This window comes from Lates calcarifer, linkage group LG19 (assembly GCF_001640805.2).
Source record: "Lates calcarifer isolate ASB-BC8 linkage group LG19, TLL_Latcal_v3, whole genome shotgun sequence".
Lineage (NCBI taxonomy): Eukaryota > Metazoa > Chordata > Actinopteri > Centropomidae > Lates > Lates calcarifer.
The window spans coordinates 8,394,186-8,528,634 of NC_066851.1; the positions used below are offsets into that span (position 1 = coordinate 8,394,186).

General features: G+C 40.5%; 3 protein-coding genes and 1 long non-coding RNA gene across 4 annotated transcripts; 3 read left to right on the plus strand and 1 right to left on the minus strand.

Moving 5' to 3' along the window:
- Nucleotides 1-465: 465 nt before the first annotated feature.
- LOC108898017 (filamin-A-interacting protein 1) lies at nucleotides 466-22,731 on the plus strand. The gene is made up of 6 exons (XM_018697852.2): nucleotides 466-1,050; nucleotides 10,773-11,067; nucleotides 11,474-11,647; nucleotides 11,926-12,104; nucleotides 18,086-20,894; nucleotides 22,085-22,731. Exons 2-6 carry the CDS (start codon nucleotides 10,780-10,782, stop codon nucleotides 22,289-22,291), a joined length of 3,657 nt encoding a protein of 1,218 aa, XP_018553368.1. The 5' UTR covers nucleotides 466-1,050; nucleotides 10,773-10,779; the 3' UTR covers nucleotides 22,292-22,731.
- A 1,015-nt stretch (nucleotides 22,732-23,746) lies between these two features.
- Nucleotides 23,747-28,490, plus strand: LOC108898010 (cell cycle control protein 50A). Its single transcript, XM_018697846.2, has 7 exons — nucleotides 23,747-24,228; nucleotides 24,913-25,032; nucleotides 25,431-25,538; nucleotides 25,628-25,715; nucleotides 25,927-26,067; nucleotides 26,160-26,369; nucleotides 27,291-28,490. The coding sequence occupies exons 1-7, from the start codon at nucleotides 23,980-23,982 to the stop codon at nucleotides 27,482-27,484; spliced, it is 1,110 nt and encodes a 369-aa protein (XP_018553362.1). The 5' UTR covers nucleotides 23,747-23,979; the 3' UTR covers nucleotides 27,485-28,490.
- A 2,563-nt stretch (nucleotides 28,491-31,053) lies between these two features.
- Nucleotides 31,054-86,791, plus strand: col12a1a (collagen, type XII, alpha 1a). The gene is given in 67 exon segments (XM_018697805.2): nucleotides 31,054-31,341; nucleotides 32,723-32,828; nucleotides 36,625-36,741; nucleotides 36,844-36,987; nucleotides 37,234-37,287; nucleotides 38,573-38,836; nucleotides 39,059-39,223; nucleotides 39,473-39,646; nucleotides 39,840-40,130; nucleotides 40,256-40,858; nucleotides 41,665-41,943; nucleotides 42,029-42,304; nucleotides 42,409-42,681; nucleotides 47,582-47,851; nucleotides 49,428-49,694; nucleotides 49,957-50,149; nucleotides 50,265-50,389; nucleotides 51,988-52,137; nucleotides 52,220-52,339; nucleotides 52,459-52,623; nucleotides 52,721-52,867; nucleotides 53,491-53,630; nucleotides 54,431-54,560; nucleotides 55,412-55,557; nucleotides 56,134-56,263; nucleotides 56,446-56,582; nucleotides 57,780-57,909; nucleotides 57,989-58,128; nucleotides 58,381-58,513; nucleotides 58,726-58,749; nucleotides 59,542-59,681; nucleotides 61,924-62,053; nucleotides 62,148-62,287; nucleotides 62,415-62,544; nucleotides 64,464-64,606; nucleotides 66,160-66,283; nucleotides 66,420-66,562; nucleotides 66,700-66,829; nucleotides 67,471-67,590; nucleotides 67,705-67,851; nucleotides 68,023-68,139; nucleotides 68,241-68,393; nucleotides 68,533-68,607; nucleotides 68,685-68,824; nucleotides 68,949-69,072; nucleotides 69,204-69,347; nucleotides 69,601-69,765; nucleotides 70,001-70,039; nucleotides 70,184-70,322; nucleotides 71,077-71,219; nucleotides 71,727-71,836; nucleotides 76,624-76,782; nucleotides 77,086-77,163; nucleotides 78,036-78,080; nucleotides 78,082-78,123; nucleotides 78,613-78,666; nucleotides 79,149-79,244; nucleotides 79,650-79,703; nucleotides 80,638-80,691; nucleotides 80,983-81,036; nucleotides 81,599-81,670; nucleotides 81,784-81,819; nucleotides 81,921-81,987; nucleotides 82,082-82,264; nucleotides 82,580-82,657; nucleotides 83,836-84,006; nucleotides 85,875-86,791. Coding segments are annotated over 66 exon segments (9,345 nt in total). The 5' UTR covers nucleotides 31,054-31,341; nucleotides 32,723-32,758; the 3' UTR covers nucleotides 86,024-86,791.
- A 6,802-nt stretch (nucleotides 86,792-93,593) lies between these two features.
- LOC108897953 (uncharacterized) lies at nucleotides 93,594-117,988 on the minus strand. Its single transcript, XR_001963373.2, has 5 exons — nucleotides 117,802-117,988; nucleotides 113,076-113,179; nucleotides 112,782-112,995; nucleotides 101,239-101,600; nucleotides 93,594-94,067 (listed from the first exon to the last, which is right to left on the minus strand). It is a non-coding gene; the product is annotated as an uncharacterized LOC108897953 (long non-coding RNA).
- Nucleotides 117,989-134,449: the final 16,461 nt, after the last annotated feature.

A 134,449-nucleotide genomic window follows, 5' to 3' on the forward strand; every position in this document is an offset into this window, starting at 1 on the left:
ACAAATCAAAAGGTAGGTGAACCAAGTGTAGGTGTGTTTACCTCCTAATGCAACCCCACACAGTTACCCAACAGCACCCTGGCAGCAAACTCAACTATTCCCACTGATGCAGAGCACAATTACTGTACCTCAGATTTAGCTCCCTGGCCTAATTTAGATTGTTTTCTACAAGCAAGGCCAAAAAAGCAGTCTAGCTTCCAAAGTCCTGGAGAGTTTGGCCACACTCAGCCCTCCTCAGTCAGCAATTGGTGGTTTCTTGGACCACTGTTGGGGCTTGGGTGGCTGCTGTCACTGGACTTTCCCAGCATGAGAGAATGGCATGGTTGGGTTCAGCTGTCACCAAGGGTCAGCGGGGAGAATAAGCTCTCTAGCTGGCCAGCCAAAACATCTAGCATTCAGCTAGCCTCAGCTGCTAACAGCACCCATGTTGGCAAGATTGGACGAGTTAAATATAGAGCTATACTTTCTCTCTGTGACTCTAGTCAAAAAGAGTAGAGAGGGACAATGGATGATGCAGCTGAGTGAAAAGATCTGGCCCTGTGACAAAGGACATCACACCGCACCTCTGCCTTTCTCCTCACTGGGCAACGGCTCCTTTCAACCGCTCAGAGGGAGTAGAATAGTGACTGCCTAACCCCCCCCCCCCCCCCTTTATTCTCACACACACTTCAACTGACTTCAGGAACGGATAGGAGGGAAAGAAAATGAGAGGTGTGTTTTAGAGTGCAATGCAGAGCAAAACTGGATAGGCTGTGGGAGTGAAAGAGGGAGGGAGGGTGAGAGAGAGAGGGAAGTTACAGTACTCTGTTAGTGCTCTATACCATTCCCTCCCTGACCTGAAGAACTGAAAGAAGAGAGTGAGACAGGGAGAGAGAGAGAGAGAGAGAGCAGAGCTTGAGATGGCTCTTGGCACCACTCAGTAGCAGACACCACAAGTGGGCCACACAAGCTAGAAGATACTAGTGGATATTTGACTCCTTCTGTGCCTTTTTCTTGGATTACTCGGTGTTGCGACTAATTGCTTCAACCTGGGGGACAACACAACAGCAGGTAAGTCTACTTCTCCTAAGTTTCTTATCACAAAAACATTCCTGTTCTCCTTGCCCTTGTGTGGGAAACAGCCGGGAGACAACCATGTGCCTCTGGCAAAGCGGGACTTATCAGCTGTTCTGCTTTCAGACTGAAAAGCAGGAAAAAGGCTCAGGTGCAGGTGCTGCTGCTGAACTGTCATCAGTTTTATGGAGCTAATAAAGAGCACTGGTTGAAAGAAATCTACCCTCTTGGCTTCATTTGAGCTGTATCTGAGCCACATGAATGAGACAACTCTTCCCTGAAGTGTGTAATTAATTTAGCCCACTTTTTATACATTCAAATAATATGGATTTCTACATTTTGAATTAATCACTCACCCATGAGAAGACAAGTGACTGCTCTTAGTGCTGTTAAGGGCAATACAGATTTGGCATTGTGATAATGCTCATACATGAAGGCTAGAGTCATGAATCAAACCTTTCTCAGTGAATTACATATTATATTGCTGTATGAATAAGTCCATTTAGTGTGAAGGCTTTTGTGCTTTGCATGTGGGAAGAGAAGCCCACCACTTCCCCAGACAACGGGGGGGTTATGGTTCACTGAGATATTAAGAATGTAAGAGAGATAATCCATCTTATATGTCAGCTCAAGTTCAGGGAATGATATGCACACACGCATGCAACCTTTGCCCTCAACTTCTCCCACATCTGCCAACTCCAACACCTCTGCAGCACCATGTAGCTCGAACTATTGCACTTACTGCACACAGACATTAGATACAGTACACAGAGTGGAAATACACACACATACACACCACTGCTTAACATTAAGAAGCTCAGGAGGCATTCATGAGCTGCAGCAGGATGACATCTTTCATCCTGAATATTTATGGACTGCAATGACGCCAAAATGAATTCCATTTCATCCGCATGAAGTCATCTGCCTTTTGGAGAGGAGACACATGGCTCCGGCTAGCCGCTGTCTATTTGTCAAGGCGCACATCACCTTGCCTCGGTAAAAAAGAAACAAAAATGTGAAATCTATCTCACTCGCAGTAGGGGGAATCTAGTGCAGGTGTGGCCTAGGCTGCTGTCAGTGTCCAGGGCCTCTGTTCTGTGTAACCTCACCCTTTCCTCCCCCTTCTGCCTCCCACCCTGTCCAGCTGATGTGGCCTCTGTGCACTCAGTGATATCACTGCTGAAACAAGACAAAGAGAACTGGTGCAGAGATATTACTCATTAACATTTTTGTGCGTGTTCCAGCTTTATCCGAGCACATCCCCTCTGGCCCAGGCACATGGCCTGGAAGGTCTTGTGGAGCTCAGTCAGCCAAATAGCCACTTGGAAAAGACAGATATGTGAATGTTGACTGGGCAGTTATCAATCTCAGCTTGTAAATCAGTCAGTCTTAGTGTAAATCAATATTGTAGCCCCTGTTTAAACTGAAACCAAGCTGACTAAGCTCTGGTGTTTGCCCAAGCAACATTGATTTGAGATGCACTAAATGTCACTGGCTTACCTCATGACATTACTATAGCTCTATGTCACTTGACTTGTTACTCATACAGAAGGTGACATAGTTAAACTGTGAGGTGTATTGTTATCTACTTGCCATGACCTTTCTCTTTGTTGTGGTGTAGTAGTCTCAATATTCAAATGCTTGCCACTTAACACATAGCTTTGGACAAATGGAAGCAGAAGATACAGTAAGAAGCTGATACAATAATTTGAATGAAAACAATAGAGTCATTAAAAGCAATATTTTAAATAAGTAAGAGCTGCGGGAGTAAGAAATGCAACAGAGAGGAGGATTTGTTCCCTTAAATGTCTCAAACACATTTCTTTCATTATTCTTTCACACGCACATTTTTCACAGTGACCCCATTCTTTTCTCACTACTGTATGCATATGTGTCTGCGCTTGTGTGTTGCATGTGCGCGTCTGTGTGTGTAGGCACTAATTTATTCGAGGATACGTCTATGTACATGCAACAGAAACACAATATAGTGGGAGATGAAGCTCAATACTGCCAGTATGGTTGGTGTCTTTCCCATATGTCTGGTGGGCCTCAACAACAGCTGCCACTGACATATGCACAGCTCTAGTCGTATACAGGCCTCTGGTCTTGAATTCCAAAAATGCAGTTTAGACACATTTGGATGTTTCGCAGAACAGTGGCACTTATAACTCATGCTCCCTTAGTTTAAAAATAAGTCCTTAAACTCCATAGCAACCCAAGATCTTCTCAAGATCATTTGATATGTAGCGTGCAAGATGGCCACTCATACTTTCTATAAACAGTAGATTGGTCATTAATTGGTTCTTGACATGCAATAATATTAGAAGTAGTGAGGTCATCTATGAAATTCACATACAGTAAGAATATCCCAAGTGTTGCAAACGATTCAGGTTTGTCAGAGCTTACTAGGCTAACAAGTATTTTCCATACACAGTATGTGTCTGGCCATGGCCATCTCTCAGCACGGTATCTCTCCCAGCAAGAAAACCTTTTCTGGTTTGATAAAAGAGACATCTGAAATTCCACAGAGGGGAAATATTAGTTCAACTCAATCATATTCCCACCCTTTCTATCCAACCCGTGCTTTTTCGTCTCTCACCCCTGTGTTTTTCTCAGGGGAGGTGACATAATCATGACTCTCCCAGTGGACTGGTGTGTGATGATGACAGCTACCCAGAGACCTCATCTGTCCAGCAATATCCCTGAGTTGGAGAAAATGAGCCAGTTTATAATTCCTGAAAGCACTGAGATGATGATTATCGGTCTCTGCGGTTGATTGTTACTTTGTGAGGAAGATTGAACACCACACTGCAATTTCTTCTTCTGCTCCCTGCTATTCTGTTCTCTAGTTTATTTTTGTCCCACCTGTAACAATGCACTTCATTGTTTTTTTATGATAACTAGCTTTTATTCTATATGAATAAGGTAAACAACAGACAAAAAAACACATCACAATACTGACACAAAACAATACCAGCTCTCATCTCCAAAGCTTGAATTGGTAGTGCTGGTGAAGATTTGGAATAGTGCAGTTGGTCAAGTATTACATTATCATTCCAAGCACTCCAGAGTGTTTACTAGCTGACCAATTGTTTACTCTAGGGCAAAATTTTCAGGCCTCTAGGGACCTAGAGCGGTCCAAAACAAGCTGACAAGTACACATATATCAGCCTTAAAATGTCACTTTAATAATAATTCATCATGAGAGGAGCATGAAATGTCAAATGTTAACCTTATGGTGGTACCAGAGGAAAAGTCAGGTTATCAAAGTCACGAGGATTCATCCTCTTCAGACCACGTTTGTTTAAGATTTCATGGCAATCCAGTGAATAATTGATCAAAATGATTGAGAATGAGATTTCAGTTTGGTGGACCAATAACCAAACTGATACCAGCATCAACAGAGCCATACCCCAAGCAGAGCTAAAAACAGCTGCCTGGTGCTAGAAATGGGTTAATGAGAGCAGTGAGACTAAAACACCATGCAGTTGGTGCCATCAAGTGTAAAGTGATAATAGCTTATTAGTGATACTTTTTAATATATATGATTTACTGGGTCACTAAAATTAAATGTTTCGAGTTACACATTTGCTTTTCCTCCCATAACAACTCAAAATGTCTGCTGTGAAAATGGACTATGGACTATGGTCTATTGGTTCATCCCTAAAAGTGGCTCTTATACTTCACAAATATGTAATCATTTAATCCAGTGACCAGATGCAACTTTAAACTGTGGTGTCACCTGGGAAGAGAGCTCCATTTAAATTACTTTAAATCATCTATGGTCACCAGCAGAAAATCTTGACACATATTAGAAAGTGTGAGATTGAAACCAGGGAACAAAATGTAAAATAAAAAAACTGCTTTAATTGTCGATCACTATAGTTGCTGCCCAAAGATTTCATCATGATGTTTCAGAAAAAACAGCTTAGTTCTTCCTGTTAAGCACTTCCTGTTACTAGCTAACACAAGTCAGTGGAATTCTGATCTAGAAGGCATTTAGATCAGAGAGTTCAGACAAATGGCCGACCCCATGACACTGTGCCATATCTAAGTCTGCTTCATCCATATGTTGTTCTTGCTGTTTCTATTCATAGAACAGCTAGAACTTGATCTCTTCCTCAATCTCTATGCCGTAAAGATGATATCCAGTCAGACCATTAATCCAGATGAATCTTCATAAGTCAGTTTTGGTTTATGGACACTCCCAATAGATCAGATAAATGCTGTTGCCAGGGTAACTGTTCCCTGTTTTGAGGCTAGGACTTAACATGTTTAACTCAGAAATAATAGATGTGTTCATGTTTCCCATCAGGTACTGTATATCGAGCTAATTATGACAGATGGAGGTGAGTCATGTGTTCCAGCAGCTGCAACAGTCCATATGCTTGGTGACAGTATGGTGCTTTAAGTACAATGGAATTTGCAAATTGTGTTGTGACTGAATAAAATATACATCAAAGTCTCCCATACACACTTCAGTGTTCATAATGCATGATCCAAGTTAGAGCCTGTTTCAGCTTGTAAAGATTTGTTATTGCTCTTGTGGATTTACACAGGGATTATGTGAGTTCATCTCAAGACTCAAAGTGAATATTTAACAAACTGCCATCAGCACAACTATCATAAATATGTCATAATTTATAAGTTACTGATTCAGGAACTACTGATTATATGTACAGAAGTACTCTTAGTTTGCTCATTAGTGAAACCTTAACTGCTGAAGCTACAGTAGGCTCCAGTGAGAGGATCAGGTTAATGTGACATCAGGAGAATACTACAAGATGAAACCCACCACCTATGCTGACATTTTGCTCCAGTATGGTGTGTCAATGTTAGAGTTATTGTCGCTATGAGATATTTATAGAAGCCATCATTAGAGTAAGACAAGCTGTAAATGCTTGAGTTTTGTCCACGAAGGCTCTTTGACAGTTCTATTTAGTATTACTGGACTTATAGGTCTTAAAAAGCTTGTCATCATCTTTATTTTCCTAGAATTATTATGTAAAACCTGACCCCAGAAGTCAGTGTCCATCTAGGGTGGAATGTGCTGTCGATCAAAATACTGGAACAGGCTGCAGCTTTGTACCCTTGCATGGGAAATAGGTGTACACAAAACTTTCAATATCAGATGGATTGTCTCCTAGCTCCGAATCTCATCCACAGCTACAGTTTTGATTTAAATTCCCATATCTTGGAAGCCTTATGTGTTTTTCTTGTCAGGACGGAAGAGCTCCTCAAGCGTATCGCATTTTATCAGTGTCCTCTGGCAGAAGAAGTTGCCAAACGCTCGCATGCAAAGAACATTTCTAACTCCTTGTTTGGTCACATTGGGTTTGTGGTGTGAATATGTCAAAACCCACCGAATCAGACTAATCATTTTTCCTATAGCACACAGTTGCATTATTTGCAGCTGCTGTTCTCATCTTTCATCTCTGGCAAATTAATTTGGCCACATGGCAAATTCTTATCCCCTCACCTCTCCCCTTACTCTCTTTTTCTCTCTACATGAATATTACAGACATGGGGTAGAGCTAACAAGGCCCGTGCTAAGTGTTTGCATTCCTGCTAATCTTGTTTATGTTAATGATTCTAATATTCTACAGTACTGTAACTTGAATATCTGTACATGAACACACACAAGGTTTAATTTTAGACTATATGCACAATTTTACAATTTTGATTAATCAATCAATTATTTAGTTGATGAAATGTCAAAAAATAGTGATACATTTTCCTGATAATCTCTGAAAGCCTAAGGTGACATCTTCAAACGTCTACTTTTGTCCAGCCAGCTTTCTAAACCCAAAGGTATTCAACTTAAAATAATATGAAGAAGCAGCAAGGCTTCATATCTGAGAGGCTGAGGCCAGTTAATATTTGACATTTTTGCTCAATTAAATAAATGAAACAATTAATCACTCATCAGAATTATTTCCGATTAATCTGACCAACTAATCAATGAATCGACTTGTTTCAACTCTAAAGTAGTGTGTCTGATAATATGAAGTCTATTTGGCACACATTACTGGTGACTTGCTGACCAATGACAAAATTTTATTGCCTCTTTTTTCACTTTGGAATGGAGGCACGTGTTTTGGTGGGGCCTATAAATACTCATATATGTGATGTGACAGCTGGACCAGCCCAAACCCTGGGATAGATCCTGCTTTAAATTTAGGCTTAGGCCTTGACTGGGGTCTCTCTGGGTATTAGGCTGCCCTTTCATATTAGAGAGCATCAAGGTATTAGATGCCAGGCAATCAGTAACATTGTGCTGATGGTTTAGATGCCGTGAATGTGTGTGGGCATTGTGGCGGGTTGGCACAGACCACAGAGTAACGAGTTATTGTCTGCCAGCTCTCCTTTATTTTCCATAAAGACAACTGGGAATGTTGCATGCCAGACTGGAATGCAGGCCACGTGGCTCAGGAATCTCCATTTGTTGCTCTGGAGAACTCCCTACAATCAGGACTACAGTGACCAGTCAAGGTGGATCAGACAGCAAAGACATTGCATTGATGACAAAGACTTGACATCAGTATGCTTTGATGACAGACAGACTTTGATTACTTAGGTCTTGTCGAAATGAATCTTGTCATCAATAGAGCCCATGAAATTGGAGTGATTATAACTCTCCTACAGCTGAAATATTTTGTTTGAAATGTTATTAATATGTGCAACTTGGGAAGGTTAGAGTTGTATAGTTAATACAGTCCTTTTGATCAAACCTAAAGCTACGATGAATATCTTTATAATAAATAATGGATTAAATGGCTGTGTATAATGTGATGAGCCCACAGACAGTCAGTTCTACAGGGTGTTTAAGTATGTTTCAACTTACACAACGTTTTGTCATTACTGCTTGTAAAAATGTACTGTTTTTACTGATTGAAAGGTTCTAAATACCATCTATATACTACTGGCCAGGACCAAACAGCAGACAGAGTCAGCAGTTAGCCAGCGGAGCGTTTAGCAGCTAAAGAGCCAGATATTTCCTTCTCGAGTTTGGTGGAGACCATATAACAGAGCTAAAAGGAAAGTGAATGTTAGACTTAGATCCATTAGCTGGACATAAACACAACTCTAAATGAATGATATGTCTGTCCAATAGAGAAATGTATTTATTTAGATGCAAATATGCATCTAATGTAAGGGTGTTGATGACAATGTCTTTTGTCAGAAGTACAGAGCCTCTGCAATCAATCAAAAAAATTTCTGTATGTATGTGTATTTCATACATTTAAATGGTCATTTTGTAACACAAAATTTTTGTTTTCTTCAATGTTTCATTGAATTTCTATGTCATAATAACTTTTTACAGTCATACAGCTCTCAACCATAACTACAAACACACCCACACTCCTCTGCTTGCCCTGTTGAACGGGAGTGACACTGAAAATGAGGCGAGCTGTTACAGTAGCTTCTCTGGATTTTCATGGCATCAGCCCAGGAATTAAAAATAAACTGTGGAGTGCCTAACTCAGTGTCAACCATTTTGTCAGCAGCACTCTGCACGAGTCATTTACAGTACTGCACATGTCTCTATGTTTCATCACTCTCCGGCTCCAGTGGTGCCCGTTTTAATGCCCTCCACTCCCTGGCACTGTTTGAATGGTGGCATGAACATTGTAAGCACTTGTGTGCGCGCTGCTGCACTACTACATTTGACTCAGTGATAGTGAGCCCACAGCTGAAACTAATAGTTATGGACAGGAAAGAAGGCACTGCAATTAATCTCCAGTTAAGAACCGCATCTACTTGGAGCCAATGTGCACTCTCTGAACTCCCAGAACATAAGATAAGGAATGTACTTAATGTGTTGGTTTGTCAGATTTTGTTCTTTTTTGTTTGAACTGAGAGATGCAGTCAGTGTTATCTTGCACCCTTCCCTCTCATGTGCTTGGGTCTTTTTCCTGGAAACAGGTGGGATTCAAAGAAACTGGTTGCAAGCATCATTAGAATTCACTGCAGTCTTAACTTTGCTAACTGCTGTTACAGAAGAAGATAAACATTTTTCTACAAGTGAACCGAAACCTTTGATAGACTCGCTTTCAAGCAACATTCATTGCATATAGAAAGTCTCATTCCTCTTCTGTAACAGCCAGTTCACCTTTATCATGTAGCTAGACTGAAATAGTTATTGATGTTCCACTTTGGGTCTCCCAGATTGCAGCTTGTCTCTGTATTATTATGTGGACAATATATGTTTGTGTACATTGTATGCATGCACAGTTTTGTGCTTTATGTGTGATACATGCATCCAATCATGCGCTTAACAGAGAATTCATGACATTTTGGCAAACTTGCTCAGGATGTCTCAACGTATGATTCAGAAGTGAGGGTGCTATGACATCATCAGGGTGCTATGGAGGGGATTTTAGGGGTGGGGGGCGTTTGTCTGTTTGTAATTAAAAAGCACTTCAAATTGAAAGAAAGAGTGCACTTGCTCAGTGTCCCAAGGCTGTTGCTGTTGCTGTTGAGCTTATACACACATACATGCACACACAAGCCTATGCACCAAACAGATACAAACATACCTCTAGCCTTATGACATTCACTGTAACTTTGACCATTAAGTGCAGTAACTTTCAGCCGAGGCCCCAGAGTACAAGTACCCCATGAAATATTTTTGCAGTTGACAGGGGGTATATGAAAAGATTTTGGAGTAGCTCTGCTGATTTGAAAAAAAATATGTATGAAAAATAATTGCCAGAATCATTAATGAACTATCACTATCAGAGGCTGACTAACACACCTCCCAGTGACCTGTCAACTGACATGAAAACTAGTGAGCAAGCAAGCAGGGAAGTTAAATAATGAATAAATACTTCAAAGTAATGGATAAAAACTTTAAACAGTTAACTAAAAGTAACAGGTAAACAGTTGCAATAGCTAGCTGAAAGTGATGGATACACAGATGAATTGAATGAAAAAGAAATATTGTTACAATGATCCATATTTGTTTTAACCATTGATATAGTGTCAAGTATGAGGGAAGAGTACATGTATGCACTGCAGTGACTTCTCACTGTTATCCTCCCAACTCACTGCGTGTTTAAGTAATCAAGTTTGCAATGCAAGCATGATACAGGCCACCTCAACAGGACTTGTGTTGTTATACATTAAGTGATTAATGTAGAGCAATTAAATTTAGAGGCTGTCATCAGTGGATTTATTTTCAGGATCTGGATAAAATGTTTAATTCAGACTTTTAATGTCAGCGGAGAAGGTTAGAGCACCCAGGAGTGCCACAAATGTGCTTCCAGACCATCAACACTCAGCATGAGATACACAACCCTTGTGAGGGAACGGGATGTGTAAGGAATGCACACACCCCCATACGCACAAACACACACACTGTGCTGTATAATTATGGATATTTGTTCCAGATTAGGAATGTTACATGGAACAATATCCACCAGTTGTAATTCTGTGAATGTGTACAGTATGTTTGTGTTCTTGTGAGTGTATTGGATAAAAGTGGGTCAGTAAGTCAGTGCATGGGGCGTTGCGATATGAGGAAAGATAGTCAAGGCCAAAGTCATAAAACTCACTGTAAACTGTGACCACCACTTTCAACTGAATGTTTGTTCCTGAACAGGAATGTAATATAGCAAGACAAACTGTGCCAAACAAAAGTCACAAAAAATGTACTATTTGCTCTATTTAAAAAAACAAACAAACAAACTCTCTGTCTACTTCTGTCCTTGGTGCAGGTAGAAGATGAGGTCCAAAAGCAGCAGGGTGGAGAGCCCGGCCAATGGGGTGCTTGGGGTTCCACAGGACAACCATGACATCAGCCAAGAGCAGGAAGTGGGTTTGCCCGTGAAGAGCCTGAAGGCCAAAGTTCAGCAGAATGAAGGTGAGGATAAGCTGGAGGTCGAGGTGATCACTGACAAAGAGAAGCTACTGTTGGATGCTCCTGAAGCTGGAGAAAAAAGAAGGGAAGTCATGGATCTGTCCAAAGAGGATCTACTGAAACTGCTGGGGATCATGGAAGGAGAGGTTCAGGTGGGTTGCATGCTGTTCCCCATTGCATGTGGCATAGTCTATCCCTTTGACCTGTGATCTGCTGTAATAAGCAGGGGAGTGCATTGACAAGGGGAAGAAAACAAACCCATGAAAGGCATTCAGGATGAATACAAAGTCAGTTTGAATGGAAAGTGCCTGTGCATGCTTTGGAGTTAGTTACACTTCAATTTTTGCACAATAGCTCTATCTTGTGGTTGAAAATGGCAGTTTAACATGCCAGAGAATTCACGCAAATGTACTATGTGTTTAGTAAGTGACTATTTTGAAGAAATCTGGAAGTGTGTCCCTTCAAACAGGTGACCAAGTTCGGGTGAACACACACTCCTCCTCCTCAAGCCCATATGATATAACACGTATGTGTCTTTATATGTCTATGTGATTACAGGCCAGAGAGGATGTTATCTGCATGCTGAAGTGCAAACAGGCCGCCCCGGAGGCCCTCGAATCACGTTACGGCTCTGCGGCCCCCAGCTCGGCCCTCCAGGCCCTGCAGAGAGATGGCTTCGTCACTGGCACTGAACCGCACAACCACAGCGTCTACCAAAAACCTATGGCTGAGGTCAGTTGTCAACTCTGAATAACAGCAATGTCTCTGTCAGCAAACACATCAAGATTTCATTTTTTACTAACAGGTTTTACTGGGCTCTTGAGTCAAGAGACCATGTAAACCCACAAAAGTCAGTTAGTAAGTTAGGCCATAAGAGAAACATTAATAAAGATGATGTTTAACTCATCATGCTTTTGTTGCAAGCGTTACTTTTATAGTTGGAAAAGTAAAAAGGTAAGCCTAAAATTTGTTGGAAATGGAAACGCTCTCACAACTTACTCTTTCTTTAGCTGGAGCGTCTGCAGGAGAAGCACAAAGAGACGTACCGGCGGATGCTGGGTCAGCTGCTGCTCGCCGAAAAGTGCCATCGCCGCACTGTCCATGAGCTGGACACGGAGAAACGCAAACATGTGGACTACATGAACAAGAGCGACGACTTCACCAACCTCTTGGAGCAGGAGAGAGAAAGGTGAGGAGGAGAGCAGAGGACTGCGGGAACTGCTACATGGTTAAGACAATAGGGACCCTGCACCAAAATTTTCAAACCCATAATCAACTACATTTCTGTGGGCACATAAAGTATTATGATAGGTAATATAAGAAGGACACCAAATTAGCCCTTTTTGAGATCGGAGGAAGGAGGGAAAAAGCAGAAAACACAGCTTTGTACTTTGTTTTGCAATAGCATTATGTAACATAGTTCAATATACATTACAATATTAAAAAATAACAGTTTTTGTATTAGTAACACACATTTTTATCACAGTTTGTAAACATATGGAGTGGAAAAATAAAAAAAACATTCATTTTTATTCACAGGTTAGATGGTACTATGTGCTGGAATAGGCCTATATTTGATGTCAGTATAACTTTATTTGCTGTACTGATACAAACAAAATATGTTTTGCATATGGACAATTTTCTGGAAAGACAGACTGGTGAAAGAAGTGGAGGGAGAAAAGGGCAGAGAGAAACAGGTGGGAGCAGTGTGTGTGTGTGTGTGTGTGGTGTGTGTGTGTGTGGGGGGGGGGGGTGACGAGGGAGAGGAGGGAGAAAGCGAAAACATGAATTAGAGAGCCAAGATGGTTAATAAAACCAGTGTGGAATGGTGTGTAAGTGAAAAAGGTGAGAAGATCCAGGGAGAAGCTGGGCGAAGGAATGCATTGCCACTGGAGAATGTGTGAAAGATGGCCTCATCATCAACCCGGTGAGGCACGAGAGAGGGGAGAGGAGGGGTGGGGGGGTGGGGGGACGTTACTGAAGTGATAACCTCACATACCTTCCTTTGACAGGGAGAGGTACGCAGCTCGGGGATGGGAGGAGGGTGAACCTCTCAGTGACAAAGGGGTCAGGCTCTTTGCTGTGCGAAAGGGGGAGGTCAGGGATAGAGAGGGGGAGGAGACGAAAGCCACTGGGTGGAGGAACAGGAGGAAAGACAAGTGAAGGAATAAAGGGCATTTCAGAGGCACGAATCTCCCATGACATCATCTGTGAAATGAAGTCATCGCTGAGGTTGCGACCAGGCTTGTTGGTCAAGAGGAGATGGGGGGAGGCTGGGTGGAGAGGGAGAGGGGAGCGGACGTACACACTCTCCAGCATCAGAGAGGGGATGGTAACATCTCGTGTGTTTAGGGGGCCTCATGGAGATCAAACAAGCTTGGTGTGGATGTGCACTGAATGTGTACGAGAAAGGAGGCCCTACTAATTAAAGCACTCACAGATGAAAGAGTTTAATTGACTGTTGCTTGTTGGGGAATGTATTTTGTTGCAATTCCCATAACACATCACTGCCCACTCTCACACAATAACCCTGAGAGATGGGGATACTGTGTGCATTAATTGCACTAATGAAAGTTAATAAGTGGTTCTCTTTGCATTTGTAGTTTGCTAAACAGTGCGGCAGAGCAAGAGAGAGAGCTTCGGTAATGTACTGTACAGTGTATGTAGTGTGGCCAGTCAAATGTAAAGTGGACTAGTGACCACTTACATGCTACATTTCATGAACTGTCAAAACTTCAAACAGTTCATTTGCAGCACTGGCCCAGAGGAGGCACACACTACTTCTATTTCTTGGTCTTTTACTGCAGGACACAGGAAACAGACCATGGAAGCTAAATCACAGTCATGACAGCTGAGCTGCCATCACACACTGGGGGAGAGGATTGGGAAATGAGCAGCAGACTTTAGGTTTGCTGTTGTAGCTACTCCTCAGGCTGGTTTCATGAGACAGGGACAGGGTCAGAGGATTGTAAATCAGTGTGCACACAGACCTAATTTAACTTATCTGGAGAAAAGTTGGGTGTTTTATGAGTTCGACCAGATTGCTTGAGGAGTTTATGTTGTGTGTGCAACGTACATCATTACCTTATTAAGGCTGAGCACATACTATGCCGGTTTGACTGACATTCTACTAAACTTTACTTCAAAACACATCTATCCCAAAGCAAAATGCATGCATGACTGAGCACAGAGAAGTCAAGCTGAGATAAAATCACGAGATGAAAGTGACATTTCTGGTTTTCACTTTGATCTTCAGGCAAAACTTGTGCATTCTACCATCTTAGCAAGTAGTTGTGACAGTACAGGTGGGCCTTTAGGAAGCTGTGAGGAGAAAAATGACAGCAGCTTTGTGAAGCTGTATTCAGACACAGTGGTGCTTTCAGCTTAAGATATTACAATCCTTACTGAGGGGGGACATGAATGCCTGTCGATCATTTCATGGCAACCCATGCAGTAGTTATTGAGATATTTGAGTTTGGACCAAAGTGGTGAACTGACTGACCGACATTGCCGTCCCTAGAGCCAAGCCGCCAGTGTAGCTATTGAAAAAAAAAAACAACAACCCTGGGTTGAGATCATGATCAGAAACCTTTGAACATGAGGGACAGTAAGCCCAGGCTTCAGTTTGAAACATATGGCACAAATCATGAGTTCACTTTACTTTCACTTGATCCTTGGTTTGCATGCAAGAAAGAGTTGACCTCCTTCTAATGCCAGGTAGTTTCCAGCAGGTTCCTTGGCTTGTGCACAGGTCGGCCTCTGTCACCTCATGGAGAGAGTGAAGGGGGTGATCTCTGCTAGGTCTTGATCTGTCAACACCTGCAGTGCGAGGAATCGTCTATCTGTCGCCATAAAAGGACATAAAACTGACCAGGAGTGCTATCAGAATGAGAACAAGAGAAAATAGCCAGAGATAAAGTATCCAAACCAGGAAGGGTTGGATGAGCTGAAACCAGGTCATAAAATACAGCACATACTGTGGAAAAACAAAACAACAAAAAAAAGTTATTTGCATGAACATATTAGCGGCAACACCTACACAAGCAAGCACAAATCTGCCATGTCTGGCACCGCTCTGTGTTGACATTCACTCTCTCAGGTGAGATGGAAGCATGTCATCATCTCATCCTTATCAGTGTGATCTCCTCCAGCCATCTGGGCGAGACTGAAGAGAGAAAAGTCAAAGGTCTTGTGCCAAACATCTGCAGGAATGCAGAGGATGGGTGCTGAAGAAGCTGCTTCTGACTGGTAGCCATCAGATATTAACACCCTCTCAGACAACATAGCAATTTATATGTCAGGAAGTTAAAATAGTGGCATGGTGGTATGTGTGATGATTAACAGAGGAAATGGCTCCCATTCATGAAGGGAGTTTTTAGAGAATGTAAAGTCACGCACACGTAAAGGAAAATGCAGGCCTGAGATTAAAAACTAAAATGTTTTCTTGTTTTTTTAAAGCTGCACGACACAAACTTCACATTATTCAACAATCTGTCAGCAGATCATATAAATACAGTAATGTGTAGACCTATTGTGATTGCCTTTAAAAAGCCTAATGTCCACTTTGCTTCTGATTTCTCTCTTTTAGCACCACATCAGTCCTCCATACTGAACAGTATCACTGACTCTCTTGCTTAACACTTAATGCTTTTTCTCTGTCAAGAGAGGTCATTACTGTACAACACAGTGTTTTGACAGATTTCTGGCAGTTCATGCCTGCTTCAATCCTCAGCCTCCTGCTCTGCATTGCCTCTGAGCACATTCCCCAGGAAACATGGGATGAAATGTTGTTCCATGATGCTGTAGATGTTGGCTTATGGATTGCACCTGTGTACTTGCTTAAGAAATATATTTTCATTTCTTACACACACTTTCTAGTTGTGCAAGAAGTTGACACTCTCATTCAAACAACTTAATTAGACTTAAATTACACATAGAAAATTTTAAAACGCAAATAAAATATTAACATGCATTTAATACGCAAAATAATAGGTACGTTTCCAAGGGAGGGTCTCTAGTGGGTCAGCTTTTCTTTATTAGAAGTACTGTTTTCCTTGTGATTAAGAATGTAGCTTCATAGCTTGTACCCAAACATTTATATTTGACCCTTAGGGCTGGATAAACTGTACACAGTCAATTTGTCCATAGTTATTTCTTCCTTGGCAACAGAGCACAACCCCGCAAGACTTAACTATCATACATGACTTGACCCTCAGTGCCAAATACCACTGACATCATGACTTTGACCTTTGCTTGAAAGTAATTTTAGAGCGCCAATTTCTAGGGTGTCAGTGACATCTGACTGTGTAAGTATGAATTTTAAGAGCTGCACTCTGCGATCTGGATAGCTCCTTTGTACAGTAGCCAGGCATGCTAATCCTACTTGGCAAATCAAGCTGCTGGTAATATGAATCAGTATGAGATGTTTACTGCCATTTACAAACTGAGAATCAACAGAATTTTCCAACATTTGCAGACATTTGTAGAAACTGCATATGATTATCTGTATCTATACAGTTCCATGCAAGAGTCTGAGCACAGCACTTCATGAACCTATTGTCCTGGTTATGTTCAATCCCAGATCTTCTTCACCTCAAGGCAGACATTCAACTCATCCATATCTGGTTTCCTCATCACATGTATGGAAGTCCAGTTCAAGTCCAGTTTCCCCTCGAGTGGAACTACAGCAGACATTCTCTCCCGTCTCCTGTACCAGTGAGATTATGTCTGCTGGTCTGCAGAGGCAATATCCTGTACACTTTGGAAAAGGGAGATGTAATTTAATTTGCACCAACCTTGCACTGAACCTGATTTTGTCTGAGAAAGATGTTGATATTGATATTCATTCTTTCTAGTACTTTTAGAAACGTTCTTTAAAAAAAAACTGCACATAGTTGTTTTCCCTCAAACATGCCATGTTTTATGAAGGCATGAAAACTTGGGTGGGGGGAGTTGTGCAGAAACACTCCTCCTGTGGCAAGGGTCCCACCCCCTTTTCAGTGTCCAAAGCAAAACAGCACACACTCTCATACACACATCACTGCCTTATATGGATGAGGTGACATCACTCACTAGAGGTCTGGTGGTGCTCCACTGTATTTATTCACCTTTCATTGTCCTGATAACATGCTTGGAATGTGACGGTGGAAGATCTGTAGAAAAGGAGGCCCCTGCTGCTTCTGATGCATTCTCAGTGGATTTTATATAATGGCAAAAATGTTCATGTGCCTGTCTGTAGAGCATCCATAGTTGGTAAGTTTTGAATAGGGCTTGTTTCAAACCACATTTGAGGTGAGAGGATATGTTTTAAAAGAGGCTCATTCTGAGCCTTTGGAGGTTGTTGGTAGCTGTGGATTTTGCACAAGCTTCCTTGTTGTGCTGGTGCAAATTAATTTGGTTTCTTTTGCATTGCAAAAATGTTCTGGTTGAATATTGTATTAGTCTGTCCCTGTGAGTGTACGAGGAGAGGATGCAGCTTTGCATTCAATCTGCTTTGCATGCATTTTGTTGGAGCCGGAGATGAGAATGTGCATGAGCAGCATAGAAAGAAGCTGAGAGAAAAGAAGACCACTTGGTGAGGGGGTGTTGAACTTTCTAGAGCAGTTTGTGTTCATAGTTTCTGTCCTATTAACAGGGATGAAAGTAGTGTTTGGGAGTTGTGGTGCAGATCTTTGTTAGTTGTCCCTCTTGATCTTATTGCTTGTTCTTCATAGTAGCATCCCATGTATGATCTTTTGTTTCATTTACAGTGTACTGTATATAATAAAATTCTCTTTTTGTCTTAGATAGAAATAGCCTCAAGTATTGGACTTAGTTTCAGAATCCAAATGTAATACTGTGTGTGGTAAAATTCCTGAATTTCTGTCAGTGATACTTTAATTATGTTGAATGAAAATTTGTAACTTAGGTTTGTATTTTACTTTGGTGTGTTTTTAATATTATAGATTCCATAAAAGAAAACACTTTGACTGTAAAACTAGTCCAAATAGAATCAGAATTATCACTCACTATCATTGAAACATTAACTGGGAAAAAACATTACATTTTGGGATACAAATAATTCACATTTCCATAACACAGTTGCAAACACAGATACAAAGTTACTGACTTTGAAATCAGGGAAACACCAAACTAATGCCTTGTCTTTGTTTTTTTCCTCACATTTTTTAGACTGAAGAGATTGCTTGAGAACGAAAAAGCCTACCAGGTAAGAAAGGAGAAGGAGCACTCTAAACGTCTGGTCAAGGTGCGAGAGGAACTGGTCAAGCTGAAGTCCTTTGCCCTGATGTTAGTGAATGAGCGCCAGCAGCACCTGGAGCAAATGGACCAACAGAGCCAGAGGGTGCAGGAACTCAGCCAGCAGCTGCAACAGCGGGAACAGGCACTGAGTGAAGCCAGGGAGCGTGCTCAGGAGGATGGCCACAGGGTACTGAGCCTGGAGACTGAGCTTAAAGAGAAATCTGCCAAGCTCACCCAACAACATGAGGAGATGAATGCCAAGCTGGCCAGTCAGGAGCTCCACAACCGTCAACTCAATGCCAAACTTCTGGGGCTTACGCATAAAGTAGAGGAGTTAGAGGAGAGCAACAAAGCTTTGAGGAAATCTGAGGAGGAACTACAGGAGCTCAGGGAAAAGATTGGCAAAGGGGAGTGTGGCAACTCTAACTTGATTGCTGAGTTGGAGAACTTGCGGAAACGGGTGCTAGAGATGGAGGGAAAGGATGAGGAGATTACCAAGACTGAAAATCAGTGTAAGGAGCTAAGAAAGAGGCTACAAGAGGAGGATAGTAAAAGTAAAGACCTCAGGCTTGAAGTGGAGAAGCTCCAGAAAAGAATGATGGAGTTAGAGAAACTTGAGGGTGCATTCAGCATCAGCAAGTCTGAGTGTGCACAGTTACAAACTGCTTTAGAGAAAGAGAAGGGCCTGACCAAAGAGCTCTCAGATGAAGTCGTAGCTCTCAGGATCCGTATGAAAGAGCTTGAGTCTTCTGAACTCAAGCTGGAAAAGTCTGAGTTGAGCCTTAAAGATGACCTGAGCAAGCTGAAGTCATTGACGGTTGCTTTGATGGAAGAACGAAAGACCCTGATGGAAAGAATGAAGTCAGATGAGAAGAAAAAGGAGGATTTGAGTGCAATGGTCAAGGCTGAGCAGGGTAAGGTTATGGAGGTGACTGAGAAACTGATAGAAGAAAGCAAAAAGCTTCTCAAGTTGAAATCAGAGATGGAAACCAAAGTAGAAACTCTAACCATAGAAAATGGGGAGCTAAGCACTAAGCTAGCTTATGAAACTGATAAATCTAAGGATCTTAATTCTAAAGTCTGCCAAATGAAAAAGACGTTAGATGGGTTTGAGCAAGCAGAAAAGCTCTCAGTGAAGAATTCAGTGAAATGTGAACTGGGAAGAACACCTGACCCTGTAAGAAAGGAAGATAACAAAGTTAAGGAACTGACCTTTGAAATTGAACGCCTAAAAAATCGTCTTAAACAACTTGAAGTGGTAGAGGGAGACTTGATCAAGACAGAGGATCAGTATGACATGTTGGAGAAAAGGTTCATGACTGAACAAGACAAAGCCAACATTCTTTCCCAGCAGGTGGAGGAAATGAGGAATCAGATAGCGCGGAACAAAGCAATTGAGAAGGGAGAGGAGGAAAGCCAGGAAGAAGACCTCCGACAGCAATGCAAGAGAGAAGAGGCCAAAACCAGGGAACTGCAGGCTGATGTGGTGGCCCTCAAAGAGAAGATCCATGAACTGATGCACAAGGAAGATCAGCTTTCTCAGCTGCAAGTGGACTACTCTGTCCTGCAACAGAGGTTCTTGGAAGAGGAAGAGAAAGCAAAGAACATGGGCACTGAAGTTTTCCATCTCACCAAAGAGCTGGAGATAGCAAAACGCCATAGTCGAGCATTAAGACCCAGCTTGAATGGGAGGAGAATGGTGGACGTTGCTGTGACATCCACTGGAGTACAGACAGAGGCTTTGTCCACTGGGCCAGCGGAGGAGGATACCCCAGCTGTGTTTATCAGAAAGTCTGTTCAAGAAGAAAATCACATCATGAACAACCTCAGACAGAAGTGCTTGAGGAAGCCAACAGAAAAAACTGCTGCTATTGAGCGCTCTCCATCATCTAGCAGCGACCTAGGCATGAAGAAATCCTGGATTCCTTGGATGAGGAAAAAGGACAACACCCCTCAAGAGACCAGCTTGGAAAAGCCTCTGCACATCAATGGAGGTCATTTGCCCTCTGAACTGACCATGTCCCCAAAGCAAGGGCAGCCTTTACACATCCGAGTAACACCAGACCATCAAAACAACATAGCCACTCTTGAGATCAGCAGCCCTACTAGTGAGGACGTTTTCTCAAGCTCAGCTCCCCTCAGTCCCAACCCAGCTCAACCTAAATCCAGAATCACAATCATTCCCACCTACTCTGGCCCCACCCCCAGGAGAAAGCCCACCACTGGACCTCAGGGCCCTGAAAGAGCCAAGTCTCCAGTCACCATCACAACTATATCCAGAGCCAAGTCTCCAGAAAGCAGCCGAGCTTCCTCCACTGCCTCAGGTAGGCCCTTGTCCCCTGTCTCTATTATGACAGTCAGCACTTCTGTAGTGCCCGAAGCATCTGCATCCCCAGAACCTCAGGAGATGACCATGGGCCGAGCTGTGTTCAAGGTTACCCCGGAAAAGCAGATGGTCCCAGTGCCTATACGAAAGGGCCACAACAACACCAGCATCATCACCACCACTGAAGACAATAAAATCCATATTCATCTGGGCAACAGCATCACCCCAAAGATGGTAGTTAGGCCTGTGGCTGCTGTAACAGAGACCAAGGAAATGACCTTGTCAACTGGGACAGTTTTGCGCTCTCCCCGCCAAATCACCACCACTGCTACCAAGAGCACACAAAGCAAAGTGATGAGCAGCATCACCATTTCCCCTGTTGCATCCACCACGTCCAGACCGACACAAAGCATGGTAAGTTTTTCTTAAAGGTTCCATTAATCCAAATTATGAAATAACACCCAAGTTTGTTGAGGCCAAAAATTCACAAGCAATGTATTTTTCAGTATTACTGCAAACAGTTCACTAGAAGTATTTACTACCAAAAAAGCATTAGGAAACAGCTCTGGTAGAAAGTGAGGTGGGAAAAATCAATACTACACTTGTGCTTTTCAGTGAAATATAAGGTTACTGCCAGCAACCTGTTAGCTTAGCTTAGCAGAACACTGAAAACAGGTTGAAACAACTTGCCTGGCAAAATCCAATGGTAACAAAATCAGCACCTCTAAAGCTCTTTAATGAATACATTATATCTTGTTTACTGAATTCTTCAAATTTCTGGCATGTTATGTGCCTGGTTACATTGAGTATAACGACCCATAACCATTCAGCAAAACATCAATTTGTCATTTTTATACTTTTTTGACATTTTTCCACAACCAAGATATGGTTGTTGGTTGATACATGTTATATGTAGGAAAAAACTCAATGCAGTAGAGATGGTCTAAGTCTTCTCTTATTTACATTTACTTCATTATTTTATTTTTGAAAAAATATATATTTACAGGACCGTTGAGAGCAGCATTGTTTTCATATTCTATATTACGCATGCAATGTTTCATAAATGTAAATTAAGTTCACTGACAGCTTCATCTCACACTGCTAGAAATGGGTGAGGAAATGCAACATTGTGTTGGTGTTTAAGTGGACCTTATAAATTGCTCTTTGTGGATCACATGGATAGCGTGACAGAAATGTCCCTATGGGCAAGCCACAGAACAGCAGAGCTAATGATGTGGCATTGTGCCACCCTGCTGCAGTGATGCTGTAATTTATAGTTGTTACACAGTGTTTACATTCACAAACAGTCATACAGGGCTCAGTGCCCTCTGGCTGACACAAAACAGCCTTGCACACAGTGAAATGTAGCCTGGGCAAGTGCTCACCCACTGGGAATGAAGTGAAAGAACTGATAAATATTTACATTTTTCATTCACACAGTTCCTATAGTGCATATGATCAGTTACATTGTTTAGGAATTCTTACTTTTTTCCCTGCAATGGGTTGTGCCCCTTCTCCATTATTTACACTTTATGTTCCCCTCAAATGCTCCCCTGTTTTCATTTCCCTGCCTGAGAAACTGTACTCTCTCTCTCTATTGTCAGACTGGGCATGATGCCCAGCCACCTCGCACAGGACTGACCCGCATCCCAATGTCCAAGAGCCTGAAGACTGGGAAAGCTGTGCTGGGATCCCTGGGGATCTCGGGTGGAGTGAAGCTGGAGTCACGAGCTGAGACTCAGTCTATGAGGATAGAAGTTAAGAAATCCACTGTGAATAGCAATACTTTACAAAATGGAGGAAAAGCCTGATTTACATAATAGTACCAAAATATTGAAATTGGATAAGACATCACCCACAATAAGAAAAAAAAACAAACAAACTCTGAAGTCTCTATACAACTCAGCTAGACATTACAAGGCACAGATGCATTTTCTGTAATTAAGTAAGCCATTCATTTTTCATTATTGTAAAGTATTTTGTACTTATCTGTCTCATCTATCTCTGTCATATAGGTGGAATCATATTCACAGTGTGTATTGTGATGGGCATTTGGGTTAAATATCATATCAGACTGTGCTGCTACTAACTGCTTCTTGCTTTGAGTGGCTGTCTCACATATATGAGTTTGATGATCTATTTTTTATGGACACATTATAGGTTAAAATACTTGTTTTCATGTAAATTATGTTCATTTTTTGTGAAGGATTTGTACTTACTGTGTATTTTAAATAAATATTATTTGAAAGGGCAGTGTGACATGCTCATTTATTTAGGAAAATATGAAACACAGATATGCAGCAAATACAGGGTGTACCCTGTATTTGCTGCATACATGTACATCTGGCGAACAGGCCAAGTCTATTGCATGTGACTGTTTGATCTGTGTAGTTACAGTAAGTCATGGTTTTACAACATTACACAGTTAGTACTCCTCTGATCTTTTAGGAACACACTCAGATGTTACATTGGACAATGTAGTCTTGGGCCAAGGGAATTTAAATGTGTGCCCCAGATTTTATTTTTTTCAAATGTAGTGAAGCAAAGGCTCAGTATGCTAATTTAAATTCATGATGTAAGCAGAAGTAGAAATGTATGCTTTTATATGAAAGCAGGCCCTTTTAATTTTAAATTTAGGCCAAATCTAAACCTCATTCTTTCTTGCATTAAATGACATGTATGGGAACCATGACAAGACAAATATTTATATGGGGTATTTGTCAGGTTGTTCATTCATTCACATTATTTTCTCCCTATTTTTACTAAATACCAGGTTACTCTGCTTTACAAGCAACTTTTGTTATCATATCATTTATGTTGTTAAATCACAAAACCTTGTTGCTATTTCACACAATGAAACTATGTCATTATAAAATTAAAAACTTCCTATAATACAAAAGACATCTTAAAACAAGGGTCTTCTTGTTATGGCTTTACGTTTTTCATCTTAAACTTTGATGCCTGAATAAACTTCACCTTTGAATAAACACGCATCCTGTAACCACTGAATTTTCTGGCTAAATTTGTGAACACTAAAACAAAATACCGATGTTACATCAATGTTTTATTACCCTGGAAATTTCAGTGTAACTGTATATCACATACAGTTAGACAGGTGGGTGCTTCTCTTTGGCTTCAACTCAGATTTTAAAACTGATGCGTTTACACACTCAGACCTTTACATTTAACATCAGATGTTTGTTCTCAACAGACAGCGTGAAGAAGGGGCGTCTCTATTTTCAACGATGATGTAACTTCTACGTTACAACATCCTATTGGCTCTGAAGCTTCCGGCTTCTTCCTCGGATGAGATTAACCAGACAGATAAAATCAATAGTACTACGAGTAGATATTTGAATTAGACAGAGGGAAAGTTTCACTCTTTAGATAGTTTCGCCCTTTACCATAACGTTTTGTCTCTTGTTTACCGTCTGGTATTACCGAGGAACTGTCGGCTGTCAACTAAAGTGGATTATTTTGCTCGGAGCGGATTGCAGCCATGATGGCGTCAAGCTACAACGCTAAGGAAGAGGACGGACACCACTCGGGCGCTTCGAGCCACGGCGGAGCAGGGGCTGCGAAAAGTAAAAAACCGGACAACACAGCGTTCAAACAGCAGAGACTACCGGCCTGGCAACCCATCCTGACAGCAGGCACCGTGCTACCTGCTTTCTTCGTTATCGGTCTCATCTTCATCCCAATTGGCATCGGCCTGTATGTCACATCAAACAACATCAAAGAGTACGAGGTACAGTAACAGTAATATCTGCCTGTCTTTTCACTAGTTTATTTTTTTACTCTTTAACTTTAAAGCCACTGTTGATAAGCCTTCGTCTAGTTTTTGTTCGTCTGTTTTCAAGTTATTAACCATTAGCTAACCTCAGAGGCGACAACAAGCTATGTACAGTAAACCTGTTGAAATAAGTGCTGCTGTTTGACATGCAAGAACAAATAACAAGTGACACTTAAATATCTTGCCATATTTCTGAATACTGAACCTTAGCTTTAGTTCAAACTATTACATTATAATTCAACAATACTGTACTGAAAAGTTATAAAGTGAATGAAAAGTTTTGTGCAACTATTTATATAATCTACAGGCATTAAATATTAGAGACACTTCTCAGTGTAACACCCAATTTTTATTTATGAGATTACACAAAATGTTGGCTATATATTTTATTCTAACACCTCACTTGTATCAATAGGGTAGATAAAATTTAACATAGGGTTAGTTCAGTAGCACCATGAAGTATTTAAAGTTGACTCAACACCTCTTATAAACCTGACTATAACACATAACACCAAACTGGTTTTATCTGCTTCCATATGGATATGGAACAGTATGAAACAATGTGACTTTATTGTAGCAAAATGTAATTATGTTTAGTTTAGCTCTTTTCTCTTTAACTCATCAGTTCCTCATTTACAGATTGATTACACTGGTGTGGATAGTAAAAGTCCTTGCTACACCTGTGCCAAGAACTTCAGCTGGAACAACACAACACCATGTCTCTGCTCTGTGAACTTCACATTGGATCAGCCATTTGAGGTGAGCCAAAGACCTGACCAGCTTACAGTATGCGGACCCTATGAATAATACATGAATACTGATAGTCTTGCTTGTGCAAAAAAAGATTTTAAAAAATGCCCTCCTGACACTAAATGTCCATTAAGATCCATTTAGAGTCCAAAGAAAGACACACTCAGGGTTTGTTTGGGGCCTTCATCGTCATTGATCTTTCTAGTCTTAAAATATGCAGTCCAGTAACTTTCAGAAGGCTTTAATTGATTACTTAGAAAACGCTCACAGCCACTTGCATTTCAGTCTAAATGCATTTTCAGGTAAAACACATCAGTATTGTTTGATACAGCCTAGACTTGGGCTATAACAGCTTCTATATTTGTTACATACATGCAGTGTATAACACAATCTCTTCTCCCCTGCAGAGCAATGTCTTCATGTACTACGGCTTATCCAACTTCTATCAGAACCACAGGCGCTATGTGAAGTCCAGGGATGACAGCCAGCTGAATGGTAACCAGAATGCCTTGAAGGTACAGTCTTGAAAATGCTGTTTTTTATATCATGTAGAGATTTTGGTGAAAGCTTCTTGCATCAGTGTAACTTTCACTGTTGTTTATAGGACCCCAGCAAGGAATGTGACCCGTACCGTACAAGTGATGGAACTCCCATTGCTCCGTGTGGGGCCATAGCTAACAGCCTTTTCAATGGTAAGTGAGACAGGGTGAACAACTTCGCATTTTTCTTCCCAGCAGTGTAAGGATTATCACTACTTGTGTTCAGTCCAAGTCTTATCTGACCATTTGAATTCCTATTAAGAACTCTGTACATACCAAAATTCTGACATCAGTTTGCAGCAGTTCAGTGAATTTCCTGCACTTGCAGTGCACCAGTATTGATGGCAGTGCTTCTTTGTTTCAGACACCCTGGAGCTTTATCATATTGCCAATGGCACCAAAAACGCTATTCCTCTGGTGAAGAAGGGCATTGCGTGGTGGACAGACAAGCATGTGAAATTCAGGAATCCTGGTGGAAACAACAACCTCACTGCAACTTTCCAAGGTGACTTTAGTAACTGTGCGCAAACACTTCACAACACTGAAAAAACTTAAAATTGCAATGACTAGGTTGGTTTTTGTCTCATTCTTTCTCAGGCACAACCAAGCCAGTGAATTGGAGAAAGCCAGTGTATGACCTGGACCCATCAGATCCTGAGAACAATGGCTTCATCAATGAGGACTTCATTGTGTGGATGCGCACAGCTGCCTTGCCCACATTTCGCAAACTCTATCGCATCATCCAGAAGAAGTCTAGCACGACCCCCACTCTACCCAGTGGCAATTATGTCTTGGACATTACCTACAGTATCCTTTGAGTTAAAGCCTGAAACTCTACTGCACAGTCAAAACTAGAGTAGCCTCAAGCTGTACGGCTGGTTAGTATGAATTGTATTATTCATCTAAAGCTTCACAGGGTATGATTAATTTAGAGAGTGACAAATTGAAACTTGGTGAGCACCCAAACTTCTAAACAGCATCAAGTAAATATTTATTTAGCCTGTTGTCAGTTTGCCATCAAATACTGTGCTATAAGCAAACACCACTATACTCACTGGGACTCCAGTACAGTTTGTTTAATGTCCACATCAAGGGTTTTTCCAAAAAACTGGTTTAATGAGTTCTCTTAAAAACTGTGCTGAGTAAAATCCATAAATATTTGATTTTATATCAACCTGTGTTCCAGGGTAGAGATGGCTCTGGATTTACTCAGCAAAGGTATCCAAATATCTCAGTAAACTAGCCTCTGTGGTCAAACCCCAGGTGGAGAAACTTGTGATTCACAAGGATAACTACTTAAAACAGCAAGTAAACACAGGTGCAGGAAAATGTGCTGCCCACATATGAAGAGTTTGATCTTGTGTAATTGTTTACCATGGAACACATTCGTTCACTTTATGTGAATTTGTATCATTCTGCCAGTAAACATAGGATTCCTGTGTTCCTTCAGTTTACTGACAGCACATGTGCAATTTTTGGGTATTTAGGTTCTGTGCTGTGGTCAACCTGTTAAGCTCTACTGCTGAAAAATAGGTCAGCGCAGCTGTAAACACAAGTTTATTTGTTAGGAGGAACCTTTAGATATGTTTAATATTACCTACAAATGCATTAATGCTTTTATAGTACATTAAGAGTATATTAATAGTTTAATTATAGAGCTTGACTTTTAATGTACTTTCCTCTCAGCCCAGAAGCTCCAGTTGTTTTTCTTTAACCACTTGTAATCAGATTACCCTGTGCTCAGCTTTGATGGTCGCAAACGAATGATCCTGAGCACCATCTCCTGGATGGGAGGAAAGAACCCCTTCCTTGGCATCGCCTACATCACCGTGGGCTCCATCTGCTTCTTCCTGGGTGTTGTCCTGCTCATCATCCACCATAAATATGACACCCGCAACAACAGCGCAGATATTCCAAACTAAACAGTTCTTGTGTCACGTTTTGCAGTCTCTGCATGCATGGGTGATCCTACAGGGTCTGTTCTGGACTGCTTGTTGATTTTTAGCGTGAACACACTGGTCTCTGTAAATGTCTGTCGTGTGTTTGTGGAAGGAAAGCTGCGTTCTAAGTGTCTCATCAAAAGCTATGTGTATATGTAGGACATGTAATGTAAAAAGGAAGATGCTAGAATCTGTGTCTCTGTCCATATGGCTTGACTGCTGAGATCATCATTGCTTGTCTTCAGTGTTTTTTTTTTCCTTTTATTTATCTATACATTATCAAAGTATCTGTCTTTTATTTTCGCAGTGCTTTGCAAATGGCTTAATTATTGAAGGATGTATGTATTTTCAAAGTTTTTGTCCATACTATGTACTGTAATATATCCTGCTGATGAATGTAACATTATATTTAATTGACATACCTCTGTGGTTTTTGAGATGACTTTGAATATAGGATGGGATATCATTGCTCATGTGCTGGTAATTATGGTTAGCATTGATGTTAAACAAGAAGTATTTTACCCTTGGAGGGTTGTAAAGCATTCATGACAAATATTACCAAAAGTGTGGTTATCTACCCTCTGCTGTGACTGGTTGTATTAAGACTGAACCAGTCATCTTTATTAAACTGTTAAGAATACCCTTACGATCTAATGCTTATTAATGATGGAAACATGATCCTATACCACTGTATCCAGTATTTTTAATTCTGAGATTCTGGGAAGTGTTTCTAGCTGATTAGAGCACAAAACTCTCTCTAGTTTTTACAGTTTGGCCTGAGTGTTAAATTATTATACGTTCTTCAATGTTGACCAAATGATATGCACTTTAAAAATTTCACATTTGTTAGGTTTCCCTCTTGTTTCACTTCTTCTGTTACAGCATTGTGTTCTTGATATGTTAATAATCAGAGAACTGTTTAAATTTGAAATTTATGGGTTTTTTTTTTATAAGGTTTATAGGGTCCAATTAAACAACTTGGTCAATGTATTGGTGTCATTTGTGACCTTTATAGCACAGCCTGCTCCCACATCCCTATCACTACTTTTACTTATCTTTTTTAAAATTATTATTGTTATATAACATGCTAAGAAAAACAATCTCAGTCGACCGGATGTAAAAGTATAACCTATTAACAGGCTGAGATTCCTTCTATATTTTTAATCATGTGAACATCTGCAATTTTTTAACATAACCCTCATGGAACAAAATATCATGGATTATCTGTCATTCAATCTTGTAGTACAAATGCAATACAGAGGATTGACCAGCAGATGCTGCCATTTCGACTATCAACCACAGAACTCTTAGGTGAACTGGCATCAAGGTGGTTCCTCCATCACTAGTGGAGGTCAGCTCACTGATCTGTCCTACAAACTTTCAAACTTTGTGTCACTTGATGACTGATGATGATGTTTTGTGTCATTTCACTTTCTCATACTGTTTCACTGTTAATCGTCACCATTGTCCACTGTTTGTCATGCTTACATTTTAACAGTTCAAACTAACAGACGGATAACACTGGAGGAAAAGCAAAAACTGTTTCAGGCAAAGTTATTCTCCTTGAGGACAATGTGTGAATAACTCATCAGCATCCCATCTGATATGGGATGGACTACTGTAAGCTGTAGAAGTAGCTTAGTCCTACAAAGAACTTCCTTTATCTGAATAAAGACTTTATTGTAGATTTCAAACAAAGTTTGTATGATTCACTCCTCCTAATCAGTTTTGCTGGTTTGTTAAGCACAGTTTTCAGTGTGAGGTGAAATCACAACTGTAACTTCCTGGATCAGTCTGCATACACAGTCTGATTTAATATAAGTATGTATGTTATATCTTATTATATGCATGTTTGACTTCAGATTTGAAAACACTGTTTTAATTAGTGGTGTTTACAGTGACTAATAATGATAAAGTTCAGGAGACAAGCTTAGACCATCAGATAGGTATCTGTGTGTTATCCACAATGTTTCAATGATCCTCACCTGTAGCTCAGACTTAAACTTAAAGTTATACTAATTATGGTAGTAAGCTCTTAATTAAAAAGTCATTACAAAATCAACATTCCAATGTGGTGGCCTTTGCTGATCCTTGCATAGCGCTTGAAATTGCTGTAGCCATAGTTGACAAATGGCCTACCATTGCCTCTAAATCCCAGAACAAGTACTGGTTCATTGCATGGTGTACTGTACGCCATCACTTAATTGCTATGGTTAACCAGAGATTAGGCCTTTCGCCAGCAAACTGTGCCAATGGCATACTGGCAGAACAAACATACTTAAAGTATTTCTCCTGTCTGTTTTATATATATTTATATATGTTTTAACTTTAAACCTTCATTATTTGCCTTTTGAGCAGGAGGATGACAGTCTACCCATCCATCTGAAGTGTGGGTTAAAGGCTGCTCTGCTCTACAGAGCCGCAGTGACTCTCAGTGTTTTTGGTCTGTCAGCAGATGTCTGAGATTTGATGAGTCAGCCTAATTTCATCTGTCTCAGTCTGTTTTTTGGGGGGTAAAACACATTTCATACCGGTGACTTTCCCCCATTGTTATTACTGAGAATGACACTGAAAGTAAAATTACTGTAATTTGATGATGAATCATAAAGGGTTGTTTAAGGTCAGGCTAATTAGTCTGTGTTCTACTATTCTTCGGGCACATTGTGAGATCTCATGTGTGAGCTGTTTGCTGCTGCTATTCCCAAGAAGACACAATGAACAGGATCTGACCTTATTGTCTGATGATGTTGTGCTGATTTGTTAACTGGGATTTTTTTGTCCTATCAATAATCTCAGTTTGTTTCATGTTTGAATTCCATATTTATTGCTTGTGCAAAGCACAAGCTGCAAATAAGATTTAAAAAAAAAAAAAAAAAAAAAAACTTCATCTCATTCACATTAAATCAGATTCCTGCTGTAGATGTTTGGTCAGTTTTACAACAAACTTCATATTAAGCTTCTATATTTTAGGACATAGATCCCCTTCTTACTCTTAACCCAGAATTTGAGTTCATTAGGAGACAGCAGTCAGTTGTGTAACTGTTGTATTTTAATCAGATTGGATGTCTCACCAGTTCTAACATGTATGTGGTGTAGGTCTTTATTTTGAGCACTAGAGGGCACCAAACTCCAATCAGTCAGGAGCTTTGAGTAGCAAGACAGACTGTAGCTGAAACCCTTCACCATTCCCAACAGAAATTCATTTACTCTCATTATAAATAAACTTGTGAAATATATAGGCCCATGTGTTTACTTGTTTTTGTTTCTTTGGGCATCTTGAACTCACATGGAGAGAACAGACGTGTAATAATACCAAGAAATTTCTGTTTACAAATCCAAAAATTCAACTTTTATTTCAGTTGAGATGTGAGATAAGAGATTGGTTAAAGTTGCCTGTTGCGCATATGAAACACTTCCCCTCTCGAGTGTGTTGTCTGGTCAACCGTACCCCTGCTGTGAAGTCACATTGGCACTGGAAACTCATTAAACCGACAGACCAAAGGAATGCAGGGAAAAAAAGTAATTTCCAAACAGTGGATCGGTCTTAGCGGGGGACATACATCAACTGACAGGCAGAGGTTTCGTAAGAAGCCCATATGATGGTAAATTGAGAGTTGGGAACTGCCCCCCTATTAAGTAGCCGGTGGTGGAAAGATTCTTCCCACTTGGAAAGAGGCTTTTCCTTCTTGGACATCTGCTGGCGGAGCTTCCAGTAGCCAGAGAGAGGAGAGAGGGCTCACAGCCGCAGCTCCTGAAACTTCTCTGTTACTTTCCAGAGGGGGAGGCTTCAAGCAGGCTACTCTGAAAATTGGTCGGTTCATTTTTGGGGGGTTGAATAGGTGAGTAGGCTGACCTTTATTCACGGCAAAATTGGGTATTTTGGCATTTTTAAGAACAGAGATAACTAATTTAGAATTTTGCAAAATTTTGGAGGAATTTTGACATTTTTGTCGCAGTTTTGCGTTGTAGTGCGTTTTGCAATAATTAGATCTTTACATGCATAATTTAAAATGAGAGCTTTTGTGATCCGCTGAATCACTTTTAATAGGATTTCTTAACAAACTTTTTAGCACGTGAATCGCTCAGTCACTTTACTGAGCTGAATTGAATGAAAATCCAGAGACAAACCTTTGGTTTAAAATACCATCTGAAAATAATGCAGAGTCATTGTAAGTTATGGCCTCGCAGTGTTTCAGTAGCACTTTATGTGTAATTTAGTGATGTTTATAAGATAAGCCCCTTGTGCACAAAGAGCCAGAAGAATAATTTCGGCTCTTGCAGCTGCAGTTTTCTTGCTTGTGCAGCAGGCGGGGCGCACAGCCTGTGGTAAAGACTACGGAGACTGAATTCAGACTATACTGTGTGTATGGGTCTACTTCTCCTTTGGTAAAGAGAGTAACCCTCTCAGATGAGGTTATTTCAGAAACTAATGACTGCAGAGTAACATTCTATTTAAGTCTGCTTTTGTTATTAGGTGTGTCAATTTAATATAATTTATTTAAAAAAAATACATCTGTCAAAGAGAAAAAGAATTTTTCAAATTTAGGGGAAAAAATGTGACTTTTTACAAATATTACAAAAGAGGCTGTAGTGAAGAATCCCCAGTGTATTATGTACACTCAAATATATCATTAAAGAAACCATGAAATAACCTATGATATGTCACAGACTGAGTTTTTGGTGACCTTATATGGTCACTCAGACCTGATAACTGTGGGCCAATTGAGCACAAGACCATAGATAAGACTATAGGCTACTAAATATAGTGAACTGCAAATTGAGCCACCAGATAAATCATATAAAACCAGATGAGCATGAGTTAAAATGTTTTTTCAGTCCCTCATTACTGAATACCTACAGCAGTTAGTACAAAGTATCTACCTCAGGGTGTGTGCGTCAGTGGGAGACAGCAAGGTGTGGCACTTTGTTGTGTAAGGGAGTCTAGATGGAGCTTGCAGTTTTTGTTATCATGATGGAAAGTGATGATTAAATAATAAGAGCAATCAATCTGTATTCCTTATTAAAAAGATATAATTCAGTTGACTCTGCATGTTGCAAACTGGCCATTCCTCAGCTCATACTCTGTCTAAATCTGACTCTTTGGGCGCAGCAGTGAATTAGGCATAAATTTGTCTCCTACATGTGGTGTCCAGCTACGCCACACTGACAAAATAAGCTGCAGAGCTGCAGCTTAGACTCATTTCATCTCTTTGTCCTCAGACTCATTGATGCGCTGCTGACCCTATAAGGCCAAACATGAAGATAGGGCTGTCGTTGGCCACGGCTGCCTTCCTTGCAGCCTTGTTATCCTCCATAGATGCTCAAGGTAAATGAAACCACCTGGCCTCAGTCCACTTACATACACTATATATCCCTCTATCTCTTCTCTCCTTCTTCTCTTCCTTCACCTATTATCTCCATTGGTTTATGTTGCAGTGATTAGTCTTTTACTTTAATGTCAGCTAGTCGTCACATGGAAACAAGTATTTGTATTCATAAACTGAATAAAGTTATTCTGATTTCATGTGTATGCTATTTAACTATGTGAGTTTCAGACTACAGACTGAGTCTTTTATGATTGTCTTGCTTTTATCCCTCATTTGCAGCGTATGTTGTCAGATTTATCTGTCAAGACTTATTACAGGCTTTGATGTAAACTCCAAACTCCAGATCCACTTTACTTGATTTTAGGCTTTTAATTTAGATAGTTTAAACCAATACTTCAGCAATTTTCTCATTAAAATCTGGCACATATAAGAAAGCAACCACGCTAACAAGTACATTTATTTCATTTCCAATTTCTAATTACATGCATTAAACAGCAGGGCACATACTAAGAGTGGAACAAAACTAATTTCACGGCTAAATGTTTCCCTCAGAAATATTTTAGCAGGACTGTTGCTGTGTCAGTTTTTTTTTCTGTGCACTTTTTCCAAAGCAAAAACTGGAGGATTTGGAATCCTTGGTAATTAGGCACTGAAATGCTAGATCACATATATTTAAGTTATTATGATTATGTTGAGGTCGTAGTAGGATCTTGTAAACCCGTGTAAAACTCTCTGCAATGGTTATCAGAGTGGTTACAGCAGTGAAGTAAATACAGTGTTTTAAGTCATTAAATTACTTGTGCAACAACTGTAACAGTGCAACAGTGGAGGTAGAGTGCGGTGAATTAAATCATACATTCAACGTTTAAAAATGAGTAAAACGCAGTATTATGATTTGTTTTTGTTTTTTTACTCTCAGTATCAAAAGTGAAAGTGGATTCAATATTGTATTTTTGTTGGTTCTAATGAAAATCATGTTTAATATGATACAGATATATGAATTATTTTGTTACTTTCCAACTCTGATTTGTGCTCATATATGACTGTTTTAGTAGTAATTGAATACTTTTTTCTGTACGTGTCACAAGAGTCAACTACAGACTGTTAACAATCCATCAGTAGTTTTGACAGAGTATGACTCAAAGTAATTTCATATGCAAACATTTCAGTCCGAATAATGGCAAATATGGAAATATGGTATGGAAAACTTCTGATTTTTTTCCCCCTTTTGAAAGCTTGCTGGCAGGGTGAGAGGAGTCTAATGTCTATTCTCACATATCTCCACCAACGGAATGGAAAGATGAAATACGAGAATAGCAAATTAATCCACAGACAGCACAAAGACAAAGAGCCTTTCTCGGGGCTTCTTTGTGGGCATTCGCAAAAATGCTGAGTTGCAATACATATGGAAAGTTAATATGCAGTAATGTTTAATGTCAGCACATGTTGTGGAATTACTTTGGCATCTGTCCTGCCTCTTTGGGAGAGTCGGTGTTCTTTCCTCCTCTTCTTGGTCTCTCCTCCTGGCAGCAGCTCAGGCCAGGATAGCTGGCTGGCTGGCTGAAGAGAGAGGTTACTAACAGAACAGTAGCCAGACTCTGGCCCCTGGGAGCCAGAAATGTCCTTTATTAGGAACTGATGGGACAGACATTCATATAACAATAGGAACCACAAGGTCTAAATAACATACCAGAGACTGTTATTTTGACAAAACCACCTTTGTTCCTCAAGTGTATTCTAAAACCAGAAGAACATATGGTCAAAGAAATTGTAACAAATTGAAATGACACACTCTCATCATCTCGTCATGAACAAAAGTGGGAGCTGCAGATGCGTCACACAAGCGAAGACCAACCTTTTTTCCGAATTTTTGAATCCACCATCCATAGCTTTGCTACTTAGTACCCACTCCACCACTCATTTCATACACACCTTCACACACATACACAGTTTTCCATCACATACACACTTCCATGTCCTTTACCATTCGGTGTTGGAGATGAGTACTCGCGGAGAAATCAGTGGGAACACGGTCCATCGGGGCTCCTTGAGTTGATATGCCAGGTTGGTGATCCTCCAATCCCAGTGTTTGAGTATTCAGTGGGCTCCTGTTTGTCATCTGCCTGTGCATTCAGTGTGTCCCAAGCTATGGCTTCCTCCTCCAAAGAGTATTTTACAATGATATTCTTTCCTCCCATGGCACTCTCACTCTACTTTACAGCTAGCATGTACCCATATGGCAAAGCCCTTTGCTGATACTTTAGAGTTTCTCTGCATGGACTGGTACCAATGTGGATCAATTGCACTGGACGTCAGTGCAAATAACATCATGCTAACCTCATTAATGTCTGTAACACTCTCTGTCTGCAACATTCTCACAAATTTAATATCATTGTTTCTTCTCTACTGTTTTTTAAATGTTCATTGGGTCATTATGTTTACAGCATTTTTGTCTTTGAACACCAGTTTTCTTTGTAATAACCCAACTTTTAGAGCACAATTGCATGTAACGTCTGGAATTGAGTTTGATTACTAATAAATTAATGAAGAGATTGGATCACAAAATGAAAACTAACTCTAGGATACTTGACTCAACTTGACTTAAGAAAAAGGAAATCTAGCACTTTGAGATTCAACTCTTAACTCAACTGTGTGACTTTGATGCATGTAAATGACCAGTAATAAATGTTAACGCACCTCTACTACTTAACAATAGCTCTCAGCTGGTAGCCTAGAAGCTGTAAGACAGAATATCATTTTAAAATATGTTTAATGTTATGTCATCTCTGTCTGTGTGGTCCCAACTGTACATGGAAACTACCATCCAGTCAATCAAAGTTGTTGAACCAAACAACTTTCTCATGTACATTATGCATGATGCTGTGATCAAGTCAGCTCGACGTAAAGGCGTGTGGCCTTGTCACACTGTATACTGTATGTTTTCCTGTATTTATTTCAATGTACACATTTCTTCTATTATAGTACATTTGAACAGTGTTTAGAGTAATCTTGTTCTTTCATGCCTTCTTTATGCATTATGCTGTCAATGAAAAAGTACACAAGAGTCTCTGAGCGACGAATTGTGTATTCTTTTTAAAAGGTTTGCAATGGATGCGTGCCACTCACTTGTGTAAAGAAACTTAACCAAATAAACAACAAACCACTTTTTGCCTTTGAAATATGTTTATATACAATGTGTATATAACATATGGTGTTCAATTTTGTCAAGAGTTACTTCAACCACTATATGGCAACCTTGATTCCATTGTATAATCGGTAACTTGAGAATGAAGTCACTGTTGTGTTTTTGTAATGCTGAGATCAACTCCATCATAAAAGTCAATTTAGTATGTGGTTGGGGCATGCGTTGTAATGACTGCACTCAGCATGTGTTGGATGGTTCACTCAGTGTTTGCACTTTGGTAGAGTTTGTGTGAAGTCGTGCACATGTTGGCATACACACGTGTCATGCCGGTGCTTGAGTTGCCGGCCGTCTCGGTCGGACAACTCAAACAAACGCCATTTTGCTCCCAAAATGGCTTCTCACACTTTTTTTTTTCAATGTTGTCACGTGTTCTTTACTTGTCACCTTCACAAATGGAACGTCAGTGCTATGTGTCTGTCCCCCAACAACGAACTAAGTCCACTTCAGTCATGAAGTGTTTGTCGTTGGGATCAATGTGAATGCTTGATTAAAACATGAATTAACTTTGATTTGATCACAAATACAACCATCTTCATACACTACCTTTTATGTTTGTTGTGATTTAACACTGTTTTATCTTTTGTTTGCAGTGGAACCTCCCTCTGACTTGAAATTTAAAATTCTAAATGAGAACACAGTGGAAATGTCATGGACAAGACCCTCATCAACAATAGAGGGCTTCAGAATACAAGTTGTGTCTGATGCAGGTCAGTATGGAGTCAGCACTGATCTGAACTTACAAATATAAACACACAGTAAACACACATAGCACTTCAACAGCTGATTTACTGCTTGATTTCCTCTCCTAGATGAACCAGCTAGAGACTTTACCCTCGATGCCTATTCCACCATGACCTCAATCACTAACCTGACCCCTGACTTGGACTATTCAGTGTCCATAAACTCTTATTATGGGTCAGAGGAGAGTATTCCCATCTTTGGGCAACTGACCAGTAAGTTAATTCAGCATTTTCATTTGGCCACAAGAGATGTAGAGAAGACATCTGTTTACTGACTTGAATTGCTCACTGTTTATAGCTAATGCAGCATAAAGATATGCGTTTGTTTGCATGTGTTTTTGATCCTGTTGAACAGCTTTTACGAAGTGTTAACTTTCCTGCCTTTTTCCGCTGTGAAAAAGCACACAGTGAGACAGGGGCGGCAATGTGTGGTTCACTGAGTGTTTCCTGTCCTTTTAGTTCAGTCCAGTAACGTCAGCGGACCAGTCAGAAGGCCACCGTCAGATGCAATCAGTGAGTATGTTTACTGTAGTGTCAGCCAAAATGTGAACAGGGCTGGCTTTCCAATTAAAAAATAATAAATTTAAAAAATATATTTTTTCCCCTTATGACTGTCATCATAGTGTTTTTTTTCCCATGGAATAATTTGGTCAGGCGTACATTTTGCCCTCTGTCAGGGTTGTCACAGGGTAAGCAGACAGGGTTCCCGACAGTGACTGTGAAGGCACACATTGGCTGTTTTTAATTGAAACCAGTCGGCACATCAAGAAGAAAGGAGACAGGGGTTCTGTTATGCGTCATGGTGGGGGTGGGGGGGGGGGGGGGAGGGGGTTGTCGAGCAATGACGTATTCATTGTGCAACCTAGAAGCAAGTGCTGTCGCTTAAACCTGTCAAAAGATGTGGCGTGGTTCTTAATCAGATGTCTCCTTTTCAAATCATCTCATATCATGAGGCTTATATGTGGTCAGTAACATGAGGACATACCCACATGTCATGCTTTTTCTCTGCATTGGATGACTGGAAATTGTACCCACACTTCCAGATTCTTCCCAAACCCTAATTCATGGTTAAGTACTCAGAAATCCCTCCTTCACAGCCATGCAAATTGTTTGACTAAACCTCTTCTTTGATGCCATTACTTTCACCATTAGGTCAGGGAACTTTGAGGAGAAAAGACGTCCTTTTAAGAATGAGGCTTATGAGATGTGAGGAGCAGTATTTAGAGTCAATGAGGCCGAGGGGAATGAGGATTAAAGTCCATCCACATAAGCCCTGCCAATTATTTCAATAGAGTCGTCTTAAATGTTCCAGAGAATTTCATCTAGGATTCAAAGCTCTGTAGGATTTGAAAGCAGAAAAGTGAACATTGCTGGTAGAACCTCTGCTGAATGTTTAGTCTATAAAGCCACATTTTTGACTCTGTCTGCTAGAATGGCTACACCAGCCCACTGTTTGGCACTGGTCGATATTTCCTTTGATGTCAGAATGCATATCTCGGTATGATCCAACTAGCTGTCAAGAGTTTGATTTTATTTAGACAGACAGACAAAGAAATGGGCCAATATGAAAATATTGTTCCAAGACCAAGCTATTGCTGCCATACCTTAATTGGCACATTTTTGGCTTGGTAATCAGTTTAATATGAGACGTAAACTATATACTTTTACTTTTTACGCCCATCATTAACCACTAGTAAAAACCCAAACTGTTCCTAATCTGGATCAGTCAAAATGTGTTACATAATTTCTAAATGCTTCCGTTCCTGGCTGACTTGTCTTATTTCTCCAATTTCTCCAGAGTGTTCGGTCAGTGCAATAGCAGATTTGGTTTTTCTGGTGGATGGCTCATGGAGTGTGGGCAGAGAAAATTTTAAGCACATCCGCAGTTTCATCGGCGCCATGGCTGGAGCCTTTGACATTGGTGAGGACAAGACCCGGGTGGCCGTGGTTCAGTACAGCACAGACACCCGCACAGAGTTCGATCTTACCCGTTACACCAGAAGAGGAGACCTGCTCCAAGCCATCAGTTCTCTGCCATACAAGGGAGGAAATACTATGACAGGTAAGGTGTTCATTAGAAGGAGGCACAGAGATGGAAAAATTAAAATTTGTAGATTTGTGCTGTTCTCTAAGTGAGCCAGTAGGGTTTGTATGATTGTAAGTGACTTTAAGTATTGTATTACCTTAAAGTTGTTTAATGTGGTAGTATATGATGTAATATTATGAATGGAGGAATGCAAAACAAATATTTAAAATACACATATACATACTTTTCCGTCTTAAGGTGACGCCATAGATTACCTGCTGAGAAACATCTTCACGGAGGCAGCTGGATCCAGAAAAGCTTTTCCAAAGGTAGCCATGATCATCACTGATGGAAAATCCCAGGACCCAGTGGAGGAGCATGCTAAAAGACTTAGGAACATTGGAGTGGAAATATTTGTCCTAGGTATGGTTTATTATTCAGTGTTTTGCCGAATTGTGCTCTACTATGTGAAAGTCTGCCTGTTCTTGGAAACCATTTGATTTTCCAGTGATTGTTCTTTGTGAGATATTTGACTTGGTAAAAGTCAGGTGCCGTTGTTTTTTTCTCACATGCACAACACTTTAAAACCGTCAACAGTTTTCCACATCTGCAACACAGACCTTGAGATTAAACATGAGTTGACATTGGTGTACTTGACATTTTCCCACTCAGGTATCAAAGGAGCAGATGAGGATGAGCTAAGGGAAATGGCCTCCACACCTCACAACAAACACGTGTATAATGTTCCCAACTTTGACCTGATCCAAGAAGTACAGAGAAAGATCATCACTGAGGTCTGCTCTGGTGTTGATGACCAGCTCAGCACTTTGGTCAGCGGAGAAGAGAGTAAGTCAGATGATCTTCAGTAAATGCGTTACAATAAATAGACCTTTAAAGTTTTGATCTAAAATGTTCCTACTGTAACTCCTAACAACAACAGCCTAGCATTTTCATGTTATATCTAAAAAGCCCATACAGTTTAATTGGTTTAATTCTCCAACTAAACATTTTCTCATATCCTGTGATTTTTTTTCCTCAGTGGTGGAACCAGCATCTAACCTGCAGGTCACAGAAATTGCATCTAAATCAATGAGAGTGACATGGGATGCCTCCCTGGGTGATATCACAGGCTACAAACTCACCCTCGTTCCCATGTTGGCTGGAATGAAACGCCAAGAGCTATACATAGGAGCTACTCAGACATCCATCAATGTCCGTGACCTTTCCCCTGAGACTGAGTATGAGATCAGCTTGTATGCCCTCAAAGGTCTGACTCCTAGTGAACCCATCATGGCAATGGAGAAGACCCAGCCTGTCAAGGTGTCAACAGGTGAGATGAGTTGGTTCTGCATGATACGTCATCTCTTCTTGACTATTCTTAGGTTAGATTTACTCATCATCTTGTTTCATTACGTAATGCCTGTAATGAAACCATGATTTCTTATGTTTTTCTAGAGTGTTCCCTGGGAGTGGATGTTCAGGCTGATGTGGTCCTTCTGGTTGACGGCTCATACAGTATTGGATTACAAAACTTTGCCAAAGTCCGTGCCTTCTTAGAGGTTCTGGTCAATTCCTTTGATATCGGCCCCAACAAGGTCCAGATTAGCTTGGTCCAGTACAGTCGTGATCCACACACTGAGTTCGCCCTCAATACCCACCATGATATTAATGCTGTAGTCAAAGCTGTGCGCACCTTCCCCTACCGTGGAGGCTCCACTAACACTGGCAAGGCCATGACCTATGTCAGGGAGAAAATCTTTATCCAGGCCCGTGGAGCGAGACAGAATGTTCCCCGTGTCATGGTCCTGATCACTGATGGAAAGTCATCAGACTCTTTTAAGGATGCAGCCACCAACCTGAGGAATACTGATGTGGAGATCTTTGCCGTTGGTGTGAAGGATGCAGTGAGGTCTGAGTTGGAGGCCATTGCTAATCCCCCATCAGACACTCATGTCTATGAGGTGGAGGACTTTGATGCCTTCCAGAGGATTTCCAAGGAGCTGACTCAGTCCATCTGCCTGAGGATTGAACAGGAGCTACTCAACATCAAAAAGAGAAGTAAGCAGGAGGATAGAATATCTTGAAATGCAATGCAGTTGAAGTGTTACTTGACTTGTTACTTGATGCGTACCACATAATATGCTTGTAACCTCTTGGCATTCGTTTTGGATGATAGCCATTTTCTAAGTATGTTCCTACCTTAATTTTGGTCGATACTTTGCTTATTAGACACTGTACCATATCACTGATGGTTGAAAAGAGCCAGTGCAATCAAGAAAAAGCAAAACACAGCATTATAGTAATGTGTAAATTGCTGTCAGGCAAGGCACAAGCAAAATTTAATCAACTCACTTTACCATAGTCTGCCAGTAAACATACTATAAAACCACATACAAGCTTCTTGAATGAGCTCTATCACACCATTTGGTATCACTTACACCACAGTGACTGGAACAGGAGTGTTATTTTGACTTGACCATAATTACAATTCGAAAGGCCACCCCAGCTTTGAGAGAGAATAGAGCTGTGGCTGTCCCACACAGTGGTGAAATGACATCACACTACATAGTATGCTTATTGATACTGAAGCATGTAGTCCCAAAACACACACCAATTAGTGAGTGTACCATTCCATGCCTGAAACTTTTTCTTTAACCTTGTCAGCTGAACATGGTTGCAACAATGAAGATAATACCCATGGCCAAGGCAATGGACAAAGAGGAAAAAGGAATAAAACAGAGCTACAGTAGTCCCATAAACCTCATAGATTTATAGCAAGATATGATCATGGTAGTAGCATGATTAGGGCCCTTACACCACCTTTTAATGACAAACTTTCTCACCAAGTAATCTTTGATTTTCAGGTCTGCTTCCACCCAGAGACTTGCAGTTCTCTGAAATTACCTCCAGAAGCTTCCGCACCACGTGGACGGCCCCTACTACCAGTGTCTTGTCTTACCTGGTGCGTTTCCGCAAGGCCGAAGATGTCACCGGAGACTACATTACCATGGCAGTGCCTGGCGATACCACCACAGCTGTTTTGCCCCACCTATATCCCCTCACTGCCTACGAAGTCAATGTCTTTGCTCAGTATGAGAAAGGAGACAGTTTCCCTTTGACCGGTGAAGAAACCACTCTTGAAGGTAAGAGAGGTTTACTTGGATTTGACCCTGCAAAAGTTATCAAAATGTGAATATTAAGCATCTAAAATATTTTTTTTCTTTTCAGAACAAGGGGCTGTACGGAACCTACGAGTTACAGAGGAGACAACAAACAGCTTTAGGGTGTCATGGCAAGCTGCTCCGGGTGCTGTGATCAGGTACCGCCTGTCCTATGTTCCATTAAGTGGTGCTGGGGAGACACTGGAGGCACAGACCATTGGGACAGAGACCACCATAGTTCTCCAGGAGCTTTTCCCCATTACCACCTACCGTGTGTCTGTGTCTGCTGAGTATGCTACTGGCCTGGGGGATGAGATGCAGGTTGATGGTACCACTAAGGAAGGTGAGTCACAGGGGCTACTGGTCGGAAGTAATTGGTTAACAGCAAGTTGCAAACATTTGTGTGAAATTTGGAATGATGAGTGATCTGTTTTTGTTTCCCTTCAGTCCGTGGCTCTCCTCGTGACCTTCGTGTCTTTGACGAGACCATATCTACAATGAAACTGGCATGGCAGGCTGCTCCAGAAAATGTCCTTCAGTACCGCATCGCCTTCAAACCTGCAGAGGGTGGCGAGAGGAAGGAAATATCTGTCAAAGGAGATACCACCCAGGCTATGCTGAAGAACCTCCAACCAGCCACTGAATATGAGCTGTTTGTTAGTGCTCGCTATTCCTCTGGTTTGGGTGATCCTCTTCTGGGCACAGGAACCACCTTAGAAGGTAAGGGAGAAAGTCACATTGCTAATTTGAAACCTTTGAAGCATGGTGGGATTATTTCTGTAGCCAATGTGTGACAGAAATGTGAAGCATGCTTTGTGGCTGTGGGCCCAGCAAGTGGGTACTGCTGAATAGACAAATGTATTATTGTGCTGAGTTTCTTTTCCAAGCAAGAAGCCTTAGAGATTTGGGCATGCACATTAAGGGAAATTTGTTGATTAGTATTTATATTTTGTCAAAATCCTGCATTGTGTAAAACTGCTGAAAATAGGTAATTTGTCTCCCTCCAAGTGTCTCCAAGAACGTAGCATCTGGTATTTCTCACAGGCGACTACATCAGAATTAAGGAAGTTGTGCTCTTACTTTGCAAGGTTGGTTGAGTATATGGGCTGTGGTTAGAGGGGGAAAGACAGGAATGTGGCACTTGATGTAATTCTTTGGCACAGAGTGTAGGATAGGGTGGCTTTGCCGCCCATGAAGGCAGTGAGGTGGAAATGGGTGGGGGAAGCTTGTAAACCTAGTAACCTTATGGAGTGGCTTGGAGCAGACTTTGACAGCCATATGCTTGCCTTCACATCTTGACATGTCTGGGATGTATGATTTATTGTTTAACAGTGTTTTATAGGACATATGGGGAACATTTAATAATGAACATCAGATACTGTATTACTCTATCGGTAAGTAATTGCTGCTGACTGTTGGCTGTCAGTTTAGCTCATCTGACAAAGGTCCAGATTGCTGGATGCAATCTGTGGTGAAGCATTTTTCCCTATATATAGATGACAGTTTATAGACCATGAAGAAGACACACAAGGGTGGGGGGAGTTGATTTTTCATAGAGTGGAAAGAGAAATTGTTGTTGTGTCACACCACAGGAAAAGAAGGCAAAGAGATCTGTTTTGAGAGAGAAGGGTGGAGGGCCTAGCACTGGGGGGGCAAAACAACAACCAAGGTACTGTGTCCAACGCAGGAAAATGTCTCTGGACTTTAGTCAGCTCCACTTGTGGCTGCTAAACCATTAAACTAGCATTTACCTAGTTGGGCATTAAATTATAGTGGAGGGTTTGCCCCTGTATACTGGACTGGAAAGAACAGTCTATATTAGCCCCTGAACTGGGATTTTCATCGAAATGTGGATTGTTTTGATTGGTTCAAAGATAATGATTACCAGATAAAGCACATTATTGTTTTGGTCAAACTCTCACTGAAACAGCAGAGAGAACAAATCAAGCTGGGATAGGAATAACCTTTCTCTCTCTCTCTCTCTCTCTCTCTCTCTCTCTCTCTCTCTTTTCTTGCTTATTTTTTGGTGTCTAAAAACAGTTACTGTGTTTTATTCAACTGTTTGTGAAGCCAAGATGAAAACAGCACAGTTGCGGTCTTTTATTGTGTCCATGCTTAGCTCTGAACTCCCTTCTGAAAGCAGTTTGAACCCACGGACAAATCCAAGCTATTCTATTCACCACAATAGCAAGAGTGGAGACCTTGTTCCTTACTGTTGCTTCCTTACACTCCTGGCAGCAGTGAGGTCCTCAGTGGTGGGTGTGTTCCCATTTAACAGGGATATTTATTGCAGACCACATGGACCTGTGCACTAAGTTGCATAAGATGACTCTGGCTCATACTTTACCGTGTCCTTTAGAAATGAACAAAATTTCATTTTTGTTTACATTTTGAAAGAATTTGAAAGAAAGGAATTTCTTTGCTGTCCCTCCCCTCCGTTCCCACACTGACCAAAGGGCTTGGTTTTGATTATAGATTTAGTTTCCACTGGTCAAATCTGTGTTGTCATCAGCCACACACCCCCACAGGAAAAGGCCCCTTGACAAAGCACTTTGTTAAGCCGACTGTCATGATGTCAGCATGCTTCAACACTGATCTCATTGTTTTGAGTGCCACTCATTTTGAGTGACCCTCTCTGTGAAGCCCATGTAGGCGAGAGCTGGAAGAGAGTGGCTAGCACAAAGCCATCCCTTGTGGCTAACAGTGGATGATAGCCAACACAGAAGCCTTGAGTCGCACAGAATTATAACATCCTGAAATGACTCAGAAGGAGGACAGAGAAGGTGTCAGAGGGAATGCTTAGATGAAGGTCCCGAAACGTGGATATTATACACAAACATGGCAAAATTATTTACTCAAGAAGAGAGATATTTATTCAACATGTGGAAGATGTTACCTAAGAGGACCTTGAAAGCTGTGTGAGCTGTCTGTCTGGTCTCAGGGAGAACTGTCTGTTCATCTTCCTCCAGGGTGGGGCGAGGGACAGGCAGAGGCAGAGAGAGGGCGAGGACGAGTTTAAAAAAAAAAAAAGGGTACTTCAAAATATGAACAAGGATGCCTCGGGGTGGCCTGGTGGATAAAAAGCTCATCCCACGACTGAGAGGTCATACGTTCAACCCCTGAAGGAGCCATTGTACCCATCTCTCATATAATTAATCACTTACACAGATGTTACCTTGTGTGCCACAGAGATTTAGATTTTTTTTTTTACTATCTTTAACTTGCACAGCAGCACAACCAGGTGAAACTGTAGCATCCTGATTTTATATCCTCTTAAACCGATGCCTCTGGGATCTTTTAGGCAGTGCCAGACTCTTTCAGTGGTACCGCCAGACTGTTTTATTCCACCACTCCATAAAGGTCCTTTGAGGTAAAAGGCTAGAGACGGACAACCTTGGCACACAGACACTGAAGGCTTCATCTTTGTGGCTCAGACATACAGCAAGTCTAACTGAGCCAAGAGCAATGCAGTAATAAGGGAAGTTTGAAGTGGGGTGCCAGTGCTGAGATGGCAGTTTGAGGGAACGGTGTATTTCCTCTGGTGATTATGGGGAAGTTTACAGAATAAGCTTGAGTAAAACAGAGCTCAGTTGGGTCTTTTAACTCAGTGTCTGTCAGCTTTTTTCTACTGAGATTGAAATTACAACTATCCAACACCAAGGCTGTGCATACAGATACTGAGTCTGTCATGCCATGCAAAATATTTGGGATGTTGCTGATAGGCTGATGGTGTTTCCCAGTGCATTTTCACTGCCTGCTGGCATTGATTTTTAAGTGCAGTCATTTATTTTTTCAAGCATTTGGCTGCAGATGTTAAGGTTATGTCAGCACATGCCCCACAGGAAATTTTTCAGTTGTGTCATATGTGGTTTCCTAGAGACATGGGTGAGGCTTTAATGTGAATTTGTGATCTGGTCTTGTCTTAATTTGAGAGTAGCCTTAAAGGGTGGGAAGCACTTTGGGGGGTTAGGAATGAATGTATACATGTGTATGATTTTATACACATCTGTTATACTGCAAATATAGTTGATAATTGTAACAACCATGTAGCTATATATAAACATATGGTTATGTAACCAAACATAAGATTAAAAAACTGACAATTCATTTTGTCAGTTTCGGACCACGTCTTCGGACCACGTGTTTGGTGTGTGTGTGCTTTGCCTCTTAAAGCTGCTCCTTCTCTTTAGCTTGTCTGCAAGTACTGATGAAAAGTGAGCCACTGTCTGCAGAAGTCATTTTCTTGCTATCCTTCTGCCCCTGGTTCACACATAGCCATAAAAGTCAGTCAAGTTCATCCTTCGCTGTTGGCAAATAACCCTTTTAATGGAACGATCTGGGTCTTTATAAGTGGTCCTTGCTTTTTTTCATGGTCCTCCAAAATCTGGAACTCTTCATTAGTTTATGGTTGTGGCCATCACTCTTCATATCTGGCCTTTGCTCTCAAGGTGCAGATTGCTCAGCTTGGCCGGCGTGGCTGCTGCTGTTATTTCTGTTCACATTGGTTTCCAATTCATCTGTAATGAATTGATGCTGAAAAGGACTCATAGAGTTACAGAGTGACTGCTTTTTGTGCTCCATGTTCTCTTAACATTTCCAAGTGATCATGCATTGGACTTGTGGTAGATTTGTGTTGTATCTAATTCTTCAGAATGACTTTTAAATTAAAAAAAAAAAAAATAAAGCTCATCTGTTGAGGTTTGATGAACGAGGTTTGAGAGAGACCACCCAGCAGCTCTGCGCTGCTCTGCTGGTGATTATATTGTCATTAGGTGCTGGCATGTAGAGGCTTAGGGGCTTGAATGTGGATCATGATCCCGGGGGTTGTGTGGGAGGCTACACATGGCAGCCCATCCTCCTGTGGTGGATACAGCTCCTCTATATGGCAGCCAGACCATAGTGTTGAGAGTCCATCTCAACATGGGCATCCCCCTCAGCCAAGCATGTGCTGGCTGCTCATCATGAAACACCACCACAAAATTCCCTCCACTCTATTCCTGCGCCTTTTCCCTTTCATGACGGTCTCCCAGGAAAAGTGAGCGAAGGAGGGGAAAGGGAGAGCGCAACATCTGCAATTGTAGCAAACACACTTTTTGTGGATCTGGTTTCCTCTGTTTCAATGGAAAATTAAAGTGCTGCCGGGAGAGGCGCTGAGGATATGCGATTTTTTTGATTAGTTTTGCAGAGATTTTTCCAGCAGACTCTGATTAAGAAGCAAATCAGGTTGTTCAAGCAGATCCTCAGGGGTTAAAAGCAGAGACAGATGAGTGATTGTTGGTGGTTTATTGCTGGGGTTGTTCGTTTTGTCCATTTTTGTGTCTCCCTCGCTTCCTCAAACCTCCATATATCTGCATTAAAAATCAACACCATATGGACAAAGCCATCACTGGGCTGGAGTGGGCTGAAGCATTTTTGTACTTCAGTACTAATGCCACCGTTTTAGTTCAATTATTATTCATCGGAGCAAATCAAAACAAAGAAAATCCTGAGAAATTTGTTTAGGTAAACAAAAGTAAACCTGTAGCACTTCTTACTGTTCTGTTTCCATATCCATTATGCACAGGCAGAAGTAATACTCCTGCCCCTGTTACTAATTTTGTTCTTTTTCATTTATCCACAGAGCTTGGTTCACCAAGAGACTTGGTGACCAAAGACGTCACTGACACCAGTTTTGCTGCGTCTTGGACGGCGGCCCCTGGTAACGTTCGCCAGTACCGGATCAGGTGGAAGTCTCTGTATAGTGAGGAGGCTGGGGAAAAGACAGTACCAGGAGACACCACAGCCACGGTCCTGGATGGTCTCACCCCAGAAACACGCTATCAGGTCTCTGTGTTTGCCGGCTATGGCCACGGAGAGGGTCAGCCACTGGTCGGAGAGGAGACCACGGATGGTGAGCAGCTTTAACTCCTCCACTGTACCCTCACCCCACCTTTACTTTTCTTCTTTTTTCACTTGCTACATCTCTTTTTTCTTTGTTTCTTTTTTTTTTCTTTGTCTCTTTCACTCCTCCTCTCTTGTTTCCCCTCTTCTGCAGTTTTTTAAATGAGTTTCTGGATGTCCCTGTTTGGGGATTATCTAGAAAGGTACATGTGATTTAACTCTGCAGCCATAAAAGCCATGAAAACTCTATGATCGCAAGGGGACAGCTAAACAATTTTTTTCTTGTGTAACTGTCATGATGATCATTTTAAAAGCTAAGAATGGAAGTCTGGACTTTTTTGTCCTAAACACTTCTCATGCCTTCAAATTTAATCTGCCTGTTAAGTTACAGATAGACTTTTCAAAATCATCACTGTTGAAATCTGGGGTAGTGACGCAGGTTCAGAAATGATCCACCAAGTACGATTGTACTCCCGGATGCTATGTAGACGTAAGGTTCTATGTGTGTGACACTTATTGTTCTGTTCACTCTGTTGAGCCATGAGATAATGTCACAGCTGTTGGCATTCGCCTGAGACATCAAGACCACAGAGACTTTTCATGCACATCTTTTAAGACCGTGCAAGTGTGTTATATGTATGTACAGAGGTGATGTAATGTCCAGCGCACCTGCACCCTGTTTTCATGGGAGATGCAGGACAGATAGACACTGGCCCCTCTCCCTTGTTAGACTACGCTCATGCTTGGATGAGAAAAGCACATTGAGCGGAAACTCGCACCATTTGGGAGGGGACTTTGTCCACCAGTTAGTGAAATGGAATGTGGTCAAGGAAAAAAAATATTTCCAGCCATCATTAGTGTTTATTGATTCTGGCAAGTGAGGATAGTGGCATATACACCAAACACAACCACAAGGCAGCTTTTCTAGACTTAAATGTTCACTTTGCTCATTCCTTCCTTTCGCCTTTGCGCCCGCTATCTGTTGCTCTCTTTTCTCTCGCTCTACACAAATCACAGGTCTCTTTGGGCTGAGCCACACACGGCAAACTTGGATGCGCTGATTTTTTCCGTTAATAAAAGCGAGCGCTCTGAATATTTTCCTCAGCTCGTTTCGAAGCCTCTGACAATTCACACTTGCCCTTCCTGCTCTGAAAATAAGAAACACTCTGTGGACACAGTGGAAAAATGAAAACTATGGGTTTTCTCAAATTTACAAGACATTTAGGTCTGGCTCCCAAACCTACCAACTAAACACAATCAATCATGTAAATCTGGGCCTGTTTAATGTATACCTCTGAAAATCAGAAATATTTGGGAAGGTTTGTACTCACACGCATGTGGAAACTGAGCAGATATCCAGATGAAAGACTGTGAGGTAGCCAAGCGTGTTACTGTTTAGTTTACTTACCAGCAGGAAGGCCATGCTGCTTATATTTCCAAAGGTATATTGGAAACATAGGTGGTTAAGCACACATTTAGTACAGATTCCCATTTGAACAAGGCCCAAAGTCTACATTTTCCCTCACACCATCCATTCATCATTTCTCCTCCTTTAACCTTTGTTTCTTTTTTCCCCTTCCTTGCAGTCTCAGCTGCCGGCAGAGCGATTGTTGTCTCTGAGGAGACAGAGAAAAGCATGAAGGTGACATGGCAGGCAGCACCTGGAAACGTTCTCAACTACCGCGTTACCTACAAACCCCAGGTCGGAGGGCGCCAGCTAGCAGCCAAGGTGCCCGGCGGCACTACCACCACTGTGCTGAGACGCCTTACTCCCCTCACCACCTACGACATCACCGTCCTGCCGGTCTACCGCACCGGAGAAGGCAAAGCAAGGCAAGGAGTAGGAACAACACGTACGTTGGTCTATCATCCATCACACCACAACTGTTGCTCTGTCTGTTGCTATGTTTAGGAAAAGTTTGATCACCATTTACAAACTCAACCACAACTTCATCACAATCATAACTATCTCATAATAAATCACTAAGGCAATATTACAGTTGCTCTTCATCTTCATTATAAAGTACTTAAGGGTTTAGTTGTGAATATTTAACGATGTGGGACTGTTCCATTTAGTCTATGTACACTGTGCTTTTCTCTTCTCTCCACTACCAGTGTCACCTTTCAAAGGTCCTAGGAACCTCCAGACTTCAGAGCCTACTAGGACAAGCTTCCGTGTAACCTGGGACCATGCTCCCGGTGACGTCAAGGGCTACAAAGTCACTTTCCACCCTGTAGGGGAAGATATTGACCTGGGAGAACTTATGGTCGGCCCCTACGACAATACTGTGGTGCTAGAGGAGCTCAGGTGTGTTCTCAGGCTGATTTCTCAAGTTCATATGAGCTTCGAAGAATATTCTCCGGTTTATCATATCATCATCATTAATCTATCATCATTATTGTTATTTTTTCTGGGTCTACAGAGCTGGTACCAAATACTCAGTGAATGTGTTTGGCATGTTTGATGGAGGAGAGAGTATGCCATTGGCTGGAGAGGAGAAAACCACTCTTAGAGATGAACCTGATCCTCCACCTTTTCTCCCATCAGGTAAAGTAATCTAATATTCCACAATAAATGTACCATATCATCAAAGGAATAACAGAGAAAACATAGTGTATGCTAAAACTAACTAGAACACGAGCAACTGAAATGGTTTTAGTCACTCTGTTACTACGCCTGTCAACACCTTTAAGGCAGTGTCTCCAGTATGTTATGTCTCTGGGCAGCAACAGTCAAACATTGGAGTCTGTATCACATTGTAAATTTTTGCCTAGGAAAATACACTCTAAACCCATGCCCTATAAAATCTGAAGAGTTTCTCTAAATGCCTTTCCTCAAAGCTAATTGTCTCTCACGAAATAACAGATGTAATGGCAATTCCATCTGTCTGCCCTTTTCTTACTTTTCTTCATTGTGTCACTTTGGGCTTCCGCTTTTTATTTCCAGCCCAAGTACAGCCAGTGTAGATTCAAGCCATACGCGTATAATCTGTTTGCAGTTATAAAATGTTTTACTACCTTGTGAGTCAGAGCGAGGCAGGGGCAGTAAGTGTGAGAAGAGGAAAAATTGTTGTGTTTGCTGGAAGCAACTGAAAAGGTCAGCTTGACCGCTCAGGTGCATGCCTGGTTCCTAATAAGGAGGCAGATGCAGATTTAGCAATATCTCTCAGCTCCAAAAGATAAAACAGTAAAGTAAATCTCTTGGCTACTGGTCAGTTTTCGATGAAGTTGTAGTTGTGGCAAAAATCTGAAGTAACATTCTTTTTTGTTCCTGTCCTAATTTATTAAGAACTATCTTAAATTACACTGGAAAATAAGTTTTCCACAATGTACCTTTTTAATTTTCAACCTCATCAATTTATAGGAAGTCTTAGATACTATTCCTTATAAACCTGCCTGAGTCACAGTATGCTAGCAGATATGATTTAGCACCTCTGGAGTTTCTCTCTCTGTAAGCTTCACAGCTGGTTGTCTGTCACATGGGGTTGGGATTTTGGTTTTCTGTGTGAGCAAACCAATCTGTAAATCAAATGTATAACCTGTTTTCAGTTGCAGACAGCAGCACTTAGTGCACATCTGCAGCCTTCTTTATAGGTGCTGAGGATCAGACACCTTCCTTGTCATCATGCAGCTGTATGGAAAACAGGATGTAAATATTACCTTGCTGCTCTGGAGGGGACAGTAATCTCTCCAGTGGAGGCCTTTGATATGTCATGGGACATTAAGGGCGTATCCTCTGATTTGCCCCCTGGGACTAACTCATGGATCCAAAAAGAACAACTGAGAGAAATACTGCCTCAACATCGCCACAAGAGAAGAAGATAATGATTATAACATCTGGAAAATCCAAGTTCTCTGATAAAAATTCCTCAGAAGAGGAAGAAAACAGAGATCTAATGCTTTACTGCTTGTTTGTGTAGATGTTTGGTTAGCATTCTGGAAATTGTTTTGATGTCCTTTTCTAACAATGGCATTTTACGTCAAGAACTTTACTTTCTCTCTTTCCTTTTACTCTCACATTTCTTTGAACACATTCTTTCATTATAACTCACAACGCACCATTTTGTGTACATGACAGTTGAACTATATCTCATTTGAAACGTTCTCCTTCGTCCAATTATGACACATTAACCTCTGCCCTGTCAGATGTGATGTGTAAGACCACTGCGCAGGCTGACATTGTGCTGTTGGTGGATGGCTCATGGAGTATTGGACGTCTCAACTTCAAGACCATTCGTGCCTTCATCGCCCGTATGGTGGGAGTCTTTGACATTGGCCCCGAAAGGGTCCAAATTGGTGGGTCTGCTGGTCAACTGGTTATCACTAATAATACAAAAATGGTCTTTTGGAGTTTGTCTAACAGGTGTGCTGTCCACAGGTCTTGCTCAGTACAGTGGAGACCCCAAGACTGAATGGCACCTGGATGCTCACAGAACCCGGGACTCACTCCTAGAAGCTGTGGCTAACCTGCCCTACAAAGGCGGAAACACCTTGACTGGTACTTCAATCTACTTCTTTCTTCTGTCTTTAGTTTATCCATTTTTGTTCTTCTCTGATTCATCATGAATCAGTTGAAGTTGCAATCAGGGTCATAAATGCAGACTGTCTTCATTGCAGGTCTGGCTTTGAACTACATCCTCCAGAACAATTTCAAAGAGAATGTTGGGATGCGACCCAACTCTCGGAAGATTGGTGTGTTGATCACTGATGGCAAATCCCAGGACGACGTCATCGTCAACTCTCAGAACTTGCGTGATCAGGGCATTGAGCTGTATGCCATTGGTAAGCAAAATTCATTTCTCTTGACTTTTCTCTCTTGTATGAAGTAAAAATATGTATCAATGTACCAATGGCTATTGATTTAATTGTTGTTGTTTAGGTGTGAAGAATGCTGACGAGAATGAGCTGAGGTCCATTGCCTCTGATCCTGATGATATCCACATGTACAACGTGGCTGACTTCTCCTTCCTGTTGGACATTGTGGACAACCTTACTGACAACCTCTGTAACAGCGTCAAGGGACCAGGTATAAATGAGTTTACATCAAAGCGTGAACTTCTTTCACTGATCAAAGTGGAGGAAGCACACTGATTTTCAAGTATAGAAGTATTCTACTTTACAAATTCTAATAGTAACTACATACTGCATAGTCTAAGCCAACCGCTCTGTTCCCAGACATTCGATGAGCAGTATAAACATAGTGTAGAGCATCCCAGACCCACAGTTACATGTCTGGCCCACAATGGAAAGCAACTCTAGATGCTAAGAACCAGCCAAACTCTTGAAAGTTATTGCAGATCTATTATTTTCTTCTTCCCCTGGTATTTCTTCTGCCTCGATAGAATAGTATAATGTCTGCTCCTTAATCAAATTAAACAGCTGCTATTGGATACTGTAGGTTAGTGTCTTGGAGAGGATGTGGCTTTACAGTCTCAGCTGTACTGTTGTGTGAACAAGGTTCTTTTAGTACTAGTTGCCAAGTAGACATGTTTTATCTTAAGATATTTTAACTTTTGTAGAAAAGCTATGAAACAAATGCAAAGGTGTTGGGTTTTGCAACTCTATATAATTAACTCTGAATCAGTGATTACAAGTACTGAAGGTAGCATAACAATGTGTAATATTCACTCTGATGGCCCCATAATGCAGGAGGTGCACCAAATGCTCCCACTAATCTGGTGACATCCGAGGTGACTCACCACTCCTTCAGAGCCACCTGGACTGCTCCAGAAGGCCCAGTGGAGAAGTACCGTGTGGAGTACATGACTCTGTCAGGACGCCCACAACAGGTATATCTGCCATAACACCCTACAGCACCACAACAGTCTTGACTCCTGCTAATTCAATCACACAGAAATTAGCACTAAATGTAGCGCATTTCCCTGGAAGGGTGTTGAGTGAATGTTGGCTTAATGGTGTCCCAGCCCACTGTTTCTGATACTAATGGGAAACTCTGCTCAAACATCTATTTCCAGCCTCCTGTTTGTGTTGGCGTCTGGTTGTGTGGGTGTCTAATTACATTATGATCTGACACAGGGCAAGGAAACAAAAACACACAGCTCTCAGTTTAGAAGATTAGAAAGCAAATAATGACATCATGAGTGATAGCTCTATTGGCCAGCAGGGTCTTGGCTCCACAACGTGTGGAATAGATGCATTTTTGGTGTCTGAATCTAATTACATGTAGGAGATGTTTGTTTTTGTCCAGCTTCCATGGTTTTGTTTAATAGTGATCATAGTGGATGAGGTTTTATTAATGTTTATGGATCTGGAATTGAAGCACATGTTGAGTTTTAAGCCAGTAAAAAAATGTTTTAGGGTTTTCTGGTTTTAATTGGAACATTTTACAAAGTACTCAAGTCAGTCCAGTAAATAGATAGAGCTTTTGATTGTTTTGCTCCTAAATTGGTTATCACTCCTTCACAAAAACACCATCTTTTATTTTGGGAAAGTATCTGCAGACACTCAAACTTCATTTAAGGTTTTTCGACACATGAATGAAAGTTTTGTGAGACAAAGACATTAGAAAGGAAATCCCACAGATTGCTACTTTAGCTGCAATAATCTAACTGTTCTCCTCTGTTATTAGGTGTTGGTGGATGGTACTGAGACCACTGTGGTTCTCAAGAAACTCAACCCTCTGACAGAGTACGTGGTCAACGTCTACTCCGTGGTGGGAGAGGAGAGCAGCGAGCCTCTTAAAGGAACCGAGACCACACGTATGTCTTCTCTCTCTGGGTTTTTAGCTTACCTCTAGGCCTGTATAATTTGATTTAAAGAGATCCAGTTGAGAGATCCATGTAGGGTAAATGGGAATGTAAACTACCTAAACCAAGCCATCAAACAAAAACTTGGCTGACTGGTCTTTGATGACTGGTCTTGCCAGTATTAAGAACTTGTTTAAAGAAGCATACTTACAGACTCACAGAGATAAATGGGGTTGTCTTAGAACAACAGTTTCACTTCCAGGTTCTTTTGCACTACAATCTTCAGCCTTTACCTTCATGAACAGCAGTTTCCCTTTGAATCAGCCACCATCACTGAATCTCTCTGGCTCAGTTGCATAACACAAATTTAATGCACTCAGTGGCTGTAATTCCTGTGTGGTCTCCATTAGTCAAAGGTTCAAAGGTTATATATATATATGTGTGTATATATATATATATATATATATACACAGTATTTTGGTCTTGTTTATAAAACCATATGTGGCCACACAGTGATAGCAACAGTAAATCTTAATTAAATGCAAATTCAGACGCAATTTACGTAATTACACTGAGGTTTAAGTGCAATTTAAACCTCTTTCTTTGTTTCTTTTAAGATGTTGTTAATTGCTGTTTTATTGGTGTTCTTAAGAATAGCTAGAGATTTAATAGTGTTATATAGTATCTATAAAAGCACAAATAAAAGAGCACTGATTGTGAATGACATACAAAATAACCCTGTGAACCTCTCTGAAAAAATAAAAAAAAAGCACAGAGGAAAATGTGAACATCTATTCATTCCTGTGAGCATACATTTATTTTTACTAACTGTTGCCTTTAACATCATTGCCTGGATTATCCAGTGCCCCTGAGTGCCGTGAGGAGGATGGACATCTATGACGAACAGATGACCACCATGCGGGTGAGGTGGGAGGAGGCCGAGGGTGCCACGGGCTACATGCTGCTCTACAGCGCCATCAACGCCACCCAGCCCACACTGGAGCAGGAGGTGAGAACCATTCTGGGTATCAGTGAGAACTCATAGCGCGAGTGAGCTAAAGGGCACGTAGCCAATCAGCTGTGAATATGACAGATTCTGGACAAGGAAAAAATTAGCACATGCACATGTGTTTATGGGTGGACAAAAACACTCATGCTCGCATCGCCTCCATATGCAGCAAACACGCAAACACTTTGTTAAACACTACAAGTGAGCAAAAACAACCTACTGTCAGCAGTTTTTGACAAAATACAGATTTCACACACTGAAATACTATTTTACAAAGCCACCAGTGTTTGTCTCACCATTCAACAGACGAGGCAAGAAGGGAAAATACAGAGGAACATTGTTAGGCACGAAGGGGTGGGTGAACCATGAGCTCACTCTGCCAAGGGAACATCATCATTTGTTCACGAGGTGTCAAACCCAGTGGGTTGAAACCGGATTCAGCAGATGCGCTGCCAAAGAACATTTCTCTCAATGTTCTTATCCAAATGTCTCTCTCTGTGTCACTGAGGAGTCCCTGTCATCCACTTCCCCTCTGACCTTATGTTGTTTGTTTGGTCTACTGTGGCCCCCTTGCAGATCAGAGTTGGAGGAGAAACAACTGAGGTCCAGCTGGTGAAGTTACTCCCCAACACTGCCTACACGCTGTCCCTCTTTGCCCTGCATGGAGAATCAGCTAGTGAACCACTGACCAAGCAGGGAGTCACCCGTATGTAGTCACTGAGTTGATTCCATAAATGCAGTACATATTTAATGAGGCTGATATAACATATTGATTATTGGTGATATCTGGTGTACTGGGGCCACTGTGAACTCAGCACTGCCTGTCATTCATTCATTCAAATGTAATCCTGTTCTGAAACTAACACTGACCCTCTGTTCTTCGTTCAGTGCCACTACCACCTGCAGGAGAACTGAGGGTTCACGATATCACCCACAGCACCATGAGACTCATCTGGGATGCTGCTCCTGGTCCTGTTCGCAGGTACCTCATCACCTACAAACCTGAGGATGGAGAGGCTAAAGAGGTAAGTTTAGTTCCAGTCCTGTTTAGCTTTCCTTTCTTCACATACCTAAAACTATTAAATATATATAAACAGGGTGTTAGCAGCCCATGTTCCTACCAGTTCTGTTCCTTCTACTCTTTCCTACATAACCTACAGTCTGTTTTAGCCATTAGGACAGTGGCGATGAATTTATATAGATATTTTTGACTGATCCTTCAAAGTATTGGCTTAGACCACATAATGGGGACTGCAGCTGGTTTGGGTGGACATTAGGGAATATTCTGGAGTCCAGTGAAAAGATTATGAAACTATCAGAACATGATTTTGTGGGGGTTAAAGGGTGGTTATGGTGGTAGGGATTGGATGAATACTTTGCGCTTGCATGTCCCCTTATGGGATTTCTTGGGCTACAGCTGCGGAATCTGTGGTCTGCCATTTGCTACTTCCTTAGCCATAAATCAGGTGGAGGTGATCCTCAATGCTCCTTTGGTGGAAACACACATGTGAAAGTGACTCATGGGCTGAAGATGTGATTGTCAAAAGTGGGGAGAAAGAGCCCACTTCCCAGAAAGTAGCAGAATGTTGTGTCTGACCTTGGATTATGTGATAGAGCCCAATAAGTGACAGTGTCCCTTTCACAACACAGACTGCTGGACATTTTCCCTCCAGGGTGAAGCCTTTTGCACGGTTTTATGGTCCTGAGAGACACATGCAGTATCTGTTTGGACTTTTGACTCAAATGAAAATGCAAACAATCAGAAAAAACATAGAGCAGCTGTTAATTATTGAGAATTAATCCCTTAAGTTCAATTTCTTTCTTGAGGTTCAGCTAATAAAATTTAATGGAATCTAGAGCAGTAAAACCAGCGTGGTATTTCCTATAAGTATTCTTGATGTTTGGTCCACAATTCTGTAGCTTGTTGTTGTTTGTTGAGTGTCTTATTTGTTCCCATTTTCCTCTGGAAACAAACAGAGTTTTATACCTTCTGGTCAAGTTTCCAACCAGTCTTATTAGGTGCATGTTACCGCTGTCGCCAATGTTCTTGGAAACACACGCTGAGAACGGAATTAGAGTTTTGCAAGACTTGGCAAAATTTGTCTGAAGAGGAAAACATCTGAAGTTCTTTTTACTTTCAATTATCATTTGCGAAGCTCTGTATATTTGCATAATTGATTTCATGTAATAATATTCAACAAGAGTGTTTGATTGTTCTACAGCTGGAAGTGGAAGGAAGTGTGACCACCAAACAACTGGACAACTTGATCTCACAGACTGAGTATGGTTTAGCTGTTACTCCAATCTATGATGAGGGACCTTCGCAGCCAATGTTGGGAGAGGCAATCACTGGTAAGAATGAAAATTGTTATCATGATGACAATGTGAATTCTGAGTGATTACAACTAACTTCCTCCGCTCCACCCTGTAGATGTGGTCCCTGCGCCAAAGAACCTGCGATTCTCTGAGGTTACCCAGACCAGCTTCAGAGCCCACTGGGAGCATGGAGCCCCTGACGTCGCTCTATACCGCATTGGCTGGACCAAGAAGGGAGACAACAACTTCCAATACGTAAGAGAAAACCAGCTGTCTGGGATGTTTACATTTCTAATAAATCGTGCAGGTATCTCTTGATGAATCCCACAGAAAGCTCTGCGATACACCTCCAATGGAGGCAGCCAGAACATCTGAAAAACAGACAGCTTCACCAATTCAATTATTATCGCTGTAATATGGATCTTGTGTTCCTTGTCTTTAGTTTGTATTGGCTTAAGTTGTAGTCAAGCACCTTCCCACATGCTGTGTTTGTGCTTTCCTCATCAGGCCATTCTGAACAATGATGAGACAACCCACCTCCTGGAGAACTTGGAGCCAGACACGCCCTACGATGTGTCTGTCACCGCTATCTATCCAGATGAATCAGAGAGCGAGGATCTGCTGGGCACTGAGAGGACATGTAAGATACACACCCCAACAGCTTGGTGATGACAGCTTAACAATCACGCCATTCAACATTGTTATGCTCAGTTGCTTGAGAGAGTCTGTGTTGGATCTTGACCAAAGGCTAGACTAATGTAAAACCTTTTGATTTTACCTTCTGGAAATATACTGAGTGAAGTGTCCAGTGAAGGGTATGCCCATTATACATTTCTATTTCTGCCTCTATAGTGTCCAAGCAAGGTGTTGTCACATGTGAGTATATTTGTGGTAAAGCAAGAGGATGTTTTTTCTTTCAAGTGATGAAGCATGTTTTATTATTTCAACCAGCCCTTAGCACTGTTGTCCATTGGACAACCATCATTTCATCATCAAACAAGACCCTTAACCCATCCACCGCTCCAGTGGTGCTACAGCTGACACATGTGGTTTTATTATGTGTTTGTCTGTTCTCGTCTGTTTGTCCCATTGTCCATGCCATTCATCCCAAGGCTGTTCATAAGTGCGTCCTTACCCAGGCAAAGTAAATGAATGGATTTCAACGATGCATGCCCTGCAAAACAGGGATTTGAAATCCCTGTTTTTGAAGTCCATTCCATCATCCATCATTCATCCATCCATCCATTCATCCATCCATCCATTTATTGCATTCATCCATGCATTTATCAGTCCATCCATTGTCATCTTTCCATCAATCCATGGCTGTTCAAGAGAATCCATCCCTGCTTCAGAAAAGACAAAATCCCAGAGGTGGATTGTCTTTTCTTCTTTAAAGCTGCAGTCCTTGATACAAAGAAGTGGTAGACCTGCTTTGTCTAATCATTAAGTAAAGAAATGGACTTATCTAGAGGTGCATTAACTCATATTTCAATGACAAGTGACTAAGACTAAGAATAGAGAATAAGAATAGACATAGGCTGACTGTACTATCAAGGACTGTGTCTTTAAAACACATTTTAAGTAAATCCATGGAAAGAGTGCTCTTACTACATATAACAGGTAAACATGGTTGTAATTGTGACATTTGTATGCACATACGTTTTCCAGCACCCAATGCACCTCCCACCGACTTGGTTGTGTTCAATGAAACCACCACCAGTCTGAACACCAAGTGGAATCCAGCTCCAGGTCGCGTCCAGAACTACAGGATCACTTATGTGCCCACATCTGGAGGCAGGAGCCAGACTGTAAGTCACACAACAGACCAACAGACAGACACCCAGTGTGTTCATACTGTGTGAATTAACAAACTGCAGTGTGAATTAGCTAACTGATGATCTTGAATGCACATCTAGATTCAGATTTCCAGTTAATAGCAGCAGCACTAGGCTTTAAAATACCTCCTACTCACTCCTCAGTCTTAGTCCTTGTCCTCTTCACTGGGCTTCAGTCTAGCATTACTTGGCCAGACAAACTATGGTAACTCGCTTAGTGGATCTGTTTCTTCCTCTGGACCAACTTTGCCTCCAAGCAATATAATTGTATGGCTAACCATCTGCCTCTGGTATTGCATTATTTTAGTTTATTCTAAGTTAAATCTCTTAATCTGTGGCAGCATTAATGTGGACAAAGCCCTTCCTAGTTTTTCTCAATATTTCCTGACACTGCAGACTGTCTCCCGCTGGTCATGCATTTTTGGCTGCTTTACTAAATATGCGAAAGTCTTTTTGGATGACTCCTGAATTTTTGGTTTCAATTTGCTGTCAGACATTTCTCATTGCTTCCATAAGACTTAAAAGGGAGACAGAGGAGCGCTAAGCAGTGCTTATGCACGCGCTTGTACACAAGGAAAGACACCAAAAGCCTCTCTGATAGGCTGCAAAACAAGCACTTAAATCAGTGTTAAACATTCCAACCAATTATAGTGAAAATATTTCATCCTCACTACTTGGCATTTATGGGATACGAAAAGTTGCCTAAGAGAGATAAGATTTAAAATGTCATAAAAAGTTCACATGACACATTTTGATGGCTGATAATTTAACAGCTCTGTGGCGAGACAGTGAACAGATACTTGTGAGATTAAACATTTATTTACTGTGTTGCGAAAGTTCACATGCAGTGTGTGCTATTTGATCAGCTGTGTGTGTGTGTGTGTTTGTGTGTGTACATGGATGAATGGAATGCACTTGTCCAGTCAGGTCAGTGTAATGAGAGAGTACTGTGTCACAGGTGTCATTTATTATACAGCAGATTGCGTCTAAAGCACTGCACAAAGCCACCACTGCTCACAAACCTGGCTATTAGTCCACTCTTTTTTTACCTATTTTGATAAAACCCAGATGGCATCCAACATTTGTCATACTGGAGAAGGCAGCTAAAGGTTTAAGCTCATTTTCTGTCCTTGTAATTTAGCCTGTGAGAGGTGTCGTTCGAAATTCAGCTTTAGCTCAGCTGGTGTCACTGTAGGTCATTTGTTGACCATTAGTTTCCCTTTTAACACAAGATGGAAAGTTTTCCACTTTAGTGCTTGATGAAATGTAGTTGTGCTGATTGCCTGGGTGATATCACACTGAGAGATTGATGGAAAACTGGAAGTTAAACAAGGTAACATTAGCCAAGTCTTCTTGGGTCACTGTCAGGATTTCAACAAGGACAGCTAGTTTTGCATTATTTCGTCTGGGACAACACGCCTGTTTTCGGAAATGTCTGACACACATTTTGTACTTGTGTACAAGAAAACTCCTGCAGTGCCAAATGATAAAACTTCCGTCCTTCTGTTTTTTCTTTGCTGATTAAAGACTCAGTCAGCTGGTAGAGAAAGCCAGAGAGAGCTGCACAATGATCAAAAAAATTCACATGGGATTTAAGCGGATGTATACTACATACATTATCATACACAAATCCACATGCAAACACACTCCCAAAGCTCTTTCAGAATTATATCCCCAGTCCTTATAGCTTAAGCCAAAAGCAAGGCAGTAAATTAATCACCAGTCATGACTGTTATGACAAGACATCCGACTGTTTCAGCCATCAGCATACAGATTTACCTTGGCCAGTGTGCTGTGTACTCACCATGTCCAAAAACACTCAAAACATTCCTCCTCTGTTATTTTGACAGTCTTAGTAGTTTTCAGGTAGAATTCTTTCCATCAGGTTGTGGACATCAATTTAAGGAAACCACTGAGGGTTGTTAAACTCTTTATCGCATTAAAAACAGATCGAATATCTTTTCCCAGAGCAGATACTGCAGTTGCAAATGGTAGCAAGGGAGATCTTTTCTGTAGTCGTTTGACAAAAGAAATGCAAAAGCTTTCTTAAGAGAATGAATAGCCATGTTGATGTTTAACCAACTAATGTTTGAGCTGAATAGCTGAATTCCTTACATTTACATTCAATATGATCACCTGGAATTCACATACATTTGACAACATCAATGACTGATTTCAGGGGAATTTCTTACAATTTTTTTTCTTCACCGACTAGACCCAGGTTGGAGGGAAGAAGAATACTGTTTTGCTTCCCAAGCTGACCCCTGACACTGAATATTCCATCAGCGTGGTGGCTGTCTATGCCAGAGGAGTCAGCAGAGAGCTCAATGGCCTTGGAAGGACCAGTAAGTTGTATTCCACTTAGGGTGCTCCTCAAGAAGTGTTGCTATTATGTCATGTGTGCAAAATTAAATGCATCATACCTTTATCTTATACCAGAGCCTTTGGGTGGCGTTAGGAACCTGCGCGTCACTGACCCAACCACCAGCACCCTGAATGTCCAGTGGGAGGCTGCTGAGGGCAATGTCCGTCAGTATAGGGTCTACTATGTTCCTGCAGCTGGAGGAGATGAAGAGATGGTAAGCTAGAGGATAGCTCTACACCACAGATAAACTATTTTACCACAATTGAATGCTGAGTAAAATGTTGGGCTGTATCTCTGCTGGCCGTAGCACAAATTGATGTATATCTTGTACTTCTATCTAGGTTCAGGTATCAGGCAGCACGTACAGCACTGTGTTGAAGAACCTGCAGTCTGACACTGTCTACACTGTAACTGTGGTTCCCATCTACTCTGCCGGAGAGGGACAGCGCATGTCTGAGAACGGAAAAACATGTAAGCACTGTATGCATACTGTATAGCCAGTGGTGTTTGTGGCAAGTTACAATGGTGATCCATCCAGAGAAGTTTAGATGCAGTGGTGACATCCTTGGAAGGCAGATTTCAGGGTTTACAATAGCCCACGCAGACTAGGAAGAGGACCTCTGAGAATGACATATTGCACGACAGCAGTGGGATGTTTTTTTCCTAAGTCAGGCATCCATTCATGTCTGTCCAGAATGAACCTAGTGGCCCTACTTGCTGGCTTGCTGTTTCTCTGTGTGAGAAACGTTCATTAAGACAGCCAGTCATATCTGATTTGTTTCATTATATCATCCAAGGCCTTTTAAATTCTGTAAGCCAAGCCAAACTGATCAAATGCCATTAATGCACACTGAACCCACACCTCACATGTAAAAACGTAACATAAAACATAACATAAAATGACAGCATTAAGCTCAGTCAGCTAAGTTTGAACTTCTTCGAAGAACAGCGATTTTCCATTTTCTCCCACAGTTTCAAACCACCAACCTCTGCTGGGCATGAGTCAGCATTTTGCGGGGTGATTGCGTAGGAAGGAATTCCTCTGGGTTGGCAGCATTATAATGGTGTCTCCTCTCTTTTTACCGTAATATTGTCCATTTATAGGTTGGAATGGAGGGTAGTGGTCAGGATAATGGTGGGGCTGGGGAATGGGGGAGGGGATATATTGAATAATTGGCTCTCCTCTGGGAAAAAGACACAGAAGGGGGGATAGAAATGAATGGAGAGCATTATATGTTTTATGGCTCTCAACTCACTTGGCTAAGGTCATGCTCCATGCCTGCTACTGTTACCCCCATTTTCCCTTGTGTAGCAATGGTACCTCATGTTTAGTGGCTTTTTCCTAGACATGTTAACCAAACTCTCATACAGTATGTACAGTATGTCAGATCATACCACTCCAAAACCTTTATTGCTAACCTTGTAACTTTGTGGCCTCTGTAGAAACTAATGCCATGTCCAAATTCAGTGCTTCATTTTTTTCTAGCCTTTTTCACTTTAAGGAAGGATCTGCTCTGACAGCATTCCTAGTCACTGACTGTGACCGACTGTTAATTGTGCCTTCGAATTCAAAGCAGCTTTCTGGGCAACAGGCATTAGTCTGTGAAACTTTAAAAGTACGGAAGCTCACTCACTGTGTTTTGCCCACTATGTTTTTTTCCCTGCATTTATGGGCTTATAATGGGGAGCGGCACAAAGCCTCTAAACATCTGCTTTGGCTTTTTTAGTAGGTAAGCTTCACACAGGGCTGCACATACACCTTGTATATCCTTTTCATTAACCTTTAGGGCACTGACAGGAAGTGTCCTGTTGATAGCAGTATTGTTAAATAATGTCTTAAACGTGTCTCTGTTGGTTGCCAGTATTGTTCCCATTTTATTGAAACATTCTCATGTAGTCATTGGGCTGTCCGCAAAACTGGTCTAGACCAGGTTTTGTCAATTGAGACAAAAGAAGAATGGCAGCGTACTAAAACACAAATAAGAATAGGAAAACACTACAATACATTACAGTATAAGTGCATTTGTATGGTGCTATTATGAGCTTTGTACTTGTGTAACTGATGGTTTTTCCTTCTCATTAACTGACCTCTGGCCATTCTCCATCCATAAGTACCTGACCTACACAATCTCTTGATTTTTGTCTCCTCTGTCTTATCTCATCCTATCCCTCCATCTGTCCTCCCATTCTGTACAAACTTCTTATGTTTCCAACCTTCAACCTCTCCCTGTCATCACTCATTTTACTCTGCCCAACCTTCCACTCATCACTTTTCTTACCACTTTGCACCCTCTTATTCTTGCCTTACCTTACACTGACCCTCACCCTGACCTTTCACATCCTTATCTTTGCCTCTACCTCTCAACCACTCAACATTCCTGGCTCGGCAGTGGAGCGTAGCCCCGTCAGGAATATCCAGGTTTTCAACCCCACTACCAACAGTCTGAACGTTCGCTGGGAGGCTGCCACAGGCCCGGTCCAGCAGTACCGGGTGGTCTATGCTCCTTTGACAGGCGCCAGGCCCTCTGAGTCGGTGAGTTGTCATCCACTGTGTGGGAAGAACTATAGTTAAGCCTATATGCATACTTTTATTTACTATTTATCTTATTGTTAATTTCCTTAAACTAAATTTATTATATACACACAAACACTGAGCGATCCATTAAAACAGAGAGGACTTAGAGCACATCCGGGTGGAGGTGTGAGCACATGTTGCCCAAGTAGCAACTCATTTCAACCAGCATTTACGGTACACCATGTATCATTAGGTGTGAAAGAGCCCCATCCTGAACTATTAAAAGCAACACATGAGTCTGTTCACCAAATGGTACATGTGTGCTGTTACTGCCAGTTGAATTATTTTCTGTAACAAACTACTAAAAGTTGTAAACCAAGACATGTTCATTAAAGCAGAAATTCTTTAACTGCGACTCCCGTTCTGTACACGCTATGTGGCATCTGGAACCAATGTGCCCACATCTTCATGTGCAAATAATTTCTGGATTGCTTAAAGAATCCACAAACAACTTTTGAAGTGTGTCCTAACATTGCACCATTAGCTTTCTGCCATCTGCCAGAAAGACTGCGCCATTAAGAACTGTTCCTACTCTGGGACCCTAATAACATGGTCTTTGAAGAGAGAGGCATATTCCACTTTATTGATAGAGAGGTGCACTCTGCCTTTATCCCTGTTTGTTAGCACATTTATGGCAGACTCAAGCCTTTTCCATGGCCGGAGCCAACGACGTGCGTCAGCGGCAATGTGGCCTTTCTCAGCCAGCACCATCAAAATTTAACACCAGCTGGAGATTTGTAGCATAAATTACCAGCTTTACCGGTGTCGCCTGTGATATTATTTTTATACTGGGACTCTTGCACTTCACTAGGTTTTTAACCAGGAGAGATGGGAGCAGACTGCAAGTGATGCAATCGAATACAGAACTAAAGTAGACGGCATTTACATGAAAACATAGTGAGCAGATTCACCCAGCCAACCACTTGTTTAACACTGACATACAGTGCAGTGTCTCACACAACTCCAGCACAAGTATTCATCCCTCCCCCAGAGGTTATCATCAGGCCAGAGCCCTCAAGGGGCTATGACCTTACTCTATCTATCCAACTGACCTGCTGACAGAGAGAGTGAGGAATAAGCGGCCCCTAAGTAATCAGCTGTCTTCACTGTCAGACAGGGTTAAACAGCGGTGCCAGCTGTCAAACAACCCAACCCCTAGCCCCCCTTTAAATCCCCCTTCTACCCACCACCACACCTCCAAACATCAAAGGAATATTTGGCTCTTCCTTTCACTTAATGCTGGCTGCAAGGGGCTGTTGAGTAAAAGGGAGGTGTTGGAGGGAATGTACAACACCAGCAGCTGTCAGGAGAGAGGGAAAAGGTCTTGTATGTTTGGTGGGGGTCTGTGTCATGTCTGTGCACCTCTACACAATAGCTTAGTTTTTCTATTTTCAGAAAATAAACACATATATTCACATTATCCTTGTCTGATTTTACTAAGCTGAATATAGTTAATGACCTAAGACTGCACATGCAGCAAGAGCACTGATTCCTGACTTGTCTCTGTGCAGATCGTGGTGCCAGGGACCACTGCCCTGCTGCAGCAACTGCTCCCAGACACTGCCTATAATGTTGGAGTGGTTGCCCTGTACAGTGATGGCGAAGGACCCGCTATCAGTGATACTGGAAAGACATGTAAGAACCTGGGCCAGTGTGTTTAAAGACCATTCACAGTGTGAAAAACAGTGTATCCCTATGCACCATGAGGGATAAAGATATGTGGAATGCACAGCACAGACAAACTCATGTTTTTTAATGTTTCCACTCTCAGTGCCTCGCAGTGGCCCAAGGAACATGCGTGTGTATGACCCCACCACCACTACTCTCTCTGTGAGCTGGGAACATGCTGAAGGTCCTGTCATGCAATACCGCATCACATATGCTCAGACCACAGGAGATCCCATTGAGGAACATGTAAGCATGTTCATAATTCCACATTTTACAGTTTAATAAACTGTTTTTCTTTACTCCCTTTTCTTTACCCCTGATATGCTCTTGATTTGTTCTGTTATTAATGTATTTCTTAATGTGTTATGTCTTTTCTCTTATAGACTACAGTGCCAGGAAACAGAAACAATGTGGTCCTGCAAAACCTGGATCCAGACACACCTTACAATATCAAAGTCACCGCAATCTATGCTGATGGACCGGGAGGAGAGCTGGAAGGAGATGGACGCACAGGTACAAACTCTTCCATCCACGCAGCCACACAAGTGAATCTCACTATGCTGCATCCTGTGTGTGTCTTTTTAACTGATGCAGGGACCATTTAAGGTGGTGAAAGTAAGCATATGGAGAGACACGTATCAAGGATATTATACACAACTACACACAAACACACACATGCACTCACCAGAGTGCAGAAAATCTGAATAGACTGATCCATTGATTAGGAACCTGAATCATTGTAGCAAAAGTGGAATAAGTGAAATTCTTGACTTTTCATGAAGGCCAAAAGCACCAAGAGCCTTTGCCAGAGAATTATGAACTGGCTGTACTCCAGCCAGGGAGAACTCATACTTGCTGTGCTGGCTAGTGTCTTGCCCAATTTTGCCTTTCAAACAAAAGAAATTCTATTAAATATCTTAATGCCACTCCAGTCCTTGAGGCAACTTTTTTTTTTTCATGATTACTCAGATGTGGTTGAATTCATCATTCCCTTGATCACACATCAAGATATTTTACTCATAATTCAGAGGCCATAATAAAATATAGTACAGTCATTACTCTGCTGACAGCTTGTTAACAGTGAAACTGAAATTTAAGGGATCTGCATGCAATGAACCGAAGCCTTTTGTTTACTGTGCTGTTCTGTCTTGCAGTGGGTATGCTTGGCCCCAGGAACCTCCGTGTTTCTGATGAGTGGTACACCCGCTTCAGGGTGGCCTGGGACCCCGCCCCCTCCAGGGTTAATGGATACAAGCTTATCTACCAGCCTGAGGGTACGGACATGTTTTTATGTGGAAAAAGCAGTGAGAAAATAGTTTGTAAGCTGCTGTGACACAGACCATTGCATTGCTTACAGGCACTTATGTAACATTTATGTCTCTTTTCAGGCTCTGATGAGTCCTTGGAGGTGTTTGTTGGCGACGTGACCTCCTTTCAACTGCATAACCTGAAACCTGGAACCACCTATGACCTGAAGGTGCTGGCACAGTACAACACAGGCCTCAGCGAACCTTTGATTGGACAGGGCACCACATGTAAGTTGATAAAACTGTTATCTATTGGTTGGCAGGCATAAGTGCATAAAATTAAGTGGATGATTCCAGTGTAGAGTGGTAGATGTTACAAGCTATTGTCTTGCAAATGAATGTTTAATTGAACATAGGAGAAATATCATATGTACTAATGGTACCCTTGCTTCCCTTTAGTGTACTTGAATGTGACAGACCTGACCACCTACAATGTTGGCTATGACTCTTTCTGCCTCCGATGGGCCCCTCACAGAGCAGCTACCTCCTACAGACTCAAAGTCAATCCTTTTGACTGTAAGTGTTTTACTCAATTACACCCTGTTGAATTAGACTCTAAATATATTAGATTACTGTGAGATGAATCTGTTTAATCTGGTTTTTCTTCTCTTCTCTAGCATCCAAGAGAGGAGCTCAGGAGATCACTGTCAGAGGCTCAGAGAGCAGCTACTGCTTTGATGGCCTGACCCCTGACACACTCTACAATGCCACTGTTTACACCCAAACGCCCAACCTGGAGGGACCTGGAGTGAGCGTCAAGGAGAGAACATGTAAGATAGCATTTTCTACACCAGTACAATGTAAATGTAAGAGAGAATGGTAAATAATTTCTTCAGAATATCTCCTCATCGGCCACACTATATTATGTTACTTTCAATTGTGTGCATTCGTCTCTGTTTTGTGTTGCAGTGGTCAAACCCACAGAGGTGCCAACCGAGCCTCCCACCCCCCCTGCTCCAGCAACAGTCCCCCCTGCACTGGATGGTGAGTAGATTTGCATCTACATGCTAAAAGAAGAATAATTATATCTTCACATTAACATCATTGTACCTGTGCTACAGTGTGCAAAGGTGCCAAGGCTGACCTGGTCTTCCTCATTGATGGTTCCTGGAGTATCGGAGACGACAGCTTCAACAAGGTCATCCAGTTTGTCACGAGCATGACTGGAGCCTTTGATGTCATCAGCCCTAGCGGCATGCAGGTCAGCATAACTCTCTGTCTCTCTATTGTCCATTGTAGATGCTTTTTCTACATTGTCTTTGTGCAATTTTTTTAAGCGACTGCCATGTTCTCATCGTATGTTTGTTTTTTTTTTTCTTGAACAGGTCTCGTTTGTGCAGTACAGTGATGACGCCAAGACAGAGTTCAAACTGAACACCTACCACGACAAGGGCATAGTGTTGTCAGCTTTGCAGACTGTCCGCTACAGAGGAGGAAACACCAAGACAGGTACACCAAAAAATGCTAGCTCGTAATGATTCAGCGCACTTCAGACTCATTGCCATGTCGTTAAACAAACCAGAGTCCGCCTCAGCTGTGAACTGTTGGTAATTGCCCTCTGATCTCATTTCTTCACCCAGGCATTGCTCTGAAGCACGTCTATGAGAAAGTGTTCACCTCTGACAGTGGCATGAGGAGGAACGTCCCGAAGGTGCTGGTGGTGGTCACAGATGGACGTTCCCAGGATGATGTCAAGAAGAGCGCAGAAAAACTGCAGCATTCTGGTCTGTGTGGAATTGTTTATCATAATCATGTGTGTTTCGATTTGATCTGCATGTACAGTACACATATACAGTATAGTAATGGAACTGTTTACTCCCGAACTCTGATTTCCGTCATCGGAGCCAAAGTTTGTGGCTGATTTAATAAACTCTTGTAATAATCCCTACAGTGATGAAACTGCCAGTTGTTATTGGAAGCCTAACAATGGTCTTTGTTTTTGTTTTTTTTGTATGTGTGTGTGTTTTGTCCCCACAGGCTACAGTGTGTTTGTGGTTGGAGTGGCCGATGTCGACATGGCAGAGTTGAGAAATATCGGCAGCAAGCCCAGTGAGAGACATGTGTTTGTGGTAGACGATTATGACGCCTTTGCCAAGATCCAGGACAACCTGATCACCTTTATCTGCGAAACAGCCACTTCCAGTAAGGCACAGATTAATATCTCATTAAAACACTACTACAGTTTATGTTTTTGCACTCCCAGCTGACTTTGATTCTGTAACTTCTATAGAGGTTGATTAGTGCATCTACAGAGGTAACAGGAAGCTCACCCATTGACGTACATTCAACTGATCTACCACCAGAAGAAATGCATAAAGAGAGATGAATCACATTCTTTAAACCCTAATCTGTTTTTCCAACTCTTGTCCTGTTTCAGCTTGCCCTCTGATTTACATCAATGGATTCACTACGCCTGGTAAGCATACAACATCACCACAAAACATAAACATTAACTAATCCCGTACAGAGTTTGTTAGCATTACTAAAATACTATAATGCCATGCTATACAGAGTTTCAATATTTCTTTTTGCATGGCTCATGTGTTTTTATCCCTTCCAGGCTTCAGGATGCTGGAGGCTTTCAACATCACAGACCGGACATTCGCGGACATGAACGGTGTGTCCATGGAGCCGGGTTCCTTCAACAGCTACATCGCCTACAGGCTGCACAAGGATTCCTTCCTGAACCAGCCCACCAAGTAAGAGCTGAGGCTAAATAGTGCTCACATTTATAAAATAGTGTGTATAGAATAGTGTGAGTCTCACATTGTGCATATTCCCAGCCTATTGTCCTTATCTCCCATGAACTATAGTCCTGCCCAGCCCACAAGTCCTTATTCATAATGATGTTCAATAACCTCAGGGTTTCCCTAGTGCCCTTTGGCAATAAGACCATAGCTATTTGTTGTTGCAGCTTGTGGAATATGAGGTGCTAGGAGCAAAAAGAAAAATGGGTCGTAGAATTAATAACTCCCTGGACCAGGCCCTCCTCCCGCCTATGTCATGCTGGGAGCAAACAAATCACCCCTGGGTCAAGAGCTTTGTCTCTTTATTAGGCCCCATTTAAGTGGTGTTAGGCAATTGGAGAACAGTTGAGTATCCAAACCTCTTCAGCATACTTTGTTAATATGTTTATAATGATACGTATTTCTTGTGCGTAGGCGCAGCCGTTGACTTAATGCGCACAAATGGAAACACTTCGAACTGCAGTGAGGGGAGAGGGGACAGAAAATACTTTCAATATGTGGACAATTTCTGCAAGGCCAGGGGGAAAACTGGCAATCATTTACAGGTTCTGCAGCCTGTATGACACACTGAATGCTGAACCATTGTAGAAAGATTTGATAGTCTTAGCATTAAGTTCTAAGATGTGATATTCTGACTGCTAGTGTAATGAGGGCACAGTTCTGATTCATGACTCATCACGATGTATGTTTTTTTAAACACTAACAGGGAGATCCATCCGGAGGGTCTTCCCCCATCTTACACTATTATCCTGCTCTTCCGCCTGCTGCCGGACACGGCCTCCGAGCCTTTTGATATCTGGCAGATTGCCGACAAAAACCACAACCCAGAGGTCGGGGTCACCGTCAACCGTAAGTCTCCCATCATGTTTTTGCACTCAGCTGGAGGGGGAAGCTGCTGTAGCTGACCCAACATATACGCAGCTGTACGCTCTTTATTGAACAACTTAAGCTGCTGTCTTCCTCTTTGTCTAGCTCTTTCCTTATTTACAGAAAGTTAAAGTTAATTGATATGATAGGCAGTACAAAGAAGGCAGTGGAAGCATATTGAAATAAATACCGTATGACTGACTTCAATCCACTGCTCTGAATTTGATTCTGATTTTGGATGTAGCTTGACTTTTTTATTCTATAATAGAAAGCCTTCATTTTTAAGTAAGTATCTTTTACAAAAGTGCGCTTGCACACATGGTGAATGCATGCAAATAATTACGGGCATGGACCTAATCCCTCCTAGCCTTCTCTTTATCCCTCTCCTCTCTCTACGACCATGTGTTCTCTATAGTCCTGTCTGTGCTTTGCGTGCCACCGCATCGTAACACACTGTCAGGGATTCATCAAAGACTCTTCTCTTTTCAGCTTCCAGCAAAACAATCACGTTCTACAACAAGGACACCCGAGGAGAGATCCAGAAAGCCACGTTTAATGAGGAGCAAGTGAAGCGGGTTTTCCATGGGAGCTTCCACAAGGTAAACACAATGCACAATTCTTAAAGAGTGGGTTACTGTGTGCACCACATAGTGATATTATTAAAGTTTGGCTTTAATAGGATAGACTGAAAATCCTGATTATCCTTTTCAGATCCTTAAACATACAGTGTATTGTTTTCATTGTTTTCACTTCCTTTCAACAGCCAGTGCCATGTAGCTGTATTGTGTTACCTGTCAAAAGATCCCTGCAATCTAGCATAGAGTGACGGTCTGCTGTCAAAGTGGTCTTTGGGCCTTTTTACGATTTGACATTAAGCTTTGTTTTTATTAGACCATGGGCAGTTAATTTGATGAATGGGTTGTGGAGGCTATAAATAAGTTTAAGGAGAGGGGAAATACTGATATCTTCGGTGACCCAGCGTAATGTGCAAGCTGTTACAGTTAGCCATGGAGGTCTGACCACATCAAGACCGGAGACTGTCCTGGTAGCTGTTAAGTGAATTCCAAACCAGTCTGCGCCTAACTGGATCAGTTTTTATTTGGGTTCAGTTAAGTTGAGTCGGGTTCAAAAATGGCATGAAGCATTTAGAGAATAGATACTCAAGTCTTTCAAATTCAATTTTTAGTGCCTAGTATGGGTCTCGCTCCAAAAGAATATCTTTAGAATTCTCCTGGCTAGTAAACATCTTCATCTTTCAAACTCCAGCACTTTATTAGGCTGGCTCTCTGTTACAATAAAAATTTGAAGTCTCAAGCCCAGTCTGAGATAACTTGGATAACCCTGATGATGTCATCAGGGTTATCTTGCACTGGCCTTTTCTTAGACTTGAGCAACAGAAGACATGAGACAGCTGTTTTCACAGGCTGAGTAGAACTCCCCATGACAAATAAACTGAAATTTGTGTGTGAAATCAGTGGAATGCCCCTTTAAACTTTTTGATCAAACTCTAGTGATTGAACATACAAAGACTGTAAGGATGCATTAAGGATACCTTTGCCATTGTGGAGACAAGAGTACCCATTATTGGCTGAAAAATGCAAGTATTGCAAGCAATGGATTAAAAGGTTAAATCCAGATGTTTCTAACTGTCTCTTGACTCTGAAACTGATCTGTGCCATCATCCACTCTGCCTTCCATGCAAGAAATCAAGATTGAGCTCCCCTTAGGGAAGCGCTTATTAAAAGATTCATTATCAACAGCTCTGCAAACAATCTGTCAAAACCTCTCATCTGACTTAAAATAACCACCCGCAGTGGTATTATTGTTTTGGAAACTTTTTGTTTCTCTTCAGTGGTTTAACCGCTACATTAGGCCCACATGCCAAGCTCCCAACTGTGATAAATAGCATTTGTATAGTAAGGATTCTCTTGTGGCTGCGGCAAGAGGTAAAACGAGACATCAAATGCTGTTAAGTCCAACTCAAAGCATTAGCGAATATAAAACATCCTCTGTTATGTTCCACCACAGTAGGGTGTAGGGAGTAGAACAATGAAGGACAGTGTACTGTATTTTTATACTGACCTGGATCGACTTAAGATGCTTGATTCATCTTTGGAGGAAAAATGACTGGTTCCAATGTACTCCAAGTCACGTCCAACTGCATTTCAGTTTGTTCCAAAGGACATTGTGCCCCTTTTTTAGTTCCTTTTCCCCCTAACACTAAAGCAATCAAAATGAATAACAACAAAGCAGGGTCTTATCAGGCATCAAAGTTCACCCACTTCCTGATATTAGTTTTTTGAACTGAGGGACTGATTAGAACGATATACTGGCCCCCAGATCAGAGCATGCTGTAAATGGCTTTTTATTTTGACCATTTAGCATCTACACAACTAACTGCAGGGTAACTTCAAGAATGAGACCCTGGAAAATGCTGGGTCAGGACTGGATATAAATGACATCACTACTGGCCTAGTTGGATGGCAGCCTGATCTGTGTGTGTTTTTGTGTATGTTTGTGTGTGTGTTTTCTCAGTCTGCGGCCATGGTGGAGACTTTAGTCTGAATGTACGCTGGGTGGCTAGTTTGTGGTGTGGTAGCTGCTGTTCCATGAATTGGCGAGTCTGCTGCGGTCTACCTAGCTGCTTATTTGCTGGTCTGCTGAGTAAGTGCCACTGCCGAATGCTGCGGCGGTGGGTGTGTTTACATGTTGTCAGAGGTTTCCCAACACTTTGTCCATGGCCATGTGAGAGTGTGTCTGTGCTGAAAGCAGAGTGACCGGTGATGAGGCTTGTCACAAATGGCAGCTGGGCTTATTGTCCATGTGTGAATAAAAACAAAAAGCCATAAAATCACATGCAGACCTTTAAGTTTTAGGTTAACCAAGTAGATCTTCAACTAAGGATTATTTTCATTGATGAATAATCCCCACATAACTTTCTCAGTTACCTGATTAGTTCTTTAGTCTGTAAAAGTGAGCAAATAGTAAAAAATGTCCATCACATTTTCCCAGAGTGACATGTCTTGTTTTGTCTCACCAGCAGTCCAAAACCCAACAATATCCAGTATCTTATCACAGTGGACAAAGAAAACCAGAAAATATGCTCATTTTAGAAGTTGGGACAGTTGGATTTTTGCCGCTTTTCAGAGAAAACAGAGAAAACTTAGTTGATTAATTTACAGATTGTTTCAGTTTTTTTCACACAAATTTGTTTGAGTTAATTTGAGGTCATTACTAGATGAGCATGTGGGAAAGCTCTCAAAGATGACTTCAGCAGATGCTAGCCACTCACTATCCCACTGGGAAATCCCCTCCCACACTGGAAGGGTGGGAGTCCATAGTGGAAACCCTCCCAGTAACCAGAGTGAAGAAGACATTTTCCACAAGTCACAGTGACTAGTCATGTGTTCAGAGTTACGTTGGTGGAGGTTTGAGAGTGGAAGTTGTTGTAGTGACCAGTCACTGCACTGTAGTTTGCTTCCATGCTCAAAAATACACAACCCCTCACTGTCCCTCAAGAAGTCTTGAACTCTGGCCTTTCAGACTTTCCTTTCAGGGGCTCAGCTGGGAGAGAAGGTTGTGCCAATACATGCATACACTAATTAAGACAGAGAGGGGGGAGGTGAATAGACATCTGCACAAAGCCAAAGCACTCCTTGATGTTGGCTCTCACCTCTTTGTTGGCCTAATGGATACTTTGCCAAAATGCCCACTGACTGTAGTCTTTGTGCACTTCATTTGTGACAGCTTTCTTTTAGACATGACAAAGTCTTCTTTCTTTGACCTCGACAAATAGACTCCCTGACCCTAAAAACCACACTAGAAATACAGGAAATTACAAATTAACTTCTCTAAATGAATAAAGAGACATATAAACATAGCTTTATCTGTGCACATGTGCCAGACCTGACATGGAAGCTTCCCATTAAGATGGATAAAACAGAAATCATCAGCCATATTGGTGATTTCACAATCAGTCTTAGCACTATTTGCCTTAATACATTAAAGTAATGGAGATTCTCAGTCTTAGTTACATAATTCTAGAGTGGACTCACACCTGCTTATTATTGCATGCATGAAATTAAGGCAGTGAGTTCAGGGTTATTAAAATGGAGGAGCAGTCGTGGCAGAGCCAAGAATAATAAAATCCAGTCTGATAGAAATCATGGAAATATGTCAAGTGCACTGGAGCAGAGATGGTGTCAGCCTGAAATCTTACCATATGTACTGTACGTGGAGTGTTGACACAGGGAAGCACAGCAAAACTTTCTGTGTTAACAACTGATGAATGAAAATTGTTCATCTGTCAACACTTCGTTGCAGAAGGACCTGATCACTTAGCAGCGAGCACCATCATCAGTGGTCACTAGAAAGCTACTTTTCCTCAAGTCTTGTTTTCCAATGACTGAAGTGTTTTTATTGTGTTTGCTTATTGGTCAGTGAGGTAATATATACATGCTCATTATTTGCCATGCCAGTATATCATCCAAAGTTGTTTTGGTAAGCCCTCAAGAGCATCATGGCATAATATATCCATGCCAGGACCCTGGGATAAACGACACCCTTCTCTCTTTGCGGTCCACCAGATAGTTTGTTCTGTTGCCAAGGAAGTCAACTGTAATTTCGTGATTGGTTGCCAAGAACTATGGCCTTAGTCTGTGGTTGGTATGGCTTTGTAGAAAGAAATGGTAGCTTGCTTTTCCTGACATAAAGAACGCTTGTCTGACTGTTGAGCAGGGGAAAATTTTGCAACTGTGAAGGGAAAGTATGGAAAGTGTAGGACTTTTGATGGCACACCGCAAATGATATCGTTTCAAGATGTGGAGCTGGGGTCTCTGGACAGGAAACTTCGAAATCTGGCACTTTGTCATTCTGTGTTGTTATACAATCACTGACTACAGCTTTAATGCTACACTAAAATGCCAACTGTTGTATATTTCCTTTTTTTATGGTCAGTTCATGTGTAGAGGGATCAAACAGCAGTTGTATGCCAAATCAGTAACTACTGTGGGGTAATGTATATAAAATGTATAATTAACATAGTTCTGCAAAGACTAAACAATTCCCCAAAATCTTGCAATTATGTGGAATACATTATCAGCGTCTTTATAAGTTTCAGACAACATGGTTAAAAAAAGGTTCAGTGAGATTGTTTCTACCCTTATGGTTACACTTTCTTAAAGAATTCTTTCTGCTCTTTTTAAAGGGCAATCATGCCCCTTCCAAATAGAAATGAATGCCAAACCCAGCTTTTCAAAAGCTCCAGTGTTCTTAGTAGTCCTTGCCAAGTAATTGTGTTGCAACAAAGTTGGCGGCTGTGAAGTATTGAGAGGACAAGAATGTTTTGTTAATAGTGCCCTCTCTCCATCCTCTCTCCCTCCTGCAGCTCCACATCAGCATCTCTCCAGAGAAAGTCAAGTTGAATGTGGACTGCCAAGAGGTGGCAGAGAAGCCCATCAAGGAGGCCAACAACATCACTCTGGATGGCTATGAAGTGCTTGGCAAGTTGGTCAAGTCTGGAGGCGGAAAGAGGCAGTCTGCAACAGTAAGCAAAATAAAAATAAAAAAAAGAACTAAAACTTGTTAAAAATTGCGAGGGCTCTGGAAAAACACGTTTGGAAGAGCATCTCACAACTTTCCAAAGAATGAATATCCAAAACCTCTTGTGCGTAGATGCACAATTAAGTTTTAACTGCTCCCAGTGACTGCTGGAAGGATGAAACCCCTCCATCTTTCTGATTCTCAGAGGGGCTCATTGTTGTCTGTTTTCAACAGTGCGCATTTTCATTGTGAATGGGAGCCATTTGTAACACCCTACAATGTTTTTCCCCCCTCTTCTGTTGTGTAGTTCCAGCTCCAGATGTTCGACATTATCTGCAGCTTGAGCTGGATCAGCCGAGACAGATGCTGCGACCTGCCAGCCACAGTAAGAACAAGTGTCATTGTGGAATCATATAAGTCAAAAGGTCATTTACAGGTGCACCACTGGATTATTTTTCCAGTTCTAGTTTCTAGTACTAGTAAAAGAAGACCATTAATTATGTTGTATATACTGTGTGCATGTATACCTGCTTCAGGGTTTACAGTCTAGGTTGTATGTAAAGTGGTATGTGATCATTAGGTGAAATGCATGGCTGATGGCTAGATTGCTGTTTGAAAAGAGAGTGCCTCAGCTGGCCTGAATAGGACCTTGTATCCTGTGTAATTGTGCTAATCGGACTGTAGCCAGCATGACCTCCCGATTACATGAAAACAAGTGCTCCTTCAGATCACAGAGCAGACAGTAAATCATATTTATTTGGATACACTATGTTAAATACCGGATGCGGGCACATTTATCCAATTATAAGTAATTCATCTATAATTTGCATCAGATATTAATGCATCACATCAATGACTGCAGTGTTATGTAACTCCTAATGTCAAAGACTCATTTCCAAAAATGTGGACAGAGCTTGCAGCTGTCTCTGAGTATTCGGTCTCAAAGCCCCCCTCACTGACTCTGCTGATTCCAGCCACATTTCGGCATGAGCCACTGTTCCATCATGACCTTTGCGGGGGTTTCTAAACTGTCTCCTCTTCTTAAACTACAAGCAAAGTCAAAGCCAAAGTTTGCCAGGATACTGTCACAAAATGACATCCAGGATTTTCAGTTTTACCCCTTGTATTGTGTAGATTGCCAAGACATGGTCTCAATTATTAATGGGTGTAAAAGGGACTGTTACGCTACTCCTCCCAATTGCATTCCCTCATTTATTTCTCTTTTTTAATTTCTGTATCTTCTGTCTTCCTTTTCAGAGAGATGAAGCCAAGTGCCCGGCCCTCCCCCACTCGTGCACATGTCACACAGGACAGCATCGGCCCTCAGGGACCCCCTGGACCTTCGGTAAAGACACTATCCAGACACATCCCACTACTGTATTGTGCCATCTTGTTTATCTGCACCTCTTCTTCCTCTGACACCTGATAATTCTCAGAAGTCATACATGCTTTTCTGACTCTGTGACTGCTGTGTTATAATGAGCGTACAGCTATAAAGACCATCTTGACATTTGCCTGCTATACAGCTTGAACTACAGTCAACTGAGGATGTCCTTCGAATCAGGAGTAGTATTTTCTTTTCCTCTGGAAAGAGCAGTAGAGGATGAGACCAGTGGCATGCAAAAAAAAGTGGGCTCAGGGAGAAGTGTCAAAAGATAAATGCCTGTCGGAAAAACAACAGTTAAAAAAGTCTCAAGGAGAAGTCTGGAATATGTGTGCTTGGTAACCTCACTAAGCCCCAGCAAGGATTTTGTAGGGCTTGGGGTTTTAGGGCTTTTGGAATCTGCTCCTGTTGTTACACTCACACAATGTTTTTGTCTCTTTGCCTTTCCAGGGCAGCCCAGGTTCTAAGGGACCAAGAGGAGATAGAGGAGAACCTGGCAGTGCTGTGAGTTACACTATACATCACTTTAAACATGTCATATATTCTTGTCAGTGTTTTTTTTTTTTTTTTCTGTTCTTTTACAGGCTTTAATTTCATAGCTCTTTTTACTGTAAATTAAGTGTTAAGCAAATAATCTGACTCTGTTCATAGCCAATGAAGCTTGCTGCCATTATCAGTAATGGTAAATCCACACATAATAAACGTCAACCTCTCATTGCCATGGTATTTTAGAGGCTATTATTGCTCCGCACGGAAATTACACACATCTGAATCCAGTTATTGAACACTGCTGTATATTTTTCCACAACTTGATTTAAAGGGGAGCCTATGTCAAGTACCTTAAAGGCCCGTTTCCCAACACTGTTAACATTCATTTTCTATATCTGTGCAGTAAAAAGTCTGATTAGGCCTGTCTTGGGGGGGTGGGGGTGTGTAAGAGATTGGCTATGTAACAGCTTTTGTTTTATGTCTGGGTAATGGTGTAGGGTTCAATGGGTCCACGTGGTGAGGCAGGACCTCCAGGCCCAATGGGACCGCCGGGTCCACAAGGCCCTAACGGACTGTCTCTACCTGGAGAACCTGTAAGTTTACCTATACTGCAAATCTTCCAGTATATGACATTAGGAACACAAAACAGAGAGAGGAAAAAGTGTCTGTGGTAGAGGGATTTTAATGTATATTTCAGACACTGTCAGTTATGATTAGTGCTCATATGTGCTGATATGAATGTGCAGTTTGTGTGAAAGTTGATATACAGTATTCTCTGTTGAAGATGCACCAATGAGTGGGATTTACAACTAGAGTCAAAACACATTACACTCCCTCTGGTTTGAGCCAGGCTACTGCTTTTTTATTTTCTTACCTGCAGATGTTCTTGTCAAAACATGAAATCAATCACAATCACAGGCTGAAAAGGATAAAACAAAAACTAAAGCGTCTTGAAAACCTCTCTTTTCCTCCTCCTTCTCCTCCTCCTCCGCATTCAGGGTCGTCAGGGACCAAAGGGAGATCCTGGAGACCCGGGACTTGCTGGTCTGCAAGTAAGTACTCCCCTCTTATTTTGTGGTTTATGAACAGGAAACAGGAGACTATCCATAGAGAGAAGTGCATACTACTGGAGCCTGGATTTGGTCCACATGGCAAGATTGAAACCACACTCAGAGTGGGAGGTTTACCATGCCATCCTCAGGGGAGACCCACACTCTAAAATCAGCCCCTTTGATTGACAAACAGTAGAAGGCCGCTGATGCAGTTAAATTATTATGAAGTATAGACTCTTGTTACCAAAGGGGAAATAGGGAATGGAACATGTTCTTCTTCCCCAGCCTCGTAATTGAAGATGACTGTGACTTGGTGAAGATTTAAAGGCTCAAGTCTGAGCATCTTTGACTTACAGCAGATGTCATTTGGGGGAGCTCTTGGATGAAAAGGTCAAAGTTAGGACTTCTTAACTTTTAGCTTCTTCAGATTGTTCATATCACTAAATCCATTTTTCATTCCATGGGAACTTTTTGGGGCAAGTGTATTTTCAAGCGCGCTGGCATTACATAGCCATCTCTTGGCCGAGCAGCCGTTCATTCATCCAGCTGAGGTCATCCAGCCAACTCCCACCATTCAACGGGAGGGAACATCAGCGCTGGATATTCTGGCCTCTGAATAAGCAAATTCAGACATGGGAGAATCTCATGATCTTCAGAGCTTATTGGCAGCATTCTGTTGGTTACCTCACATAGTAGAGCTTACTATAACAGCACTGTCTATCCACAACTCAAGTAGACATGATGTGTTAACTGACAAGAGAGAGATTGTTCCAGTTTTGAGTAACAGGGTGATATATTATCTTTGGCTAAATAACTAGGAGACTGCAGGTTTTTTTTCTGTTAAGTTTAGTTCTACAGAGGCATTGGGGAGCTGTATAAATATGTTGTTCCTGATCATTAGCATTTGATTAAGTGTGTCTGCTTTTTTTCCCAGGGTCCTCCCGGGCCACGTGGTCCTCTGGGCCCCGTTGGACCAAGCGGAGCGCGGGTAAGATCTACCTCCAGTGTACACACTTGTGTTCAGATCCTACAAATGGATCCAACACTCACTTAAGCATATATTCTGCATGTGATCACCCACTTAGCTTGTCGTGTACAGAAGTCCTGCCGTTACACTGCAGGTTCCAGGTTGCGTCAGCCAAAATAGTACTTATAAATGTAATTTCAAATGACAGGCTGGAGGCTGAAACTAATATAAAGTCATGACACTGATGTATTGCATGAGCAGGGTCCCAGGTGTGTTGTAACCCACATGTGATTGTATGTTGTTTCTACATAGGGGCCACCAGGAAAGGAAGGACCATCTGGACCCAGAGGCCCGCCAGGGCCCATGGTGAGTGAGTGTGTGTGTCTGTGTGTGTGTGTGTGTTTGTGTTGTGCAGGCAAGAGCCAAATAAATATTCCTTGGAGCGTGCTTTACTTCCTGATATATCTATGACAATTTCTCCTCTGGCTCTGCAGTTGCACTCTGCTGGAACAGCACATAAAACAGAGTGCAGCCTCCACTGTTACGAGGGTGGTGCATGCATCTAGTTTTCTTCTTCTGTGGTTTGGTGGAGGTCTGAATCTACTTAATCCAGCCGTCATGCCAACAGGCAACATGCCAGTATAGAATTCACATGCACTATACCATCCTGAGCGCTCCAAGAGCCATTAGCAGTGCCCGATGGCTGGTGTGTGTGTGTTTCCATCTCCTCTTTTAGTGTTCTTGGCAGCTTGTGCCACACACACCCCCCCCCGTTCCCAACCACCCTACTACAGATGTCAAAGCATAGATCCCAACTTAAAGCTTGTTAAGGCATTAATAGGGAGCAGGAGTTAAACGATGCAGTTATGTTTACTGTGTAGTAATTTAAAATAAACACTACACTTTCTGTGCTTTTTCCTTTTTTCAGGGAAGCCCTGGAAATCCAGGTGTACCAGGAATTACTGGGAAACCAGGAAAACCAGGAGACCCAGGAAACCCAGTATGTATGACATAACAAGGCACAAATTGATGGCCACATGACAGAGTTTAGGGAAGGACAAAGTGAAGGATGATGTCACTGCTTGGTCTAACATATATATTTTTTGTTATCAGGGACCTGTTGGCCTTAAAGGAGAGAAAGGAGAGAGGGTATGTATTGCTTTTTACTGAATGACTCACACACCCATTATCATCCATCATCAATCAGAAAAGCAGTGCCACATCTTCATGAAAATGTCTTTGTTTTCCAGGGAGACTTTGCATCCCAGAACATGATGCGCTCCATTGCCAGACAAGTTTGTGAACAGCTTGTGAACAGTGAGCAAAACTTTTCTTAATCCTGAGGGAATTTTTATAGTTGTTAAAATGCACATCTCATCAACGTCCAACTGATTTTACTCTTCTTTTACAGGTCAAATGAGCAGAATTGATATGATGCTCAACCAGATTCCCTCTGGATATCGTAGCAACAGTCCAGGGCCCCCTGGTCCTCCTGGCCCCCCCGGCAACCAGGGATCCCGTGGAGAGCCTGGGCAACCGGGTCGAACTGGTTTCCCTGGAAGCCCAGGTTTACCTGGAAATCAAGGAGAAAGAGGTACATCATCTCTCCTCTTTTTTCTCAAGGTTTGGTAGTTCTACAAAGCAACAAGCTGAGAAATGATAAGCAAATGGTGAGCAATGAAATAATTAAGGTCATGGTGACATCGACTCTGTAGACTGTGGTGTTGGTCCAACATGAATGGAATAACAACATAAGTGCATTACCTTGTGTAGTCTACACATGATTCAAGTTAGCATCACAAAATATTATTAAATCATGAATGAATTTCTCCTCTCTCCTGTTCCTTGTGTCATACATGCCGTTTACATGCCCAAAGAGATTTTTTTTTCTTTTCTCTGGTTTATGTAGGTTTGCCAGGAGAGAAGGGAGAGAGAGGATCTCCAGGAAACAGTGTCAGAGGACAAAGAGGCCTAAGTGGTCCACCAGGTAACACGGTTCCCCTCTTTAGCCTGTTTTAGTTAAATCTCCCATCACAATGAGCCAGGAAAACACATTTCGTGTTGAACATTGCTCTCCAGCAGCTGCAGACAGTTTGCTGGTGTCCCACTGTTCTATTACAACTTAATCTTCACAATAAAGCTGAGTTCCATTGTGACAGCTTTTTCACCTTTTTTCTGGGCTTTTCTAGGACACATGGTACTCCCACTCCTCCAATTAAAAGGACACATTCCAACTAGAGGCTAAAATTTACCTATAGTATATATGACCTAGGCACCTTTGCTTGGGCAGCTGCTCCGCATAAATTCTTTGGAAAGACCCCAAACATATTCCCAATTCTTTCCTTTCTTGAGGATTTATGTCTTGTGTATATTGAGCTTCTCCAAACACAGTGCACATTTGAAATATTATCCGGTAAATGGAAGATATTTGCAATCGTCTGTAGGGAGACAATTTCACTGTGTACATTTTAGACAATCTCCAGTCAGTCTTCAGTGAAGGTCATGACGCATTTTTAGAAACCATTGTTAAATAAACGTTATTAGACTTATTTGTCAGTTTGAAAAAGGGCATAGCCTTTCCTCAGTTGCAAATGACATCTAATATGTCTTCTGTGGAAAACTCACCACTTCAGAAGATTTCCTTTCCCTAGGGATGCTATTGCAAAACAACAAGAACCTTGATGTCTACCCCACAACACTAAACACTGACATGTCTGTTTCTGTGAATGAAGTGAGAAACAACTGAGGACCAGAGGGTGGAAGTCCACACTGATGAGTCACTTTTTTGTGTGTGCATGTGTATGTGTGTGGGAGAATTGGATTGTTGTACAATGAGCTTTCTTTGGTGGCTTCATTGACAACACATGGGCTCACTTAAGAGAGAGAAAAAGAAAGAGGGGGAAAATTCCATCCTGAGTTTTTACCGTCTAGACACACGGGGCCAGGGGGTAACTCCACACAGCCCCAGACTCTTTTTTTTTTTTTTTTTTTGGTCCAGCTTTTTAATTGAGTCATTGTAAATTTTGAATTACAGTGCTGCAGCCCCGTGTTACCCCCACCATTTCTCCTGAAGATTTACAAGTGATATCAGTGGGTTTCTGTGCTGAGCTTCAGAGACTCCCCTTTTTAAACTGGCCTCACTCACCTTCCCTTTCCACTTTGCAGGGCCACCAGGCGAGTCAAGAACAGGACCCCCTGGTCCTACTGGCTCTGCTGGGCCTCGTGGCCCTCCAGGTCGCCAGGGTACTCCTGGGGTGAGGGGACCACCAGGACCCCCTGGTTACTGCGACTCTTCTCAGTGTGTTGGCATTCCTTACAATGGACAAGGATACACAGGTACACTCAGTGCTGCCTAGGTCCTGCATGGTACTACATTAGATAAAAGACTAAGTGTATGCAGACTAATGACATTTGCAACTCAGTGCACTACCTCTTTCTTTGATAATGTATGGAGATATGAATGTAAGTGTTCCACAGTAGTGAAATTGAGCAGAATGTTGTTAACTAATTTTCAAGAGTTTTGTTCGCTAAGCTCCACCCCCTTAGTTACAGTTGCCATGCCTATAAAGCTTTTCATTTTCACATGGCACATATAATGCAGTTTAAAATAATAAAGATTGCAGATTTACCAACAAAATTTGTTGTCATTTTTGAAACAGAGGTAGACAAAAGTAGGTTTGACATTTCTTTTGATTTTGTTGGCTGGAATGACAGCTGTCACTGGCAAATTTTATCCACTGTAGCTAGCAAGTGAATTGAGCTAACATTAGCACCAGGAGTTGTCTGAAAACTGTTTGACAGATTACTTTTTAATGTTTCTAGCTGACCTGTTTTAAAATGAGAACATGATAGAATGTTATCTCAGGAAGATAGCTAGCATCTTTAGTAGTTGCTAGTGTAGAAGATGTATAAATAAAGACATAGCATTGTTATTATTCTTAAATGGTTGTGCTTAATTGGTTAGCTTAGATAATTGGCCAGCAAGACATGTGGTGAAAGCTTGACAGACCTGCTGTGGCTAGTTACTAGCAGTGTTGCCAAGTTGCTAATAAGAAAGTCACTAATTGGTAACAGTGGTTACAATTGCTAAACTATAATTGGACAATTGCTGTTTGGGGGAGGGGTTTAGCGAACTATGAGTCTGGAGTTACTATATTTCAATACCTCCATACATTTGATGTACAATTTTAAAACTGGCATGTAAAGCATTCTAGCTAGTGGTGTATGATGACTCACATTCAATCAAATAATATGCTAATAACTTTGTTCCACAGAATATACTCACACGCTCTTTGAACTATTTTCAGGTTTGGCATAGTAAACGTTCTAGGTCACCTGTGCCGCTTACACTTTGAAGGCCTGTTTCTGAGATGTTTGCCCATTTGCTATGGGGCATGTAAGGATAATCACCATGGACATAATTATTGAACATTAAAACAAACGTGACAAAAGCCAATAAAAAAAAAAAAAAAAAAAAACAGAACGGAGTGGACTGGCACTAACATCATTTCACAGCTACAAGCTACAGTGATGGCAACCTGCTGGCCTGTTTGCATCTTGAACCACAAACCGTTGGGAAATCAAAAACAGAGACTGAGCATTTCTACGAAGGAAGGAGCATGTACAAATACCACCCAAAACAACTACTAACAAAGTGGATTTCATAACTGAAAGCAATGTTAATGTAGAGGTGATATGTGTAAATAAAACTAATTTTTTTTTTGCCTTGTAAATGATTGTATGAACCAGGACAATTCACTAAAAATCAAGTTAACATCTGTATTGAGCTTGTGCCTCATAACCCTCTGCTTACTTACCACCAGCATAACCTGTTTATGACGCCTTAAGTGACTTAAACAGCTCTGGCCAGACTGAAGCATGTTCCTTTTGTACTTTTAATCATCATGTTCTTTGTGTATGTTGGCCAAATCAGTGCTAAATGTTGCTCCCCTTACATTTCCATGTGTTTTTGTAGTATCAGCTGGTTATTTTACTATGTCTTATTATCCAATTGCTTGATGGATTTTATTGTAAATGTCACCACAACAGTTTTTTTATTTAGCTTTTTTTGGTACTTTAGGAAGCAATAGTTTGACACAGGGCATTTTTTGGAAGTCCATAGTGCAATATAATTTAAATTGTGCATGCAAAAGTTTGTAGAAGGAATCATTTTTTTTGATTGGCCATCCCGAATACTTTTCTAGCCAACCGCTTCCAGCCTGAACCCGAGGTAGTGTCTATACCTGTGGAGCCAGCTGGCGAGTTTGAGACAATACAATCACCCGGTTACTCACGAAACCAACGAGGAAAGAGATCACTACCAAGAGACAATACAGACACACTAGCATCATAGCTATGATAAGGAGTTCTCAGAAAGTGTAATATTGAAATGACTTACATCATCACTTAATGTGAGGACGAAGTGATATTCAGAACAAAACTAATACTTATATGGGTTTGATACCCCTGGCTATATTGAACATATATTTTTTTGACATGAGAAAGTTTAGCAAGATGACTACAAACCTACATGTTCATTCATTACAAACCTGTGTGCTTGCTAAGTGTTTCCCTTTAAGTGTCTGCTTGTAATATAACTGCAAGTGTTTACTGGACTCCAATGTGTAATGCACTAATCATGTGAAAACCAGCAGAAAGTATGTCGAAGGAAGTACAGTACGTATGGTTTTGGACACTTTCACACTATCCATGTTGTTTTTGTCCAGTTTCAGTATGTAAAGCTGTTTCAGATACTCCACTGTCAAAAAAAGGACAACTAATTTGATCCCCAAAGATAATGTTCATTGTGATGTTTTGTACGGCCTGTAAACCAAATGATAATCTGACTTATTGTAACAAACCAAACTTTTTTTGTTTTTATTTTCTTTTTGTTACCAAAGATGGAATTGCATGTTTGTGTTGTATATTTACTGAGGATTTCTAAGTCAGAATATAGTTGTTGTTTTCTATCAATGCAGTTTAGATTTGGTTGCAAGACTATGGACATAGAATTGCTCTTCTCATGTTTTAACTGCACATTTTGTGAATTCCACACAGCCTTATTTTCTTATTTATTTCTGAAACAGAAGAGGCATTTTTCAATAAAACTACTGAAAATGTAGTATTTGTTTTCATTTTCCAGTCATTTTTGTCTTTGACTGATTACTTCAACTTCTCACATTATCAGCACAGAACATTGTGTATACAGCCAAAACCACTTTTTGCACATTTATTACCAAAACAAAAAAAAAAATAAAAAAATAAAAATTGAAGGTCAGATCAACAGCTGCTGTCTAACCATTTTCCTTTTTCCACTAAATTCCTCTAGACGAAAGAGAATTCATTTGATCTCGAGTGACAAAACCTGTTCTTCCCAACATTAGGCCTTGAGGAGTACGCTTTGAAGTTTGAGCCTTTATTTATTTTGACAGCTCAAGATATTTTTGGGCCATCCAGAATGTCAGATTGTGTCAGGGCAACAAGAGGAGAAAAGAGGGAGTGTGAAAACAAACAGCTCACAATACCTAACTTTTCCAGCATGTGAACAACATCAGAGTCTTTTACATGCACCCACTTGGCTTTAATCCTATCAGCCTGTAATGATTATGCTTAGGTTTCCATGAGGAAACAATGCAAATGCAACTGTGCAGATACCAGATCTGGAAAAACTCACAGATTTCCATCCATTAAACATAACTAATGATGAAATAAGAGATATATGAGGTAAGGAACAACTGACGTCCTTTCTCCTTATCGTGATGAAATGAAAGCATGCCTGAGGAGGAGTTTTCACAAATGCCAGAGATCAACTGGTATGTGTGTGGGGTGGGGGGTGAGGTATTGAGGTCAAGATCACCACTGCAGGAAGGGAGAGATCCTGTTCAGAAACCCTTTCATTTCTTACCCTTATTTCCTGATGTGCGTGATCAAACCATGAGGCACTTTTGAAATATCTGGGAACCTCAAATAGAGTTTATGGACGTTTATATTTCATGAGAGAGGGGAATACTTGCAGGTGAAGTACAGTATGAGTGTCTGAACAGCTGGTACATGTTAGTCATAAAGGAGGTGGAGGGGAGGCTGTGAAAACACTTTGCATCCAAAAAAGAGTTTATGTGAGAACAAATGAAAAAAAAAAAGAAAGAAAAAAAGAACTGGCTGCCATGTAAATCTCTCTTTAGCAGTACATTGTCATATATGATAGAACATAACAAAACCCACAGCTATGGTCTCAGTGTGCACTTTATGGAGTGGCTTTTCTATAAAGCTCCCTTTCATTTATAGTGCTTACCTCAGAGCAACTCTCGCTGAGACATATCGGCCTGGTTGAAATATGTTCACACCTGTTATAAGTGATACGCTGTTCAGACTGTGTCTCAACATCAGGCTATGATTTTTGTTTTGGCGTCATTCTATGACTTTGTCCAAGACAACACTGAAGCTTTTAATCCCCCCCCCCCTTTTTCCACCACAACCAATCACACTGTGTTTCCCTCCAAACTCACAAAAAGCTGTCTTCAGTGATGCCTGATACCATCCTCACTGTAACCCCGTCTGCGTTCTGTCCACTGATTTCTTTGAGTTTGTTGACAATCCAGCATGCATCTGTGTTCACTTTGTGGCAAGAGTTTCAAGTGGGCTGCTCCAGAGTCTGCGGTTGTTACAGATTTGAACTAACTCCTGTTTTATCTCCAGTTGTCCTATTGCAAACAGCAGACTAAGCGTCTCTTCCACAGCAGTTGGTTGGGTATGTAGCATTTAATTCCAAAATTAAGACTTCAAGGAAAAGTTGACATGCATAACATTTACAGAGAGTTAGATGAGAAGATCAATACTGCTCTCCTGTCAGTACAATAAATACGAAGCTAAAGCCAGCAGCCAGTTAGCTTAGCTTAACTTAGCTTAGCATAAAAACTGGAAATGGCAAGTCCTTTTAACATTCAGTTTTTGACTTGCTATAGAAACAGCTAGTCTAGCTCTGTCCAAAGGTAACAAAATCCATCCCCATCTTCTGTAGGTCACTAGTGTGCATTAGAAGTGCTGATAGAGCAGATCTAGGCTAGCTGTTTCCCTCTGTTTCCAGTCTTTATGTTAAGCTAAGCTAATTGGCTTCCATCTGTTTACCTGCAGTTTGCAAATGGAGGTTAAAGGGTTTTACTCATTTTCTTTAAGTACTGTGAAAGTTAGAGATTCTCAGACTCTCTAGTCTGACGTCTCACATTGTTGCAGTATAGAAGCAGCAAATTCATATCAGCCGTGTGATATCAGCATTGGCATGTCAAAACACAGCCAGGTTCAAAGAAAGCAAAACTCACCACAGCAATTCATCAGTTTTTGATTTACTGAAGAGCTGTGTAATAAAGTGAAAGTTTAAAGAATACTGCATGACATTTTTGTATCTTATTTAAAATAATTTACAATACATAATTACATTTCATGCCATTAATCAAGCAGGTAGTTTTATGGTGAATTCTTGAATTCTTGAGTTTTATAAGCATTAAATGCCATAATACAAATGAAACCATGCATGGGCATTGGGCCGCACATGAGATGAATGAGTCTGGTCCTGAAAAGTAATCAGAAGTGACTGAAAAGTAAAATTTTATTTGGACTTTTAGGAGCGCCATGAAAGCACTAGCATGAGAACTGGTGGGATGACAGATGAAATAATGGAGATCACATGCAACAGAATGTAGAAACATGTGGAAAGTTTTCATATTTTCATGAAAACATGTTGTAGCTCTGCTCATAATGTAACCTGCTGCACAGTACATTAATCATTACGATGCAAGCCTTACATAGAGAGAGTGAAACATCCCCCTGGCAAGGGAAGGCAAATATAGATACATGTTGATGTAATGTGTCAACATCACAACATTTACAGGGTGGTCATTTACAGGGTGGTCAGTCAGGCTCAATATGTCTCTTTAAAGGAGTAGTTCAACATTTTTTTGAATATTTAGCATACAGACTTTACTAGTATAAATCTTCTCACCTAACCCGCGGCAAGACAGCAAACCATGTAAGGGTACAAGGAACCCAAAGTTTTATTCAAGGATATTTCAGCAGGGTGGAAACTTTAGCTTCACCTGGGCCTAGTGGTTGAAGGATGGGATCCATGAGACATAAACTAACATATCAGATATACTGTCTTTATACAAGAGTTGAGCTGAGGTTTCGAGCCTTCAATGGGATAATGAGAGAGGCTGACCAAATGCGGCTTTTTGAAGACCAGTAATAATAACGATTTTATTAGATGGCCTTTGCAACATGCCAAGTCTCTTGCTATGATTTTGTGTTTTTTTTTTATATTCCAAAATCCCCCCCCCCCCCGAATATGACTTTTGGCAGGGTGGACAACCCTCTGAACCAGTATTTCGACTGTGTGACACTCCAACTTTCCAGTAAAATGCAGTAGAATAATTGATTATTAGGAATACTTTTGTGGAATCCCATCAAAAAGATAATAAAATTAATTTACAGTAGGTTATGACCTTTCTGTAAATGGTACTATCATATTATATTGTATGTAATCTCATCTTTAACATGGTTTGCAAAGGGAATCACTGCACACAGGAACCAGATACAAATGCATATGAACTGCTTTACTTGAAACAGCCACCCATTAGAATGGAGTGGCCATGATTCTTTGCTTGCCAACCAAAACCTGGGGAAGGAATGAAGTAGTCTTTTTGAACTTGAAGGGGGGTTGACTCCTCAGAGGGCAAATATTCAGTCAGCATGCAGACAGTAGGTTTCCACTGACTGAGATGCCAAAAGCAACAGCAGAGCAGCACTCCCCTTTGGATAAGGGAAGAGGACAGCCAACAGTTCTCCAGCTGACCCTGTAAAAAAGGAGCTTTGGTTGTGAATTATTCCTCATAAAAAAAACCCATGTCCTTGTTTGCCCCGTTACCTGTCACCAAAATGTCCCCCAAATGGGAAACAAAACAAGGAACTATGCAATGGGTTTTATAGATAAAATCACTCTTCATCCCTTCCAATGGACCCTATTACTTCTGCCTATAGTATCATATAACTTATATCACTAATGAAAAACACATGTGACTCTCAAAAGGAAACTTTGAAAGCACTTCAAAATGAGAGTCCAGGGATTCATCAGCGTGGTTATATCTCAGTTGTGGTTGATTTCACAGCACCCATTGTTACTGGTGATAACAGCATGTGTGGTTCAATACGACAACAAAAACTCATTGAGCAGCTACTTTGTCGGGAACACAACACATGTATGTGTTTACAGAGCAGCAAAACAAACTCATGTTGTTTTAATAAGCCAAGAATAATTCTTCCCGCGATCTGATTTTATTCTGCACACCACGCAAGTAGTTTTCCACACAACAGAGGGACGAGTTAAGGAAGTGGTAACTTTGCTCAGAAGCCTACAGCTCCTCCTTGCAAAAATTAAAAATGATCCACTGACAAAAGAATATGCTGCAGGGATCCCTTTCACAATAAAAGCCAACCCATGTTTCTCCAGTTGCTTTGGATGTAAAATCTTACGTTTGTATTAACATTAACTTAATGTAACTCTGATATGGCTGTGGTAAAGTGAACAGTAAGCAGTGAGGCTAATATCAATGAAATGAAACTGAAAACACTTGTTTGCACAGATTGTTTCCTTGGAATGCCTCATGCAATCTAAATGCAGTATGGCAATGGCTGACTCCGCCACTAAAAACAACAACAAAAAACTCTGTAATGAGATAACAGAAATGAATATTGAATGGTTGGTCCGGCAGACCTTAGAAAGCATCAAGGATTATAAATTAACTTTGACTATCGCACAAAGCAGGAGTTTCTAAAAAGTCCTCCACCCACCTCAGTGCTTTACCCTCTGTTGCAGGAAGTAATACATGGAGAGCCCAGCTGCGAAGATCACTGATTGGAGGCCAACAAGTGTTTTGATTCCCTTGCCTCTCCCACAAAAGGTTGCACAGATATTTACGAAACGTCCGACCTTTTTGCAGTGTGAGCTGTGATGGTGTATTTATTGAGCGACAAGGGTGGTCTCAGATGCTTTGTAGTTGTGACTACAGGACTAATGAGGTGAAACCCATCCAGGGGATCTTTGTGAACACAAGATAGTGTTATGAAAATCAACATCTTTTTGTATCTTCAATTCATCCAACAGTGTGAGTGTGGATGAACCTGTCTATAAACTGCAAATTCAACATTCTCCTATAGCTTCTTTCCTCCTATTGTTAACCAGTTTACACATTTAATCTTCTCTTTTGGAGGCTATTTAAATGCTCCCAGGCAGCTGTGAAATATTTTATTGGAATAAGTCATCTCAACTTTTGACATGGTCCATCTGCTTCTATTAGAGCCCACTTATTTCATCCTTATTTTCCACTGCTTTCAGCCCAGTGAGGTTTTATAGCATTACAAGCCAAATGATGCAGAATTCAAGCGTCATGTGGCAGCTAACAGCACCTCTAGTTAGTATTTCTCACTAAAGACATCAGACGTCCCAACGCAGCTGCTTGTCAGTATGATCTAGCGTAAGTCAAAAAATGAAGTGTGACAAACATGTTGGGAAAATGTCATCTGTGTCATCTTGAATTGGTTAACTTACAACCACTTGTAAATATAGAAAAACCCTATTTTTATGGGAGAACTGAGGAAAGGTTTAGTTGTTTCTAAAGTTTGTGCCACGGTAAATATCTCCTCTGAAGTGGTCTGGAACAGGACACATGTATTTATGCAGTCAGTTGTTGAATGTAAGATAAGATGGGAGCAAATTAACAATATGCCTTGGAGCATGGAGTATGCTGTGGGGACAGGATACAGCCGCATGACTTCATACTTTTTGGGAGAGAATGCTACAATAAACAAACACTTAATGATGAACAGATATCTCAGTTGGTGTTCCACACATCTCTCCACAAAAATGGGCAGAATGGAATAAAACATCCTGACAGATCTGTACTGAAACAGGACAGAAGAGTCCTTTTAAAGTGAGAGTGATTTTTGAAAGGTTAAAATCAGACATTTTGCCAGTGACATCATCTAAATCTGTGTTTTCCAGTCTTCTTGGCTTTAAAATGAAACAATGTCTACTCACAATCCCTCATCACAGGATGCCTGACGAAGTCAAAGTAACTAGGATTTCTAACTGCAAACCATCGCTCCTTTGTGAAACATATTTCACTCCAACTAAGGAGGTTAAATAAAATTGGATGGTGCAACACCACTAATAAGCTATGATATCTTCTGCTATTTTGGACCATTTGGCTCTTCAACCCTTCAAAGGTCAGCCCTGTCAAGACAGATTAATTTTGTCTCCTCAAGCAGATCCATTTTCAATTCATTCTAATGGAATCGCTACAAACAGAGGTAAGCTCAGGCCTCCCAGCTCACTGATACTCATTTGTTTAATCCGTACAAAAATCAGGGCAAAAATAATAAGTTGTGGCTTTGCAAGGCAATACTACCACACTGTTTCTTGGCCTGAGGCAGAGACTTCCTGGAGTTGTCATTGTGGGGACTGTGTGGTGGACTTTTCTGGACTGGTTCTGCCTCTTTCCAGTCTTTGTGATATGGTAAGCTTAACATCTTCTGGGTATAATTTCATAGTTAACAGAACAACACTGAGAATACATAGAACTTCTTAGCTAACCCTTGGCAAGAGATGTATGTACTATTCCTTTAAGCATTTTCAAAGGCCCTGAAGATGTGAAATTATCCAGTATTTCATTTATTTTAAGAATTTCTTTAACCCACAAAGTATCCACCATTTCACTCATGTATTTTAAAGACTTTTAGGGGCCTGAGGAGTTTAAAGTATCTGGTATTTCAAAGAGAAAAAAATGAGAAAAGTAATAATAAGACTTTCTATAGGTGATTATTTTTAACCTTTATTCTTTCAATCAATCTGATGACATCTCATATTTATCCTCAGATTGCTTGGAAGGTCCGACCCTGAAGGTACCACTGATCAAAATTAATCATGGAATTTTTTCAAGAAGTGATAGATGACCTATTGTAAACCCTAAAATATGAGGTGCTCTGCCAGTTAAATTTCAGAATAGCTGGAATGGAGTTGACCATTGTAACAGTGAGTTCATTCAAACATTTGTGTGGGTGATAGCGTGGGGGCCTGTCTGTGTGGGCTTAGACAGTCAGTGCCTCACTCCCCAGAGGGCTGAGGGGAAAAACGCTTACTGAGGGTTGCCTTGTGCTGTGTCACTCTTTCCTTACAGCAAAACTTTGAGAAAATCCTCTCCAGTTTCCCCTCCAGGCTGCAACAGCTGGCAAAGCAGCCGTCATGGTGACCTGCGAATCCCCACAGGAGGAAGAGTCTCCGTGACTCAGCTCCCAGAGGTGTCTGTGAATGTCAGTGAGAGGAGGGAAAGGGCCTGCTGTGCTGGGAAACACTGGAAAAAAATAAAGAAAATATGAGTAAATATGGGTTGTGTTTTCATTCATTCCTTTTTTGGCTGAGAGGAAATTAGTATAAGGAATACATTTGTGTTGTGAGTTAGTTAGAAGAGATGAGAGCTGTTTAAATGTTCACTCATTACATAAAATATCTTACACCACTTATCGTAATTACAAAAAACACACACTGAATAAAGATTCCCACATTTTAAGATGTTTTGGCTTAAGAAAGGTACCAGAGGAAAGTAAGGCAGGTCATCATAACATTAAGATTCATCCACAGATTCATCACAACACAGAAAATGTAGTTGAAACCCAGCCATTACAGTCATTGCTGATGGAAACAATGCTGACACTCAATGAAGTGGGCTTCATGGAAAGGTTTCATCTTCTGCTGACTATAAATCTACTCACTAAATTTCATGGCAATCTAGTCGGTATGTTTTGATATTTTGGCCTGATGGTGGTATGGTATTACAAATGTCTTTGGATGTTGCTCATAAGTGAAGGTAAGATTGAACACAAGATAAGACAAGAAAGACAGATTGGTGGCACATCAGTCCTCACCTAACAACACTGACCAAGACTGCAAATACAAATTGATGAAATTCGTTTCCTTTGAAGAGTGGTCAGGTCTACCTATAGAAATAGGCAGTCAGACATCATCTGGAAGGGTTTCTAGAATCTAAACAGAATCACTAATCCCTCTTGAGATACTCCAGTTGAGTTGGTTTGGGCTCCTGATTACAATACCTCTTGGACCCTGGGACCCCAGGGTGGACCCAGAGCACATAAGAGGGATTACTCATAGGATGATCTGGTATCCCTCAGGAAGAGCTGAATGACATAGCTAGGGGAGAAGGATGTTCGAGCTACCATGCTTAGCCTGCTGCCACTGTGACCCAAACCTCAGATGAGCATCATAAAATGAATGGATGGAATGGTTGGTTGTAGGGGAAAGGTCATGAGGTCAACAACAAGGATCTCTCCTTTAGAAATCACAAAACCTAAAGGCTATTAATTTTGTCATAGCCAAATTGGTCAAGGGAATGGTATGGATGGTATGATAACCATCAGAAGTCTCTAAATCAATGAAATTTATTGTTCTTCTGGGACCATGAATTATTTAGTGAGTCTAGTCAGATGAGTGGAGAGTAAGAGTAGAGTTTCTTTTTATTTGAGTGTTTCAATTATACTTTACAGGTTTTCCTGTTTTTCTGTGTCAGAAATTTGTCAGATAAGTCCACAGACTCTACCTTAAACAGAGTCTAAATTGAATTGTCATCTCAACTTGCTCAGAAAGTCCTGACATCATGACAGATTGGAGAACTAGTTTGTTTTAATTCTAGCTGGGAGAGCAGCAGTTCCCGTCCACAAAAATGACACCAGAATACTAAAACTAAGGCTTCACTTTTTTTTCTATAAGACTGAGAAAACAGGCCTAATTCCATCCATACACTGCAGTTAACAAGTAGAGAACAGCCAACAGAATAAAACTACAGGCACAGCAGTCGTTCCATGTGTCCCTTGCTGGTCATTTGGAGGTACTTTACAGCTTCACACTGAGGTCATTGTCAAACGTCTCGGTGGAACATGTTTGAAAGAAGTTTATCTGTGTCATTATCACAGATAAAAATGCATAAAATTATAATATGAATCATTATGTTTCTTGTGTGTTTCCTTTTTTGAACTCTCCCCACAGAATGACTAATTTCTTTCTCAGACTTTAAATGAAGAGGGGGCGACATGATGGAGGTGCTATGAGGCCTGATGGTCTTCATCCGTGTGGGAGGGAAATTCCAAGTGGATGATAGTGGAGGTTTTATAATCCTGTTCCTATCAGTGATGGATTTCACAGACGATCGCTGTCTGCTGTTCACTGCTGTGCTGTTACAGAGAAACCGGATGACAACTGGAGGAGTTGTGGTCTTCCCACTTCCACCCCCCCTCTGTTTCCCTCAAGGCATATACCCCCTCACCAAATAATGTGTACAGGCAGTGATAGGTCCTGTTTGTAATTAGTTTTAATAGAAAAAACACATGCTGTGTATATTTTGCCGAGGTGAAACACAATTAATATAGTTATACTTAAAATTTGAATATAACAACATATAAATAATTGTTTTACAAATTATTGTGTTTTTTATTTGATTGTATAGGCGAACAAAGTTGCAAAAAAGCAAGCATTCATATAAAATACTTTTACATAGCTGCACTCTGATAGCTTCCAGGCTGTGTCCAAAAACACTCCCTCATTCACTCATTCACTCATTCACTACTCCCGATACAATGGACACTCGATAGTTTAATCTTAGTGACACTTACTAGACACTTAGTAATCCTCGTCATTTTACAACATCACTGACAACTGTAGAGACACACAACAGTAATTTTAATCTGTAAAATGCAGCGCATTGTGGAAATCTTAACAGAAAGTGGTGTACATGCCATGGACCACTTTTTTTTGTTTTTACTCTGTTGTGAAATTTTGTAGGGCACTATACAGTGTATAAATTTACACACTCAGAATTTGGATACTCTAGATAGTACAGTTTACGTCAGAGCAGTGAAACATGGCGTATAATCCTTAAATTTGCTCTTGTATTTTTGGTTTTGGAAAAGATTGGAAGACATCACTATTGAAACGTTTTAAATGCCAAGTATCATTCTTCTAAGAGCTCCATGCACTGTTTCAATGTGTGAAGAAATCCAAATTTTAACAGGTCTTCCATGCATAGTTACAGATGCTAAATTGTGATTGGATGATCATTGTTAAGGGGAGGGGTTTAGCAAGCAGCCAATTAGCAAATCCTACTACCTATTCATTATCATGTTGCGTTTGGCCCCAGTCAAAACAAGTCTGATACACGATGTTCTTTGCTCATCTTGTTTCGGTATGAGTTGAACAGTTATGCCAAAACACAGCATAATATCCCTGTAATTTAGTCTAACTACTGCAATTAGGGCCAGGTCTTTCTGAAACAAGATTAATCATTATTCTTTAATGGTCTAATAAATCCTCATCTGATCAACAAGAGCCTTTTCTTCTCATGGCTTTACAGTTTGGAAAGACAACCCAGTTCTGGAGAAGCACATACCAGATACAGAACTGCAAGTCTATTAAAACTATTTGCAGTTATGGAAATAACAAACTAAAGATTAATCAGAACCAGTCTGATAAATAAGATCCTGCTGTAGTTTTGCATAAAACTAACATTTTGTATTTTTATGATTCATCAGAACAAAGCCAGTTATTTGAAGCGAAGCCTGATGTTTCTCTTCACTTTGTCGGTGCTTAATTTTTTTAGCAAAGCACATGCTGACATTTTTGCATGATTCTGGGAAAAATGCCGCCCAGTAATCTAATGGAAACTCAATCACTGGTTTAAACTGATTAAGGCTGAGAGCCTTATTCATTTTTACTGGCAGTTTGACCATTTTGCCAGGGTTAATCACATTTTCTGTTAAACTGTTTTTGCACTGCTGGTGAAAAAAATGCACAAATAGTCAAATCACTGTGTGATCTCATGATGCTTTTAGAATGAATCATGAATGGAAGGTTTTGATGTCTGATGAAGTTTGTAATTTGGGCCTCATCCTCAGCCCTAGATGTCAGCTGACTGGTGATTAAGAGGCTGTTTCTGTGGTTTGGTGGCTCTGGTTTTGCCCTCAAATGTATTCAAATGGCAGCACTCAAGAAAATATTATACTGTAAAGGGAATGACTTCTTTTGAGAAGTGAAAATCTGCATAGAGAGTGGATCCACATGAACGTAAGCACTGATGTGCTTACTGTAAATTTTTACTCTGACCCAAGATGTAGAGGATAGGTCTGGCAATATTTCTACTTCTTTTTTTTTACAATAAAAAGTCCTAGGATCCCAAAACCGACAATGAATCGATTCTACAAAAAGTGTAGCCAAAGCCTGTTAAGCCTGTATGGTTATCCTCTATGCTTTAAAGCTCTGTGTTTGTCCAAAAACTGCTGAAACCACATGAATGAGGCACATATTTGTATTGAGTTGCATTTTCCTCCATTATCATGAACATAGGAATTGTAGTTTCTACTCAGTCCCACACACATTAGCACCCACAACAGCTGATAATGGTCCTAATCAAATGCACTATTTATTTCTATTTGTGTAACATAAACCTGCAATGCCTGTCCCATTTAAGAAATTACTGGGCCTTAATTAAAAAATTAAACAATATTTGTAGAATGTATTTTTAAAGATTAACATTTTTGGTACAATCTAATTGGCTGGGAGATGACAGCAACAGACAGGGTAGCTAAGACAGAAAAGTTCTTATTGCACTGTTCCAGTGTAAAATGATCTGACGATTTTATGGGACATTTCAATACACTTCCAGTGTGTAGGCAGATATGATGTGGCGTATTGGCATTTCACAGACAATTCATGTAATTATCACTTGAAGCATAGTCTAGTTAAAATGTTTATCTTCAGTCTCTCCAGCAGATCTTCACTCACTGGCGCCAAGAAACAGGTAAGATGATAACGTGAAGGCCTTCCATCTCTAAACCCCTCAGGCTCTCCAATTGTTCTGTCAACACTCATCTATTTTCACTTTCTATAGATTTGTGTAGCTTATTTTGTGCCAAACTGTACAGTAGTTGGGGGTTTGTTTGGGTTCATGGGGCTTATTCATTGCTTTCTGTATAGATTTTGACTATGTCTTCATACTTTTGGAACTTAAAGGGCCAAACTTTCTTCTTCTCAGGCAGAGTTCAGTTACAGGCAGCAGACATCAGAGAGTCCCAGCAGTGGAGGTGATTTTCTTGTCTGCGATTTTCCTTTGTTTAGCTTATGGGTTTAACGCTTCCTTCTGGGCTGTTGTTACTGTGATTCCACCTCAGAGGCTTGTTACACAACTTGCCCACTGAAACTGATCCTGACTCATTAAACTTGTGCACCACAAAGTGTGCACCATGTAAAATATGGCTCTGAGCCAGTGTATCATATGTCCTTTGAATCTTTCCTATTTCTCCTCCACTTTGACTTGTCCAACAATCAGAAAACTGTGAGAAAAAAAATTTAACCCCTGATTATTTTTGTAGCAATGTCTGCATGTTCATGTAACAGCAACAGGCTGTGATCCGCGGTTCAGTAACTTGGACTGAGCAGTTTCATGGGTCTGACCTTCTTCCTCCACAGAGTTTATTTTGTGGTTTTGTAGGCCTGTTTAGCTGCTACTTGTAGGCAGAATGATATAATCTGCAGCTACCACCTTCTGCTGTATTGTTCTCATGAGCCAAAGCAGGCAAAGACGTGAAAAATTACTCAGGAAACTTGAATCCATAACGCTTACAATGCTGTCAAGTCCAATTTTTTCTAATACCAGTCTTAGTGCAAACCAAATTCATGTTATTCATATTTTAGATATATGTATTCTAAATAGTTTAACATTTATACGCTTATTTGTTTGTTTCTTGCTAAATATTGAATGAGAAGAAGGTATAGGTACAGACAGGAAACGGCTACCTTATCTTGCATATAAATTAAAAACTGGGAGACAGCTAGCCAAGCTTACCAGTGCCTCCAAAGTGTAGCATAAATCTTCTCATCCAACTCTCAGGAAGAAAGAAAAAAAAGTCTAACTATTCCTTTAAACCACACAGTTTGTGTATGTCAGGTTTACAGTATTTAACAAGCTTATATCCACACTGTACACTGCAGATTTTGAATGTACAGGCTTGGAAATTGGCTTAAGGAGCTGCCAGTGTAAAAACAGCAATTACATTAAACAAGGGTGTGTATTGGAATATTTCTACTTTGGCTAACATGACTCAGTTTTTGGGCTTTGATTTTTTCAATAACAGCCAGAACATTACAGATTGAGCCTTCAGCTGGAGCTCTAGTCCTGGTCACATCACAGGACAGTGCTAAATACACGGCTGTCCCTCCCATTCATCTCTCACATACTGGATCCTCTGTCATATTTACTTCACCTATCTTTGAAAACACACCCCTCCCCATGTGTTCTCCATTACCCAGTTCTAGCTGTAGTATTTCAATGATGTGACTGAAGGTCCAGCCAGGTTTCAGCAGATGTCTTTGGTTTTGTTTCCCCCCACCCCGCAAGGGTTTACTTTGCACAACAGCTTGGATTAGATCGGAAAGAGTGCTGTTGAAGTGTACAGCATTTCCTTCTCCCCTCTGGCTTCACTTAAGTCTTGGTGCAGTCAGATAATAATCACTTTTCTCCCAGACTGATGAGGGATGTCGACAGTAACTCTTGCGTGATTCGAAGGTAGTTCCTGGCTTATCTTGGGGATTCCTCTAAATTAACCCGTCCCTCATATTATTTTAGAAGAACACCTGCACACAGACTCGGATATGCTTCAGGACAAGGTGATTTCATTTTCCTGTTTACAGATTAAAAAGTTATCATGATAAAAATGTTTTGCTTTCCCATAGCACTTTCTTCATCATCACAGACATCATAGCCTCACAAAGACTGAAAGAATGATCATCTGCCTTTGAAACTGTCATGTTGTTGGCTTTTCTCCGTTTGAGAGATGATCTGATCCTGCGCCTTTTCTTTGAATAATAGCAGTCTTACTTTAGAAGATAATCAGCAGAGACCATCTGCCCAAAGTCCATTTTAAAAAAATGATGTGATGTGCTGTGATGTGATATACTCTGCTCAAAGACATTTCATAACCACAGTGATCTGTTGGCTAACAGTGATTTGCAGAAGAGCGTGTCTACCTCCAATCCGAACCAGATAGCATTTATGTCTCAGTGGGACTACTATCAACATTTGGTGGTTCAAACCCCCCACCCCCCTACTCCCCGCGCATATAAACACACATCTACACAAACATATAGTTCTGAAGTTCATATAAACATTTCTCACAGTGTTTCAAATTTATCACGATAATGACACTAGGCCTACTATTAATCTCTGATGGAGAGGTAATTGATAACAAATGTCTGAATTTTACTGTATCGCCAAGATTTATGGCAGTTACATGGCAGTAATTTGACAGCACATTATGGATAATTTTCCCCCCAAAAAATTATTTTAGTAGCACAGATTGATGTTAAACAGCTACAACATAAAAATAAGTCCACTGGATATGACTAACATTGCTCTCTTAGGACTATGAGCATTTACGCAGTGTGTAGTGTAAGTTGGAAATTACCAAAAGTCAGGTCCTTGGATGCACTACACTGTCCAGACATCTTCGACCTCTGTAAGAAGGAGTTTATTATTTATTTGCGCAGCTGCTCTCTTTGGACTCTAACTTGGATATAGAGAGACCCCTTGGTTGGTTTGTCTCAGAGTTCAGGCTGAGAGTTCTCTGCAGTGTCCCTCTGCAATGAGTCAGCAGACGGACTTCCACCACTCACCAGACTGCGAGATCCTCTGGCTGTGAGCCACACTCTTCAGGCCACTAAGGCCAAGTTTATGATGACGGTCACTGAGAAGCTGCTTGTTAGAGGAACAGTGCTGCCTCCAAGCGACTAGCGAGTGGGAAAGTCCAGTCAGCCAGTGTGTGTTTGTCTGTGTATGTGTGAGAAAGAGAGAGAGAGAGAGAGAAATTAGTAACACATAAGGTCTTGTCTCCCATCCAGACTGCCAGCTCTCTTCACCATCACTGCTGTCCCAAAACCCAACAGTCTCAGCTGTGACTTATTTGAAAGTCTCTAAAGAGAAAAACATTTTAAACTACAAAGTTATACAAAATGTCTATGGGTCCATCCCAATACCCACACTTGCAATATCAGCGAGAATTAAGTGGCTACTTGTGTGACATATTTCTGGTATTTGCCACAGTGCCCAAAACTGGCAAACGTGTGGAGGTTTATGAGAGCTTATTGGGACACACTTGATTAATGAGGACAGCATGTCACTCATGCAAATACATTTACTCTTTGGCACACGTGAGCTTGGGTGACCTATTTCTGGAACAAATAAGTCAGATCAAACATACAGTCTTACAGTTACAAACAGATGACAGTAATAACAGACATGGGACACACACTTGCCTACTACTTGGAAATGCTTATGTGCATAATGTACTTAAGTGCAGAAGATGAGTTTGGGTACTGGGACAGATCTAGTGTGTTATTCAGGTAAATTCTAGACTACAAAAATGTCCCTGTAGCATTCCCTAATATATCTCTATACTTGAATCTGTATTAGTCCAACATCATTGTTGAGCAAGACCCCAAATCTCAGTTTGATCCTCGATGAGGGCCTTTGGTACATGTCACACCACATCAGCAGAGGCAAATGTATTCATTCAAAAAATTAGGGAAAACTCAAAATAATATCTCAACGAAATACCGTCATGTGTCAAAGTTACTGCTACTACAGATAAATAACTGATAGAAACATGCACTGGTGCACATTTTATTTCACAGAGTTTTCTTATGTTTGCGAGCCATTAACTATAAACCCTGTGTTTTGTTATGTCTAGTAGCAGTATGGAGCAATGTTTCAGCAAGAGGTTCCTGATTTTGTTTGTATCATGCACATGCAGGAAAATATGCGACTACTACAAACTAGCAAACATTGATCTAAACAATGTCAAAAAGTCAGCTTTACAAGTGTATTACAAGCAAGGAAATACAGACACTGTGGTATAAAGGATACATTCAATACATTCTGGTTAGAAACACTGAATGTAAACACAATTGGTTGCTTACACGAAAACTCCACAGAGCACCTTTCAGTGTGGGTATAATTTAGTGGGTGGGGCTTTGGAGGCAGGGCTAAAGTAAGCACAGAGGGAGATGACAGTAGGTCTTTTCACAGAAGACATTTTAACATGCTACAGTAGCGCATACAGTGTAATAAAATGAACAGTGGCTGGATTCCATTCAGCTGCTTCAGTTTCTGGGTCCTGATATTGTCCACGTTGGCTCACTGTCACACTGTGATGGGACACTTGAACAGAACAGAGCCATCATTAATGTTTTCAGTCAAACCTGTGATATCACAAATCGAAAGCACACTGCATCTGCTGAAAATGTCTTTCATGTCTTTTAAACTTACCTACAGCAGCTTTAGCGTTAGCCACCACCTGCATGTGAGGTCGTTTAGATCTAATGTGCTACATCTGTGATCGTTCATTAAAGAAAAATTAATGTGTTATGAGTGTGTGACACATACAAGTGTTGGGCTGCTTTGTTAATCAGCAGTTTTTGTTGGAAAACTGAGTATTTTTGGAAAGTGTAAAGTAAGACCAAAGTCTCTCCAGTGCAAACAGTGATGCGGCTTCAACATCAGGTAACTTTGGAGCATCAATAATAAAATCAGGGAGTTCTGAAATGTCACCTAAATCAAATCATACTGTTTCCACTGGCAGACTGAGATGGATGAATTGTGCATTTCTTCATAACTTCTTAAAGTTAATCCAACTGATGCTTATTATATTATAGTCAAAATATAGCAGCAAATATATAATCCTTAAATAAATCTGCCCTGGAAGACTTTAGAGAAGACAGTACAAAGGTTTACACTCAGTTGTGAATGATGGAAAGACTTAAGATGATACAAAAACAGTTAACCTGACAGTAAGGAGAGCCCAGGCAAGGAAAAACAAACCAGGCTAATAGGTAATGAAGGGAAGACTTGTGAAGAGAGACAACAAGAGTCATCTTTGAATGTATGCCCACTACCCACAATCCATTTTGTCTGTCACCTTGCCAGATAATGACCCATCAGACCACAGGAATAGCAGAGATGTTCTCACAGGGACCTTCTTCTTTTCCGACTTCATTTAATAGGATTCTTTGTCAAATGTAATGTCTGCTTTCTGTTAAATGAGGTGGCTGTGAAAAGTCTGCCTTGGCACTCCGCTGTGGTTTTACACCTTTAAGTTGTTATTGATTTATTTATTCTCGGCCTGCGAGTCTGCCATGCCTGCTGTGAAGTATGTACAGAAAATGGGATCCTTGTCTGTGCAGTCAGGCACTGTCTGCTTCAATTAGAAATGTTCAAACCATAGCCGGAACTTTTTCCACTGTTTGCTCTTCATCCACTCACATTTTCCATCTGCTATGAAACTTTAAGCTCCAGCATTTGGGAGCAAGGAGTTCTTTCTTTTTGCTCTTTATTTAGGTAGAGGGAAAAAAGGCCAGACAATCTGTCAGTTGATATAATGATGCTGTGTTCACTTCTGCATCTCACATATCAGCCTAAATGTAATAACAAATTAATATCAAAATGCTCAGATGGCCTAGCTCTTGATTAGCATTTGAAAATACCCTAGTTTGTGAGAAGTTAGGAACCAGCAATGTATTCCTGTTGCTTAAACTAAATTGTGATTTTCTTGGCCCAAATTTGCATGTATGCCTGTAAGGCACAGCTGTGTATCTCACATTTTTATAGCATTTGCTCCCTCTTTCCACCCTCAACATGTCCTAACTGGCCATTTATAGATGCTTTGTAATTACCGTCTATCACATTATGCATCAGGAAAAAAAAATCATGAATCATTGGAAACCCTTTAAGACGTTCTCTTTTCCACAATCATTCCAGTAAAAGCTCTTTTTTTGGGAAACCAGAAATAGCAGAAGAGTGAATGTTTCTTTGGCGTCGAGCTTACATCATGATGTCAAGCTGGGCCGGAGTGCTTGTATCATTTTGGGTTTGGTGTCTGTAAAGCATGGTACCAAATGAACCATGGGGAGAATGGCGTTCATTCATTCTACTCCCTTTGGTCTTTAACCATCACTCTCATATGGAAATCAAAACTTTTTATTTATTCCAGGATTAGTCTAACTGTGTTTTAGGCAAATTTTAGTTTGGTTTAAATTACATGGTTTCTGTCAGAGACACTTATGTCAAAGGATGTGGGACTATTTGCTGCATAAATAGCCATATGCACTTTAATTTGGCAAATTTAATTTGGCATAAGTTTGACAAAAAGTGAAAGTGAAGCAGAGTTTTGTCTAGCTTTCATACTGTCATAAATTGTATTGGTAAATGCCTCCATGTACTGCTTGACCTGTACAGTAGATGATTAATGCTGTACTCAAATGTCTGGGAAAATGGCAATGATGCAAAAGAAGAGAGACTGTTAAATTTCCTGTGGGTAATTACATGCAAACCAATTCCTGTTTCATGCAATGGCCCTGGACATTTGGGGTTTCTCTTTGATGGAAAATTAAAAGGCTAACCCCGGCATTACACCATAAACTATGGGGGTACAATACCCACACTCCCAGAATCACTGCCAGGAATCAGGATTATGTCTTTTTTTTTTTTTTTGTTTAAACCATAATGCTCTTTCTATTCTCCTTCCCAAATTAGCTGAAGAAACATTGAACAGAGGGTGAAAGATCACTTTCTTCCATGCCAATACCACTCAGTGGCTGCACACAGAAGCAAGAGACAACCAAAATTTTTTCCTAATTACTTTAAACCTCTTTCTGAAGGATGACGCAGGCGGGGGATTGAGGTTTCCCTCTGAGAAGATCTGGCACTGCTAAAAGCTTTTAAGAGAGGATGAGGAAGGAAGGACGTCCTCCAGACAAGATAGTAATCATTTTTGTTAGATCCGAGGTTCAACTCTAGGCTTTGGTTCCCTCAATAAAACATACTGCACCTGTAGAAAAGGTCCCACCATATGATTAGAGTCTTATAAAACTCATGCTGAGTGAATAACTCATGACATGACTCAGACTGAGGTTATAGGAGTCTATGACAAATTTCATGAAACCAGAATCACTTAAACTGTCTCCATGTTGTATATTTTGGAATTAATAATGTATGTCAGCCACACATTTTAACTATCACAAAACTATAAATGTCTCAAAATTTTTATACTAACAATGGATTGAATGACAATGTGAAACATGAAATCTCTTATCAAAGAACTCTGGAGTTCCCTTCAGCTTTATAGAACGTTTCAGCGCCTTTCAGCTGTTTTGGTTTTATAGACTGTAATTTTATTGTTTTGTTTCACTGTCACTGCTGTTTTCAGTGAAAATGTTTTATAAACCCACCGAACACTACCTGTCCAGCATCAAACAGTCAGCCTGCTAACACTGTGTACTGAGTTCTTGCTGTACCACTCACCCTGGTCATGTGGCCATCAAAGTGAAGTGAATTGAAAGAGAACATTATAATCTTTGGGGTGCCGGTCCTGGTGATAACAATACGTGTGTTTTCTTTTTACAGGTCCCAAAGCTGTATTCTAAATTAGACCCATATTGTCCACAGCCTTGAGTAGCTGGTATTAGAAATGCATCAGTTTACAATGTGCCAGAATACACTGTTAGCTGAGAAAGGTTATTATGTCACACTGGGTTTTGGTAACCCCGAATGCCATCTGAATTACACATCACCAGTTCTTGTCCCCTGTATTATGTCCAGTACTTGTATGAATCATTTTCTGTGAACTGTTTGTGAGTTATGCAATTTAACTACATGAGAAAGGCAGACTCTACCAGTAACACTGAAAACTACTTTATGGAGGGGATGTAAATACATTGAATGGCTATTGCTAAATAAATGCCAGCCATAAATATCATCAGATATAGGATTTGATTTAATAAAATGAAGGAAGGAAGGATATCACCTTAAGCTTGTGATCTGGACAAATTAAAGCAGTTCATTGGAAATGAATAGCCATCCACTGTCAACTGTTTCTAGTTCACTGTATTAGACTTTACTATATTACTACTGCAACTGAAGTATTTTCAACAATATTGGGAAACTCAGGAGTAACATAATTCACTACTCTATTCACAATGTGAATAGAACTGCGTGCATAACGGCAAAAGAATTAGTACATTTTTGCCCTAGGTTACAAGCATTATTTTGTGCTGAGTCTTTCCAGACAGTCATTTGGTTAGCTTGAAAATTTTAACAATGGGAAAATCCGTAACAAATGTAATTACGGGCCATTACAGCCATAGCAAACAATAAGAGTCACTGCACCTAGGACAGAGGAATCCCCTGGTGTTTTGGCTCTGACAGAGAGAATGAGAAGCATGACCAATCCTCTTTCTTTCTCAAAGCACTGTCTGCCCATTAACCACAACCACAAAAGTGCCACTCAGCAACATGTGAACCTCAGGGTAGTTGTAGCTCATATTCAGGGTTTAATGGTTATGGTGGCCACAGAGGTTACCCAGCTGAACAAAGAACACCACTTGCTGTGTTGGTGGTCTGGGCCTAATTCTTCTTTGACCTTTTGACTCCCTCGCCTTGTTACAAAGTTTGAGGTCATCATCCGACATTACTACAACGATCATACCTCAGTGAAAGAATTTCTGAAAGTCCTGCAAGTCTGAGATACAGTGCTGTAATGACAGGAAACTTGGATGAAGCACAAGAGACAAACTTGATCAACTGACATGTGATCTTTCTGTTAAAGTGACCAGCATGATAACCATGCAATTATAGGTTTTGCAAAAATGTCAGCACCTCATTGCAATTGCATTCTGTGACAAGGATAAGGAGTTTGCACTCTTTGCCACGAGCTCTGGCGTCTGAGAGATCTCTTGCAGTATTGTACACGGCCTAAATGTCACAGGCAGTAAAATCTAATACCTTCTCCTGTTATCACTGTTATGCAGGATTAGTGCGTATTGTAATTGCGGTTTACATGCTTGAATGACCTAAATGACCCAACATTTCATCTGCTCAGACAATGCAGGAGCAGTGTGCGAGCATCAGAGGCTGATTATTGCATTTGTCTGTACATGACGTCATGTGTAGATTCAGTGCGATTAGCAGTCTGCTGGCTTTCAGTCAGCTACAGTGTCGGGGAATGCTTCTCATTACCCCATGTAAATAGCACATCCTGACTCACTCTTTAATTTAACATTAGGAAGGAGGTTGTAATGCTGAAAATAGCACAGATTGGTAGAAATGTCTGCTTAAATCAAGAGCAAGTACTAACCAGCTTCCTTTACCCCAAGTTGTGGTTTAAGGAATGTCTACGCTTGATTTCTTAATTGGGTTTTACACAGCCTGGTCTTTGAAGGTAATCATCATCATCAGTTGTGCTGAAGCCAGGACTGAATGTTTAGCTGCACATTCAGTGGGAAATAGATGTTCAAGAAAAAAAATACACTTTCATTTTCCCAGGCCTGACCAGTCTGCAATGTTCAGTGTATTACAGGAAATGACTTTGTGATGAAGTGCTTTATTTTTATTTATTTTTTTATTTTTTTGGTTAAACCTCATACTTTGTCTGCTCTCCTTTTAGTGTTTTTTTCCCTACATTTCCCAGTACTGACCTCAGATAACCCACCAAAACAGCAAACCAAAATGGCTGTTTTCAGGGATATGGTTGCAGATCTCACCCTTACATAGATCAGTTTCTTCTTTTTTGAGTCTTGGACGGAAACATTAGACAGGATGACATGCGAAAAAGGTCCTCAGTTGGTTACAAACTGCCAGGCCACCGGGATGCCTGCTCTAAAATTATATTCCTGATTTAGGAAAGGCAGTTGGATTCTGTGACACTGACACAAAAACCTGACATTTACTGCTGTTGTTTGAAGCACAACTGACAATTACGGAATAATGTTAAATGTGTGAGTGTAATGTTACAGCAGAAGTCGAACAATCATCAAGTCAGCAGTCTGTTTTACAGCAACAAGTACCTGGTGTTTGCTAAGGTAAGCTCACATTAGCCACCATAAGCTACTGATCAAACCAAACTAAGTAAAGCTGTGGCAGCAAAACCTCTGAGTGTAATAAAATGAACAACAGTCTGTGTTATTTCCTCTTTCAAAGGTTACGTAGTCTGACTTTAAATTTCTGATATCAAACTTGTACTTGCACTGTGAATTCTTAACAATAATGTCAAATTTGTGCAAAGAAGAAGAAAAACACCACCTCAGAAAAATGAATGAACACATACATGCATTGCTTCCTCTGTAACATCATATGTCCATTTATTATAAGTGTTGGTATTGTTAATTGCAGGCCTCAAAACACTAATTGTTGGTACATGCTACAGACATTTCAGTTGGTATTGCATAGTGTCCAATGATGGTATTAAGTGATTATTAATGATGTTTAATGGAGTGCAAACACTTATAATGGCCCAATTATTACTAAATGTACAATAACAAGCAGCAACAGTCTGACAGCCCTGTGGAAATAAAGTCCCCAGAGCTCTAGGGAAAAATGAACAGGATATGGCCTCTAAACTTGATATTTAAAATGAAAGGACAAAATAAATACAGTAGTTACATGAAGTGGATGATTAATGAGAGCTGCCATAGCTGGTCTTACCGCTGAGGAATGATTTCATTTAGTGCAGACGACAGCTTCCTCTAGTGACCTAATATCAGGCTTTAAGGACCAGTAGGAATATAATGTTTCATAATATACACTAATGTCTTTCATTAGTAAGAAAACAAATGCAACTTGCACCGGGAGGTGGTTAATATGAAGTGTTACTGTCCTTCTCATGGCAACTGATTTTCATAGGAATTCCTTGGTAAACTTAACAATTTCCTCGTAATATATTATATAACATGTAAATACTTAAACACGTGGATGTTAAGAGGAATATATTTCATTGGTCATCATTGTGCACTAACATTTAGCTCCACTTTGGTCAGCTTTCCCATGTGAGGTGCACAGCCTTGTAAAGTCTCATATTCCATTGATTCATTGACTCCAAACAATGCTTTTGTTTCCTGGAACTTGATTTTATGGATGGAAATAGTTTCATAAAAAAAGAAAGAAATTAGACCTGGTGCGCAATGGCTCATTTCTGTGTTGTCTGGTGCTAACTTTATGATGGTAACCATGACCGCTTTTAATTCTTTGTCCAGAGAGCGATTATGTAAAAGTTTTCCTTGATGTATTTAATGAAAATACCATAAAGCTTTAAACAGCAACTTAACTTAAACTGAAGAGAAGTAGTTATATAAAATGTGTTATTCTATAGGCACAGCTAGACACAACTTTACAAATTAACAGCCTATTGTAGGTTTTATTAGGTATATACTGCATTCTTTAAATGTGACTTGGATTGTAGGTGATATTATGTAATTAATTTTGACTACAATGGACAGTTATGTACATTTAACTGATTGGCTAGGATGAAAACTATATCCAACTCTTGTACAGTAACAAGCTCTCCATATGTAGCTATGGCTATCCATATCCTATAAGGGTTTCCCGGATAAAGATGCTCAGACTTCTTCTAAATGTTCTGTAACCAAAGCTGCAGTAAAACTAAAGGTGCCTTTGTTGGCCTTGCACTGTTGCCCTTTCAAATGAACCACAAAACCATACTTTCCATGGTGCCGATCTCCCAGACAGCCAGTTCTGCCACTGCCAGGCCCCACTACCTGTACAGGAAGGATCTGAGGGCCGTCTGGGCTCTGTGACTCATAATATCCACAGCTGAGATGCCTTCCACACACATTCATAGCTGGAGCAGTAAATCATTATGCACATGCTTTACAGTACCTACAATACTGCATGCCTTTATAGCTGGTGTTTATACATTCAGACAGCTTGTACATGTAGACAGTTTGTGCAGTATATGAAGACATAAACATGCATGGCAACATCAGTATATAGCATCTACTACAGACTCAACATTCATACATTTTAAATAACTAATTTAGAGATGATATATAACAATGTCTTGCAACTGAAACAATATTTTCACCATTGTCTTTTTAAATAAACAACAAACCATATTCCATGATGCCAATCATCCAGGCAGTCAACACACTGATAATTAACACAATGATAGGACTATCAGCTGGACTCACTGATTACCAGTTCAAGAGCTAAATAAAATTCCTCCTCAATTTATGTGGAACCTCTTAGATTTCACATTCGAGAGTGTATCCAAACATAAACTGTAACATAACTTCTTTCTCTAAGGTCAGGTCTTGCAGTGTGATATAACTGGACTTACTGGTTTTTAGTCCAGCCATGGAGCTGTAGTGTCAGGTGTTCAAATCTACATACTGAAAATCAATGTGTGGTAGTGGGTCCTAACCTGGGGGTCCGGGGCCCCTCAGAGGGGTCACAAGATAAATCTAAGGGGGTCACATGTTTACTAATGGGAGAGGAAAGAAGAAAAATATATAACTCTGTTTAAATTGAACTGGTAACAACTGAGTGACAATCTGTGATGAGAGGTCACATGTAAACACTTTTTAAGAGGATGGTACAAGCAAAAATAAAACCACTGTTGTAAGCTACAATATTTTAGCTTAGGATAACCAGAGCAACAATACTCATGCTGAATCCTTTATACTGAACTACTACTAATGAAGATATTGATAAGTCAAGTTATATGATATCTATCACAAAGAAGTGCACAGATCCTGTTGGGACACTACAGTCTGCTTGACTCTAAAGTCCTGCTGCAATTACAGCATCTTTGTAAACAACTCCTTTTCAAAATAGACAGGTTTACATGTCCATAATGTTGGGTAAACCCTGAGGCCTTGAACTCCACAAAGTAGAAAGAAAAAAATGCATGACAGATTCTCGCACCAGTGGAAAAAGATCTCTAAGTATTGCCACATGTCCATGTAGACATCAAGCAACCATCATGTAACAGGAGAAATGCAGACAAGCGCAGATAGTTTCTGCTTTGCGGTTTGCCATAAGATTCAGAAATGAAATTCCCATACAGCTCCCAGTGGTTGCCAGGATGGATGTTCTGTGTTACAGACATCGAGGGAAGCAGCGAAGGAGACGTCTGGGATGGTCACAAAAGTCAACAGTCTTACATGATTGTGCATACTGTGTAATGTACCTCTTCTCCTGTCTGACCTGTTTAAGGTGTAGTCTCATGTAATAATTGGTTCTCTATTATAACTCGGACAGACTGAGGACATGTGGACACGTGTAGGTTATGGGTCTTGTTCAAGGGCAATAAAATGGCCGTAACAAGGGACTGACAAGCTTCTGGGAACTAACCAGAGAAGTCATTTTTTATTTTAAATTACACTGCATGTTTATAAATGTTGTTGATTCATATCAAAATCCATCCATGTGATATTTAACTGAAATATTCAAATTGGACAAAATGTCCAATTGGCCCAGGGGAGAGCATGCCATTCGTAAGATACAAACACTTTCATTGCTTTGAGATAGTTGGTATTAATACAAGTATCAATACAAATGTCTTACTGAATTGGCTGGCTATAGTCACCATTTATCATAATGCTGAGTGTAAATTAGGCAGATTCTGGCAAGCAGCACTTAAAAATGGCTGAATCGGCAGCTGCAGGTGTCAGGAGGGGCTATAATCTCCTGGAAGTTGCAAAGAGCATTTGGAACAAGCTTGAGATCCAACTGTGCATGAGCATAAGTCATTACTCTAACAGTCACTCACCTACTCATTTGTGCACCTCACAACTTGGTCATAAAGCTGTCGCTGGATTTTCAAAGACACCCCATCACGCACCTCAGTACCTCGCAGATTATTGGAATAATTGGAAACACATGCTAAAAGGAATTCTTATTAATGAGGAGTTTTGGCATGAAGAGCAGGCAAACATTTTGATAGCTAACAAGTAAACATAAGATAACAACCAGTAACAGGTTAGCTGACTGGAGATCAGTATTATACTGTGTGAGATGAGGCAGCATATGTACAGTAAAATCAAATAAAGAGGAAGAGTTGTCAGAGTTGATTTGGGAAGCTCTCTTCCATTCAGACGCTGATGTACAGTAACAGTGTTAATAATCGTGTCCCGATGTCATGGTGGTATCATTGCTACTGACCTGTTTCTCCCTCTGATCACCTCTGGTCAGGTTTGGCCTTTGAGTGTTTTTACAGCATAACTGGACACAGACTTTCCACTAAGATCTGTCAGCGGGGGATGAGTAAAAGTCTGCCTGGGCCACGTCCATTGGAGGAAGACTCCAGATTACGCTGGCTGCCAGCAGGCTAATTCACAACACATGTGCCTGAGAGTTGAGGAGGAAGCCTGCGAGCCTGAGAGACAGAGACTAATGCGGCTACTGCGTTTAATCCTGCTTTATTAAGTCAAGATTAAACGTTTTTTAAAATGTTACCATAATGAGGAATCCTGGTGGAATGGCACGTGTGGCGCTGCCGGTCCAAATGAAGCTACGTTGTCATCACCCCCTTTGTCTTCATCACTTGTCATTTTTATTTCCTGTATATTGTAAGAAAGAAAGAATTTTACTACACATGCATCTCTCATACTCATTTTATCCCCTCTTGAAACCTGTTTAAATTTGCAACTCTTCTCATTATTAAAACCACAGATTCTCTGTGGCAGACACAGGAAGTTAATTTCATTTCAACAGTGACATCATCCTACAGACAACATGTTAACAGCTGTATCTATTATTAATAGTCATTGATACTCATAACAATTACAGATGAATTATGGAGCTGCAGAAGCAATTGTAATTTCTTTTTTTCCTCTATTTGTCCATAAGTCACTGATAATCTTCCAGCATTAGCAGAGAGATGTACCCTGGCCACAGCTGACAGTCTAAATTACAGCCTGACTGCTCCTGGCTACAAGCGTGCTAATCTGTCCGACAGGGTGGTCATGTCGCCGGGGGCTGCATGCTGCTCGTACTCCGTACATTTGCTGAAGCCTCACAGCTAATCCAGAGTGGAGTGAATGGTATTTTACAGAAAAAACAGTGGATCTTTTCTTATTACTGCTTGATAAACAAAGGTTAGACAGAAAAAAAAACAGAAACCCCTCTGAGACTGTCAGAGCTGTTTATTCAACCTCTGCTACTCCTCATTAATGCAATTTTCATAATACAGGGCAGTAACTACTGCAAATCACAGCTCACTCACACAGAGAGAACTACATTTAGTAAGACACAGTAAGACAGCTTAGTAGTAAAAAAAGAGGTCAGAGAGTTGCTGCCTGAATTATTGTGGAACAAACACTGCAAAGAGTTTCATGAAAACATATGCCAGACACATGAAAACTAGTCAAGCCGACGCTCACTAGTAGTGACACTCAACAGAATATCTGCTTATCAAAACTACGCAAACTACAGCCTCAGAAACACAAGCTGACAGTCTCAACAAATTACCTGATATACATTGAGGGTTTCAGTTGCAGCATATTACTATTATTGTTGTTATGAAAAAATCTGTAACCAATTTAAAGTTTAGATGCACACATGTTGTTAATGTTTTGTACAAAGTACAGTCATTCTTGCATTTCTCCCTAGGGTATGTGGCAGAAATACTTAAAGCTACTGTGAAAATAATTTTCATAACTAACATATTCTGATGTTAGTTATGAATCTGATCCTCCTCTGGGTTTTAGATGGTGATCCATGCTGGGCCTTGTTTGAATTCCATATTGTGTTGCCCTTGTTTCTGTGTGTTTGACTCCTGCCTATTGTAGCAGCTCTGTTTTTTTCACAGAGTTTTGTATGGTTTGTCACCTTACCTGCTGATACAGGTTATTCCCACCAATAAGATAAGTTTGCTTAGAGTGTCCCAGTGATGACTGTTGAATCTTAAACCTAGTCAACACATTTTTTAAACTGTCCACGTACAAACTACATTTATGTCCTTGAAAACAGACCTTTTGCAAAAAAATAATTTTCATAACTAACATATTCTGATGGAAGTTTCTGTTATTTGTTAGTTCTGGCCACAAGTAACGGATACATTTTTCTGACGACAAAATTGTGCTATTAAAAGTGGCAATAGAAAAGTTTTTGTTTTAACTTATCATTATGAAGTACATGTTGATTGCACTATATAATGGTAATAGGATAATGACCCCATCTGCCATTGCAGCTGTAACACTGCGCACAAGTATATCCTGCTGAAGGAAGTTGAACCTCCAAATATGGTGTTCTGCAACCATAACAGGAGGGACACAGCGCCTTTCCTTTCCCTGATAGTTATCGGTAGCATTCCCCAGGTAGCAGAAATGGCAGACAGTGGAACAAGAAGAGCAATTGTGGAAACTCTACCTAGCAAAAGAAAGGAAGTGAAAGCCTGAAAGAATGTGTGGAAAAAAGAGAGTGAACTTCAGACAAACATTCACTCCATGGAGAGAGCTCTGGGATGGAATGTTGTTCAAAATTGATGTTCAGTTGGCATTATTTCTACTAGACCACACTTGTTTTTCTGTCTGCACAACCTACTGTACTACAGTGCATAGAGGGTTTTATCTACTAGCTTTAGCTCAGCTTTTAAGACATTTATTTCATTTGTTTGTAAAATTCTGTCTCATCCTTTCAACTAATTCTGCAAAATGGGTGAACATACAGAATGATTTCCCTTCATAGCCATTGGCTGTGTCCAAAATTACTCACTACTCACTACATAGTGCACTATATAGTGAGTTCGCCATTTTGTAGTGCTGTCCAAATTTATAGTGATAATTATTACACCCTATATAGTGGGCTCAAAGTATCACATAATGCATCGTGAAGAGTAATGTTCATCTGATGGTCACTAACGAAGCAACATATACCATCATGCATTGCGTTCGTGCCGTAAGAGACATCTACATTGAATTCCCTTGATAGTGAGTAGGGGATAGTGAATAAGTGAGTGATTTCGGACACAGCCATGTTTTCTGAATCTGCAGATTATTTAAAAAAAGGTTTCCACTGTAACATTATGACACTAAGGCCTAATCTACATGTGTACTAATAAGTGTCTTCTTCCTTCTTACACTACTAAATCTGTCTGCATAAACACACTGTTTAAAACCAACATATAACCCCAAGCTTAAAGCTATGTTGACCAATTAGAAGCCTGAAAAAAAAAGTTATTCCCAGTTCCAGCAGGCTAACAACAATTGTGTATCAAAATCAAAAACTTGTCTTCTTGTCTTTACCCTTGAGGGAGCTTTGCAAAAGGTCTGTTGTCAGGGACATAAAATGTAGTTTTTTTGTGGACAGTTTAAAAAACATGCGGACTAGGCGTAAGATTCAACAGGTAAGGTGACAAACCCTAATACAAAACTGTGTGAAAAAACTTGTTGAAAACAGACAGAGCTGCTACAATAGGCAGGAGTCAAGCACAAAGAAACAAGAACAACACAATATAGAATTTTAACAAGGCCCGGGACAAACCAAGAGGAGCAAATTTTTGCCATACTTAGTCTTGTTATTGTCTAAGTTACCACATTTTGTAATATTGTTTTTCTTAAATACTATTCACATATACTAAATTGTTGCTTAACTTAATTTAACTTGTTTATGTTAAATGGTTTATGTGACTGTAGAATACTGTAATAATGCTGTTCATAATTACTTTGATTGGACAGTTTCAAATACTGAGGACAGGACTTGAGCAGCTGCTGCTCACTGACAAGAGAACTTGGACCATCACTGACAATGGAGTCTGGTCCACTGCCAACCTTAACAAGAGAGATTTGGACCACAACTAATTATAGAAGTAGAGTTTGAGACACATTTGACCATAACAGTGAGGCATGGACCACTGCTAATGATGAAGGTGGAGTTTTCACTACAGCTAACAATGAAGATAGAGCTTGGACTGCTACTCCAACTGAATTAGTAGGGTTGGCCACTGCAGTGTGTGATGATGGAGACTGAACAAAAGTGTGATGCTAGAGCTTGAACCACTGATAACTGTGCTGACAGAGCTTTGGGTCAGAGCTCATAGTGACTCCAGGCCTGAAATGGACCACTTCCAATTGTGATCCTAAAATCCTGGGCACAGATGCATCATGACAACTGGAAATCATCCTCCTAGATGATGCCCATTAATTCCAAAGAAACTTTCTCACCCAAAAAAGAAAAGAAAAGAAGAGAAAAGGAAACTAAAACAAGAATCTTGAGCTAAACAGCAGAACATGGGTTTCAATAGTGATGACAGGACTTGGAACAATCTAAACTGCAATGATGGAGGACCTTAGCAAAAGCCATTCTTTGACATGAACCTCGCTCCCATGCCTTTGATTAGACATGTGGTTTGTGGACTCTTGCATTGCTCTCAAAACCCATGAGGAGGTTTTCTGCTCTGTACAACCCCCGTACACACTCACAACTGTTGAATGCTCACTCATCAAGTTGACTTTCGAAACTGACACTGTCTGTGTTTTCTCGTAGCAGTTGTAAACTACATGGATCATACCCAGTATGCCACTGCTGTCAACACATATAGCCTATGTCAAAGGTTCATTATGCATGATTTACTTTTGTTAAGGGCATTTTAAAGGTTTATTCTGACATCTATTTGATTATTCTGCTGCCTAAAAAAGGTAAAAGACAGCCTGCTGGGTGTTCGAAACTGAGCAATTAAGGGAGCAGCAAACATCAGCCGCTGTCCCCACCTCCAATAGCTGTCAGGCCAACACTTCTAAGTATAGAATATTGAAGATTAAAGAATGGAGGGGTACTGGGATTATTAATGAAACTGGACATGGGCTGGGATGAGATTCTGATGGTATGATAACCTTAAACAGAAATATGATGGTTTCACAGTATTGCATTTACAGCTCTAAAATGAGTTATTTATAAGAAAAACAACTTTTTACATTGACATTGAACAGCTCTACTTGGTCGCACATACAATAGTCACACTCTCTCTTCTCTCCCCCTCAGAGAGAAGCTAAACAGTCACAAAACACCAGACAGCCAGCAGGCTGTTTTAAATTGTTCTTAATTGTTTTTAAAGTGATTTTGAACTTGAAGTAACGTTAGCGGGGAAATTAGCTAATGTTAGCTAGTTAAACTGTTATCTGCCGTAGCTAGACATGCTAACTATCGTAGCTGTTGATTTACGTTGATTTCAGGACAGCGTTACCTTGAATTTGGTTTGTGGGGTGGTGCTCTTGTAGATGCGAAATCAGGTTTGAAGTATTGTCTCCTTTTGCAACCACTCTTTGCAAGCACGTCTTGCAAGTCGTCCGCTCTAAATCGTGGTCGTCTTCTGCCATCTTGAATACAGGTAGCGTGAACAGAGCTGACTGCGCGCACGAACCGGTGGGGGAGGGGTCGTGTTAATCCGCGCTGCACACGACCCGAGGTGCACCCGTACTTTCTGTCTCTGACGAGTCATGTAACGGGGCGGGGTCGGCGGCTTATACCGTAGGAGCGGTATGACGGAAAATATTAGTGGTTTTGAAACTTATATACCTTGAAACCGGTAATCGACACCATGTCTAAATGAAACATCTGCATAATTTATCTTAGATTATCAACAAACACCGGTTGTGTTTTTCAGGTCTGTAATTCTGTGAATAGTTTTGAAACTTTGCCGCAGGACTAACATCCTCACACGTAGACTCAAAGAGATATTTTTGTCTTTTTTGCATTGACCTGTTTCTTTTGTCTAGATTAATTTTTTTTTTAGATTTTCCTGCACCACAGAGGATTGAATTTTATTATTCAGGAAAAGACTGACTGGGGGGTAAAAACACAGCTCTACCTCAGTGTGGTAAATCTAATAATATTCTGTCCTTCCTGTACTGAAGTTTTCTATTTCCTTGTCTGACTTTCCCCGGCCCATTGTTGTAGACACAAACAAATCTGTGATGTTGGGCCTGACAAGTACACTGACCATGAAATTCGGAGATAAACTGAGCTAACCACTAAACCCCTTTGGACAAGCATTTCCTTCAACTTTAATCATCTCTGAGAAAGAGGAATATAGGACACTGGATATTTTTAATGACATTTCTGTGTAACACTCTGAAGTTATGCTATTTGAAGGGTGTTGGTTCATGGAACATATGCTAAAATCAAAGTTTATTAGCTGCTTGTCTCTGGTTATTTTGTGCCAGTTATGAGGTCATATACAATGAATAATACAGATGATAAACAGACTGGAAACAGAATACACATAAGGAAAAAATCAACACGGCAACAACTGCAAATGAGCTGCAGATTTTTGAGAGCGCTTATGCAGGTATTTGATAAGATTGACCTGCTCTGTGACTACAAAGATGTTTAATGTGTGGGAATGGAAACTGCATGACTGTTCTGTTCTTGTAAAAGGGATGGAAGAATACTAGAGGTGAGGTGGAGGGGTGCCATAATGAGCAATTAAGTTATCACAGTTGTTTGGGATCATTTTTAATAGCTGCACTTTGCTCATTTATATTATGATTATAATCAGAGCTTTAAATTAAAGACTAACTGCACAAATAATTTTGCTCGGGCTGCCAAATGCATGCTTTTTCCACAAAACATGCAATACAGCTATTGTTTGACTGTGATGCAATGCTGCATCACAGCTGGGTGTGATCACCATTGTAACACACGCCTGGGTGAAGACAGGTGTGTGTTACGAGTGTGGTTAGAGGTTCAACAGATTTGGCACATGCACACACCAGCAAAATATATCGACACCTCTTCACTATGGCTCTAGAGGCTGGGTGATATAGGAGCTACTCACTTGGCCAGTGGGTGAACTGCTGATAGTCAGGAAGCTAAATGCTAACTCACTAGCCAGCCATAAACATGCTAGCACTATCAATATCTCCCTGAGCTTATTTTCTCTGAATTGCAGCATTTACTTCCCCCTTAGCTTTTTCCTCTCCAGACTGTACACAGTTTCATTCAAAAAAGTTATTTATGAAGACAAAAAGAAAGAAAGTTTTGTTTTACTTTTACTCTGCAAGCAAATCAACTGATTGCACTGAATATAATACATCATGTAGAAGTAGATAGATACATAGTATATAGTACGCCAAATTCTGGAGCAAGACTTTTGAAAAAAAATTCTATTAAAAATGTTTTTCTTAATTTGGTGATTTCATTGTTTATAAGGAGGCATTGGTTTTGTATCATACAGCTAATGGTGTAACTGGACCAGTATAACAACTCACCACTCAAAATGATGCAGTACTCCAAAAATAAAAGAGATACATCTGCAAGGCTCCTTCCTTCTTATCTTAGAGTGCTTTCATCTTTGTAATTGTAATGTTCATTCCAGTTCTTGAGATGGTTTCCTTTTTAATGCAATTACCATCCTCCGAACAGCCATTTGTTTTTTGTTTTGTTTTTTTCTTTTCCTATCCTTGTTTTTTTTTTTTTTTTTTTTTTTTTTTTTGCTCAGCCATTCTGGCTATTAGTTGTATTAGCTGTTCAGTTCAATTGCTGGTTCCAAAAACATAAAATGTTCAGTATAACTTACTGCCAGAGGGTTCTTTCCTAGAAGAGTTTTATCCAACAATAGATGCTTGGAACAGCAGTAAAAACTTTGAACAACAAAAGTGCTTTTTTTCTTTCTTTCTTTCTTTCTTTTTTTTTTTTTTTTTTTTTTACAGATTCAGTTGGCAATATAGAGAAATACTTAGTAAATACAACAAGGGATTGTATGGCCTCATCATTCTATTAGCTGAGATATATATTTACTGTATTGTTCATAAATGTTGGTAAATGTGTTTCAGATCAAATACCTGTCTTTTTGACTTTATTTTCACAAGGCTCATCATCTGACAGCTCTGCCTAACTGGTCATCACTCAAATCAGATGTATAGTATTCCCATCTGTTTTATGGCCAGTACATTGTGCTCATCTCCTTAACCACCACTTTGACCAGAACTCTTCATCATGATCTGGTATATATTCTTGCAAAGGAGAGCAAGGAGTCTGTGGGTTGGATTTGGTCGAATGTGCGACGCCAGCTGAGCAGAGATCAAGGTGTGAGAGACTGGAACATCACAGCTTCTTCCATCTACGCATTTAGCTTTAGAAGCAGCAGCGTAAATATGCCCTTTTCAGCACATATACCAGCACCCCAATACATGTACAGTCACACACACAAGAACACTGAATGTGGCCAGACTGTGTGATTTCTTTGAACTGGCAGTGGGCGCTGGACCAGAATCCCTGCTCGCTTATTCCCACTCAGTCATGCATCTGGCCATATCATTACACTCCACTCTCAAAATGGATATTAATGATGATAATAGAGGCAAGTAGAATTACCTTATTTCACTGAGATGTTATAGCCATGAAGATTACATACTCAATTTAGATTTAAGAGATTGGATCACATGGAAAATGTTTTTGTTCGTTGTGGTCCAACTTTCCCAATGCCCTTGCATTACATCTGGGAATTTTACAAGCTGTTGTCAGCAGATGCCTCTTTGTTTGTTTATTTGATCCGATTAAAAAAAAAAAAATTGTAGGGGATTCAAGGGAACTTGGATATGTCAGTTGCAACTCGTTACCAATTTCTACATTACCTCATAATGATGTCAGACAAAAATCTGTTGTCCTTTTAAATTTAAATGGGTAAAATGAGCATCATTCATATCGACCCCTAAGAATAAACAACAGCTATGCATGTGATTAGAACTATGGTGCTTTCGAATAAAAACAGTGCTCTTGTGTAGTGCTATTTACAGATAACAATTAAGCTAGCAAATAATAGCTAGCGAGCTGATGTAGTTCCTGAGTTCCTAAATAATACAAATGAGAATCATATTCCTGTTACATTCAGTAAAATAGATGATAAATGCAGCTATATCCATTAGCTAGCAATTATATAGCAATGGTAGCTATATAATTGACAATATAAATATCTCAAGGCCATATGTCTTCAAACAGCTAGTGTTAACATTTCTTGCTTTAGTGTCCAGTTCATTTGCAAGCATACATGTATGCCAATGCAAGAAAAAAATGTTATTGTAATGAATCTGTATTGTAATGAAAATGTAATGTAATGTATGATCACACCACATCACGATTTCAGGTGTTTCGGTGTTTTCATTTGATTTCTCCTGTTAGCAAAATGTTTGGTAACTTACTAGCTTAAATGGTAAGAATTGTGCTTTATGTTTTACTCTACTGTAAAAACAATTGTCCACTTAGTCTAAGTAAATAACATGCTTTGAACACCTGTAACAATAACACAGTACAATTTTGTGTATAGGGTTTTTGTGTTTTGTTCTGTAGCTTGTGTTGTGTATAGCTTCAGTTACAATTTAACTGATGAAAGCCGTGGTCATCATGGAAACTGCATTGGGGTGGGGAATAGCAAGATGTGTACAAGGACAGTCGTTCAGCAGCCTTTTACATAATATACATTTTTGTTGTTCAGTGGTTTCTGGCAGTGTCACCCAAACAGAGTATATATTACTGCCTCTCCCCATCTCAAGCCAGCCATGTGCTGAAACATTTTCCTCCGTTTTCTGTCCTGCGGTTTATGGGAAAGCTTGTATTTCCAGGAGATTTGTTTGAGGCTTCGAACAAACACTGGAAACACCTCAACTGGATTTGAAATTAGGCTGGAGCCTAATCAGAGACCGGTGGACGAATGCACACAATCAGCAGAAAGTTCCACCAACCAGAGGCAAAAATGGCTGGGGAGGAAGGAGGAGATGTTTAGGCGCCACAAAGAATGCCAGATACTATCACAATTTTACAGACTGATCCATTAACATTTCTGGTTTGCGGATTTTATCCACACTAATAAAAGCAAAAGATCACAAATTCTTGGCCCTTTTAAACGGTTTTGTTCTTAAACCATTGCACAAAACCAGTAAGCACCAAAATGTTAACAGTGAATTATAGTTTGTCTGAGTTGTCACAGTGCAGACCCTCTGCCATTACTCTGTAAGTCACTCTGATAATACCAACAGGCCTCCTGTGCTACTACTGCTGCTGGCACTTTTTCTTGTTTATATTCCTCCAAAATTTATTGACCATCTCTTAATTTCAACTCAAATGCCACTGTAAACAAAATGGATGAAGTATGATGATATTGTTTAAAGGATTTGCTGCTATGGCAGTCCCCATTTATGTCTCCTGCCAGAATGGTAGGAAAGAGTTCCTCTGAGTCGTCCAAGATAAACAACACAATTTAATGATCTTCCCAGGTAAGTTTTTTCAATGTATTGTAAAAGCAGCCAAGCTTTAAAGCAACGAAATGTCAGCGGCACTTTGCTGGCTTGAACCCTCATTTGTGAATGGTCCTGATACCTAGGGGCTGGAGTTAGAGCCCAAGTCATATATCTACTCATGTATTACTCAGAGTTGAGCGTGTTATAAATTTTTAAAAGGGATGAAAAGCATGTGTTTGTCATCTATTCACAGCAAAAGTAAAAAGTAAGAATACAAAGAATATTGTTCATATTATTCACTTTACCTTTACAGATGATATCCATTGGTTAGAAGATATCATTAAAGAGAAGACAGAAATAAAATAAAATGAGTCTAGCTGGAAATTTTCTCCTGTTATATTAAAACTTTTTAATTAAATATTTCTTACTGTATTCTACATTTTGTTTTGGAACCATTCTGAAACTGAAATGAGAGCTGTGTATTTAAGATTAGACTGAAGTTCTTCCTGTCAGTGTAAAGATTATGAATAAAACAGATAAAAATCATATTCAAAACACCATCACTGGCTGTTAAATCATGGATATGCATCATACCACTATCAAAAATCAGCACATTTTCAGCCTCCTGGACCCATCACGTGTCTGCACAGTTTTATTTTATTTCTTACTTGTGGTGCCTGTTCTCGGTTTGGCATTCTCCTTTCTTTCCAGTTATTTTCTCCAGCACAGGAGCATAAACTTAATACTAGGTAATGGCTGCATCTTCCTTTCTGATGGGGTGTTGAGGAAAATATTCTATGATTTAGAGCTCAGACTTTTCCTCACATAAATACAGGCAGCACCTTTAGTCTAGTAACTTTTGTTCTAATCTCAGGATGTAGCCATGGGCCTGCTTTGAGTTTTCATATTGTGATTTTTAAGTTATCCTCATCAGTAGAACTGCTCTAAATACATGCAGGTGATCATATTGGACATTATATTCACAAACGGGGGAGTACAACACAACTAGATGGCTTAGTTTGGCCTTGGTGCTTGGGGACTCTCAGGATTTCCAAAATGCTTGGTGCGTGAGTCTCTCTAAGAGTTTCTACAGATGTGTGAGATATATAATCCGCTGTTGGCTTTGGGCATCATGTCACATACCTCCTATCAAAACACCCAGCGCACCTCAGCACCATCCAGCCAGCAGTCAAACCTGATCCTGACCAGAACAGAGCGTACAAAACTCCCTTGACCGTTTTCACACATTTTCATCCGGGCTGAGATCACTCAGGTCTACAGATTGAAGAAGCCGTGTCCTCACTGCTGCCAGGCTATTGGGGAATGGAGGATGAAGGCAGCCTCCTTCATTCTTATAAGAAACTTGTACCGTGCGAAGGACTAATAAAATGCATGCGGATTCACTTAGTGTAAATAAAAATTTTGTCAACAACTCAACTATATCAGTAAATTTTCCATGTTTCAAAGAAGTGAAGAGTCATAGGCTGCAAAAATAAATAAAAAGGAAGAATAATGTTTTCAACAGATTTTCATGTGGACAGTTAAGACTTGCAGATGTTCTTAGTCCCTTTCTTCCCCCCTTATGGCTGTCTATTGCTATTTTGTGTGTGTGTGTGTGTGTGTGTGTGTGTGTGTGTGTCTGTGAAACATGTGTATGTGTGTGCCTCTGTTGCAGCTGTGAGCAGTGAGCAGAGGGAGCGTGATGGGAAATGAAGTCCTGATTTGTCAGCTTTCCTGTTCAACCTTATTCAGTGTTTTTACAGATAATGCTTGACAGAACTTTCTCCATTTGCTGAACATACTCCTGGTGATTCAGATGGTAAGAAGTTACATTATTAAGCTTGTACCTTCAGGCAACGACCAGTGATGAGCAGAGAATTTAGCGGCTGTTGCTCATTATCACTGAGGCCTCCTGAGCGCCTGGTATCTGCTGCTCAGTGGGTCTGTATTTTGTTGGTCGACTTTCTGCAGGGATGGAAGACATTTCTATTTCATACCGAAGACAGCTTGAAGTATTTTCAGAATTCATAAAATCCAGACTCACTTTTTATTTGAAATAAATCATCGCCAAACACAACTGTGTTTTTTCTTTGGAATTCGAATAAATGAAACACACATTTGATCTCAGTATTTTATTAAGGATGAATCGCACCATACAATGTAACAATGAGTTTTTGGAGTTTTTCCTGAAACATTAAAAGGACATTTCATGGCTGTCAGGTGACACCTCCTAACTCCAGGGCCTGATAATCTACTGAGGGCCTAAACTGAACCTTCACAGAAAAGTTCCCCTGATTCATTTTGACCAGACTCCCAGACAACAACCAGTATTTCTACACTGGAACACAACCCTGGCCTGGGTCACTTATTTTGTAATAAAGAAACTATTGCCATGGCAGTGCCTCTGCATCCTGGACTTAGTGTTAGCTTAATTTGAAGAAGTACACCAAGGCAGAATGATAATCTGTGTAACCAGTAACCATTCTCCAGTACTGATACAGCACTCTGGAGACAGGTCTGGCTATGAGAGACTACATATTCCCAAATAAATCTGTGATAAACAATTTGGTAGTCTGTTTTTACCCAGTTGCTAATCCAGCCTTAACTAATATTAGTGATTCTATCATCAGTGGTTTCTACACTAAATTGGATGATTATGAGGAACTTTGTGGCTCATGAGAATCTAAAATGTTTAGTTAAGTATTTCTCAATTCCTGAAAAGTTATCAGATGACAGTAAAATGGTTTTCTTTTGCAGCAGCAGCTTGTCTTAACAAATTGTAACAGCTACCACACAGAGGAAATCTATCATTAAAACCACAGAGGTATTTTAGGCTCTGACATGCAACACTTGTAAATATACCTGTAATAACACAGTTTAAAAAAGGAAGAGTGGAATCATTTTCATCTCTGCTCTCCACAGATGTAGCCAGTATAAAAGCCATCTACTTATTTTCTTTCAAGTTGAAACAGGTTCTGTGAAAAAAAAAAAAAAGTTGTGTTCATTTACAGCCTCCCCAGGAGATAAAAAAAAAAAGTAGCACAGACGAGTGCAGCAAAGGTGTTTCCAGAGAAGGGATTCCCTCCATCATAATGCTGACATGTGTTACTGTTTCACAACTGCTGGGAGTCCTGGCAGAGATGCCATGCAGAGGTCACGGACAGTCAGAACCAAGATGGAGGAATGTGACAGCAGCCGGTTTTATTGCTGAGTTATGTGGATGCCAATGCAATGCATGATGGGGATTTTATTGTCTCCTCTAAAAGTAATAAAGTTTGAAAAAAGTCTTTTGGCGAGTTGTAAGGGTAGACATTTTGTAGTGAGGAAGCAGTCCATTGGTGGAAGGTGCAGCTCAGGACATGTGGAGTGATGTCATGTTTGAAGTGGACTGTGGTGGTGTAAGATGTCAACTCTCTGGCAGGTGCGCTCGGTGGATGCTCGTGAAACTAAACAAAACCTCAAATTAAAGCCTAAATGTAATTATTGGCTTCTTTGCTTTTAATTTTCAGATGCTTATCGTGTGGTGAGCTTCCCCTGCAAGAGTTTCCATTTGTTTTTCCTTCAGCTGTGCTTGACGCATTTATTTTTGGCATCAGTTGCAGAGCAGGGCCCCCCGGCTTTCTCTGATTGCTGGCTGTCAATCATCTATCGAGTTTAACGGCTTGTCCACATGGGGATGTGGAGTCCCCACAATAAAGGCTGCTCCGCCTCCACAGCTGACATGCATGAGTAAATGAGCTGGGAGTCAACCTGAAAAATGATTACTGTGATGTTTGCTGATTACAGTGTACAGAGCTCTCTACATGGCCCACACGTTTGTACATGTTTGATTAGACTTCCTCTTCTTTATGTTTTCCCTTTCTAAACTTTGACTTTCACTTGAAATGGTGAGTGTAAATTTAAAAAAAAAAAAGATGTTAGTGCATCAAGTATAACAGAAAGTTCAACATTTTCATTAACAAAAATAATTTTATTTTCAAACTTTGTAATCAAAAGAATTGATTAACAGTTTGGGAAACACACATTTTCATTTTCTAGCTTAGAGCAAGACAAGATGATTGAGACCACACTCAATGTCTGCAGAGTAAATATGAAGCTACAGCTAGCAGCTGGTTAGCTTACCACCAGTCACCACCAACCAAAACTCAGTAATTAAGACTGCAACTAACTGAATACTAGTCCTCTCACCCCTCCCTTTCCAAACATGTAGGAGAATCTATGATGGCTCTCAGGTAATGTAAAACTGTGAAAGGTCCTCTCTAGACCCACTATTTAGTTTGTCCGTTCTGGGCCATGTTAGCTCCATGGTGGTCCAATGTGACGGGCTCTGTGGAAGAAAACCGGTTGCCTATGTAGACATGAAAGACTCAATTTAAGCTAAGGAAAACACAGCAGTTCTCAGTTTCAGGTGATTATATACTAGCTAGCTGTCCACTGATTACAGTCCTTCTACTAAGCTAAGCTAACCAACTAGCTTAGATCTTCCAAATGAATACGAGAGTAGTATGAATCATCTCATCTAACTCTCGGCATGAAACAAATAAGCTCATTTCCTAAAATGAAAAACTGTTCCTTTAAGACAAGGTCTGTCCTCTATTAACATGAAAACAACACGTCTCATATTAACAATATTTTTGGAGACATTGTAGTTTTGCATATTATTATTAATAGCTGACATCATTCCCAGTTTTCACAGGTTTTGGACGCCACAGTGGAGTTATCCTCTTTGGCATCAGAGCATTACTCTTTTCTGCTGCCAGTGAAATAAATGCATGAAAGAAATGGACCTTTACCAAAAGGGAAAATATAAAAATATATTAACTCAACCCACATGCCATACAGTACATTCACTGCAGGTCTACTACAATCCTTGAGTAAATATGAGTAATGCCAGTGTGATCCTAAAAGAAACCTTGTGAAATTCTTTGGGTAAATAAATTGATGTTGAAACTTCAGTCACTGTACTTTTTATGCTAGATAAAACAGAGAATTTGAGGCCGTATTACAAATGAAGCAATTGTGGGCACTTACTTGCAGTTACTGGCATTTTGTTTTATGAAACTGTGTTTCAGTTCATTTCATCTTGGGTAAGATCTGGATAAGAACCAAGTTCAAATCGTTATTAGAGGGGATGTAGAGTTGTGAATGAGCAGATGTGCAGATTTCACATCAATGTCTTACTTCACTTAAACTATTCCACAACTTCAGGCATTACTGGATGATAGTAATATTTTTTTAACAAGGCCACCTATCTACTTCTGCACTGCAAAAGTCAACTTTAATTTATTGTTCCAAAGAGGATCCTGGAAATGGCCTAACAGGAACAGACAGAAGCAGACAGGTAATAGTTTGGTCCTTTTACTAGGTCTTGCTCAAGCCATCGAGTGGAAAACTCTTCTGAGATGTTTTGAGACACTCAGACAGATAAAGTATGATAGCAGCTGTTAATGAGGTTAACTGTTGTTTCTATGAAACACTGGTAACTATACTAGTATTGGAGTTTGGCCACTTTTTGTGATCTATCCCCCAGACTGATCTGAGGTGAGAAGTCTTATTTTAAATAGCCATGAGGGCCCACATTCTTTCTGTTAAACGAAAATGATTTCCCCCCTCTATGACAGGTTCATTACTATCCAAACGGCTCTCGCATAATATTTGTCCAACACAAACCATCATAAATAACTTTAGATGGCACTGTTATGTCATCAAAAACTCCCTTATTCTCAGTCTGGTCTGGAATAACTCAACTTGTTATGCAATGGCATTAAGAGTAAGGCTCCAAATTTCTGGCTGTATAAAGCTTTCAGCTGTACTCTTGGTACACTCTCTTCTCTCGAGGCCACACTTATCTCTGTTTAAGATAATATCTGTTCTTCTTTAGAGCCCAGCCAAGACATTTTCTCATTTAATACAAATCACGTATCAGGTAATTGCAGATTTGAGGAAAAATAAAGACTTCCCTTGCACCGATGTTTTCTTAATTGCCATGGAAAAAGAATGCTCAAGAAACAGGCCACGAATATATACTATAATTTTATTTTAATTTCCACAAACACCTGGGTACTATAGTTTTTAGTATACACTACTCAAACTGGAATAAATTGTGTATTTGTTGGGGACTACTTTCAGCTGTGGATTAATACACATTTTGGTGCTCAAGTGAATATTTGAACCAGCTTGAGGGTGCGTGATTTACTCAAAATAAACAACAATGTGTGTGTATCCAGTGTAATGAGAAATGTCACCCAGTGCACCAGTGTGGCTAATTTATGTGTTTTAATAGTTTCTGGACAACAATTGAGGTCTATGGTGCAAAGGAGCAAAATATATCAGGCTTTGGCTAAACAAACAATACTTTCTGGTTTTGGTTTTAGGTTAGAGAAGTATAGAATATCGCCAGCCTTTTCTAAAAGACACCAACTGCTGTGGATAATAATAAGGAAGTACTTATCCCTCTGGTCAAGGATGCGTATTTAAACCAACGCACGTGCAAGAGCACAGCAGTATACTTTGTGCATTCCCATTTGGAGAAATTCTCCTGGCATTAATTACTCCATAAATCTACATTGTGCAGTCAGTGTGGCTGCTCCGCCATGAAGATTCATGGCTGAACTTAGCGTTTGTTTTTCTTTGGCATAGTTATGGATTGATTAATGACCTGCCCACAGGCTTTAAAGGGAAATACTGCTGATTCTTAACGTAAAAATTATAACAGGGAGTAGCAAGAGAGAAGAGTTTTTTTTTCACCTATGTGATTATCACACATTCATGCTGATGTATAAAGACATTATCAGAATATATAAAAACTCAGATAGTGGTTGTGATTGTTTTTAGGTGGTAAATATAAATTACCATAAGAATAGCCTGCCAGGCCTTACATCAATGCCATAAGGGGGTGTTACTTGATGCTTTTGCCCTTCAATAGTGCCATTGTCTTTCCACCATTTGGAGACAATATGTCAGTAATGCCTCACTAACCTCTCCTGGTTTCACAGCTTCGTTATTTGAAATTCCAAGGATCTTGATCTTGTTAAAAGGGATGAAAACAACAGAGTACAGGGAGCTAATTACATCTGGATCAATGTGGAAATAATAAAGATTGATTGATCCACTATGGTGATATTTGCATGTGGAGAGTATTTTGAGTTTTTAAAGTTTCTCTAAAAATAAAATCTCAACATTTTGCTGCATTTGAGGAGGGTGAAGAGGCCAAAGTTTAAAGCCAGTTGCAGTTTACTTTCTAATTTTGTTAAAAAGTGTTAATGGGCTCAGTATTCTTGGTGTTTCTGTTGAATATACTCTGTTAAGTAATGCAACAAGCATGAACATAATTGGCACAGGGAATCATGAGACAATTCCCACTGACACAGACTCAAGCTTATACTTTTCTGTCTTAAATTAGCACACTTGGTCTAGTGGAAGCAGCGTTCATTGTAGAAAGTACAGTGGTGTACTACAAAAGAAACAAGAGAAAATACTCTGTGCGTATGCATGTGTGTATATGTGTGCGTACACCTTCAGGTAAAAAGAGAAACTGTGGCAAAGGAGGCAGACTGAAAGCCAATTGATAAGAGGAAGAGGAAAAGAAAAATCATCAAAACATGCACTAATTCACTGTGAATTCTCCACTGCCATGCTCAATTTATACATTGTCTTAAACTAGGAAACTGACAGGGTAAAGTCTGTTTTTTTGGCAACAAGTCCAACACACAGAAAAGCTTGTGTCAGTTCACATTGCATGTTTGTACTGAATGAGCTAAACTACACTTTGGCAATCTTGTCCGCTATGCAACCAGCAACAGATTGTCACAGCTGAGTACCGTACTGTATCTGTGTCTAACAAATTCAGAGATTAATAGATGGCTCGAAATCAAAGCACATGTAGTGCTTTGTAAGTCATGTGGCCAACACTCCAAATGGTGAACTTGCTAAATGTCCCTGTGCTTTGGTCAAGTTACCCAGCAAACCTCATATTTCAAAAGCCAATAATTCAATGTGATGCTTCATGCTGTGTTCTGTTAAATAGATTCTTCTGCATCTGTTCCCATGTTCCACGGCCCTCCATGGGTATTATTTTAGCATGACAATGGACAGAATAACGTGAAAAACTTTGTACCTGCACTTCCTGAATGGACAAGCTGATATGGACGTCCCTCCAGATGGTTTTTAAACAGTCACATCTGGACAGTTAAAAATACCCCACACAATACATCCTTACAGCTGTAGCAAACAGAAGAAGAGAGACATGCAACATCAATTATTGGAGCATTTGTACAGTAGATAGATGGAATTAATTACAGACATGTACAGTTACAATATTGCTTTGCCAGTTATTAAATTAAAGACCAATGGTGTTGTGAAAACCATGGAATAATGAACAAATTACTCTTGCACTTGGATAAACAACACATACTCTAAAGTATTCACTGATGGTCAAGTCCAACAAATGTAAAAAGATCAGTTGTTGTTAAATCTGCTCTCCATTTTCTCCATGGAGCAGTTTTAAATTTCTGAAATATAAAAGTCTCTCTCGTTTGTGTAATTAAGTACAGATGAAACTACTTGAGCTTTCGTCAGCACAAGGGATTTGTGATTCTCAATCTTTGTGTAATGACAACTAACAGTCAAGATCCCATGTAGCTGAAGCAAAACATTGGAGATCGCAGAGTTTGTGTTTCCTACTCCAAAACAACAACCTGCTTTGAATTCATAACTGAGGACAGGTTCACAGGCTGAGGTCACCCGAGAGGCAGAGGTGTGATGTGGAAAGTCCACATTACATCTCACATGTAGTGAGTCCATCACAGCAATTTCAAACTGAGCATCTGATACTGTGAAATTTATGGACAATATGTTATGTATTAATGCAAGATGATAATTTTCTCTCTCTGGCTGGCTGACAAACATGCAAACAGCCATGGATCTCATCAGAAAGCAGAAAGTGTGTGTGTTAAACAGCGAGCACATGAGGAGATGCTGGCAGCTGAAACAACAACATTCAGGTGTTTTGGCATGTCATATGACTGAATTTGCAGTGGAGTCATTTTACACAGTTGACATCTCCTCCATCCAGTCCTTGTAGGTGAGAGGAGTTGTGATGAGCCTCTCAAAGAGAGAAGATCGTGGGATATTAGCTGCTGTGGCCACTTTCCTCAGCTTTTTGTTACATTTCACAAAAGTAACACAACATACTACAATTTACAAAATGTTACGCTAATAATGTTTTGCTCATTAGCTAAAACATTTCATAAATTTTGATGGTGCAACCCAATTTAGTCATCATGACTTTGACACTAGGTAGCATTTACTAAGAGGTTAAGAGCTAATTATTGAATTAACTTGCTATGTGTGTATAATGGAGTTGTTTCAGTTCTAGTTACCTGGCAAAGTTCACAGCAGTGTCATCTCTGCCACTATATGGCTTTGAATCTTTAGAAAATGTCTCTTAATGAATTAAACAAGCATGTTGCTCAGTGCTACTCCAACACAAACAGTTATAATGAGTCATGATGGTTGAAGTTCTACAGTATTTACTTCACATGTCAAACAGAGGAAGAAGTGACGTTGGGCAAAGCAGTTAAAGCGTAGCATGTTAACTGGCAAAACAGGCTACAGAGGAATTGAAGTGTTTTGACACAATAGATTAAATGCACTTTAAGTCCTGCCACTGTGCTGAATAATTTTTTTATAAATCTTACATATGTCTTTCAAAACTCTCTTATGTTAGCTTTTATGCAAACAATCTTGGAGAAGAAAATTTCCCCCATGTACTGAGTTTTAAAAGAAGAAAGGAACAGAGCTTGTTCCTTTGACCAAGCCTTCACTTTCTGCTCTGCTGTCAACAGCTGTGAATATCTGAAGGTATGTTACAGTGAAATAGCAGTGGAGATATTTGATCTGACAATTACTGTATCATCCTCCCACAAAGACTCTTCTCAAGTGAGTTCAATGCAACCCAAATAGCCTAGTCACACAATAAAAGGTCTGCAAGTGCTTCACATCTGGTCTGCAAAATGGCCGCTTACCACTGGGAGTTCTGCAGTGTGACTGCAGCATATGAAGAGGGAATTCATTTATGCTCTTCTGTCATTTAAAAGTAAAATAAATTCATTAGTCGCTTATTTGGGGTTTAAGGCTGCATTCAAAATTCAAACTTGGACTTGAACAATTCACGCCAATGATGACATTTTAAGGACCTTATAGCACTTGTACAATTATTCATCAAATTATTTATTTGGTCTGCTGTCAAACCCTCTCTTGTTCTGTTTGAATGTTGCCACGTCTCAATAGATGAAAGATGAAAAGCTACTTTATACTCCCACTGTGATCAAACACTTTGGCTTTGACAGGCAGGTTTGACTACGCCAGCTCCAAACATTTGGTGCATTTCAGCTCCAGAGCTTAGAAATCAAACTTTGCAATATCTCAGATTACGACATGACAGTTGTATCATCTGCTGAGTGATTGCACATAATCCACTCCTTTTGCGTTTGTTCTCAGAGCAGACTTTTACCCGACCGTGTGCCCAGATGTGACCAATTACAATAAATACTGTTTGTTGTTCTTAAGAGCAAGCATTCAAATTTGTTTTTCCTATAGCAAACTAGCTTTCATTATGTTTTATTTGCAACAAAAAAGGTCATCCCATGTCACTATCCTCAGCTGCTAGTAAAAGCTCCCATGGGTTCAATGTGTGATGATATTCATTAAAACCACAACAATATGAATAATAACAATATACTTTATTTATAAAGGGCCTGCTAACTGTAGAGACAGCTATATATCTTAACATTGTGAAACAGTAATTGATTGTAACTGAATAGCACAAGACCTTGGAAGCACATGCCCCTGTTATTTACACAAAGAACCACCACCCACAACATAGCTTATTTTCTATAGCAAGCTATAAATCCTCTCGTTGTCGTGCAAAAATACTTCTGGAGACCTTAGGAAACACCCGCCAATAACATGAGAACAACCCACATAGCAGTTACTGTAATGTCTGTGGGTATCCACTCCTGCATTCACTACATTAGCTCCACTGTTAGACTGCATACAGTAACAAAATGTCTCATCATTTAAAGAGGACAAGGAAATGGAGAGCTGAAAGTCAGCAAATAATGTATCTTAAATATTTACATCCCAGCCCCCGAGTGATTAAGTGAACGTGAGGAGCACTTTTGAGTTAATGGTGTTGCTAGATTGTGTATAAAAGAGATCATTAGCAGTGTAAAACTTCCTGACATCAAAGGAAATGTTGATGCAGAGCAGTCCATCTAGTCCATGTTCCCATGCACCCTGCCACAAACTTCCAGAGAACTGCATTTGGGTAAGCAAAAACTAACTGTAAACACTAACATTTTATCACCTACTAAAGCTGACATGGCTATTTGCAAATGCCACACATCCAGCAGACACAGAGCAGCTTAATCATTTATTTTGAGCTTTGTGTCCTGTTACCCAGTCAATGTAATGAACATGTCCACTAGCTAATCGCTAACTTTGTCTGCCTGTTGGACATGTAGCCTGGGTTTATCAGAGCTGTTTCACCAAAAACAGCTGCCAGTCGCAATCAAGAATAACAGTTTGAGAGCACTGGCAGGCGCTAAAATGCACTGTAGAGCTGAGCGGAACTGCAGTTGAGTGATAATTATCTGT

What these genes read in the sequence shown, in the direction of transcription:
- LOC108898017 (XM_018697852.2), top strand. Translation starts at nt 10,780, where the DNA reads ATGAGGTCCAAAAGCAGCAGGGTGGAGAGCCCGGCCAATGGGGTGCTT. An exon ending in TCATGGAAGGAGAGGTTCAG is followed by an intron (nt 11,068 to 11,473) that starts GTGGGTTGCATG and finishes ATGTGATTACAG; the next exon opens with GCCAGAGAGGATGTTATCTG. An exon ending in CCAGACCGACACAAAGCATG is followed by an intron (nt 20,895 to 22,084) that starts GTAAGTTTTTCT and finishes CTCTATTGTCAG; the next exon opens with ACTGGGCATGATGCCCAGCC.
- LOC108898010 (XM_018697846.2), top strand. Translation starts at nt 23,980, where the DNA reads ATGATGGCGTCAAGCTACAACGCTAAGGAAGAGGACGGACACCACTCG. An exon ending in CATTGGATCAGCCATTTGAG is followed by an intron (nt 25,033 to 25,430) that starts GTGAGCCAAAGA and finishes TCTCCCCTGCAG; the next exon opens with AGCAATGTCTTCATGTACTA. An exon ending in TGTCTTGGACATTACCTACA is followed by an intron (nt 26,370 to 27,290) that starts GTATCCTTTGAG and finishes ACTTGTAATCAG; the next exon opens with ATTACCCTGTGCTCAGCTTT.